Below are 144,179 nucleotides of genomic sequence, written 5' to 3'. Positions count from 1 at the left end.
TCTTATCTTCTGATCGACTTTTTCGAAACGGAGCATTAGTTGCTCTTCATGCTAGCACGCATAATAGAGTAATATAATCCTCTAATTTTTTTTAGGGTTATACTATATGCAGCCCTTTACTTAAAATAGTAATAAGTTGTGATTTTATGGAAAATTTTTGCATCAACTGATGTAATAAATGATCAATTAATGCAACTTATTTTCCTTTTTAGCTTCTTATATAAAACCCTTAGAGCTGCATATAGCTTTTCCCTTTGTTTTAATAGATATAGCATACTATCCACAGTGTTTGATTAATTAGAATTTTTTAAAATATTTCTTTTACTGAAATATGATTGAATAGAGTAATATAATTCTCTAATCAAATTATAAGATGAAGCTGATTTTAATTTTTGGAGCCGTACAAGTATTGATATTTTTGTTTATCATTCTAGGTAGGGGGGGGGGGAAGGGGTAATAACCCCTCATTATTTTGAGTTGATTGCTTTGAATACCATCCCTAATTAATATATGGCATCAATTTTTCTTGACTAGAGATGATTTTATGGTTGTCATAACTACCTCTTTTCTCATATAATCTGATATTCCCTCCAATAAAATAATTGTGGCTCCGCCACTACTGATACACATACGAATGCATGCTATAGCATCAATATTTAAGTAATAACTAATAAGTAAGTAATTTAATTAATAATTGTAGTTGTAGGTTTAAATATTTAATGCATAGTCGCATAAATTCATGTCTTAAATTTATCGTGTAGTGTGGACGGATAAAAATGAAAAGAAGCAGACATAGATCGATATAATAGTTATGGATATAAAAAGACAAGTTGTCCAAGAGAATATGTTCTTTTGTGGAGTAAAAATCACAACTTTGCCCTCTTGGCCTCTTCATGGTATATATGTATAAATAGATACAAACATCATCCAGGAGAGAACAAGAAACCATATCCTAGTAGCAAAGTTACTACTAAAACCTACGTGCTAATCTGCAAATTTTAGAAATGGCTCAAGCAGTTGCTAGCGTGAGTACTTGGCTTTCTTAGTCTTTCTTTTTTCTATATTTCTCTTTATGCAAAGTTGATGAATAAGTATTTCTATTCTCCAATCTATTTACCCACTATTAATTGTCTTATTTATATTTTTGTTAGCATGTATTAGAATTATGGTAAGTATATTATATTATATTAACATGTAATTATACTCATTTCCTTATTAGTCTAGGACTCTAATATAATATACTTACCATACTCTAATAGCATGCATGCATGCAAATTTTAGTTTTCTAAATGTTCTTGTAAACTTTCACAGGGGCAGGTGATTGAACAATACGGGCCGTATGGTTCTCAATTGCCGGAAAACTATCGCGTTCAACTTGCTGATGGTGAGCGTTTCACTACACTAACAGTGGACAGTGGATACATTGTGGATGGAATCAGATTTGAGATAGCTAAGCCTGATGGAAGTACCAGGACTGTGCAGATCGGTGGCACTAGCCCACCAACCAGCACACACTTTGTTAATCAGGTGAATACATGCATGTATCTTCATGTCTTTGGAAACTAATAGCATTTTTGCATTCATTTAGATCACTATCTAATGCAAACTTTTTATTTTTTTGCTTTCCATCCATACATGCATGTATCTATAAAACAATAGATTGTGCTCAAGGATGGTGAATACCTAACCGGTGTTAGTGGAACATATGGAAACGATAGAGATCGGAAGCAAGTTGATGTTGCGACATTGAAGATTCAGACCAATTTCAATCCTCAAGGATATGGACCATATGGACAAGGAAAGGATGTTGATAATTTAACTGCTTTTTCATCGCCAAACATAACTGATGGTCCTGTTGTTGGAGTTTTTGGAAGGAGCGACGGCTATATCGAGTCAATTGGACTTCTCGTGAGGAAGGTAATAAGATATAATTTCCTACTTTAGATATTCTAAATTTCATGTTACATCTGAGTATTATTGCATGTCTATAGTATAGTATATCAAGGTTATATTCTTGCTCATTTGGAGGCTATACATGAGCAAATATATTAAATAAGCAAAATGAAGATTATACTCCATGCATATATATATATCACTTTTGTTTTTCTTATGTATCAGCTATAAAATGAGCCTGTTACTAAATATATAAAGGAGATTTTCCTTACCTTTTCATCCTTATTTTTCCCTACCTAGCTGCAGGGGTGGCTTTTAGCATGTTCAACATGTTCTATGGAACAGGGCCCCTTAATTGCGAGGGCTCCAAAATAGAGAAAGTTTAAGTAGTAAAAAGAAAAAGTTTATCTACTTATTTGGACTTTTTTTTTTCATAATATGATTATGTGAAGTATGGATGAGCTATTACATTATTGAATTCTTCAAATACGAGATCGCACAGAGCCTCTATATAGTTCGAGACGGGCCTGCCTAGCTGCATTATTAATTTTATTTTTATTACTTTTTATAATTATAGCTAATCCTTTCATTGGTCTCCATGTCAAATTCAGGAATTTTCGAGCGCTAATTAATGACGTTCTCCAAGTCTTAGGCTACTGTATTCAGCCAATGGGGATATCTACTATTATTTTTGTTTCCAATAAGCCACAATAAGAGAATTTTTTCCTTGGATAATGCAAAAGTGGGTTTTAATTCCCAAAATATGCCCAAAAAAATTAAAATTCCCTGCGTACCGTCCACGTAGGACGGCACGCGAGAATTTCTTTTTTTAGTAAAACCGCTACTCGGAGTAGCGGTTTATAAGTGTCGAGATTTTTTTTTTTTCAACTTAGGTAAAACCGCTACTCGGAGTAGCGGTTTATAAAAAAAAAAATATATATATATATATATATATATATTTTTTTTTTTTTATAAACCGCTACTCCGAGTAGCGGTTTATTATGAAAACTGATATCTGCTTACCATATTTTTGCCCAGGTAAACCGCTACTCAGAGTAGCGGTTTATATTTATAAACCGCTACTCAGAGTAGCGGTTTATATTTGTAAACCGCTACTCAGAGTAGCGGTTTTTATTTGTTACGTTGTTGGTAATTTATTATTTCAACTTAATTAACATATATATATATATATATATATATATATATATATATATATATTATATATATATATATATATATATATATATATATATATATATATATATATATATATATATATATAATCAATATTATGGTGTCCAATCTGCTCTTGAACGCTTCAAACTCCAATGTTAAAGTCATACTACCTCTGTTTTTATTTAGTTGCAACATTCACCTTTTTGCACAAACTTTAAGAAATGAGAAAAGAGAATAAATTGACCCACTTACCCTGCTACTAGTACTGTAATTAAATGGGGAGAGAGTAGGTGAAGTAAAGGTAATATAGTCAAATTATCCCAAAAGCTTTCGTAAAAAGGGAAATGTTGCAACTAATAAAAAACACCTAAAAGTAGAAATTGTTGCAACTAAATAAAAAAAGAGGTAGTATTATAATAATTAATACTTCCTGCGTTCCATAATAAGTGAAACACTTCTCTAAAAAAGCTCTCACATAAAAAAGAGAAGTGTTTCATTTATTATGGAACGGAGGAAGTATTATCTTATTGTGCCTTTGAATAATTAGTAAATTAATCCTAATTTTTCTTTTACATTTTGTACTATAAGTCTCTTCTATAAAACAGTGGTAGTTAATATAATGCTTTCATTTGTAAAATAAAAATAAAAATATAATGCTTTCATTTTACCATTACATGGTTTGTAAAATAACTAGTTTTTTTTCTCGGGCGATGCCTCGGGTCAGTTACAATAATCAGATATGTTATTATTTTTTATTTCATATTTTATTCTACTAATACTTTTCGTAATTTTTGTCCATTAAGAAATTGAAAAATTCACGTCACGACGTGATAAGTAAAAAAAAAAAAAGCTTTGAGTTTGTAAACAATACCTTAAAAAGAATTGTGGTAAGAGAATCTGACATCGAATTCTCTTGGAAGTTACGTAATAAGATTGTTAAAGATGTACTCTCTCCATTTTATTTAATTGTACTTTTCCTTAAATGGTTGTTTTTTTAAAATTTCTGCATTTTCTTATTTGGCCCACCATAAATTGATACTTTTATATTTGTTTTTCTCTTTTTCGACCCAAAAATACTATTTTTCACGTTTTCTCATTATTTTACATTAATACACTCTAATTTGAAAGTGACATGGCATAAATGGTTGTGCATACAACAATAGCAATAAAAAAAATGGAGGGAGTATATACTTGTTAAGTCTTTTTAGTTAATTACAATTATTACAAGACTTTATCATATTTTATTTCAAACATTAAACAACAAAGTCATAGTGTATTGATGGTTAAGCGCTTACTTTTCATTTCAAAGGTCACGTGTTCGATATCTTTCACTTACACATTTTTTTTAAAAGTGAGAAGTATACATGAACATAAACCATTTGCATTAGAAATTTGAGGAGAGTGCCATGTGGCACATAAACGTTCTTTCGCACGCCTTTTAATATATTTCTATAGATATAATAATATAAGGCGGTATTGTTGAAAGAAAAAAAATATTTCTCCTTATACTTCATGCATGTAGAGTCTTGTTAGATACGTCGTCTCAAAATGTATTTTTATAAAATCAATCTTTTACAATTTTTTCTTATGCATAATTATAAATATTAATTAATGCTAAAAATTATGTATTTTGGCAAACATGCCAAGTCCATTTGGTATATCTATTAGAAAACATAAGAAAATCAACCTAAGGCTACACAATTTGGTTGACCAAGAAATGAAATGATAGTTAAAAGAAAAAAAAAAAGAGCAAACAAATTCAGTTTTGTTAACCCACAAGCTAATTGTGTGCCAATTCTTTCATTTGTTGTTATTTATAATGTCCCCCTCAATTTCTAAAATTATTTTTAAATCACATATGTTAGAAGTTATAGATCAATTCACCAAGCTACTGAACTGAAGATGATGAAGCTGAATTAGATATCCATTGATGAATGATGATACCATCTTGAGAGAAATGTAAAAGGTAAAGAGAGAGAGTGTATGTTTGTGACAATTGAATGTACAATTGAAGAGTGCATCTAATATTTTAATAATTTATTTCATGGCATTTGAGTTTCTTTTACAAAAGAACCGGTAGTTCATAAGATGTTACGTCATAATTACACCCAAGAATTTATGATAATTTTATTAAATTGATGGAGTAATTCCTACTAACAACCTCAAATAATTGAAATGGAAATTTCAGGAAATTCAATCTCAATATGAAAAATCAAAGGGTATCTTTCAATAATTACATTAGTAGTCCATTACTATAGTTATGAGACTATGTGAGGTCGTGGAATGTATATAAACTAGAATTTTAGCCCTGGTGACGTCTCGGTTAGTTCCAATTATTAAATATATTAGTATCTATAAATTTCATAATTAATTTTATTAGTTTTTCATAATATTTTTGTCTAGTGTGACATTGAAAAAAGATGTTATGGCATGATAAATTGTTTGAGAAACTTTTAAATAATTGGGGACAAAAATAACAATTTTATGAAACTAGAGTAAGAGAATGTTATTAGCTAATAAAGTGTTAAAAATCAAAAAACTTGTCCATGTCTCTATAATTACACATAATTATAAGACTTTTTACTCTGAAACATTAAGCATTGAAATTGTAGTGGATTAATGGTTAAACTCTCACATTTCATTTCAAAGGTCATGTGTTCAAATCATAGTAAAAAAATATTTTAATATTTTAAAATGAGATTATAAACATGTGTATTATAAGTTTGAGAAAAGTGACACGTGACACCGTTCCTTTGAGAGGAACGCTTTTAATATATTTTATTGACAAGTCACTTATACTTTCTACGCTTTTGAGCATTAACGTATTTAATTTTTTTTTTAAGGTAAGATGAACTCTCTTGCAAGGAAGGGGGGGAATTTAAGAATCCCTCCTTGCAAGGGGTAAGACTCGATCCCTTGACCTATGGGATCGGAGATGATGTTAATACCACTAGGCTATCACCTGCTGCTCTATTAAAGTCTTTAATTGTGTATTTGTAAATATTATAAGAAGTTAATATTCGAAAAATACACATTGAGATTAATGAAGCAAGATCTTACATGTATTCAAACGTATAAACTATAGATGATGGTCAAATGGATGATGATAAATAATGCCAAGACACGCAATGTATTATTCTATGTAGTTGAATGGGAATAAGAGGTCCATATGTCATAGGCCCACTAAAAAATAAAGATTCGCTTTTCATAAATGCAACTTACTGATATAAAAAGCTTATATGCATCTAGGGTGGCAATCAGATAAGATAACACGTGAGCTATTCGAGGTCCATTCGGTCAAAACTCGACTCGAGATATTGACAAGTTGAGTTAATTTATTTGAAAATCGACTAAAAAACTCGTGAAAAGCTCAAGAACGCAATTATCATATACTATATCCATTTCCTATTAATCCACTCACTTTATACTTTTGGCGGTATTAATATACTTACTTTAACTATCGTTTATGATTTATACTTAAGGAAATATATAGTCAACGTGTTAGATCCCTCTCCACATATAATTTTCAAATATCAACTTTTCATAATTTTAACGTGTTCGTAATTAAAAATACTAATGGTCAATGCTCTGCGTAGGCAAGTGTGAAAGTCAAACTGTGTAGATTGAAAAGAAATAGAGATAATACCACCTAAAGCAAAATGCTTAAATCCTACTTTAGGGGTGTCGAGATGAGATAACTTATGAGGTACTCGAGATTGACTAGATTAAAACTCGAAAAGAGTGAACTTGACTCGGTGAAATCTTTGACAATATAATACTCGATCAATACTTAATACAAGTGAGCTCTACTTAGGGCCTGTTCTCCCCAACTTATTTTCAGTTCAGTTCAGTTTAGTTTAGTTTAGTTCAGTTAGCTTCCATTCTTTTATAACCATTTTGTTAAATATTATTATTATGCTGGTCTAATTTACTTTACTAATTACTCTTATTATTATTATTTATTTTTATATCATTATTATTAAGTATTATTATTATTATTATTATTTCTATATATTATTTTTTTTATTATAGATTTACTCATTATTACTATTATTATCAGGATGAACATGGTTTAGGTCAAAAGCATAAATAAACCCACGTTTTTTAGCCCATAAACCAATCAAATCGCGTTAAAACGGTTAACTCCCTCCGTTTCCTAAAGATCTTCCTTGTTACTGTTTCTACATATACCAAGGAGGATCCATTTTTATGGGGTGTGGGGTGGGTAAAGTAGGAGAGAGAAAGGGGTTAAGATAAATAAACAAATAAAAAGAGGTTAAAGTGGGAGAGAGAAAGGGAGTAAAATTGAATTAATAATATAATGGTGGACCATATGATAGCTAGGGGCATGAGAGGGTAAAAAGGGGAAAGAAAATTCCAAATAAGGAATAAAGTAAAAGAGGGAAGATCTTTGGAAACGCACATAAACGGAAAGAGGAAAGATATTAGGAAACGGAGGGAGTATGATGCAATTTTGTGCGGTCCGACCCAATCATTATTTTTTTTACTAAATATTATTATATTATTAAATCTAATTATTAAAATAGTAATATTAATTTACTTCACAGATATTATTGTTATTATATAATCATCATCAGATATTAATATATTAATATAAATAATATAAAATAATTATTATTAATTATCAGTATTATCAATAATAATAATAATAATAATAATAATTATTATTTATTTATAACTATCATTTAAAATAATACAAGATACTATTATTATTCATTATAATTATTATTTAATATTCATATTATTATTGTTTAAATATTATTATTATGTTTATTACATTCAATTTATTTCAATTAAGTTTAATTCAATTTCGATATAATTCAATTCAGTTCAGTTCAATTCAATTCAACTGTTTTATGCCAAAGAGAACAGGCCCTTAGCTCGAGATTAACGCGAAAAGTTGCGAGTCGAATCAGCCTAACTTAAACTCGAACTTCACTCACATTATTGACCCTCCTACCTACACTTTCAAGTGTTGAACATATTTTCTTGTTTTATCTCATCTTATATTCTTTCGATTCTTTTTTTCTTTCTTTTTAAAATGCTTTTGTTCCTTATTCTCTCATTTATTTCGGTATTGCTTTTTCTTTTTGTGCTAGCAACTAGATAGAGCTTGAGTAGTCCTCTATTCTTCTTTTTCTAATTGATAAGTCACATGGAAGATTATTTTGCAATATTTTCTTTGGTAAGACCCACCTTATCTATACAAATATATTAAAAGGCGTGGATAAACAAGAAACTGTGCCACGTGGCACTCTTCTTAGGAAGTTTTAATTCATGTAATCCATGGACAATACTTTTTTTTTTAGAAATTACGTAGTATAGAGTTTGATCCCGAAACCTCAAGTACATATACTAAAGTTTTAACCACCAGGCTAAGTTGTATTTGCTGTTATTATCATAAAGTATTATATTAATAAATAAAATATTTTTTAACCCGAGGCATAGCTCGGACCTAATAACTAGTTTGTAACTTAAGAGGCGACTCTGTAAGTTAAAGAGGTCACTCTATAATTTAAAGGGATTACTTTTAGATAATGAATTACTTTGTATCTCAAACTCTAATTGTTTCTTTTTTAGCAAAATGTTACCTTCAGCGGTCGTAAATGAGATTTTTTTGATTATCTTTTTAATTCATGATAACTATTTCCTCTTGCTCCAGGTCTTATCTATAAAGAGCAACCCCGTCTTCACGATAATAATTAAAAAAATATAGCACTAACTGAAATCAAATTTAAATATATATACTTCCTCCGGTTTTTTTAGATGCTACACTTTCTATTTTAGGAAATTTTAAATTAGATGTTACACTTTTGTTTTGTGTAATAACTTCTCTCTATCTCTCTCCTATCACATGTTCACATGGGACCCTTTTGTTTTCTTTCTATCTATCTCTCTCCTCTCCAAAAATTACCTAGGAGTCCGTGATTTGAAAAGTGTAACATCTAAAAAAAAACGGAGGAAGTATATTATTGTATTAATAGTCTTTTACGATATGTTAAACTCAAATCTAATGATTTTATTAGTTGTTATTGTGGTCATGCTAGTTTTTGGGTTACTTTTTTTTATTTAACTATGATAAGAAACAGGAATATACTTTTAAGTACAAAAAAGTACTTTTCATTTCTCCCCTTACAAAAAAAAGTACCCTTCATTACCAATGGATAAAAAAAAATCTTAATGTTATTTTAATTACTTATAAGAGAGTAATAAGATGGTAGTGTAGTTGGTGTTTGGATCCTAAAGAGTTCTAAAACAACTATTTAAGGTAGAGTTTGACTAACATTAAACATTGAATAAAAAAACAATGGTTCAAATATTATCTTTTAAAATCCCTTTTATTTTTTCTCATCAAAATCCACACCCTAATTTCCCCTTCCACCAATATGAGTCCTTGATTTTAAAATCAATGACTTACCTTGTAGAGTTTTTAAAATCAAACTATACAGAATCTGAACTCGTGTAGTGGTTTACATGCATAGTTGTACCTTTAATACTTGAGGTTGTGGATCGGAGAATTGATTCACTGTTCAGTTTTTATCTACATGAGTTTATTAGTTGTTTAAGATAAAGAATCTGATTCAGTCTAAAGGAGTCTTTCCGCGTACCTTTTGGAATGGATTTTGTAAAACTTTGATCTACCAAGTACCAATATGGCAATATGTGTAAGTGGATTCTTGTGGCACCTTCCCGGCGTCATGATCATGGATCTTATCTTCTGATCGACTTTTTCAAAACGAAACATTAGTTGCTCTTCATGCTAGCATAAGAGAGTAATATAATCCTCTAATTTATTTTAGAGTTATGCTATATGCAGCCCTTAGGGTTGCATATAAGACATAGATACACTATATAAAATGGAAATCAGTTGTGATTTATGTAATTTTTTTGCATCAACCAATGTAATAAATGATCAACTAGAATTTTTTGCACGCGATGCGTGCTTGAATTTTTTTCAAAAAAAAAACTCGATTTTCTTCGGCATAGGAGTCAAACTTTGAACATTAGACATACGAAGTATAATTGTTTTTGGTTGCAAAATTTGATTGGTTTAGTTTATTAACTTAAGTCTCTCACCATTCTTTTTTTTTTTTTTTTTTTACTTTTCAAAGTTAAATTCTATCAACAAAGAAGATATTTTATTGAATTTATTTATGATTTCTAATATTATAATTGTTTAGTTGATTTTTAAATTAAGTACAATACTTCATAAATTGTAAAGAAAGTGGACACTTTGATTTCAAGTCAATTTTTTCATAGGTTGTAGTTTGTAAGTGAATTTTTAAGTTTTTATAAAGTTTCCTCATTTTAGTGATTTGCATAAAATAAATTATGCAATTTTAGTGATTTTAGTGATTTGCATAAAATAAATTATGCAAATTTTGGAGCATAATCCAACACACCCCTTTGTTCCAAAATTTGTAGGAGCCAACATTAAACATTATGCATGTCACAATCTTGATTCTTGGTAATTCTTCCCACATGATGGACCTTAATTTTTTTTATCTTCATGGAGCACTTCTCTCCATTAACATGGAAGCACTTCTCTTCCTAATGTGATGCACTTCTCATCACCGAACATTTGTTGATGCACTTCTCACTAACACCATCTTTTGTTGATACACATTATCACCAACACCTACCATATTTTAATTTGTTGATGCACATTATCACGAACCTTCACTCAATGAAGCACTTCTCTCCATAAACTCATTTTGACGTTGCCTTGCAAATTGACTAAGTCCACGGCTTTAATTTCGGAAACCGTCTCTGCGTTGAGTACGACTTCCACACACTCGTAAAGATTACTCGATCTTCAACTCAACAATTTTTTATGCCCTCTTTTTTACTGGATTAAAATTCATTTTCATGGGCTAAAAGGGAACCCAACAACACATCACACCCAACCATTACTTTCATGGTTAAACACAAAAAATTTCACCCAAACAAAAAAATTGCTCACAAACAATGAAATCAAGCTGCATTGCTCGTTTCTTTTTACCCAATCTTGTTTTTAATACTCTCTTCCTCTCTCTATCTCTCTCTTTTTTTTTCTTTTTTTTTTTGCTTCATCTCTTTCCCTTTCCCAGATCTAACCTGGAGCTCTTGATACCATGTAGAATTTTTAGAGGAGAACAAAGAGAAACTTGGAGAGGATTATACATCAGGCTAGATCCAAAAAAAAAAAAAAAAAAAAAAAGTAGAGAGAAATAAAGAAGAAAACGACGAAGAAAAAAAGAGAATTAGAAAGACTACATTTTTATATATTTTTCATGTACTCACTTAATGAATAAACAAAACAACCTTTAAATAGGCATATAAAGCACTACTAACAACATGTCCACTATGTAGCCCACTACTTGCTTGCTATCCCACTAGCTAGACCATTATCTAGACCACTACTTGTTAACCCACTAACTATTATTAGCAACTAATCCTAACTATTAGGAAAACTTGACTAATTTTGGAGCATAATCCAACAAAATCCACACCCCAATTTTTCCCACCCACCAATATGAGTCCTTAATTTTTAAATCAATGGCTCACGCACCTTGTAGAGTTTTTAAAATCAAAACTATAGAAGATCCAAACTCGTATAGTGGTTTACATGCATATCTCTACCTTTAATACTTGAGGTTGTAGATCGGAGAATTGATTCCCTGCTCAATTTTTATCTACAAGAGTTTGGTAATTGTTTGACATAAAGAGTCTGATTCAGTCTAAAGGAGTCTTTCCGCGTACCTTTTGGAATGGATTTTGTAAAACTTTGATCTACCAATATGGCAATATGTGTAAGCGGATTCTTGTGGCACCTTCCGGGAGTCATGATCATGGATCTTATCTTCTGATCGACTTTTTCGAAACGGAGCATTAGTTGCTCTTCATGCTAGCACGCATAATAGAATAATATAATCCTCTAATTTTTTTTAGGGTTATACTTTATGCAGCCCTTAGGGTTGTATATAAGACATAAATACACTACTTAAAATAGTAATAAGTTGTGAATTTATGGAAAAATTTTGCATCAACTGATGTAATAAATGATCAATTAATGCAACTTTTTTCATTTTTAGCTTCTTATATACAACTCTTAGAGCTGCATATAGCTTTTTCTTTTGTTTTAATAGATATAGCATACTATCCACAGTGTTTGATTGATTAGAATTTACTAAAATATTTTTTTTTACTTAAATATGATTGAGTAGAGTAATATAATCCTCTAATCAGATTATATCAAGATGAAGCTGCTTTAATTTTTGGAGCTCATACAAGTATTGATATTTTTGTTTATCATTCTAGGTAGGAGGGGGGGGGGAGGGGTAAGAACCCCTCATTATCTTGAGTTGATTGCTTTGAATACCATCCCTAATTAATGGCATCAATTTTTCTTGACTAGAGATGATTTTATGGTCGTCATAACTATCTTTTTTCTCATATAATCTGATATTTCCTCCAATAAAATAATTTTGGCTCCGCCACTACTGATACACATACGAATGCATGCTATAGCATCAATATTTAAGTAATAACTAATAAGTAAGTAATTTAATTAATAATTGTAGTTGTTGGTTTAAATATTTAATGCATAGTCGCATACATTCATGTCATAAATTTATCGTGTAGTGTGGACGGATAAAAATGAAAAGAAGCAGACATAGATCGATATAATAGTTATGGATATAAAAAGACAAGTTGTCCTAGAGAATATGTTCTTTTGTGGAGTAAAAATCACAACTTTGCCCTCTTGGCCTCTTCATGGTATGTATAAATAGATACAAACATCATCCAGGAGAGAACAAGAAACCATATCCCAGTAGCAAAGTTACTACTAAAACCTACGTGCTAATCTGCAAATTTAAGAAATGGCTCAAGCAGTTGCTAGCGTGAGTACTTGGCTTTCTTAGTCTTTCTTTTTTCTATAATTCTCTTTATGCAAAGTTGATGAATAAGTATTTCTATTCTCCAATCTATTTACCCACTTATTCTAATTGTCTTATTTATATTTTTGTTAGCATGTATTATAATTATGGTAAGTATATTATATTATATTAACATGTAATTATACTCGTTTCCTTATTAGTCTAGGACTCTAATATAATATACTTACCATACTCTAATAGCATGCATGCATGCAAATTTTAGTTTTCTAAATGTTCTTGTAAACTTTCACAGGGGGAGGTGATTGAACAATACGGGCCTTATGGTTCTCAATTGCCGGAAAACTATCGCGTTCAACTTGCTGATGGTGAGCGTTTCACTACACTAACAGTTGACAGTGGATACATTGTGGATGGAATCAGATTTGTGATAGCTAAGCCTGATGGAAGTACCAGGACTGTGCAGATCGGTGGCACTAGCCCGCCAACCAGCACACACTTTGTTAATCAGGTGAATACATGCATGTATCTTCATGTCTTTGGAAACTAATAGCATTTTTGCATTCATTTAGATCACTATCTAATGCAAACTTTTTATTTTTTTGCTTTCCATCCATACATGCATGTATCTATAAAACAATAGATTGTGCTCAAGGATGGTGAATACCTAACCGGTGTTAGTGGAACATATGGAAACGATAGAGATCGGAAGCAAGTTGATGTTGCGACATTGAAGATTCAGACCAATTTCAATCCTCAAGGATATGGACCATATGGACAAGGAAAGGATGTTGATAATTTAACTGCTTTTTCATCGCCAAACATAACTGATGGTCCTGTTGTTGGAGTTTTTGGAAGGAGCGACGGCTATATCGAGTCAATTGGACTTCTCGTGAGGAAGGTAATAAGATATAATTTCCTACTTTAGATATCTAAATTTCATGTTACATCTGAGTATTATTGCATGTCTATAGTATAGTATATCAAGGTTATATTCTTGCTCATTTGGAGGCTATACATGAGCAAATATATATAATAAGCAAAATGAAGATTATACTCCATGCATATATATATATATATCACTTTTGTTTTTCTTATGTATCAGCTATAAAATTAATGAGCCTGTTACTAAATATATAAAGGAGATTTTCCTTACCTTTTCATCCTTATTTTTCCCTACCTAGCTGCATTATTAATTTTATTTTTATTACTTTTTATAATTAGAGCTAATCCTTTCATTGGTCTCCATGTCAAATTCAGGAATTTTCGAGCGCTAATTAATGACGTTCTCCAAGTCTTAGGCTACTGTATTCAGCCAATGGGGATATCTACTATTATTTTTGTTTCCAATAAGCCACAATAAGAAGTACTTATATTATATGAGTGGCCTCTCAAGCTAAGAGTGATTGTAATCATAAACTTGAGTGAATGTATTATTGTTACGTTGTAATTTATTTTCAACTTAATTAACATATATATATATATAATATTATATATATAATATATATATATATATATATATATATTAATATGGTGTCCAATCTGCGAGCTCTTGAACGTTTCAAACTCCAATGTTAAATTCATACTACATCTATTTTTATTTAGTTGCAACATTCATCTTTTTGCACAAACTTTAAGAAATGAGAAAAGAGAATATAATTGACCCACTTGGCCCTGCTACTAGTACTGTAATTAAATGGGGAGAGAGTAGGTGAAGTAAGGGTAATATAGTCAAATTATCCCAAAAGCTTTCCTAAAAAGAAAAATGTTGCAACTAATAAAAAACACCTAAAAGTAGAAATTGTTGCAACTAAATAAAAACAGAGGTAGTATTATAATAATTAATACTTCTTGCATTCCATAATGAGTGAAACACTTCTCTAAAAAAGCTCTCACATAAAAAAGAGAAGTGTTTCATTTATTATGGAACGGAGGAAGTATTATCTTACCGTGCCTTTGAATAATTAGTAAATTCATCCTAATAAGTTTTCTTTTACTATTTTGTACTATAAGTCTCTTCTATAAAACAGTGGTAGTTAATATAATGCTTTCACTTGTAAAATAAAAATAAAAATATAATGCTTTCAATTTACTATTACATGTTTTGTAAAATAATATAATAATATAAGGTGGTATTGTTGAAAGAAAAAAAATATTTCTCCTTATACTTCATGCATGTAGAGTCTTATTAGATACGTCGTCTCAAAATGTATTTTTATAAAATCAATCTTTTACAATTTTTTCTAATCCATAATTATAAATATTAATTAATGCTAAATATTATGTATTTTGGCAAACATGCCAAGTCCATTTGGTATATCTATTAGAAAACATAAGAAAATCAACCTAAGGCTACACAGTTTGGTTGACCAAGAAATGAAATGATAGTTAAAAGGAAAAAAAGAACAAACAAATTCAGTTTTGTTAACCCACAAGCTAATTGTGTGCCAATTCTTTCATTTGTTGTTATTATTATAATGTCCCCCTCAATTTCTAAAATTATTTTTAAATTACATATGTTAGAAGTTATAGATCAATCCACCAAGCTACTGAACTGAAGATGATGAAGCTGAATTAGATATCCATTGACGACATCTTAAGAGAAATATAAAAGGTAAAGAGAGAGTGAGTGTGTTAGTGACAATTGAATGTTTTCTAACCATTCAAAAGTACTACAAAGATAGGATCAATCTAACCCTTCAAAATACAAATTAAAGAACAACAATTGTAATTATTTTAACAAGTCAAAGAAAAAATAAATAACCAGTAATAAAGAACACACAAAAGACTTAATTTGAAACCAAAATCCTCGTAAAAATCCACCAAAACTGCACTAGAACGTTGAATTGATGGATGCGAGGATAGTACAAGTGAATTGTACGCATTAGGGTGACAAGGAGAAAATGTTCCACTTAAAGGAAATAAAGAGGACTGTTTGAAGATCTTGACAAATTCAAGACGACCTTGAGCCAACGCTCCTCGATGCACTTCTCTAAACAATTCAACTAATGTTATACATCCATCTCTAAAACCCGACAACACGTCACATCATTACTAACAAGCATAAATAGAGGTTGTTTTATAATGTCGCGCCATCATTTAAGCATGGGACGTTTAACATAAAAGATAGGATGGTAGGTAACAACTTCCTCCATAACATAAGAGATAGGATGGTAACTAATAAGTAATAGCTCTCCATTCTCTTGAGTTAGGGACTCAATATAACATCTTATATGTCACTTATGTTGTGGTCAGGTTTAAAGAGAACTGGTATTCAACGCAGAGTTGTTATTGGTATAGTTGTACGTAGCTCGCTATATAATTCTTCCTCTATCGGGAATTATTATTGTTAAAGGAGCAATTCAAGTTGGTTTTGTACCACCCAACAGTAAATTATTTGTGTTTCTTCTTCTACTTCAACATGCTATGCCACCAGTAATGAACTTAGGTACGTAGGAAAGCATTTTTTTCACCTTATTTCTTGCTTCAAGATTTTATTATTTTTTGTGTTACCTCAAACTTTCTACTTATATTGACCATCACATTGACAAAGGTCATGTATGTCTTACAATGTTTGTGTTATGCTTAAATGTGTCAGGCACAATAATGCAGCTATTTGGAGCTGGCAAAAGTGAGTGTTCGGTGATCATGTTATGGACTTACGCTTCAGCTTCTGTATTTCTCACTCTTTGGTCCACAATTTTTCTCTGGATTGTCACTTGAAAATCCACCATATATATATTTTTGATGAAGAAGTTTTTGAGAATGTTACTCTAGACCAACTTTGAATATTTTTTCTATTTTTACCTTATTATGTGATATGGGGTATACCAGTGCATCTTGTGTACATGGGATATTATCGTATGCTAGAGAGCTAAAGGTTAGGGATATTACCGTTTTTTCGCGGTTTGGTTTGGTTTGCGGTTTTAAAATTGCGATTTGGGTTATGATTTCAAGCAAACCGCGGTTTGCGGTTTGGGTTGGGTTTTAATTTTTGTAAACCAAAACCGCACCGCAAAGGCGCAAACCACAATTTTATAATTTTTTTTAAAAAAAAAAGATTAAATACACTTGACAAGGTGGCATACAAGTATAAAACTGAAAAAAGAAGTTTGAGGTAACGAACTTTAACACTTTTGATAAATCGTTATTTAAGTTTAATTATGAAGTCAACTTCATATCTATTTGGACTCTTATTAACATTTTTTTTTCTCTTAGATAACAAAATTAATGTTACGGGAAGGAAAAAAAAAATGGTTGAATCGCAAACCAAACCGCACCAAACCGTTTTGCGCAGTTCGGTTTGGGTTGGTTTGGGGAAAAGTGCGGTGCGGTTTGGGATGGAAAATTATCAAACCGTATATTTACAGTTTGGGTTTGGTCACATCCCAAACCGCACCAACCCAAACCGCGAACACCCCTACTAAAGGTTCGGGGACTTGATTCTATTATGTACAATATCATGTTCAACACCATTTTTGTGTGATACATGTACAAGTAATTTACCAATTGTTGACTTGTGTAGTTGAATTGGCTGACTTGCGAGAGGTGTACGTCTTGTAAGGACGGGTCATTCTTCTTAAAAGGGGAAAATGTACATGTAATTTAATTAAATGTACTAAAAATTGAAGAGTGCATCTAATATAATTTAATCATTTATTTCATCGCATTTGAGTTTCTTTTACAAAAGAACCGGTAGTTCGTAGGATGTTACACCTACCATAATTACACCCAAGAATTTGTGATAATTGTATTAAATTGATGGAGTAATTCCTACTAACTACCTCAAGAATTGAAATGGAAATTTCAGGAAATTCAATCTCAATATGAAAAATCAAAGGGTATCTTTCAATAATTACATTAGTAGTTCATTATTATAGTTATGAGACTATGCGAGGTCGTGGAATGTATATAAACTAGAATTTTAGCCCTGGTGATGTCTCGGGTTAGTTTTAATTCTCAAATTAAATATATTATTATTTATAAATTTCATAATTAATTTTATTAGCTTTTCGTAATATTTTTGTCTACTACGACATTGAAAAAAGATGTTATGGCATGATAAATTGTTTAAGAAACTTCTAAATAATTGGGGACAAAAATAACAATTTCATGAAACTAGAGTAAGAGAATGTTATTAGCTAATAAAAGTGTTAAAAATCAAAAAGCTTGTCCATGTTTCTATAATTACACATAATTATAAGACTTTTTACTCTGAAACATTAAGCATTGAAATTGTAGTGGATTAATGGTTAAACTCTCATTTTTCATTTCAAAGGTCATGTGTTCAAATCATAGTAACTACACATTGTTAATATTTTTAAATGAGATTATAAACATGTTTATTATATAAGTTTGAGAAAAGTGACACGTGATACCGTTCCTTTGATAGGATCGCCTTTTGAGCATTGACGTCTTTAATTTTTTATTTTTTTTAAAGATAAGATGAAGTCCCTTGCAAGGAAGGGTGGAAATTGGGATCCCTCCTTGCAAGGGGTGAGACTCGATCCCTTGACCTTTGGGATCGAAGGTGATGCCAATACCACTAGGCTATCACATGTGCTCTATTAACGTCTTTAATTGTGCATTTGTAAATATAATAAGAAGTTAATATTCGAAAAATACACATTGAGATTAATCAAGCAAGATCTTACATGAATTCAATCGTATGAACCACAGATGATGGTCAAATGGACGAAGAAAAAATAATGTCAAGACACACAATGTATTATTCTATGTAGATGAATGGGAATAAGAGGTCCATATGTCATAGGCCCACTAAAAAATAAAGATTCGCTTTCCATAAATGCAACTTACTGATATAAAACGCTTATATGCATCTAGGGTGACAATCAGATAAGACAATACCTGAGCTATTCGAGGTCCATCGGTCAAAACTCGACTCGAGATATTGACAAGCTGAGTTAATATATTTGAAAATCGACTAAAAAACTCGTGAAAAGCTCAAGAACGCAATTATCATATACTACATCCATTTCCTATTAATCCATTCACTTTATACTTTTGGCAGTATTAACATATTTTCTTGTTTTATCTCATCTTATATTCTTTCGATTCTTTTTTTCTTTCTTTTTAAAATGCTTTTGTTCCTTATTCTCTCATTTCTTTCGGTATTGCTTTTTCTTTTTGTGCTAGCAACTAGAAAGAGCTTGAGTAGTCCCCTATTCTTCTTTTTCTAATTGATAAGTCACGTGGAAGATTATTTTGCAATATTTTTTTTGGTAAGACCCACCTTATCTATATAAATATATTAAAAAGCGTGCATAAACAAGAAACTGTGCCACGTGGCACTATTCTTAGGAAGTTTTAATTCATGTAATCCATGGACAATACTTTTTTTTAGAAATTACGTAGTATAGAGTTTGATCCCGAAACCTCAAGTACATATACTAAAGTTTTAACCACCAGGCTAAGTTGTATTTTGTGTTATTATCATAAAGTATTATATTAATAAATAAAATATTTTTTAACCCGGGGTAACTCGGGTGTAATAACTAGTTTGTAACTTAAGAGGCGACTTTGTAAGTTAAAGAGGTCACTCTACAATTTAAAGGGATTACTTTTAGATAATGAATTACTTTGTATCTCAAACTCTAATTGTTTCTTTTTTAGCAGAATGTTACCTTCAGCGGTCATAAATGAGATTTTTTTAATTATCTTTTTAATTCATGATAACTATTTCCTCTTGCTCCAGGTATTATCTATAAAGAGCAACCCCGTCTTCACGATAATAATTAAAAAAATATAACACTAACTGAAATCAAATTTAAATATATATATTATCGTACGTAATAATAGTCTTTTACGATCTGTTAAAGTCAAATCTAATGATTTTATTATTTGTTATTGTGGTCATGCTAGTTTTTGGGTTACTTTTTTTTTTTTTTTGACTATGATAAGAAACAGGAATATACTTTTAAGTACAAAAAGTACTTTTGATTTCTCCCCTTACAAAAAAAAGTACCCTTCATTACCAATGGATAAAAAAAATCTTAATGTCATTTTAATTACTTATAAGAGAGTAATAAGATGGTAGTGTAGTTGGTGTTTGGATCCTATAGAGTTCTAAAACAACTATTTAAGGTAGAGTTTGACTAACATTAAACATTGAATAAAAAAACAATGGTTCAAATATTATCTTTTAAAATCCCTTCTATTTTTTCTCATCAAAATCCACACCCTAATTTCCCCTTCCACCAATATGAGTCCTTGATTTTAAAATCAATGGCTTACCTTGTAGAGTTTTTAAAATCAAACTATAGAGAATCTGAACTCGTGTAGTGGTTTACATGCATAGTTGTACCTTTAATACTTGAGGTTGTGGATCGGAGAATTGATTCACTGTTCAATTTTTATCTACATGAGTTTATTAGTTGTTTAAGATAAAGAATCTGATTCAGTCTAAAGGAGTCTTTCCGCGTACCTTTTGGAATGGATTTTGTAAAACTTTGATCTACCAAGTACCAATATGGCAATATGTGTAAGTGGATTCTTGTGGCACCTTCCCGGCAGCATGATCATGGATCTTATCTTCTGATCGACTTTTTCAAAACGAAACATTAGTTGCTCTTCATGCTAGCATAAGAGAGTAATATAATCCTCTAATTTATTTTAGAGTTATGCTATATGCAGCCCTTAGGGTTGCATATAAGACATAGATACACTATATAAAATGGAAATCAGTTGTGAATTTATGAAATTTTTTTGCATCAAGCAATGTAATAAATGATCAACTAGAATTTTTTGCACGCGATGTGTGCTTGAATTTTTATCAAAACAAAAACTCGATTTTCTTCGGCATAGGAGTCAAAATTTGAACATTAGACATACGAAGTATAATTGTTTTTGGTTGGAAAATTTGATTGGTTTAGTTTATGTAACTTAAGTCTATCACTATTCTTTTTGTTTTTTTTTTGTACTTTTCAAAGTTAAATTCTATGAACAAAATAGAAATTTTGTTGAATTTATTTATGATTTCTAATATTATAATTGTTTAGTTGATTTTTAAATTAAGAAAAGTACTTCATAAATTGTAAAGAAAGTGGATACTTTGATTTCAAGTCAATTTTTTCATAGGTTGTAGTTTGTAAGTGAATTTTTAAGTTTTTAACTTTACCTAGTTTAATGATTTAGTTAGGTTTGTTTGATTTTAGGAGACTAGTGACGACCTAGTTTTTCCTATACCAATTTTCGATAGTTTTATTTGAGTGTCGATTTTGATTTGGACATTCCTTTTGTAATTTATGAGCTACTCGAGGTTGACTAGATTAAAACTCGGAAAGAGTGAATTAACTTGACTCGGTGAAAGCTTTGACAATACTCGGTCAATACTTAATTCAAGTGAGCTCGAATTAGCTCGAGATTGACGCGAGAAGTTGCGAGTCAAATCAAGTCACCCTAACTTAAGCTGGAACTTTACTCACATATATCATTGAAACTCCTACTACCTACACTTTCAAGTTTTGAACAAATTTTCTTGTTTTTATCTCATCTTATATTCTTTTGATTCTTTTTTTCTTTCTTTTTAAAATGATTTATTTTGTTCCTTATTCTCTCATTTCTTTCGGTTGCAGGAGACATTGCTTTTTCCTTTTTGTGCTAGCAACTAGAAAGCGCTTGAGTAGTCTCCTATTATTGTATTGATATTCTTTTACGATCTGTAAAGTTCAATCGAATCATTTTATTGTTTGTTATTGTGGACATACTAATTTTTGGATTACTTTTTTAACTATGATAAGAAACAAAAATATACTTTGAGTACAAAAAAAGTACTCTTGATTTCTCCCCCTACAAAAAAGTATCCTTCATTACCATGGAAAAAAAAAATCTTAATGTCATTTTAATTACTTATATGAGACTAATAAGATGGTAGGTAGTGGGTGTTTGGATCCTTTAGAGTTCTAAAACAACTATTTAACGTAGAGTCTGACTAATATAAAACATTAATAAAAAAACAATGACTTAAATATAATCTTTCTGAAATCCCCTTTATTTTTTTCTCATCAAAATCCACACCCCAATTTTTCCCTCCCACAAATATGAGTCCTTAATTTTTAAATCAATGGCTCACACACCTTGTAGAGTTTTTAAAATCAAAACTATAGAAGATCCAAACTCGTGTAGTGGTTTATATGCATATCTCTACCTTTAATACTTGAGGTTGTAGATCAGAGAATTGATTCCCTGCTCAATTTTTATCTACAAGAGTTTGGTAGTTGTTTGAGATAAAGAATCTGATTTAGTCTAAAGAAGTCTTTCCGCGTACCTTTTGGAATGGATTTTGTAAAACTTTGATCTACCAGCAATATGGCAATATGTGCAAGCGGATTCTTGTGGCACCTTCCCGGCGTCATGATCATGGATCTTATCTTCTGATCGACTTTTTCGAAACGGAGCATTAGTTGCTCTTCATGCTAGCACGCATAATAGAGTAATATAATCCTCTAATTTTTTTTAGGGTTATACTATATGCAGCCCTTTACTTAAAATAGTAATAAGTTGTGATTTTATGGAAAAATTTTGCATCAACTGATGTAATAAATGATCAATTAATGCAACTTATTTTCCTTTTTAGCTTCTTATATACAACCCTTAGAGCTGCATATAGCTTTTCCCTTTGTTTTAATAGATATAGCATACTATCCACAGTGTTTGATTAATTAAAATTTTTTAAAATATTTCTTTTACTGAAATATGATTGAATAGAGTAATATAATTCTCTAATCAAATTATATCAAGATGAAGCTGATTTTAATTTTTGGAGCTCGTACAAGTATTGATATTTTTGTTTATCATTCTAGGTAGGGGGGGGGGAAGGGGTAATAACACCCCTCATTATTTTGAGTTGATTGCTTTGAATACCATCCCTAATTAATGGCATCAATTTTTCTTGACTAGAGATGATTTTATGGTTGTCATAACTACCTCTTTTCTCATATAATCTGATATTCCCTCCAATAAAATAATTGTGGCTCCGCCACTACTGATACACATACGAATGCATGCTATAGCATCAATATTTAAGTAATAACTAATAAGTAAGTAATTTAATTAATAATTGTAGTTGTTGGTTTAAATATTTAATGCATAGTCGCATAAATTCATGTCTTAAATTTATCGTGTAGTGTGGACGGATAAAAATGAAAAGAAGCAGACATAGATCGATATAATAGTTATGGATATAAAAAGACAAGTTGTCCAAGAGAATATGTTCTTTTGTGGAGTAAAAATCACAACTTTGCCCTCTTGGCCTCTTCATGGTATATATGTATAAATAGATACAAACATCATCCAGGAGAGAACAAGAAACCATATCCTAGTAGCAAAGTTACTACTAAAACCTACGTGCTAATCTGCAAATTTAAGAAATGGCTCAAGCAGTTGCTAGCGTGAGTACTTGGCTTTCTTAGTCTTTCTTTTTCTATATTTCTCTTTATGCAAAGTTGATGAATAAGTATTTCTATTCTCCAATCTATTTACCCACTTTTAATTGTCTTATTTATATTTTTGTTAGCATGTATTAGAATTATGGTAAGTATATTATATTATATTAACATGTAATTATACTCATTTCCTTATTAGTCTAGGACTCTAATATAATATACTTACCATACTCTAATAGCATGCATGCATGCAAATTTTAGTTTTCTAAATGTTCTTGTAAACTTTCACAGGGGCAGGTGATTGAACAATACGGGCCGTATGGTTCTCAATTGCCGGAAAACTATCGCGTTCAACTTGCTGATGGTGAGCGTTTCACTACACTAACAGTGGACAGTGGATACATTGTGGATGGAATCAGATTTGTGATAGCTAAGCCTGATGGAAGTACCAGGACTGTGCAGATCGGTGGCACTAGCCCACCAACCAGCACACACTTTGTTAATCAGGTGAATACATGCATGTATCTTCATGTCTTTGGAAACTAATAGCTTTTTTGCATTCATTTAGATCACTATCTAATGCAAACTTTTTGTCTTTTTGCTTTCCATCCATACATGCATGTATCTATAAAACATAGATTGTGCTCAAGGATGGTGAATACCTAACCGGTGTTAGTGGAACATATGGAAACGATAGAGATCGGAAGCAAGTTGATGTTGCGACATTGAAGATTCAGACCAATTTCAATCCTCAAGGATATGGACCATATGGACAAGGAAAGGATGTTGATAATTTAACTGCTTTTTCATCGCCAAACATAACTGATGGTCCTGTTGTTGGAGTTTTTGGAAGGAGCGACGGCTATATCGAGTCAATTGGACTTCTCGTGAGGAAGGTAATAAGATATAATTTCCTACTTTAGATATCTAAATTTCATGTTACATCTGAGTATTATTGCATGTCTATAGTATAGTATATCAAGGTTATATTCTTGCTCATTTGGAGGCTATACATGAGCAAATATATATAATAAGCAAAATGAAGATTATACTCCATGCATATATATATATATATATATCACTTTTGTTTTTCTTATGTATCAGCTATAAAATGAGCATGTTACTAAATATATAAAGGAGATTTTCCTTACCTTTTCATCCTTATTTTTCCCTACCTAGCTGCATTATTAATTTTATTTTTATTACTTTTTATAATTATAGCTAATCCTTTCATTGGTCTCCATGTCAAATTCAGGAATTTTCGAGCGCTAATTAATGACGTTCTCCAAGTCTTAGGCTACTGTATTCAGCCAATGGGGATATCTACTTTTATTTTTGTTTCCAATAAGCCACAATAAGAAGTACTTATATTATATGAGTGGCCTCTCAAGCTAAGAGTGATTGTAATCATAAACTTGAGTGAATGTATTATTGTTACGTTGTTGGTAATTATTATTTCAACTTAATTAACATATATATTATATATATATATATATAATATATATATATATATATATTATTATATATATATATAATAATATATATATATAATCAATATTATGGTGTCCAATCTGCTCTTGAACGCTTCAAACTCCAATGTTAAAGTCATACTACCTCTGTTTTTATTTTTGTTGCAACATTCACTTTTTGCACAAACTTTAAGAAATGAGAAAAGAGAATATAATTGACCCACTTGCCCCTGCTACTAGTACTGTAATTAAATGGGGAGAGAGTAGGTGAAGTAAAGGTAATATAGTCAAATTATCCCAAAAGCTTTCGTAAAAAGGGAAATGTTGCAACTAATAAAAAACACCTAAAAGTAGAAATTGTTGCAACTAAATAAAAACAGAGGTAGTATTATAATAATTAATACTTCATGCGTTCCATAATGAGTGAAACACTTCTCTAAAAAAGCTCTCACATAAAAAAGAGAAGTGTTTCATTTATTATGGAACGGAGGAAGTATTATCTTATTGTGCCTTTGAATAATTAGTAAATTAATCCTAATAAGTTTTTCTTTTACTATTTTGTACTATAAGTCTCTTCTATAAAACAGTGGTAGTTAATATAATGCTTTCATTTGTAAAATAAAAATAAAAATATAATGCTTTCATTTTACCATTACATGGTTTGTAAAATAACTAGTTTTTTTTTCTCGGGCGATGCCTCGGGTCAGTTACAATAAACAGATATGTTATTATTTTTTATTTCATATTTTATTCTACTAATACTTTTCGTAATTTTTGTCCATTAAGAAATTGAAAAATTCACGTCACGACGTGATAAGTAAAAAAAAAAAAAGCTTTGAGTTTGTAAACAATACCTTAAAAAGAATTGTGGTAAGAGAATCTGACATCAAATTCTCTTGGAAGTTACGTAATAAGATTGTTAAAGATGTACTCTCTCCATTTTTTTTAATTGGTACATTTTCCTTAAATGGTTGTTTTTTTAAAATTTCTGCATTTTTCTTATTTAATTTGGCCCATCATAAATTGATACTTTTATATTTGTTTTTCTCTTTTTCGACCCAAAAATACTACTTTTCACGTTTTCTCATTATTTTACATTAATACACTCTAATTTGAAAGTGACATGGCATAAATGGTTGTGCATACAACAATAGCAATAAAAAAAATGGAGGGAGTATATACTTGTTAAGTCTTTTTAGTTAATTACAATTATTACAAGCTTTATCATATTTTATTTCAAACATTAACAACAAGTCATAGTGTATTGATGGTTAAGCGCTTACTTTTCATTTCAAAGGTCACGTGTTCGATATCTTTCACTTACACATTTTTTTAAAAGTGAGGAGTATACATGAACATAAACCATTTGCATTAGAAATTTGAGGAGAGTGCCATGTGGCACATAAACGTTCTTTCGCACGCCTTTTAATATATTTCTATAGATATAATAATATAAGGCGGTATTGTTGAAAGAAAAAAAATATTTCTCCTTATACTTCATGCATATAGAGTCTTGTTAGATACGTCGTCTCAAAATGTATTTTTATAAAATAATCTTTTACAATTTTTTCTTATGCATAATTAAAATATTAATTAATGCTAAAAATTATGTATTTTGGCAAACATGCCAAGTCCATTTGGTATATCTATTAGAAAACATAAGAAAATCAATTAAGGCTACACAATTTGGTTGACCAAGAAATGAAATGATAGTTAAAAGAAAAAAAAAAAGAACAAACAAATTCAGTTTTGTTAACCCACAAGCTAATTGTGTGCCAATTCTTTCATTTGTTGTTATTATTATAATGTCCCCCTCAATTTCTAAAATTATTTTTAAATCACATATGTTAGAAGTTATAGATCAATTCACCAAGCTACTGAACTGAAGATGATGAAGCTGAATTAGATATCCATTGATGAATGATGATACCATCTTGAGAGAAATGTAAAAGGTAAAGAGAGGAGTGTATGTCTTGTGACAATTGAATGTACAATTGAAGAGTGCATCTAATATTTTAATAATTTATTTCATGGCATTTGAGTTTCTTTTACAAAAGAACCGGTAGTTCATAAGATGTTACGTCATAATTACACCCAAGAATTTTATGATAATTTTATTAAATTGATGGAGTAATTCCTACTAACAACCTCAAATAATTGAAATGGAAATTTCAGGAAATTCAATCTCAATATGAAAAATCAAAGGGTTCTTTCAATAATTACATTAGTAGTCCATTACTATAGTTATGAGACTATGTGAGGTCGTGGAATGTATATAAACTAGAATTTTAGCCCTGGTGACGTCTCGGGTTAGTTCCAATTATTAAATATATTAGTATCTATAAATTTCATAATTAATTTTATTAGTTTTTCATAATATTTTTGTCTAGTGTGACATTGAAAAAAGATGTTATGGCACGATAAATTGTTTGAGAAACTTTTAAATAATTGGGGACAAAATACAATTTTATGAAACTAGAGTAAGAGAATGTTATTGCTAATAAAGTGTTAAAAATCAAAAAACTTGTCCATGTCTCTATAATTACACATAATTATAAGACTTTTTACTCTGAAACATTAAGCATTGAAATTGTAGTGGATTAATGGTTAAACTCTCACATTTCATTTCAAAGGTCATGTGTTCAAATCATAGTAAAAAAAAATATTTTTAATATTTTAAAATGAGATTATAAACATGTGTATTATAAGTTTGAGAAAAGTGACACGTGACACCGTTCCTTTGAGAGGAACGCCTTTTAATATATTTTTATTGACAAGTCACTTATACTTTCTACGCTTTTGAGCATTAACGTATTTAATTTTTTTTTTAAGGTAAGATGAACTCTCTTGCAAGGAAGAGGGGAAATTAAGAATCCCTCCTCTCAAGGGGTAAGACTCGATCCCTTGACCTATGAGATCGGAGATGATGTTAATACTACTAGGCTATCACCTGCTGCTCTATTAATGTCTTTAATTGTGTATTTGTAAATATTATAAGAAGTTAATATTCGAAAAATACACATTGAGATTAATGAAGCAAGATCTTACATGAATTCAAACGTATAAACTATAGATGATGGTCAAATGGATGATGATAAATAATGCCAAGACACGCAATGTATTATTCTATGTAGTTGAATGGGAATAAGAGGTCCATATGTCATAGGCCCACTAAAAAATAAAGATTCGCTTTTCATAAATGCAACTTACTGATATAAAAAGCTTATATGCATCTAGGGTGGCAATCAGATAAGATAACACGTGAGCTATTCGAGGTCCATTCGGTCAAAACTCGACTCGAGATATTGACAAGTTGAGTTAATTTATTTGAAAATCGACTAAAAAACTCGTGAAAAGCTCAAGAACGCAATTATCATATACTATATCCATTTCCTATTAATCCACTCACTTTATACTTTTGGCGGTATTAATATACTTACTTTAACTATCGTTTATGATTTATACTTAAGGAAATATATAGTCAACGTGTTAGATCCCTCTCCACATATAATTTTCAAATATCAACTTTTCATAATTTTACGTGTTCGTAATTAAAAATACTAATGGTCAATGCTCTGCGTAGGCAAGTGTGAAAGTCAAACTGTGTAGATTGAAAAGAAATAGAGATAATACCACCTAAAGCAAAATGCTTAAATCCTACTTTAGGGGTGTCGAGATGAGATAACTTATGAGGTACTCGAGATTGACTAGATTAAAACTCGAAAAGAGTGAACTTGACTCGGTGAAATTTTTGACAATATAATACTCGATCAATACTTAATTCAAGTGAGCTCTACTTAGTGCCTGTTCTCCCCAACTTATTTTCAGTTCAGTTCAGTTTAGTTTAGTTTAGTTCAGTTAGCTTCCATTCTTTTATAACCATTTTGTTAAATATTATTATTATGTTGGTCTAATTTATTTTACTAATTACTCTTATTATTATTATTATTTATTTTTATATCATTATTATTAAGTATTATTATTATTATTTCTATATATTATTTTTTTTATTATAGATTTACTCATTATTACTATTATTATCAGGATGAACATGGTTTAGGTCAAAAGCATAAATAAACCCACGTTTTTTAGCCCATAAACCAATCAAATCGCGTTAAAACGGTTAACTCCCTCCGTTTCCTAAAGATCTTCCTTGTTACTGTTTCTACATATACCAAGGAGGATCCATTTTTGTGGGGTGTGGGGTGGGTAAAGTAGGAGAGAGAAAGGGGTTAAGATAAATAAACAAATAAAAAGAGGTTAAAGTAGGAGAGAGAAAGGGAGTAAAATTGAATTAATAATATAATGGTGGACCATATGATAGCTAGGGGCATGAGAGGGTAAAAAGGGGAAAGAAAATTCCAAATAAGGAATAAAGTAAAAGAGGGAAGATCTTTGAAAACGCACATAAACGGAAAGAGGGAAGATCTTTAGGAAACGGATGGAGTATGATGCAATTTTGTGCGGTCCGACCCAATCATTATTTTTTTTACTAAATATTATTATATTATTAAATCTAATTATTAAAATAGTAATATTAATTTACTTCACAGATATTATTGTTATTATATAATCATCATCAGATATTAATATATTAATATAAATAATATAAAATAATTATTATTAATTATCAGTATTATCAATAATAATAATAATTATTATTATTATTATTATTATTTATTTATAACTATCATTTAAAATAATACAAGATACTATTATTATTCATTATAATTATTATTTAATATTCATATTATTATTGTTTAAATATTATTATTATGTTTATTACATTCAATTTAATTCAATTAAGTTTAATTCAATTTCGATATAATTCAATTCAGTTCAGTTCAATTCAATTCAACTGTTTTATGCCAAAGAGAACAGGCCCTTAATTAGCTCGAGATTGACGCGAAAAGTTGCGAGTCGAATCAGCCTAACTTAAACTCGAACTTCACTCACATTATTGACCCTCCTACCTACACTTTCAAGTGTTGAACATATTTTCTTGTTTTATCTCATCTTATATTCTTTCGATTCTTTTTTTCTTTCTTTTTAAAATGCTTTTGTTCCTTATTCTCTCATTTATTTCGGTATTGCTTTTTCTTTTTGTGCTAGCAACTAGATAGAGCTTGAGTAGTCCTCTATTCTTCTTTTTCTAATTGATAAGTCACGTGGAAGATTATTTTGCAATATTTTCTTTGGTAAGACCCACCTTATCTATACAAATATATTAAAAGGCGTGGATAAACAAGAAACTGTGCCACGTGGCACTCTTCTTAGGAAGTTTTAATTCATGTAATCCATGGACAATACTTTTTTTTTAGAAATTACGTAGTATAGAGTTTGATCCCGAAACCTCAAGTACATATACTAAAGTTTTAACCACCAGGCTAAGTTGTATTTGCTGTTATTATCATAAAGTATTATATTAATAAATAAAATATTTTTTAACCCGAGGCATAGCTCGGACCTAATAACTAGTTTGTAACTTAAGAGGCGACTTTGTAAGTTAAAGAGGTCACTCTACAATTTAAAGGGATTACTTTTAGATAATGAATTACTTTGTATCTCAAACTCTAATTGTTTCTTTTTTAGCAAAATGTTACCTTCAGCGGTCGTAAATGAGATTTTTTTAATTATCTTTTTAATTCATGATAACTATTTCCTCTTGCTCCAGGTCTTATCTATAAAGAGTAACCCCGTCTTCACGATAATAATTAAAAAAATATAGCACTAACTGAAATCAAATTTAAATATATATACTTCCTCCGTTTTTTTTTAGATGCTACACTTTCTATTTTAGGAAATTTTAAATTAGATGTTACACTTTTGTTTTGTGTAATAACTTCTCTCTATCTCTCTCCTATCACATGTTCACATGGGACCCTTTTGTTTTCTTTCTATCTATCTCTCTCCTCTCCAAAAATTACCTAAGAGTCCGTGATTTGAAAAGTGTAACATCTAAAAAAAACGGAGGAAGTATATTATTGTATTAATAGTCTTTTACGATATGTTAAACTCAAATCTAATGATTTTATTAGTTGTTATTGTGGTCATGCTAGTTTTTGGGTTACTTTTTTTTATTTAACTATGATAAGAAACAGGAATATACTTTTATGTACAAAAAAGTACTTTTCATTTCTCCCCTTACAAAAAAAAGTACCCTTCATTACCAATGGATAAAAAAAAATCTTAATGTTATTTTAATTACTTATAAGAGAGTAATAAGATGGTAGTGTAGTTGGTGTTTGGATCCTAAAGAGTTCTAAAACAACTATTTAAGGTAGAGTTTGACTAACATTAAACATTGAATAAAAAAACAATGGTTCAAATATTATCTTTTAAAATCCCTTTTATTTTTCTCATCAAAATCCACACCCTAATTTCCCCTTCCACCAATATGAGTCCTTGATTTTAAAATCAATGACTTACCTTGTAGAGTTTTTAAAATCAAACTATACAGAATCTGAACTCGTGTAGTGGTTTACATGCATAGTTGTACCTTTAATACTTGAGGTTGTGGATCGGAGAATTGATTCACTGTTCAGTTTTTATCTACATGAGTTTATTAGTTGTTTAAGATAAAGAATTGATTCAGTCTAAAGGAGTCTTTCCGCGTACCTTTTGGAATGGATTTTGTAAAACTTTGATCTACCAAGTACCAATATGGCAATATGTGTAAGTGGATTCTTGTGGCACCTTCCCGGCGTCATGATCATGGATCTTATCTTCTGATCGACTTTTTCAAAACGAAACATTAGTTGCTCTTCATGCTAGCATAAGAGAGTAATATAATCCTCTAATTTATTTTAGAGTTATGCTATATGCAGCCCTTAGGGTTGCATATAAGACATAGATACACTATATAAAATGGAAATCAGTTGTGATTTATGTAATTTTTTTGCATCAACCAATGTAATAAATGATCAACTAGAATTTTTTGCACGCGATGCGTGCTTGAATTTTTTTCAAAAAAAAACTCGATTTTCTTCGGCATAGGAGTCAAACTTTGAACATTAGACATACGAAGTATAATTGTTTTTGGTTGCAAAATTTGATTGGTTTAGTTTATTAACTTAAGTCTCTCACCATTCTTTTTTTTTTTTTTTTTTTTACTTTTCAAAGTTAAATTCTATCAACAAAATAGATATTTTATTGAATTTATTTATGATTTCTAATATTATAATTGTTTAGTTGATTTTTAAATTAAGTACAATACTTCATAAATTGTAAAGAAAGTGGACACTTTGATTTCAAGTCAATTTTTTCATAGGTTGTAGTTTGTAAGTGAATTTTTAAGTTTTTATAAAGTTTCCTCATTTTAGTGATTTGCATAAAATAAATTATGCAATTTTATGATTTTAGTTGACTTGTGAGTGATTATTATAATTATATTTTTGGTATTTTTGTTTGAAGTCTCCTTTGATTTGTAAGTGAATTTGTAATTTAGAATGGGAAGGGGGTAATATAGTCTCTATATTCGGGGACATCATAACTCCCTCCTTCCCTTATATAATAAAGATATGTTGTATTTTATTAATTCTTGAATGATATTTTACATAAACCTTTTTACCTTGATAATTAATCGCTATTATATAATAGAAAAAGATAGGTCCAAATGTATGTAAAATTTTCATTATATATAGGAAACACTATAAAAAAGTAAATAATTTTTTTCCTTGTCTAACTTCTAAATTCCGATTTCACTACAAATACACCTCTATTTTTTATCATGACTCACCATTAATTGTGAATGGTTCTTGAGAATAGTGATTTCTAAGTAAATTTTTGTAAATATTTTTGTATGTATTGACGTTCTAGGTTATTAGTTTTAGTTTGTATGTTAATTTTAAGTTTTAATAAAGTTTCCTGATTATTTGAGTGGTTTACGTGATTTTATAACGTGATTTTCTCAATTGTATGAGTGATTTGTAAAGTTTCTTCTTTTAATTAATTAAGTGATTTGTGAGTGAATGTTGTAAATTAATTTTCGATAGTTTTCTTTTAGTGTCGATTTTGATTTGGACATTCCTTTTGTAATTTATGAGCTACTCGAGGTTGACTAGGTTAAAACTCGGAAAGAGTGAATTAACTTGACTCGGTGAAAGCTTTGACAATACTCGGTCAATACTTAATTCAAATGAGCTCTACTTAGCTTGAGATTGACGCGAGAAGTTACGAGTCAAATCAAGTCAGCCTAACTTAAGCTCGAACTTTACTCACATATATCATTGAAACTCCTACCTACACTTTCAAGTTTTGAACAAATTTTCTTGTTTTTATCTTATCTTATATTCTTTTGATTCTTTTTTTCTTTCTTTTTAAAATGATTTATTTTGTTCCTTATTCTCTCATTTCTTTCGGTTGCAGGAGACATTGCTTTTTCCTTTTTGTGTGCTAGCAACTAGTATTCGGTAAGACCCATTTTATTTGTAACTTAAGAGGGCGACTTTGTAAGTTAAAGAGGCTACTCTATATTTTAAAGGGGTCACTTTTAGATAATGAACTAGTTATTAGGTCCGGGCTATGCCCTGGGTAAGAAAAATTTTTATTTATTAATATAATACTTTATGATAATAACACTAAATACAAACTTAGCCTAGTGGTTATTAAGACTTTAGTATATGTACTTGAGGTCTCAGGATCAAACCCTATACTATGCAATTTCTAATTTTTTTTATTGACATAGATCACATGAACTAAGTAAAACTCTCTAGGAAGAGCGCCACGTGGCGCAGTTTCTTATTTATGCACGCCTTTTAATATATTTGTATAGATTACCTTGTATCTTAAATTCTCATTGTTTCTTTTTTACACAAAATATTACCTTCAAAGTCTTAAATGAGATAATTTTAAATATCTTTTTAATTCATGATAACTATTTCCTCTTGCTCTAGATCTTATCTATGAAGAATAACCCCCTCTTCACGATAATAATTAAAAAAATATAACACCGTTTGAAATCAAATTTAAATATATATTGTATTTGATATTCTTTTACAATCTGTTAAAGTCCAATCGAATCATTTTATTGTTTGTTATTGTGGTGATACTAATTTTTGGATTACTTTTCTAACTATGATAATAAGAAACAGAAATATACTTTAAGTACAAAAAAAGTACTCTTGATTTCTCCCCCTACAAAAAAGTACCCTTCATTACCATGGATAAAAAAAAAATCTTAATGTCATTTTAATTACTTATATGAGAGTAATAAGATGGTAGTGTAGTGGGTGTTTGGATCCTTTAGAGTTCTAAAATAACTATTTAAGGTAGAGTTTGACTAATATAAAACATTGAATAAAAAAAAACAATGACTCAAATATAATCTTTTTGAAATCCCCTTTATTTTTTCTCATCAAAATCCACACCCAATTTTTCCCACCCACCAATATGAGTCCTTAATTTTTAAATCAATGGCTCACGCACCTTGTAGAGTTTTTAAAATCAAAACTATAGAAGATCCAAACTCGTATAGTGGTTTACATGCATATCTCTACCTTTAATACTTGAGGTTGTAGATCGGAGAATTGATTCCCTGCTCAATTTTTATCTACAAGAGTTTGGTATGTTTGACATAAAGAATCTGATTCAGTCTAAAGGAGTCTTTCCGCGTACCTTTTGGAATGGATTTTGTAAAACTTTGATCTACCAATATGGCAATATGTGTAAGCGGATTCTTGTGGCACCTTCCGGGCGTCATGATCATGGATCTTATCTTCTGATCGACTTTTTCGAAACGGAGCATTAGTTGCTCTTCATGCTAGCATGCATAATAGAGTAATATAATCCTCTAATTTTTTTTAGGATTATACTTTATGCAACCCTTAGTGTTGTATATAAGACATAAATACACTACTTAAAATAGTAATAAGTTGTGAATTTATGGAAAAATTTTGCATCAACTGATGTAATAAATGATCAATTAATGCAACTTATTTTCATTTTTAGCTTCTTATATACAACTCTTAGAGCTGCATATAGCTTTTTCTTTTGTTTTAATAGATATAGCATACTATCCACAGTGTTTGATTGATTAGAATTTACTAAAATATTTTTTTTACTTAAATATGATTGAGTAGAGTAATATAATCCTCTAATCAGATTATATCAAGATGAAGCTGCTTTTAATTTTTGGAGCTCATACAAGTATTGATATTTTTGTTTATCATTCTAGGTAGGAGGGGGGGGGGGGAGGGGTAAGAACCCCTCATTATCTTGAGTTGATTGCTTGAATACCATCCCTAATTAATGGCATCAATTTTTCTTGACTAGAGATGATTTTATGGTCGTCATAACTATCTTTTTCTCATATAATCTATATTTCCTCAATAAAATAATTTTGGCTCCGCCACTACTCATATACATACGAATGCATGCTATAGCATTAATATTTAAGTAATAACTAATAAGTAAGTAATTTAATTAATAATTGTAGTTGTTGGTTTAAATATTTAATGCATAATCGCATAATTCATGTCTTAAATTTATCGTGTAGTGTGGACGGATAAAAATGAAAAGAAGCAGACATAGATCGATATAATAGTTATGGATATAAAAAGACAAGTTGTCCAAGAGAATATGTTCTTTTGTGGAGTAAAAATCACAACTTTGCCCTCTTGGCCTCTTCATGGTATATATGTATAAATAGATACAAACATCATCCAGGAGAGAACAAGAAACCATATCCTAGTAGCAAAGTTACTACTAAAACCTACGTGCTAATCTGCAAATTTAAGAAATGGCTCAAGCAGTTGCTAGCGTGAGTACTTGGCTTTCTTAGTCTTTCTTTTTTCTATAATTCTCTTTATGCAAAGTTGATGAATAAGTATTTCTATTCTCCAATCTATTTACCCACTTATTCTAATTGTCTTATTTATATTTTTGTTAGCATGTATTATAATTATGGTAAGTATATTATATTATATTAACATGTAATTATACTCGTTTCCTTATTAGTCTAGGACTCTAATATAATATACTTACCATACTCTAATAGCATGCATGCATGCAAATTTTAGTTTTCTAAATGTTCTTCTAAACTTTCACAGGGGGAGGTGATTGAACAATACGGGCCTTATGGTTCTCAATTGCCGGAAAACTATCGCGTTCAACTTGCTGATGGTGAGCGTTTCACTACACTAACAGTTGACAGTGGATACATTGTGGATGGAATCAGATTTGTGATAGCTAAGCCTGATGGAAGTACCAGGACTGTGCAGATCGGTGGCACTAGCCCACCAACCAGCACACACTTTGTTAATCAGGTGAATACATGCATGTATCTTCATGTCTTTGGAAACTAATAGCTTTTTTGCATTCATTTAGATCACTATCTAATGCAAACTTTTTATTTTTTTGCTTTCCATCCATACATGCATGTATCTATAAAACAATAGATTGTGCTCAAGGATGGTGAATACCTAACCGGTGTTAGTGGAACGTATGGAAACGATAGAGATCGGAAGCAAGTTGATGTTGCGACATTGAAGATTCAGACCAATTTCAATCCTCAAGGATATGGACCATATGGACAAGGAAAGGATGTTGATAATTTAACTGCTTTTTCATCGCCAAACATAACTGATGGTCCTGTTGTTGGAGTTTTTGGAAGGAGCGACGGCTATATCGAGTCAATTGGACTTCTCGTGAGGAAGGTAATAAGATATAATTTCCTACTTTAGATATCTAAATTTCATGTTACATCTGAGTATTATTGCATGTCTATAGTATAGTATATCAAGGTTATATTCTTGCTCATTTGGAGGCTATACATGAGCAAATATATTAATAAGCAAAATGAAGATTATATTCCATGCATATATATATATCACTTTTGTTTTTCTTATGTATCAGCTATAAAATTAATGAGCCTGTTACTAAATATATAACGGAGATTTTCCTTACCTTTTCATCCTTATTTTTCCCTACCTAGCTGCATTATTAATTTTAATTTTATTACTTTTTATAATTATAGCTAATCCTTTCATTGGTCTCCATGTCAAATTCAGGAATTTTCGAGCGCTAATTAATGACGTTCTCCAAGTCTTAGGCTACTGTATTCAGCCAATGGGGATATCTACTATTATTTTTGTTTCCAATAAGCCACAATAAGAAGTACTTATATTATATGAGTGGCCTCTCAAGCTAAGAGTGATTGTAATCATAAACTTGAGTGAATGTATTATTGTTACGTTGTTGGTAATTTATTTCAACTTAATTAACATATATATATATATATATATATATATATATATATATATATATATAGAATTGAGTTCAGGTGAGAATGAGGTTTTACATGAGAAATGAGAAAGAATAACAGCCCTTAGATCATGTTACATGTAACGGTCAAGATTAAAAATAAAAAGGGATTACCCTAATCAATCTTACGCATAACTCGCTGACCCTATCTCTCTTCTCTCTCCTCTCTCCTCTTTCATCCTCTCTCTCTCCTCTCTCCTCTCTCCCAACTCTTAAGTTTGGTTCTTATGCAAATACTTCGATTTTCTGCAATTTGTTCATCAAGTTTCTTCTGCAATTCACCAAATTCAACTAGTTCGACGGTTTCATGTTTTTTTCTGCAATTATTTGTTCAGCGATTTGCTTTCTGTTCAGCGATTTGCTTTCTGTTCAGCGATTTTCACCAAGTTTTTTTCTGCAAATACTCCTCTCTGTTCGACGGTCGAACTTGGGTTATCTAGTTCAGCGAGTAAATTTTCTTCTGCAATTCAACCAAAATCAACTAGTTCAGCGATTTAGTATGGGAGAGAAAGGTAAGTTTTTTTTTTTCGTTCTAGTTTACTTCTTGAATTTTTTCAGAATTGTGATTATGATTTCTTGACATTAATTATGCGAAAATTTTGAGAACTTGATTTCTTTCTGATTAATTTTCGAGAACGTGACATTTAGTTTAATTACGATTTCTTTTTCTGATTTTTTTTTCAAGAACTTGATTTTGGTGGGTTTAGTTATATAGTTTGAAAATTTGTCTGAACTCTGAAAAGCAAATGCAAGTAAAAGCAAACAGCAGTGATTATGATTATGTTGTGATCTATTGGGTACTCGAATCAAGTTTTTCCAGCAATCCCCCACTTCCAAACAAAAACTTGTGCTTAAAAAACTTTCTGCTTGAATATTTTGTAAGTACTGTGAACTTATATTCAATTCATATACTCGGATAAACTTGTAATCACCTCTTTTGCTCATTAAAAAAGTTGCGGTATGATGTGATTGAACAGCTTTGGTGCTTGTCTGCTTGATACCTGATGATCTTCTAAGTATTACTGAATGGGCAACATATTTTCAGCTTGTCCTGAAATCCAGTTTGAGAGTGGTAACAGAACAGTAATCTGCTTTGTGCACCTGCAAGATTACCAACATCTACTGGTTGATGTAGTAATTGTGAATTTGTCTCTGAGGATGTTTACAATCTACCTCCAAAGTCCAAACCCCCCCCCCCCACCCCCCAAACTAATGTTGACCTTATAATTAAGTTGTAGCATTATTTAATAAGAGTTATACAAATTATTAATTAGAGTTACAGGGGTATTTTGAGTAGTCATAAGAGTTATAATTATAGTTATAGCATTATTTGGTATGTACATCTTATTTAGAGTTATAGATTATAGTTAATGTTCACCTTGTTATGTGTGCATTTTCAGGGGTTGTGTTTTGTGTTCGATGTAGAGAGAGGATGAAAGAGGAGCTCTTGTTGATGGGTGGTAGCGATAACTTTGACATAGATTTGAATTTGTTTAGTGTTGTATTCAATATTGACATTCTTAGCATTAATTACTCCACCATTGTTTGTATAATTTTTTCCAGTTTGGAGCTTGAGACTTTTTTTTACCTCCTGTATATACTCTCTGGAGCTTGTAATTATCAATCATCTTAATGATAATTGATTATAACTTTTAAACATGTATTAGCATCACTCTAATAGGTAGTTCTGTAAAGTTAACTATTCATTCGTATAACTCTAAAGAGGATTGCCATAATTCTAATCTGTACATCCTATAACTCTTAACAAGCAATGTTATAACTCTTAACTCTTAAATACTACTACCTACTCTCTAATTAAATGTTGTCAGTACTCTAAATAGTATTTCTTATAATTTTAAATAAGTATTGGTATACTTCTTCACTATTATATCCTACAACTCTAATCAAGTGTTGCCATAATCGCAAATGATAATTGATGTATACACGTGGGGGTTACTTAATGTCATGATGTTTTAGTGATGGTTTAATTTGTGTTTTATCTATGTGTTACTCTTAACTTGGACACCTGTGGCAAACATGATTATATGAATACCACTATAATCGATATTTTATGTTTTGAATATTCAATTCTGGTTGTATGAATGTGTGATTAGTTTATGTATGTGTATGTAGATATGAACATTGTCGAGGTTGGTAATGTGAACGGTAAGCGTAGTGCATGTCAAAGTATGGATTTGGTTGATAAGAAAGGGGCCAAATTACTTAAAAAGGATAGTACATCACATGTACCGAAACAGAAAAAAAGCCATCAGAGTTGTCTACTCAATGTAGACCGAATGAGTTGGTAAAGCTTATAAAGGACTTATCTTCGCAACGAGTCCAAGATGTGAATGACATTGGTTTTGGAGGTCTTTGCAGTTTGCATTTGACTCAAAGTTCTACTACCATGATCCCTTTTTTAATAAAGTCTTTTAATCCTGGCAGTTGGGTGTTTAGAATCGATGCGGTGAATAAATTTGTGGTAAGTAAGTTTGATGTGCATGAGGTCTTTTTGCTTCCCATGGGTGATTATGAGGTTGAGGAGATTTCCACTGGTAGAGGATCTAAGGAGTCTGATAATATCTTGAAAAGAAGTTTCGATTTAAGTTTGATGTTGTTGATGACAGACAAGGAATTTCTTTGAAGGATGTAGCTGCTAAGATTCGATCGAATGAGATGCAGGCGGGTGGAGATGAATTTAAAAGTTTGTTTGTCCTTTATGCTATGGGTAGGTTTCTTGCTCCTACGTCGAACAATAAAGTGGATTTGAAACTTTTAAAAGCCGTTTCTCAAGTATGTAAAATTAAAGAATTTGATTGGTGCTCATATGTGCTGGAGAAACTTTCTAATGGATTTGGGAAATATCATGTAGATAGTTTGGCTATTCTTGGAGGTTGTGTTATCATGTTAGAAATTATATACTTCCATAGGTTAGTTTTCAAATCTCATGCGTTACCTAGAGATCCCCCACTTGTTCAATTTTGGACAGATGAAAATTTCCAAAAAGTATTCATGATGAGTTAGGTTCTGGAAGTTTTGGGAATGGGATTTTGGATTTGGAGAGTCATCTCTCTTCGCGTCTTCAATGTAATTCAGTACCTTCAGTCCAGGATATCCAAAGGAAGTGTTTGGCTGATATTTCTCACTGCAAGAAGGTAATTAGCTTTGAGATTCCAGATAGCTTGCCTTCTGACGAGGAGATACATAAAACTGCAACAGATGTATGTCCTCCTATAACTCTTATCATATATTTTTATTGCTTTTTCATGATATCCTATTATGTTTTTAATTATTATTCATGATATCCTGCAGCAGATGAAATGTAATCAAATACTTCTATAACTCTAATCAAATACTTTTATAACTCTAATCAATAATTGCTATAACTCTAGTCAAATACTTCTATAACTCTAATCAAATACTTCTATAACTCTAATTAGTAATTGCTATAACTCTAATCAAATACTTCTATAACTCTAATCAAATACTTTTATAACTCTAATTAGTAATTGCTATAACTCTAATCAAATACTTCTATAACTCTAATCAAGTACTTCTATAACTCTAATTAGTAATTGCTATAACTCTAATCAAATACTTATATAACTCTAATCAAATACTTCTATAACTCTAATTAGTAATTGCTATAATCTAATCAAATACTTCTATAACTCTAATTAGTAATTGCTATAACTCTAATCAAATACTTCTATAACTCTAATTAGTAATTGCTATAACTCTAATCAAATACTTCTATAACTCTAATCAAATAATTTATATAACTCTAATCAAATACTTCTATAACTCTAATTAGTAATTGCTATAACTCTAATCAAATACTTTTATAACTCTAATCAAATAATTTATATAACTCTAATCAAATACTCTTATAACTCTAATTAGTAATGTATATAACTCTAATCAGATACTCCTGTAATTATAATTTATCAGTCTAGTCTATCATATATGTATCTTCATATATTTTAAGATTTTTTCCTTTCCTTTTCACAGGGCCTGCATGAGATTTTGTTGTTAATGAAAAGAGACTTGGACGTTGTGTCTTCCCATTATATTGATCGATTGTCAAAAGCAAAGAGTATGATCAATAACGCAGAAAATAAAGGGAAAGATAATATACATGTTTCTGATTCTCCTACTTTGTCTCCAACTCCGGCTTTTGTTCATGAAGATGCATGGCAAGTATATATCGATAATGTCACAGATTCTATTTCTGCTATGAAAAAAGCTGTTGATGATATGCCAACTTTCCAATTACTCTCTCAGTCTGAAAACGAGTTATTAATTGGTGCCAAGGGTCCAGATGTTTCTTCCCCATCCTTTGTTGACATTTCAATTATTGGAGATGAGTGTGCTAAGTCGTGTTCTCATGTGGACGAAATCAACAAAGAGAGAGATGGTTGCGTTAGATCTCCAATGTCTTGGTTGCGTACATCTTCTAATAGCCATAATGTCAACAATGATGGTCTTGGTTCTACATATAATTGTGGGATTCAAAATGTCCCTGTCACTTTGGTTTCAAAATTTATGCGTCAAAATGTAACACTATTATCATACATGCCATCCTTCCGGAAACATGTAGTTGATTATTGTATGGTAGATCACAATGAAACTTTGGCACAGAGGTAAACATTATTACCTACATCATACTTCATTATTTTCTTTATTTTATATTATTTTTGTTAACTTTCTATATATACTTTTTACAGTCAAATTATTGCGTCTTTTGGAGAAAACCACTTTGTTACACGAGAGGATTTTTTAAGTTTGGCAACCAATGAAATGATCACCACAACTGTTATTGAGGGTTGGAGTTTGTTGATGAACTATGTGGAGTCAACCGAAGATTCTTCACCTCGACGCATATTTTTTCGGCCTTAATCATGTGGTAATCTCTTCAATATTCTCCTTTTAAAATGCTTTTGAAATCTTATGGCTAGTCAAAAAGGTCTTCTAAATTGAATTTCAATAGATCATGGATGCTCCTATAACTGGTCCATTTTCATTCATCATATTCATATAACTGGTCCATTTTCAATTATAGTTATAGCATTATTTGGTAGGTACGTCTTAATTAGAGTTATAGGTTTATTTGATAAGAGTTATAGGAATTACTAATTAGAGTTATAAGTTTAATTGACAAGTTTTATGTGATATTTTTAGGGTCCTTTGATAAATATTACGGAGAAACATGACGAAATTGAAGATGTTGCATTATTGAGTGAGCTATTTTCTTCATGGGATATTTGGATCTCATGTAACAAAGTCAAATGTGATCTTCATAATGTTGATTTGGTATGTCTTTCGTACTTCTTTTTATAATGTCCTTTTCTATATTTATTTATCTAATAACTCAACTTGTTCAATTTGTGGGTCGCAGATATTCGTTCCACTCTTGTACATGGAACACAACTTTATTGTTGTGATCAACTTCATACAAAAAAGAGTGGATTATCTGGATAATAGAGTCTACGGAAATTGGGATGATTCTCACTTCAAGAAGCTTGCCATTAGTATAGTAAGATTTACAATATTTATAGGTCTTTTGTTCTTATTTGTTTTTAGTACTTTTAAGCTTTATTGTTCGTTATTTTTCTCTATAGTTATTTATCTATTTTTTTTTTGCAGCGCTATAACATGAGTGATTATTTGGATAGATTTGAGCATCCATTGGCTGCTGATTTAGTTTCATATGATATCATTAATGTCAAGTTTCCATGGCAAACAAGTAAGCCAACCTTGGATTGTGGTGTTTTTGCAATGGTTCACATGTTGAACTATGATGGAGAAATATTTGAGTCTCAGCTTGACAACGCCAAGATAAGGCGTACAAGCTGAAATCTGTGCAGCCCTTGTTTTGTGTGATATCAATAATATTAGGAAGGAGATCATCCAAAAGATTCATGAGTTCAATGAGATAAAGGCTTCTATTCGAGACAAGTTGTGGATGATTTACAAGGAACAAGACAATATACGGAAAGAAACAGCTCGTTTAAAGGTGTAGAGTAAACATATAATTCATGAAGTTGCAGCTAAATAATTCTCACACATTTACAAGTATTTTTTTCCACTTTTGTAGAGGGATAGTGTTAGGGAGGATTTATTAGAATCAAAACTACTATGTGCTGATATTAGTATTTACTTATTTCAACTTTTACTAGCATTATTTTTTATATATGTGCTGATCACATGTGCTATTTCGCTCGCAATGTTTCCCTAATTAGTAATTTATATAACCCTAATAAAATACTAACGTACGTAACAAGTAATGTCATAACTATAATTAAAATTCTTATGACTAGTTAAATACTTCTGTAACTCTAAGTAGTAATGCATATCAACTCTAATAAAATACTCTTATAACTCTGGTTAGTAATTGCTATAACTCTAATCAAATACTTTTATAACTCTAATCAAATATTTCTATAACTCTAATTAGTAATTGCTATAACTCTAATCAAATACTTCTATAACTCTAATTAGTAATTGCTATAACTCTAATCAAATACTTCTATAACTCTAATCAAATACTTTTATAACTCTAATTAATAATTGCTATAACTCTAATCAAATACTTCTATAACTCTAATCAAATACTTTTATAACTCTAATTAATAATTGCTATAACTCTAATCAAATACTTCTATAACTCTAATCAAATACTTTTATAACTCTAATTAATAATTGCTATAACCTAATCAAATACTTCTATAACTCTAATTAGTAATTGCTATAACTCTAATCAAATACTTCTATAACTCTAATCAAATACTTTTATAACTCTAATTAATAATTGATATAACTCTAATCAAATACTTCTATAACTCTAATCAAATACTTTTATAACTCTAATTAATAATTGCTATAACTCTAATCAAATACTTCTATAACTCTAATTAGTAATTACTATAACTCTAATCAATACTTCTATAACTCTAATCAAATACTTTATAACTCTAATTAATAATTGATATAACTCTAATCAAATACTTCTATAACTCTAATCAAATACTTCTATAACTCTAATTAGTAATTGCTATAACTCTAATCAAATACTTCTATAACTCTAATCAAATACTTTTATAACTCTAATTAGTAATTGCTATAACTCTAATCAAATACTTCTATAACTCTAATCAAATACTTTTATAACTCTAATTAATAATTGCTATAACTCTAATCAAATACTTCTATAACTCTAATCAAATACTTTTATAACTCTAATTAATAATTGCTATAACTCTAATCAAATACTTCTATAACTCTAATCAAATACTTTTATAACTCTAATTAATAATTGCTATAACCCTAATCAAATACTTCTATAACTCTAATTAGTAATTGCTATAACTCTAATCAAATACTTCTATAACTCTAATCAAATACTTTTATAACTCTAATTAATAATTGATATAACTCTAATCAAATACTTCTATAACTCTAATCAAATACTTTTATAACTCTAATTAATAATTGCTATAACTCTAATCAAATACTTCTATAACTCTAATTAGTAATTACTATAACTCTAATCAAATACTTCTATAACTCTAATCAAATACTTTTATAACTCTAATTAATAATTGATATAACTCTAATCAAATACTTCTATAACTCTAATCAAATACTTCTATAACTCTAATTAGTAATTGCTATAACTCTAATCAAATACTTCTATAACTCTAATCAAATACTTTTATAACTCTAATTAGTAATTGCTATAACTCTAATCAAATACTTCTATAACTCTAATCAAATACTTCTATAACAACAGCAATAAAAGAGAAGGGTAAGAATGATTTTACTTTCATATTTATAAAGTTTGCAACATCCTATTTCATTTTTATTCTAAATATAATAAAAATAATACATTAATATGTAAAAAAACACCAACTATCTATATTAGCTATTAGTTCTTCACCACTTTCATCTGTGTTAGCTATCATTCCTTAAGTTTGTTGACTTCGATAAGGACAATTCCTTGCATCATGATTGACCATTTTATTGCATAGACGACACCTTCTTAGTGGTTTTTGTTGCTTCTCAATAGTCTTTTCTTTCACAGATTTGAGCCTCTTCCTACCCTTGTTGTTGGCTTTCTCAGGAACTTTTATAGTTACCTCGTTTGGAGCACTACATCCTATCAATTCTTGAATGACTTGGTCTTTTGTCATTGACGTATTTATCCTCACCCGATTTAATGGATTTCTTGAAGCCTCTTAGATTTTCAATTAGAGCATCAATATCCTCATCCCTTTCTTCAACGAGACCAATGGTTGTATATATTTCATTCCACAATTCACCTAATTTTATCTGCTTCATTTCTACCTTTCCACAATCTTTAGGAAAATTTTCATCAAACTCATGAATATGACTTTTGTGTGCTTCCTTCGTCCATCGAGTGAGGATATATTTATCGGGCAACTTATTCAAATGTTTGGCCTTGTAAACCCAAAGAACATGCCTACATATCAATCCAACCCTCTCGAATAGTGAACATGAACATATGGCATCAAAAGTCATTGGATCTAAAGTGACCTCATAATTCTTCTTCTTTCTATCTTCAGTGACAGTAATGTATTCCATTCCATCCCTAATTTCAGACCTTGCATGACCACATGTGAAACATGCTGCACTAACTTCTTCTTGAAATAGGTAAAAGATTACATGGGTGTATACTTTAGAGACGCTTGCTTCGATCGGCCAAGGGGTGATAAGTTGAGGGTAGGAAGTGTCGTTATCTTTGTTCAAACTGCTTTGAGCATGTCTTTGTTGTTGTACAGCCGTTTGGAAACGCAACCAGAACTCAACCAATGTAGCACATGGACTATTGAAATTACCAAAAAAACTATTCTGGCTCTCTGATCTTTGTGTTGTGCTGATTAAGCCAGCCATTGGTTTCTCTTTGAAATATGCTGGGATCCAAGACTCCTTTATGTTGAATATGTCATTAAGCCACTTATTTTGCTGTAGATTGAATTCTTGTATGACTTCATTCCACTTATCAACAAACTCTTGTGGCTCTAATTCTTTATCCCAAACACAAGCATTTATCTTCTTGAGGAAATCTTTTTCTTTATTGCGTTCAGCTATCCCCACCATGTCATTAGGTTCCGACTCTTCTAACCCTTCTGTATCAGTTGAGTTTGTAATCTGTTATGTCTTTCCCTTTCCCCACCTTGTCAGTAAGTTTACCCATAATATGCCACATGCAGAATTTTTGTTGTGCATCATTGAATACTTTTGGGAAAGCTTTCTTCATTGCAGGATCCTGGTCAGTGATAATAAAGTTTGGTTCCTTATTGCCCATAGCTTGTTTGAATTTTTCAAAAACCCACACAAAAGAATTGTCATTCTCTCTTGATGTCAAAGCAGCACCAAAAATCACAGACCTATGAAAAGGAAAGGAAAAAATCTTAAAATATACGACGGAGATACATAAAAGATAGACTAGACTAGAAATTATAGTTTCATAAGTATATGATTAGAGTTATATGCATTACTAATTAGAGTTACAAGAGTATTTGATTAGAGTTATATGAAAACTAATTATAGTTACATGAGTATATGATTAGAGTTATATGCATTACTAATTAGAGTTACAGGTGTATTTGATTAGAGTTATATGAATTACTAATTAGAGTTACAAGAGTATTTGATTAGAGTTACATGAATAACTAATTAGAGTTGCAGGATTATTTACTAGTCATAAGAGTTATATGAATAACTAATTAGAGTTGCAAAAGTATTTTACTAGTCATAAGAGTTATATGAACTAGTTTTTATATGCACGCGATGCGTGCGAACATACATACAAAATTATTTTTTTAGGAGATGAAAAAAATTAAATTAATTATTAATTATTTTTAATAAATTAGGAATATTTGAATTCTTGAGTTTTCTTTTTGTAATATTTTTCTATTTTTAAAATTAATTAGGTAGTTTTCTTTTTTATTTTTTCATTAAAGGAAGTAGTTATAATAGAGATGTTATGAGGATAAAATGGGGTTTCTAATATTTTGGTGTCCTACCCCTCTTCCCATATAGAATAGAGATTACCTTTTATGATGGTCAATCCCTGTAAATGGGCAGAATACCAAGTTGTACATGTTTGTTCCATACGTAGCATCAAACGAGACAACATCTCCAAAAGCAAAGTAATTTCTCCTACACAAAGCATCGGCCCAAAACACTCTATGCAAACCTTCTTTGCATTAGCTACATAGTCAAAGAAAAATCCACTATTCATCTCCTTTTGTCTACTTAAGGTGCTTATAAACATATCAGCATCATGTTCTCCAATGTATGCTCTAACATCCCGTGCAAATTTTTGAAGTCGCCAACAGTTGCTCCAACATTTCCATAACCACCAACCTTCTCCTTATACATTCGGTACGTCTTTGTTGCTCCAATATTGAGTTTAGAGTTATCAATTATCATTTTCTTTTGATACATCGTCAAATTTCTTTTCAACTTTTGGAATTGTCCTTCTTCAGGACTTAGTAGCTTGTGGTTATGTCCTTCATGAAAAGACCAAACTCGATATTTGGATATCTCATGAAGTCGGAAAACAATCTTGGCTTTGCAACCAACCCGTGTAAGTTTTCTCCTCCTCTTTTGAGTTGGGGAAATTGGCTCAACCGACTCAATATTAGTTGTGTGATTTGCTGCAGCCACTGCCTTCACTCCTTGCTTGTTACACAAAATGTATTTGAATACAATAGTGCCATCCTTTGCTCGAGTCTCGGTAGACATTCTAGTATCAAATCCACATGCTACAGCATTATATTATAAAAGTCTATTGCATCTTTAAGACTGTCGAAAATCTGCCCAACTTTAGGAATTAATTCTGCTGGAACAACTCGAGTGAACTCATGTTCTCCGCATGGGGTGATGTTCGTACTTTGCTTAGGTGGTGTAGACAGATTTAATGAGGCAATGTTTATGCTTTGCATAGAGTTACTAGTTCCTGCCTCTGCATATTAAATAGGTATAAACTGTAAGTCAACTATTTAGAATTCAAAGTATTGCACACATAAATTCCTATAACTCTAATCAAGAGTGTCTATAACTGTAATAATTATTAGTAATTGTTACAAAAAGTAACCCCTTGCATAATTAGTAATTCATATAACTCTAATAAAATACTCCTTATAACTCTAATTAGTAATTGCTATAACTCTAATCAAATACTTTTATAACTCTAATCAAATACTTCTATAACTCTAATTAGTAATTGCTATAACTCTAATCAAATACTTCTATAACTCTAATCAAATACTTTTATAACTCTAATTAATAATTGCTATAACTCTAATCAAATACTTCTATAACTCTAATCAAATATTTCTATAACTCTAATTAGTAATTGCTATAACTCTAATCAAATACTTTTATAACTCTAATTAGTAATTGCTATAACTCTAATCAAATACTTCTATAACTCTAATCAAATACTTCAATAACTCTAATTAGTAATTGCTATAACTCTAATCAAATACTGCTATAACTCTAATCAAATACTTCTATAACTCTAATTAAATAGTTCTATAACTCTAATTAGTAATTGTTATAACTCTAATCAAATACTTCTATACTCTAATCAAATACTTCTATAACTCTACTTAGTAATTAGTAACTCTAATTAGTAATTCGTATATGACTACTCAAAAGTACCCCTATAACTCTAATTAGTAATTCGTATAACTCTAATCAAATACTACTACAACTCTAATTAGAAGGTGAACATTAGTTTGCAAAATATGAATTTCCTATAACTCTAATTAGTAATTGCTATAACTCTAATCAAATACTTTTATAACTCTAATCAAATACTCCTATAACTCTAATTAGTAATTGCTATAACTCTAATCAAATACTTCTATAACTCTAATCAAATACTTTTATAACTCTAATTAATAATTGTTATAACTCTAATCAAATACTTCTATAACTCTAATCAAATACTTCTATAACTCTAATTAGTAATTGCTATAACTCTAATCAAATACTTCTATAACTCTAATCAAATACTTTTATAACTCTAATTAGTAATTGCTATAACTCTAATAAAATACTGCTATAACTCTAATCAAATACTTCAATAACTCTAATTAGTAATTGCTATAACTCTAATCAAATACTGCTATAACTCTAATCAAATACTTCTATAACTCTAATTAAATAGTTCTATAACTCTAATTAGTAATTGTTATAACTCAATCAAATACTTCTATAACTCTAATAAATACTTCTATAACTCTACTTAGTAATTAGTAACTCTAATTAGTAATTCGTATATGACTACTCAAAAGTACCCCTATAACTCTAATTAGTAATTCGTATAACTCTAATCAAATACTACTACAACTCTAATTAGAAGGTGAACATTAGTTTGCAAAATATGAATTTCCTATAACTCTAATTAGTAATTCCTATAACTCTTATCAAATAAACCTATAACTCTAATTAAGACGTACATACCAAATTATGCTACAACTATAATTTTAACTTTTATGACTACTCAAAATACCCCTATAACTCTAATTAGTAATTCGTATAACTCTCATTAAATACTACTACATCTCTAATTAGAAGGTGATCATTAGTCTGCAAAATATGAATTTCCTATAACTCTAATTAGTAATTCCTATAACTCTTATCAAATAAACCTATAACTCTAATGATGCTATAACTATAATTTTAACTCTTATCAAATAAACCTATAACTCTAATGTTCACCTTCATTGACACAATGGATCATAATTGACACAATGCATCATATCATATACAGCAAAATACAACTAATATTTTAGAGCACAATGCATCATAATTGACACAATGAAGTAGCAGTTGCGTTTAGAAACACAATGCATCATATCATATACAGCACATGATCATAGCGAATTTCTTAAGCATACAATATGAATTATGCAGCGATAATCGTTCCCATGAAGTATTACTTTAGCATACAATATCAAGTATGCAGCGAATTATGCAGCGAATTTCGTGAATTATGCAGATAATTATTAACTAATTTTCGTGAATTTCGTGAATTTCGTGAATTAAGCATACAATATGAATTATGCAGCGAATTATGCAGATAATTATTAACTAATTTTCGAAAAAAAAACATACATGTTCATGAATATAGACTAACCTTCATGCGATGCGGTAATGGATTCCATGAAATTTCTTGACAAAAGACGTTTTTGGAAGAGAGAGAAAAGAGGAGAGAGAAAAAAATTAGGTTTTGCATGGAAAGGATGAAAATAGGTAGTTTAAAGTTAACATTAGTTACTTAATCTTGGCCCTTGACAGGATCTAATCTAAGGGTAGTTATTCTTTCTCATTTCTCACCTAATTTCCTTTCTCACAGGATCCTGTATATATATATATATATATATATATATATATATATATATATATTATATATATAATATATATATATATATATATATATATATATATATATATATATATATATATAATATAAGGTGTCCAATCTGCGAGCTCTTGAACGTTTCAAACTCCAATGTTAAATTCATACTACATCTATTTTTATTTAGTTGCAACATTCATCTTTTTGCACAAACTTTAAGAAATGAGAAAAAAGAATATAATTGATCCACTTGGCCCTGCTACTAGTACTGTAATTAAATGGGGAGAGAGTAGGTGAAGTAAGGGTAATATAGTCAAATTATCCCAAAAGCTTTCCTAAAAAGGAAAATGTTGCAACTAATAAAAAACACCTAAAAGTAGAAATTGTTGCAACTAAATAAAAACAGAGGTAGTATTATAATAATTAATACTTCTTGCATTCCATAATGAGTGAAACACTTCTCTAAAAAAGCTCTCACATAAAAAGAGAAGTGTTTCATTTATTATGGAACGGAGGAAGTATTATCTTACCGTGCCTTTGAATAATTAGTAAATTCATCCTAATAAGTTTTTTTTACTATTTTGTACTATAAGTCTCTTCTATAAAACAGTGGTAGTTAATATAATGCTTTCACTTGTAAAATAAAAATAAAAATATAATGCTTTCAATTTACTATTACATGTTTTGTAAAATAATATAATAATAAGGTGGTATTGTTGAAAGAAAAAAAATATTTCTCCTTATACTTCATGCATGTAGAGTCTTATTAGATACGTCGTCTCAAAATGTATTTTTATAAAATCAATCTTTTACAATTTTTTCTAATCCATAATTATAAATATTAATTAATGCTAAATATTATGTATTTTGGCAAACATGCCAAGTCCATTTGGTATATCTATTAGAAAACATAAGAAAATCAACCTAAGGCTACACAGTTTGGTTGACCAAGAAATGAAATGATAGTTAAAAGGAAAAAAAGAACAAACAAATTCAGTTTTGTTAACCCACAAGCTAATTGTGTGCCAATTCTTTCATTTGTTGTTATTATTATAATGTCCCCCTCAATTTCTAAAATTATTTTTAAATTACATATGTTAGAAGTTATAGATCAATCCACCAAGCTACTGAACTGAAGATGATGAAGCTGAATTAGATATCCATTGACGACATCTTAAGAGAAATATAAAAGGTAAAGAGAGAGTGAGTGTGTTAGTGACAATTGAATGTTTTCTAACCATTCAAAAGTACTACAAAGATAGGATCAATCTAACCCTTCAAAATACAAATTAAAGAACAACAATTGTAATTATTTTAACAAGTCAAAGAAAAAATAAATAACCAGTAATAAAGAACACACAAAAACTTAATTTGAAACCAAAATCCTCGTAAAAATCCACCAAAACTGCACTAGAACGTTGAATTGATGGATGCGAGGATAGTACAAGTGAATTGTACGCATTAGGGTGACAAGGAGAAAATGTTCCACTTAAAGGAAATAAAGAGGACTGTTTGAAGATCTTGACAAATTCAAGACGACCTTGAGCCAACGCTCCTCGATGCACTTCTCTAAACAATTCAACTAATGTTATACATCCATCTCTAAAACCCGACAACACGTCACATCATTACTAACAAGCATAAATAGAGGTTGTTTTATAATGTCGCGCCATCATTTAAGCATGGGACGTTTAACATAAAAGATAGGATGGTAGGTAACAACTTCCTCCATAACAAATAGAGATGGTAACTAATAAGTAATAGCTCTCCATTCTCTTGAGTTAGGGACTCAATATAACATCTTATATGTCACTTATGTTGTGGTCAGGTTTAAAGAGAACTGGTATTCAACGCAGAGTTGTTATTGGTATAGTTGTACGTAGCTCGCTATATAATTCTTCCTCTATCGGGAATTATTATTGTTAAAGGAGCAATTCAAGTTGGTTTTGTACCACCCAACAGTAAATTATTTGTGTTTCTTCTTCTACTTCAACATGCTATGCCACCAGTAATGAACTTAGGTACGTAGGAAAGCATTTTTTTCACCTTATTTCTTGCTTCAAGATTTTTATATTTTTGTGTTACCTCAAACTTTCTACTTATATTGACCATCAACATTGACAAAGGTCATGTATGTCTTACAATGTTTGTGTTATGCTTAAATGTGTCAGGCACAATAATGCAGCTATTTGGAGCTGGCAAAAGTGAGTGTTCGGTGATCATGTTATGGACTTACGCTTCAGCTTCTGTATTTCTCACTCTTTGGTCCACAATTTTTCTCTGGATTGTCACTTGAAAATCCACCATATATATATTTTTGATGAAGAAGTTTTTGAGAATCTTACTCTAGACCAACTTTGAATATTTTTTCTATTTTTACCTTATTATGTGATATGGGGTATACCAGTGCATCTTGTGTACATGGGATATTATCGTATGCTAGAGAGCTAAAGGTTAGGGATATTACCGTTTTTTCGCGGTTTGGTTTGGTTTGCGGTTTTAAAATTGCGATTTGGGTTATGATTTCAAGCAAACCGCGGTTTGCGGTTTGGGTTGGGTTTTAATTTTTGTAAACCAAAACCGCACCGCAAAGGCGCAAACCACAATTTTATAATTTTTTTTTTAAAAAAAAGATTAAATACACTTGACAAGGTGGCATACAAGTATAAAACTGAAAAAAGAAGTTTGAGGTAACGAACTTTAACACTTTTGATAAATCGTTATTTAAGTTTAATTATGAAGTCAACTTCATATCTATTTGGACTCTTATTAACAATTTTTTTTACTCTTAGATAACAAAATTAATGTTACGGAGGAAAAAAAAATGGTTGAATCGCAAACCAAACCGCACCAAACCGTTTTGCGCAGTTCGGTTTGGGTTGGTTTGGGGAAAAGTGCGGTGCGGTTTGGCTGGAAAATTATCAAACCGTATATTTGCAGTTTGGGTTTGGTCACATCCCAAACCGCACCAACCCAAACCGCGAACACCCCTACTAAAGGTTCGGGGACTTGATTCTATTATGTACAATATCATGTTCAACACCATTTTTGTGTGATACATGTACAAGTAATTTACCAATTGTTGACTTGTGTAGTTGAATTGGCTGACTTGCGAGAGGTGTAGGTCTTGTAAGGACGGGTCATTCTTCTTAAAAGGGGAAAATGTACATGTAATTTAATTAAATGTACTAAAAATTGAAGAGTGCATCTAATATAATTTAATCATTTATTTCATCGCATTTGAGTTTCTTTTACAAAAGAACCGGTAGTTCGTAGGATGTTACACCTACCATAATTACACCCAAGAATTTGTGATAATTGTATTAAATTGATGGAGTAATTCCTACTAACAACCTCAAGAATTGAAATGGAAATTTCAGGAAATTCAATCTCAATATGAAAATTCAAAGGGTATCTTTCAATAATTACATTAGTAGTTCATTATTATAGTTATGAGACTATGCGAGGTCGTGGAATGTATATAAACTAGAATTTTAGCCCTGGTGATGTCTCGGGTTAGTTTTAATTCTCAAATTAAATATATTATTATTTATAAATTTCATAATTAATTTTATTAGCTTTTCGTAATATTTTTGTCTACTACGACATTGAAAAAAGATGTTATGGCATGATAAATTGTTTAAGAAACTTCTAAATAATTGGGGACAAAAATAACAATTTCATGAAACTAGAGTAAGAGAATGTTATTAGCTAATAAAAGTGTTAAAAATCAAAAAGCTTGTCCATGTTTCTATAATTACACATAATTATAAGACTTTTTACTCTGAAACATTAAGCATTGAAATTGTAGTGGATTAATGGTTAAACTCTCATTTTTCATTTCAAAGGTCATGTGTTCAAATCATAGTAACTACACATTGTTAATATTTTTAAATGAGATTATAAACATGTTTATTATATAAGTTTGAGAAAAGTGACACGTGATACCGTTCCTTTGATAGGATCGCCTTTTGAGCATTGACGTCTTTAATTTTTTATTTTTTTTAAAGATAAGATGAAGTCCCTTGCAAGGAAGGGGGGAAATTGGGGATCCCTCCTTGCAAGGGGTGAGACTCGATCCCTTGACCTTTGGGATCGAAGGTGATGCCAATACCACTAGGCTATCACATGTGCTCTATTAACGTCTTTAATTGTGTATTTGTAAATATAATAAGAAGTTAATATTCGAAAAATACACATTGAGATTAATCAAGCAAGATCTTACATGAATTCAATCGTATGAACCACAGATGATGGTCAAATGGACGAAGAAAAATAATGTCAAGACACACAATGTATTATTCTATGTAGATGAATGGGAATAAGAGGTCCATATGTCATAGGCCCACTAAAAAATAAAGATTCGCTTTCCATAAATGCAACTTACTGATATAAAACGCTTATATGCATCTAGGGTGACAATCAGATAAGACAACACCTGAGCTATTCGAGGTCCATCGGTCAAAACTCGACTCGAGATATTGACAAGCTGAGTTAATATATTTGAAAATCGACTAAAAAACTCGTGAAAAGCTCAAGAACGCAATTATCATATACTACATCCATTTCCTATTAATCCATTCACTTTATACTTTGGCAGTACTAGTTGTTGCTCCGCGCGCCTTCGCGCACGCGCAGGGGTATAAGGTATAATTGTGATATTTGTAATCTGTTAGCCTTAAATGGTGAAATATCTATTTAGCATGTATTCCAAAAAGACGCTGAGTACACACATTGTATTAGTTGCATCAGGAAAACCAATGTATATCAGGACACACGTTGTACACACGTTGTATTAGTTACTTTCCTCCTAATGTATCCCTCATTTTCTTCGAAAAAAATATTCATACAATCCCAAATACAATATTATCACAATAATGGTAACTTACATAATTTTTCAAAAAAAAAAATATTACTATTATAAAGAAACAAAGTCAAACATTTGTAGTTCTACTCTTTATTTCTCTCTTGTTATCCTTATCGTCCCATTTCCCGCCAACCTTTCCTGATTTCTATCTCTAACTTCATTCTCACTTATTTCTCTCTTGTTATCATTATCGTCCCATTTCCCGCCAACCTTCCCTGATTTCTATCTCTTGTTATCCTTATCGTCCCATTTCCCGCCAAACATTTGTCGTTCTACTCTTTATTTCTCTCATCCTTTATCTCTCCTTCTCACTTACTTTTCCTCTCCCACTCATATTCATATATCTTAGAATTGTAAGTAACTCTTACTACTTGATACGGGAACCATAATTTTTTTAAAAAGACCTTTTTTTATATTGTTTTCATAGTAGATTAGGATTTAATTTATTTGTTTCCATTAAAGACCGAATTTGAAAAAAAAAATCATGTTATGTTAGACATCAAAAAAAGATAAAGTCAAGTCATATTCCTCCCGTCTACTACTTTATTAATTAATATGTTATTGATTTGAATCTATTTCCTATTAATCCATTCACTTTATACTTTTGGCAGTATTAACATATTTTCTTGTTTTATCTCATCTTATATTCTTTCGATTCTTTTTTTCTTTCTTTTTAAAATGCTTTTGTTCCTTATTCTCTCATTTCTTTCGGTATTGCTTTTTCTTTTTGTGCTAGCAACTAGAAAGAGCTTGAGTAGTCCCCTATTCTTCTTTTTCTAATTGATAAGTCACGTGGAAGATTATTTTGCAATATTTTTTTTGGTAAGACCCACCTTATCTATATAAATATATTAAAAAGCGTGCATAAACAAGAAACTGTGCCACGTGGCACTATTCTTAGGAAGTTTTAATTCATGTAATCCAAGGACAATACTTTTTTTTAGAAATTACGTAGTATAGAGTTTGATCCCGAAACCTCAAGTACATATACGAAAGTTTTAACCACCAGGCTAAGTTGTATTTTGTGTTATTATCATAAAGTATTATATTAATAAATTAAATATTTTTTAACCCGGGGTATACTCGGGTGTAATAACTAGTTTGTAACTTAAGAGGCGACTTTGTAAGTTAAAGAGGTCACTCTACAATTTAAAGGGATTACTTTTAGATAATGAATTACTTTGTATCTCAAACTCTAATTGTTTCTTTTTTAGCAGAATGTTACCTTCAGCGGTCATAAATGAGATTTTTTTAATTATCTTTTTAATTCATGATAACTATTTCCTCTTGCTCCAGGTCTTATCTATAAAGAGCAACCCCGTCTTCACGATAATAATTAAAAAAATATAACACTAACTGAAATCAAATTTAAATATATATATTATCGTACGTAATAATAGTCTTTTACGATCTGTTAAAGTCAAATCTAATGATTTTATTATTTGTTATTGTGGTCATGCTAGTTTTTGGGTTACTTTTTTTTTTTTTTTGACTATGATAAGAAACAGGAATATACTTTTAAGTACAAAAAGTACTTTTGATTTCTCCCCTTACAAAAAAAAGTACCCTTCATTACCAATGGATAAAAAAAATCTTAATGTCATTTTAATTACTTATAAGAGAGTAATAAGATGGTAGTGTAGTTGGTGTTTGGATCCTATAGAGTTCTAAAACAACTATTTAAGGTAGAGTTTGACTAACATTAAACATTGAATAAAAAAACAATGGTTCAAATATTATCTTTTAAAATCCGTTCTATTTTTTCTCATCAAAATCCACACCCTAATTTCCCCTTCCACCAATATGAGTCCTTGATTTTAAAATCAATGGCTTACCTTGTAGAGTTTTTAAAATCAAACTATAGAGAATCTGAACTCGTGTAGTGGTTTACATGCATAGTTGTACCTTTAATACTTGAGGTTGTGGATCGGAGAATTGATTCACTGTTCAATTTTTATCTACATGAGTTTATTAGTTGTTTAAGATAAAGAATTTGATTCAGTCTAAAGGAGTCTTTCCGCGTACCTTTTGGAATGGATTTTGTAAAACTTTGATCTACCAAGTACCAATATGGCAATATGTGTAAGTGGATTCTTGTGGCACCTTCCCGGCAGCATGATCATGGATCTTATCTTCTGATCGACTTTTTCAAAACGGAACATTAGTTGCTCTTCATGCTAGCATAAGAGAGAAATATAATCCTCTAATTTATTTTAGAGTTATGCTATATGCAGCCCTTAGGGTTGCATATAAGACATAAATACACTATATAAAATGGAAATCAGTTGTGAATTTATGAAATTTTTTTGCATCAAGCAATGTAATAAATGATCAACTAGAATTTTTTGCACGCGATGTGTGCTTGAATTTTTATCAAAACAAAAACTCGATTTTCTTCGGCATAGGAGTCAAAATTTGAACATTAGACATACGAAGTATAATTGTTTTTGGTTGGAAAATTTGATTGGTTTAGTTTATGTAACTTAAGTCTATCACTATTCTTTTTGTTTTTTTTTTGTACTTTTCAAAGTTAAATTCTATGAACAAAATAGAAATTTTGTTGAATTTATTTATGATTTCTAATATTATAATTGTTTAGTTGATTTTTAAATTAAGAAAAGTACTTCATAAATTGTAAAGAAAGTGGACACTTTGATTTCAAGTCAATTTTTTCATAGGTTGTAGTTTGTAAGTGAATTTTTAAGTTTTTAACTTTACCTAGTTTAATGATTTAGTTAGGTTTGTTTGATTTTAGGAGACTAGTGACGACCTAGTTTTTCTTATACCAATTTTCGATAGTTTTATTTGAGTGTCGATTTTGATTTGGACATTCCTTTTGTAATTTATGAGCTACTCGAGGTTGACTAGATTAAAACTCGGAAAGAGTGAATTAACTTGACTCGGTGAAAGCTTTGACAATACTCGGTCAATACTTAATTCAAGTGAGCTCGAATTAGCTCGAGATTGACGCGAGAAGTTGCGAGTCAAATCAAGTCACCCTAACTTAAGCTGGAACTTTACTCACATATATCATTGAAACTCCTACTACCTACACTTTCAAGTTTTGAACAAATTTTCTTGTTTTTATCTCATCTTATATTCTTTTGATTCTTTTTTTCTTTCTTTTTAAAATGATTTATTTTGTTCCTTATTCTCTCATTTCTTTCGGTTGCAGGAGACATTGCTTTTTCCTTTTTGTGCTAGCAACTAGAAAGCGCTTGAGTAGTCTCCTATTATTGTATTGATATTCTTTTACGATCTATAAGTCCAATCGAATCATTTTATTGTTTGTTATTGTGGACATACTAATTTTTGGATTACTTTTTTAACTATGATAAGAAACAAAAATATACTTTGAGTACAAAAAAAGTACTCTTGATTTCTCCCCCTACAAAAAAGTATCCTTCATTACCATGGATAAAAAAAAAATCTTAATGTCATTTTAATTACTTATATGAGAGTAATAAGATGGTAGTGTAGTGGGTGTTTGGATCCTTTAGAGTTCTAAAACAACTATTTAACGTAGAGTCTGACTAATATAAAACATTGAATAAAAAAACAATGACTTAAATATAATCTTTCTGAAATCCCCTTTATTTTTTCTCATCAAAATCCACACCCCAATTTTTCCCTCCCACAAATATGAGTCCTTAATTTTTAAATCAATGGCTCACACACCTTGTAGAGTTTTTAAAATAAAAACTATAGAAGATCCAAACTCGTGTAGTGGTTTATATGCATATCTCTACCTTTAATACTTGAGGTTGTAGATCAGAGAATTGATTCCCTGCTCAATTTTTATCTACAAGAGTTTGGTAGTTGTTTGAGATAAAGAATCTGATTCAGTCTAAAGAAGTCTTTCCGCGTACCTTTTGGAATGGATTTTGTAAAACTTTGATCTACCAGCAATATGGCAATATGTGCAAGCGGATTCTTGTGGCACCTTCCCGGCGTCATGATCATGGATCTTATCTTCTGATCGACTTTTTCGAAACGGAGCATTAGTTGCTCTTCATGCTAGCACGCATAATAGAGTAATATAATCCTCTAATTTTTTTTAGGGTTATACTATATGCAGCCCTTTACTTAAAATAGTAATAAGTTGTGATTTTATGGAAAAATTTTGCATCAACTGATGTAATAAATGATCAATTAATGCAACTTATTTTCCTTTTTAGCTTCTTATATACAACCCTTAGTTGCATATAGCTTTTCCCTTTGTTTTAATAGATATAGCATACTATCCACAGTGTTTGATTAATTAAAATTTTTTAAAATATTTCTTTTACTGAAATATGATTGAATAGAGTAATATAATTCTCTAATCAAATTATATCAAGATGAAGCTGATTTTAATTTTTGGAGCTCGTACAAGTATTGATATTTTTGTTTATCATTCTAGGTAGGGGGGGGGAAGGGGTAATAACACCCCCCCTCATTATTTTGAGTTGATTGCTTTGAATACCATCCCTAATTAATGGCATCAATTTTTCTTGACTAGAGATGATTTTATGGTTGTCATAACTACCTCTTTTCTCATATAATCTGATATTCCCTCCAATAAAATAATTGTGGCTCCGCCACTACTGATACACATACGAATGCATGCTATAGCATCAATATTTAAGTAATAACTAATAAGTAAGTAATTTAATTAATAATTAATCAATATTATGGTGTCCAATCTGCTCTTGAACGCTTCAAACTCCAATGTTAAAGTCATACTACCTCTGTTTTTATTTAGTTGCAACATTCACCTTTTTGCACAAACTTTAAGAAATGAGAAAAGAGAATATAATTGACCCACTTGCCCCTGCTACTAGTACTGTAATTAAATGGGGAGAGTAGGTGTAGTAAAGGTAATATAGTCAAATTATCCCAAAAGCTTTCGTAAAAAGGGAAATGTTGCAACTAATAAAAAAACACCTAAAAGTAGAAATTGTTGCAACTAAATAAAAACAGAGGTAGTATTATAATAATTAATACTTCATGCGTTCCATAATGAGTGAAACACTTCTCTAAAAAAGCTCTCACATAAAAAAGAGAAGTGTTTCGTTTATTATGGAACGGAGGAAGTATTATCTTATTGTGCCTTTGAATAATTAGTAAATTAATTTGTTTTTCTTTTACTATTTTGTACTATAAGTCTCTTCTATAAAACAGTGGTAGTTAATATAATGCTTTCATTTGTAAATAAAAAAATAAAATATAATGCTTTCATTTTACCATTACATGGTTTGTAAAATAACTAGTTTTTTTTTCTCGGGCGATGCCTCGGGTCAGTTACAATAAACAGATATGTTATTATTTTTGTTTCATATTTTTTCTACTATACTTTTCGTAATTTTGTCCATTAAGAAATTGAAAAATTCACGTCACGACGTGATAAGTAAAAAAAAAAAAAAGCTTTGAGTTTGTAAACAATACCTTAAAAAGAATTGTGGTAAGAGAATCTGACATCAAATTCTCTTGGAAGTTACGTAATAAGATTGTTAAAGATGTACTCTCTCCATTTTTTTTAATTGGTACATTTTCCTTAAATGGTTGTTTTTTTAAAATTTCTGCATTTTTCTTATTTGGCCCACCATAAATTGATACTTTTATATTTGTTTTTCTCTTTTTCGACCCAAAAATACTACTTTTCACGTTTTCTCATTATTTTACATTAATACACTCTAATTTGAAAGTGACATGGCATAAATGGTTGTGCATACAACAATAGCAATAAAAAAAATGGAGGGAGTATATACTTGTTAAGTCTTTTTAGTTAATTACAATTATTACAAGACTTTATCATATTTTATTTCAAACATTAAACAACAAAGTCATAGTGTATTGATGGTTAAGCGCTTACTTTTCATTTCAAAGGTCACGTGTTCGATATCTTTCACTTACACATTTTTTTTAAAAGCGAGGAGTATACATGAACATAAACCATTTGCATTAGAAATTTGAGGAGAGTGCCATGTGGCACATAAACGTTCTTTCGCACGCCTTTTAATATATTTCTATAGATATAATAATATAAGGCGGTATTGTTGAAAGAAAAAAAATATTTCTCCTTATACTTCATGCATATAGAGTCTTGTTAGATACGTCGTCTCAAAATGTATTTTTATAAAATTAATCTTTTACAATTTTTTCTTATGCATAATTACAAATATTAATTAATGCTAAAAATTATGTATTTTGGCAAACATGCCAAGTCCATTTGGTATATCTATTAGAAAACATAAGAAAATCAATCTAAGGCTACACAATTTGGTTGACCAAGAAATGAAATGATAGTTAAAAGAAAAAAAAAAAGAACAAACAAATTCAGTTTTGTTAACCCACAAGCTAATTGTGTGCCAATTCTTTCATTTGTTGTTATTATTATAATGTCCCCCTCAATTTCTAAAATTATTTTTAAATCACATATGTTAGAAGTTATAGATCAATTCACCAAGCTACTGAACTGAAGATGATGAAGCTGAATTAGATATCCATTGATGAATGATGATACCATCTTGAGAGAAATGTAAAAGGTAAAGAGAGAGAGTGTATGTCTGTGACAATTGAATGTACAATTGAAGAGTGCATCTAATATTTTAATAATTTATTTCATGGCATTTGAGTTTCTTTTACAAAAGAACCGGTAGTTCATAAGATGTTACGTCATAATTACACCCAAGAATTTTATGATAATTTTATTAAATTGATGGAGTAATTCCTACTAACAACCTCAAATAATTGAAATGGAAATTTCAGGAAATTCAATCTCAATATGAAAAATCAAAGGGTTCCTTTCAATAATTACATTAGTAGTCCATTACTATAGTTATGAGACTATGTGAGGTCGTGGAATGTATATAAACTAGAATTTTAGCCCTGGTGACGTCTCGGGTTAGTTCCAATTATTAAATATATTAGTATCTATAAATTTCATAATTAATTTTATTAGTTTTTCATAATATTTTTGTCTAGTGTGACATTGAAAAAAGATGTTATGGCACGATAAATTGTTTGAGAAACTTTTAAACAATTGGGGACAAAAATAACAATTTTATGAAACTAGAGTAAGAGAATGTTATTAGCTAATAAAGTGTTAAAAATCAAAAAACTTGTCCATGTCTCTATAATTACACATAATTATAAGACTTTTTACTCTGAAACATTAAGCATTGAAATTGTAGTGGATTAATGGTTAAACTCTCACATTTCATTTCAAAGGTCATGTGTTCAAATGTATTATAAGCGGATTCTTGTGGCACCTTCCGGGCGTCATGATCATGCATGGATCTTATCTTCTGATCGACTTTTTCGAAACGGAGCATTAGTTGCTCTTCATGCTAGCACGCATAATAGAGTAATATAATCCTCTAATTTTTTTTAGGGTTATACTTTATGCAGCCCTTAGGGTTGTATATAAGACATAAATACACTACTTAAAATAGTAATAAGTTGTGAATTTATGGAAAAATTTTGCATCTACTGATGTAATAAATGATCAATTAATGCAACTTATTTTCATTTTTAGCTTCTTATATACAACTCTTGGAGATGCATATAGCTTTTTCTTTTGTTTTAATAGATATAGCATACTATCCACAGTGTTTGATTGATTAGAATTTACTAAAATATTTTTTTTTACTTAAATATGATTGAGTAGAGTAATATAATCCTCTAATCAGATTATATCAAGATGAAGCTGCTTTTAATTTTTGGAGCTCATACAAGTATTGATATTTTTGTTTATCATTCTAGGTAGGAGGGGGGGGGGGGAGGGGTAATAACCCCTCATTATCTTGAGTTGATTGCTTTGAATACCATCCCTAATTAATGGCATCAATTTTTCTTGACTAGAGATGATTTTATGGTCGTCATAACTATCTTTTTCTCATATAATCTGATATTTCCTCCAATAAAATAATTGTGGCTCCGCCACTACTGATACACATACGAATGCATGCTATAGCATCAATATTTAAGTAATAACTAATAAGTAAGTAATTTAATTAATAATTGTAGTGGCTGGTTTAAATATTTAATGCATAGTCGCATACATTCATGTCTTAAATTTATCGTGTAGTGTGGACGGATAAAATGAAAAGAAGCAGACATAGATCGATATAATAGTTATGGATATAAAAAGACAAGTTGTCCAAGAGAATATGTTCTTTTGTGGAGTAAAAATCACAACTTTGCCCTCTTGGCCTCTTCATGGTATGTATATAAATAGATCAAACATCATCCAGGAGAGAACAAGAAACCATATCCTAGTAGCAAAGTTACTACTAAAACCTACGTGCTAATCTGCAAATTTAAGAAATGGCTCAAGCAGTTGCTAGCGTGAGTACTTGGCTTTCTTAGTCTTTCTTTTTTCTATAATTCTCTTTATGCAAAGTTGATGAATAAGTATTTCTATTCTCCAATCTATTTACCCACTTATTCTAATTGTCTTATTTATATTTTTGTTAGCATGTATTATAATTATGGTAAGTATATTATATTATGTTAACATGTAATTATACTCGTTTCCTTATTAGTCTAGGACTCTAATATAATATACTTACCATACTCTAATAGCATGCATGCATGCAAATTTTAGTTTTCTAAATGTTCTTGTAAACTTTCACAGGGGAGGTGATTGAACAATACGGGCCTTATGGTTCTCAATTGCCGGAAAACTATCGCGTTCAACTTGCTGATGGTGAGCGTTTCACTACACTAACAGTTGACAGTGGATACATTGTGGATGGAATCAGATTTGTGATAGCTAAGCCTGATGGAAGTACCAGGACTGTGCAGATCGGTGGCACTAGCCCACCAACCAGCACACACTTTGTTAATCAGGTGAATACATGCATGTATCTTCATGTCTTTGGAAACTAATAGCTTTTTGCATTCATTTAGATCACTATCTAATGCAAACTTTTTATTTTTTTGCTTTCCATCCATACATGCATGTATCTATAAAACAATAGATTGTGCTCAAGGATGGTGAATACCTAACCGGTGTTAGTGGAACATATGGAAACGATAGAGATCGGAAGCAAGTTGATGTTGCGACATTGAAGATTCAGACCAATTTCAATCCTCAAGGATATGGACCATATGGACAAGGAAAGGATGTTGATAATTTAACTGCTTTTTCATCGCCAAACATAACTGATGGTCCTGTTGTTGGAGTTTTTGGAAGGAGCGACGGCTATATCGAGTCAATTGGACTTCTCGTGAGGAAGGTAATAAGATATAATTTCCTACTTTAGATATCTAAATTTCATGTTACATCTGAGTATTATTGCATGTCTATAGTATAGTATATCAAGGTTATATTCTTGCTCATTTGGAGGCTATACATGAGCAAATATATATAATAAGCAAAATGAAGATTATACTCCATGCATATATATATATATCACTTTTGTTTTTCTTATGTATCAGCTATAAAATTAATGAGCCTGTTACTAAATATACAAAGGAGATTTTCCTTACCTTTTCATCCTTATTTTTCCCTACCTAGCTGCATTATTAATTTTATTTTTATTACTTTTTATAATTATAGCTAATCCTTTCATTGGTCTCCATGTCAAATTCAGGAATTTTCGAGCGCTAATTAATGACGTTCTCCAAGTCTTAGGCTACTGTATTCAGCCAATGGGGATATCTACTATTATTTTTGTTTCCAATAAGCCACAATAAGAAGTACTTATATTATATGAGTGGCCTCTCAAGCTAAGAGTGATTGTAATCATAAACTTGAGTGAATGTATTATTGTTACGTTGTTGGTAATTTATTTCAACTTAATTAACATTATATAATATATAATATATATATATATATATATATATATATATATATATATATATATATATAATGGTGTCCAATCTGCGAGCTCTTGAACGTTTCAAACTCCAATGTTAAATTCATACTACATCTATTTTTATTTAGTTGCAACATTCATCTTTTTGCACAAACTTTAAGAAATGAGAAAAGAGAATATAATTGACCCACTTGCCCTGCTACTAATACTGTAATTAAATGGGAAAAGTAGGTGAAGTAAGGGTAATATAGTCAAATTATCCCAAAAGCTTTCCTAAAAAGGAAAATGTTGCAACTAATAAAAAACACCTAAAAGTAGAAATTGTTGCAACTAAATAAAAACAGAGGTAGTATTATAATAATTAATACTTCTTGCATTCCATAATGAGTGAAACACTTCTCTAAAAAAGCTCTCACATAAAAAAGAGAAGTGTTTCATTTATTATGGAACGGAGGAAGTATTATCTTACCGTGCCTTTGAATAATTAGTAAATTCATCTAATAAGTTTTCTTTTACTATTTTGTACTATAAGTCTCTTCTATAAAACAGTGGAGTAGATATAATGCTTTCATTTGTAAAATAAAAATAAAAATATAATGCTTTCAATTTCTATTACATGTTTTGTAAAATATATAATAATATAAGGTGGTATTGTTGAAAGAAAAAAAATATTTCTCCTTATACTTCATGCATGTAGAGTCTTATTAGATACGTCGTCTCAAAATGTATTTTTATAAAATCAATCTTTTACAATTTTTTCTAATGCATAATTATAAATATTAATTAATGCTAAATATTATGTATTTTGGCAAACATGCCAAGTCCATTTGGTATATCTATTAGAAAACATAAGAAAATCAACCTAAGGCTACACAGTTTGGTTGACCAAGAAATGAAATGATAGTTAAAAGGAAAAAAAGAACAAACAAATTCAGTTTTGTTAACCCACAAGCTAATTGTGTGCCAATTCTTTCATTTGTTGTTATTATTATAATGTCCCCCTCAATTTCTAAAATTATTTTTAAATTACATATGTTAGAAGTTATAGATCAATCCACCAAGCTACTGAACTGAAGATGATGAAGCTGAATTAGATATCCATTGACGACATCTTAAGAGAAATATAAAAGGTAAAGAGAGAGAGTGAGTTGTTAGTGACAATTGAATGTTTTCTAACCATTCAAAAGTACTACAAAGATAGGATCAATCTAACCCTTCAAAATACAAATTAAAGACAACAAATTGTAATTATTTTAACAAGTCAAAGAAAAAAAATAAATAACCAGTAATAAAGAACACACAAAAGACTTAATTTGAAACCAAAATCCTCGTAAAAATCCACCAAAACTGCACTAGAACGTTGAATTGATGGATGCGAGGATAGTACAAGTGAATTGTACGCATTAGGGTGACAAGGAGAAAATGTTCCACTTAAAGGAAATAAAGAGGACTGTTTGAAGATCTTGACAAATTCAAGACGACCTTGAGCCAACGCTCCTCGATGCACTTCTTAAACAATTCAACTACATTCCATCTTCTAAAACCCGACAACACGTCACATCATTACTAACAAGCATAAATAGAGGTTGTTTTATAATGTCGCGCCATCATTTAAGCATGGGACGTTTAACATAAAAGATAGGATGGTAGGTAACAACTTCCTCCATAACATAAGAGATAGGATGGTAACTAATAAGTAATAGCTCTCCATTCTCTTGAGTTAGGGACTCAATATAACATCTTATATGTCACTTATGTTGTGGTCAGGTTTAAAGAGAACTGGTATTCAACGCAGATTGTTATTGGTATAGTTGTACGTAGCTCGCTATATAATTCTTCCTCTATCGGGAATTATTATTGTTAAAGGAGCAATTCAAGTTGGTTTTGTACCACCCAACAGTAAATTATTTGTGTTTCTTCTTCTACTTCAACATGCTATGCCACCAGTAATGAACTTAGGTACGTAGGAAAGCATTTTTTTCACCTTATTTCTTGCTTCAAGATTTTTATATTTTTGTGTTACCTCAAACTTTCTACTTATATTGACCATCAACATTGACAAAGGTCATGTATGTCTTACAATGTTTGTGTTATGCTTAAATGTGTCAGGCACAATGATGCAGCTATTTGGAGCTGGCAAAAGTGAGTGTTCGGTGATCATGTTATGGACTTACGCTTCAGCTTCTGTATTTCTCACTCTTTGGTCCACAATTTTTCTCTGGATTGTCACTTGAAAATCCACCATATATATATTTTTGATGAAGAAGTTTTTGAGAATCTTACTCTAGACCAACTTTGAATATTTTTTCTATTTTTACCTTATTATGTGATATGGGGTATACCAGTGCATCTTGTGTACATGGGATATTATCGTATGCTAGAGAGCTAAAGGTTAGGGATATTACCGTTTTTTCGCGGTTTGGTTTGGTTTGCGGTTTTAAAATTGCGATTTGGGTTATGATTTCAAGCAAACCGCGGTTTGCGGTTTGGGTTGGGTTTTAATTTTTGTAAACCAAAACCGCACCGCAAAGGCGCAAACCACAATTTTATAATTTTTTTTTAAAAAAAAGATTAAATACACTTGACAAGGTGGCATACAAGTATAAAACTGAAAAAAGAAGTTTGAGGTAACGAACTTTAACACTTTTGATAAATCGTTATTTAAGTTTAATTATGAAGTCAACTTCATATCTATTTGGACTCTTATTAACAATTTTTTTTACTCTTAGATAACAAAATTAATGTTACGGAGGAAAAAAAAATGGTTGAATCGCAAACCAAACCGCACCAAACCGTTTTGCGCAGTTCGGTTTGGGTTGGTTTGGGGAAAAGTGCGGTGCGGTTTGGGCTGGAAAATTATCAAACCGTATATTTGCAGTTTGGGTTTGGTCACATCCCAAACCGCACCAACCCAAACCGCGAACACCCCTACTAAAGGTTCGGGGACTTGATTCTATTATGTACAATATCATGTTCAACACCATTTTTGTGTGATACATGTACAAGTAATTTACCAATTGTTGACTTGTGTAGTTGAATTGGCTGACTTGCGAGAGGTGTAGGTCTTGTAAGGACGGGTCATTCTTCTTAAAAGGGGAAAATGTACATGTAATTTAATTAAATGTACTAAAAATTGAAGAGTGCATCTAATATAATTTAATCATTTATTTCATCGCATTTGAGTTTCTTTTACAAAAGAACCGGTAGTTCGTAGGATGTTACACCTACCATAATTACACCCAAGAATTTGTGATAATTGTATTAAATTGATGGAGTAATTCCTACTAACAACCTCAAGAATTGAAATGGAAATTTCAGGAAATTCAATCTCAATATGAAAATTCAAAGGGTATCTTTCAATAATTACATTAGTAGTTCATTATTATAGTTATGAGACTATGCGAGGTCTGGAATGTATATAAACTAGAATTTTAGCCCTGGTGATGTCTCGGGTTAGTTTTAATTCTCAAATTAAATATATTATTATTTATAAATTTCATAATTAATTTTATTAGCTTTTCGTAATATTTTTGTCTACTACGACATTGAAAAAAGATGTTATGGCATGATAAATTGTTTAAGAAACTTCTAAATAATTGGGGACAAAAATAACAATTTCATGAAACTAGAGTAAGAGAATGTTATTAGCTAATAAAAGTGTTAAAAATCAAAAAGCTTGTCCATGTTTCTATAATTACACATAATTATAAGACTTTTTACTCTGAAACATTAAGCATTGAAATTGTAGTGGATTAATGGTTAAACTCTCATTTTTCATTTCAAAGGTCATGTGTTCAAATCATAGTAACTACACATTGTTAATATTTTTAAATGAGATTATAAACATGTTTATTATATAAGTTTGAGAAAAGTGACACGTGATACCGTTCCTTTGATAGGATCGCCTTTTGAGCATTGACGTCTTTAATTTTTTATTTTTTTTAAAGATAAGATGAAGTCCCTTGCAAGGAAGGGGGGAAATTGGGGATCCCTCCTTGCAAGGGGTGAGACTCGATCCCTTGACCTTTGGGATCGAAGGTGATGCCAATACCACTAGGCTATCACATGTGCTCTATTAACGTCTTTAATTGTGTATTTGTAAATATAATAAGAAGTTAATATTCGAAAAATACACATTGAGATTAATCAAGCAAGATCTTACATGAATTCAATCGTATGAACCACAGATGATGGTCAAATGGACGAAGAAAAATAATGTCAAGACACACAATGTATTATTCTATGTAGATGAATGGGAATAAGAGGTCCATATGTCATAGGCCCACTAAAAAATAAAGATTCGCTTTCCATAAATGCAACTTACTGATATAAAACGCTTATATGCATCTAGGGTGACAATCAGATAAGACAACACCTGAGCTATTCGAGGTCCATCGGTCAAAACTCGACTCGAGATATTGACAAGCTGAGTTAATATATTTGAAAATCGACTAAAAAACTCGTGAAAAGCTCAAGAACGCAATTATCATATACTACATCCATTTCCTATTAATCCATTCACTTTATACTTTTGGCAGTACTAGTTGTTGCTCCGCGCGCCTTCGCGCACGGCGCCCCAAAATAGTATAATTGTGATATTTGTAATCTGTTAGCCTTAAATGGTGAAATATCTATTTAGCATGTATTCCAAAAAGACGCTGAGTACACACATTGTATTAGTTGCATCAGGAAAACCAATGTATATCAGGACACACGTTGTACACACGTTGTATTAGTTACTTTCCTCCTAATGTATCCCTCATTTTCTTCGAAAAAAATATTCATACAATCCCAAATACAATATTATCACAATAATGGTAACTTACATAATTTTTCAAAAAAAAAAATATTACTATTATAAAGAAACAAAGTCAAACATTTGTAGTTCTACTCTTTATTTCTCTCTTGTTATCCTTATCGTCCCATTTCCCGCCAACCTTTCCTGATTTCTATCTCTAACTTCATTCTCACTTATTTCTCTCTTGTTATCATTATCGTCCCATTTCCCGCCAACCTTCCCTGATTTCTATCTCTTGTTATCCTTATCGTCCCATTTCCCGCCAAACATTTGTCGTTCTACTCTTTATTTCTCTCATCCTTTATCTCTCCTTCTCACTTACTTTTCCTCTCCCACTCATATTCATATATCTTAGAATTGTAAGTAACTCTTACTACTTGATACGGGAACCATAATTTTTTTAAAAAGACCTTTTTTTATATTGTTTTCATAGTAGATTAGGATTTAATTTATTTGTTTCCATTAAAGACCGAATTTGAAAAAAAAAATCATGTTATGTTAGACATCAAAAAAAGATAAAGTCAAGTCATATTCCTCCCGTCTACTACTTTATTAATTAATATGTTATTGATTTGAATCTATTTTACTCATCAATATCTCATATAAGTATATAATTCGGATATTCATGCAAACAAGGTTGTCAAAATCGCGATTTGAATCGTAAAATCGTATGATTTTACGATTCAATTTTCGTCAAAAGATTTAAATCGCACACAGAATCGTTTTTTGAAAAAATCGCATGTAGAATCGTTAAAATCGGTTAGAATCGCTAAAATCGCGATTTAAAACCGATTTTAACGATTCTCTTTTTAGCCCAATTCTTGTAGCTGGGGATTTAAACATTGGGCCAGGCCCATGTTCTCTCAGCCTCATCAAACACGCACGAGGCCTCTGCTCAGTAAACACACCCAATTCCTCTCACTGAAAATAAACACGATGCGTCGCTGCCAATTCTCTCTTTCTCCTTCGGTTCTTCAGGTCTTGTGTTCATCAGATCTTCACTCTTCAGATTCAGCTACCACTCGTCCACTCCAGGTAATTATTTTCGAATTTTTGCTGCGTATTATCTCTTTCTTTCGATCTCATCAATAGTTGTTTTATATTTTTAATTGATAATTTAGTTTTCCATTTTTTTTTCGGTAATTTTTGAATAATTTAGTACTGAATTAATCAATTAACTTCCTTCTATTGAATCATTTGTAGAAACATGTCAAGCTCTAATTTAAAGGCTAATGTGGAGAAGTCTAATAGAAAAAAAAAAAACAAACTTAATGACATTGGAGAGGAAGAAGAACATTTTCAGTTTCAAAGAGGAAGGGGTACTATGGATTCTTTTGTGGGTACTATGGAACATTTTCATTTACGTCTCATATTGATACCATTACGCATAAAATTGAATTTTTAGTATTGTTCATTGAAAAAATAGGTAAACAGTTTACATTTTATCATAGAATCTTATTCCCGCAAAATTCGTAGAATCTTGCGATTTTACGATCCGATTCTGACAGGCCCTTCTGATTTAAAATAGAATCGCGATTTTGACAACCTTGCATGCAAATACTGTTTTCTTTGAGTTGTTTTTCCAATTTTATTAATTGTTGTATTTTAGTAATAAATTATATTTTAGCTATTAAGATACAGGGTCAAACAACTCCTCTCCAAACTTGACTATTTCTTTCTCTCTTTCTATTCTTATTTTTTCACCCTCTCATTATGCAACCTCTCGCGCCTTTTATCTCAACCACTCCCTTTTCCTTCCATCTTCCTCTTTGTCATCCACTCCCCTTCTAGCTCCCTCCTCCGCCTTTTATTTCATTGAGTCCATATAATTATACTAAGGCTATGTTCTTTTGGAATGAATTGAGCTGGATTGAACTTAATTTATCTGAAGTGAATTGAATTGTATTGAACTGAATTGAATTGTACTGAACTGAATTGTAATTGGAATGAATTGATTGTATTGAACTGAATTTAAATTCTAAGAGGAAACTAACTCAATTTTTCTGAACAACTAAAATTTCCTGAACTAAATTTTTATTAATCAGTCCAAAAGAATAGAGCTTAAGATGAAAGAGGATATATGTAGTAAGACTAATTCTCTCCTATATGGCTACCATCTTCACATTAAAAAGTCTGCTCCAACTTGGTCCCTTCCATCCTCTCGCTTTCTCCTCCCCTACCCTTCAAGCTCCCTCCTCCCCTTTGCCTTTTTTCATTCATAAGTAAATTGTAAGATTTCAGCGTGACCATATAATTAGAAAACGATGCAAGAGAGTATGTAGCAAGCCTAATTCCCCTCCTACATAACCTCTTCACATTTAAAAGTACCCTCTTATTTGAACGCTCATCATTTTGTTTTCTCTTTACCTCACCTTCTATATTTCCCTCCTCCCCATTTTCCTTTTTTGTACTCATAAGCTAAGTTGCCGGAACTATGTGGTATGATTCAGCAACTACTCCGATCGAATTATTTGGCCCGACTCGTTATCAATTGGATCAGGGATTTTGTAAGATCTTCCATCCTACTCAATTACAGAAGCTAACATGTTAATGATCTTAATTAGTTCAATCTTATGGTCCGATCCTATTATATAATATACATTATTATTATTTTCTCCTATTAGATTCCGAATACATATTTACTTTAAAAAATTTAGAATATTTGCAATGGAAAAAAAGTCTCTTAATGTGTTTAAACTTTTGGTATGAGTTTTTTTTTTACTATATTGTAACATAAGCAACACTTTTTTTACTTCAAGTATATTATCTTGAGACCATTTATAAATATAGAGGTTTCAATATCACAAATTTTGTATGTGATGCCACTACGCTAAAACAGATACATTGTACATACTTTTAAAAAACCATTTTATAATAAATTAGTGAAAAATAATCTCACGTTCAGAATTATACAAGAATCTAAGTAGTTTATTTCTTCACATAACAATAAGCACAGACAAATGAACCTATTACAAGATTGAAAGAACTTGTAAAACTCAATCTAATTTTGCAAGTTATAAGTGGAAAGGGGGAAACAACATTTGAATCAATGAATAACGTGTAATTTGTAGTTTGTTATCATTAAGTAGTTTGTTTAGCGTGTAATTTTAATAGGCGGTACATATAGAAGGTGTATTAGGCAAATCAATGAATAACGATGTGTAAACACGGTTTATTTTCTAATAACTTTCATTTGCAAAAGAAAATACATAAATAAGTTTATTTCAAGTGCAATTCTAATAGTTAAATTAACAACTTTGATTAAAAACTTATTGATAACTTGGAGCTTTTGCGCGTATCTTTGGAGTGTTTTAAAAGCGAAGCTACAATTTATTCCTGCAAGATATAGAGTATGCTCCATTTTCAGCACCCTGTTTCTCGAATTTGATGCTAAGAGTGGGTAGTTGTACATAGAAACAAGGATGTGAGCATGATGTTTTAACCGCTCGCTAGCACGCGACACCCCAAAATAGCGTACTTGTGATGTTCGAATTACGTTGGTTTCAATTAGCAAGATGATTGTAAAGTAATTATTCCAAATCAATTGGTACTTGCACTTGCTGTTTTGAGTGCATGGGGTAAAACACAAAAGCAAGGTGTAAATCCACAATTTATTGGTGGTTGTTTGAAGTGCAATTCAAAGATTAAATGTAACAATTATAGAGAGTTCTCTAAACTGTAACTTATTGCTTAGTTGTAATTATTTCACATGTCTTTGAAGTATTTTTGAAATGGAGCTTCAACCTACTCACAAAATGGATATATAAGCTTTCATTGCATGACCCTATTTCTAACATCGAGGGGAAAAAAATAAAAATATCACTCATAAGTTGAGTATATAATAAGATTTTAAATTATAGAGTTATCTAAACTGGAACTTATTGCTTAGTTATAATTATTTCAACATGTCTCTGAAGAGCTTTTGAAATGGAGCTTCAACCTAATCACAAAATAGATATATAAGCTTCCATTGCATGACCCTATTTCTGACATCAAGGGAAAAAAAATATATCACTCATAAGTTGAGTATGTAGTAAGATTTTAACGAACCTATTTAATTAGACTATAATGAAAGAGAAAGTATTTATATAGTACGACTTACACCACACCTAAGATGCAGCATGTCCATCAAAACTCATATCAAATAGCGTTATGTCGTCAAGAGAACTAAGGAACGGAAATATCACTCTCATCACAAGACGTTCATGTTTAGCAAGAATCTAGATAATTGAAAAATATAATAACGTTCCATGCTTAATTTTAAATTGACTACCTTTCAAATTTTGTTGAAATAAGTTCTATAAAAAGGGTCAGATCTAAATTCTATCTAACAACACATCATTTCCATGTGAATTTTTATCATGCAAAATATATGAACTTGCCATACAAGTGCGAGTAACAAAAGACATTTACAAGATGAATATAATGGGTAATTTATTGGTAAATAGATCTATAAAATACCTTTGTGTAATCTATTTCTTCTTGCAATGTGTAGGTGTTGATTTATTGTTAAAAGTAACATGTTATAATAAAATAATATGAACCGATAATCATATAACATTAGGCTAGACGAATTTATGTAGCTTTACAAGAAGTATTTGCTATGAACATGCAAGTAGTGCGTGTTCATTTGATAGGCCCCTAATTCGTAAAACCTTGAGCTATTTAGGGAAAACATTAACAAATAGTTATCTCAATTGAGAAATTACATGGGTCATATAATGATTCAGACTTTTATCTCTTACATTTTAAGAGGATCATATATATTATTTTAATTATACAACTACAACAAATCACTCTTAAAGTTTGATAACGTAATGATATGGACATTTAGCTCATTTTTTGAAAGAGCAAGGAAATAAACGAATTTTTCATATACATGGAATTAGATTTCAATCTTATTAGACTACGTCGTGTTAATCAAAATTTAGGAGTAATAACAAGACACCTATTATCTCATCAAGAAAAAAAGACGATGATAAACTACATGGATTTCAGCTCCAATATTAACTTATACACTAAGATGATAAAATTTGATATTTATGTGTCATACATGATTCAATTCTTTCGGTCTTCAGCAAAGCATCTTAACTACCTTTAATTGAACCTGAGAATAAGATTGACGATAAAGAATTAATTACTTTTTTTAAAATGACAGGAAATGAGACCATATTGTGAAATCCCTTTTACATTAAGATTAACCCAAAACAAAGGACATAATAAATGAAAAGATGCGCCACTACAATACAATGAAAATTTTAAGAACCACAAGTTGTAGTTTTTAAGCATACTAAAAAGATGTCTAATACTTCACTAAGATATATCTATTGATTGTTATGCCAAACTGAGCACCCAATTACCAAGTAATGCTCGTCTTCAATTTTCATCTCCTTGAAATTTTCGTATTTCCATACAGATTTTTATAGTCTTTCCCTCCTACCTATTTGTGGAATGATAATCTTGCTAAAAGCCAGTATAAGGCTATATAAAAAGTGAGATTCGTATATCTCATGAGGGCAAACAGTTGAAAAGTAGAATATCTGACAACAATGACCATTCCTACCCTTAAGCACAATGGCACCCTTCACATTGGCATCAAATTCATATACTGTAAACGTTTGTGGCAGTCAACTATTCTGATCACCGGTTCTAGCATACAATTGAACTACAAGATCATTTAGCAGATGTAAGATAGCGTAAAGCTGTCAGAATAAGCTAGCTAAATAAGAGAAGAAAAATGACATGGTCTCTCACTGCGATGCATTGCCTTGAAGAAAAACGGTATGGTTGTATTTGTTAAGCTTCTTATTCCGATCCATCTCCTCCCAGACACAATGACTTTCTCCATAAGAAGTGCTCCAATAACAACAGAGGATCACGTTGGAGTCCAACTTGCTATCCAACCAAATTGAATACCTGCCATGTGACAAATGCTCAGTTATTGGCACTCAAAAACTACCAAGTATATCTATGGCTTATCAAGTGTCATCCTACATCTAGTAGGATTTCCATGGGATATCTCATAATAGCTGAGAGCATCATAATGTTCATAAGAAGCTTAAAATATAATTACACCGATCAGGTCAGTAAAAGGAAAAAAAGGCCTGAAATTCTTAAAGTTTGTTGTTATCTCCACAAGACCCCAAAATCATTGTTGTGGCAACCCCCAAAGACAAGTGTATCACAAGCACATGTTGACCTGTGCTTTGAAGGAATCAGGAATGTCATTAATTATATTATTATGGAAATACAAGAATATGACAATCACTTTTTCAACATGGCTTAGACTCCAATATTTTGCTCCTACATTTCAGATTCCTTACCCAGAAACACCCTATACAATGCTCACCTAGTCACTAAGATTTCAAAAACAATTAAAACATCTGGCTTAGTTAACTATGTACTTAGCAAGTGGCAGATTCAAATACGGGTGATTGTTGTGCAAGCTAAAGCCCTTCAATTTGTCGAACAATAATACTTAGAAAAGGATGGAGAAAAGGATAAAAAGATCAATAATAGTCAAGTTTAACATGTCAAAATATCAGAGTACTATATGAAAGATAAACAATATGTTAGCTAGCCAGCCAATAGCTAGATAGCATCATATAACATCCTTCTGTTTTTAAAGAGATCAACGGGAAGATACAAGCAGATAAACAAGAAAGATACTTAAAATCACAAAATTTTGGGGGATTTTTTGAATAAAATAGTTACTACAGCTTAATGCAACATTATTTTCTAGATTAAGAAAAAAAATCCCAAGACAGATCTAGTAATAAACAGATATGACCTTCGTCACTACTTTTCATAATTTTCATCATATGTGGTAAAATATACTTTTAGGGACTTATCTTTCATAATTTTCATCATATGCAGATTCACCTTTGACCCTTCATCATTTGGGGACCGATGATGGCCAGAGAAATAAGATTTCGGGGAGTTTAGATTTTTTTTAAAAAAAATACCTACTTAATTCAAAAATATAAAAGAAAATACAAAATTCAAGAGGATTATTAGCTGCAAATTGAACTCCAAAATTAGCTCATTGTATTGACCACTAAAATATCAATGTAAACTCAAAATATACCCATGAAAAATGAAGCTAGTTTCATGGAAAATGCTTCCCTCTTCATAAATTGTTCTTAGCGCAATCAGTACTCTACTATTTAACTAATTAACTTAAGTCTGTATCATAGGTAAGATTATAAAATTTGACTAAAAAATCTTTGCATTATTGATTAGAATCTGCTAGTTTTTTGGGAAGATTTTGCAGCTAGTTAAGTGACTAAAAAATCTTTGCATTATTGATTACAATGCATCTGGACCTCGATGTTCTAAGATAAAAATGACTTTGCTTAAACCATATTATACATTCCTAAACCGAGTGAAATATAAATCATATGCGATTAATAGTTAATACAGACCAACATAACATGGTCAAAAGTTACCTCAACCCAGTCCCCACCCCATCCCCCGAAGAAATAAAAAAAAAAGCAGTAAGCCAAATAGCAAACAATTAACATTATATCAAAACAATGCTCCTTTTAGTCTATCCCTAAAATAGAGGACATATTTGTATTTCAAGTCATTCTAAAATAATTAGCCATTTATTAGGAGAGTTGTTTCACTTGGTTTATAAGTAGAGAAATGAATATAAAGTAATGAGTTTACCTAGACTTTAAAATCTTATGCAACCCTTCTGCTCAATCTCATTTGTCGAGGCCTCTAATTTTGTTAGCCAAGATTAGAGTTTGTTCTTGAAGAGAATAGAGATATTCATGAATTCCTCTAAGAAAATAGCCATAATACGCCTCAACAGTCAAGAGCCTTACTCTAATTTGTACTTTCTATCTCCTGTTTTTTTAATTTATACAATTAGCTTTGTTTAGTCGGCTTAATTTTACTTTTTTAAAGGTAAACGTTTATAGTAGGAAAGTGAATAATTTTTTTTAAAAAAAGTATCAACCTAGCTCAACGGAATCTAACTTCCCCCAGTGTTAATCTCCAAACAATGAAAAATTAAAAATGAGTCCCCAAATGAAGAAAAGTATATTCAAATATGTACTTCACTCTACTTCACATAAACTCCAGCAAACAAAATGTGGCAAATAAGTTCCATGTAGTTGACACATTTATCTCTACTCAACCATACTCAACTTTAAGATACATTCACAATCACAGCTAACATCTACATACATCTACATGACGGTGGATACTCAAAGTAAAACACCATGATAAACAGAAAGCAAAACCTCCATAATGCACATTCTTACCTTGCTGAAGGGAAAAGTCTATGACACAACAGCTTTGGAATTTTCCCTCTCCTCATGTCCATATAAGGAAGATTTTTCACCAGGACGACCTTCCACTGACAAATGAATCCCATTCTGTCCGGTATATGGCCTTCTGGAGAAATAGTTTAAAGTCTTTTCATCCATAAACATCGCGAAGCAAACATTTTTTCCTAGACAAACGACTGATCTGAAATGAAAATTAATATTCAAACTGCGCATATATTTCTAACACCAATATATCTAAAAAAAATTCTTCTTTGTCCCTCTATTTTGTAAGTAGACAATAAACCATTATTTCTAACACCAAGCAAAATCTCTTTGCATATATATATACATAACAATAAACCTATTTAGATTCATACTCAAACGAAAGACTTATCTCCTAATATCCAAGGACCACAAGCAATACAACATGTCCAACAGTGATATCCATTGCATTTTCCAAACACATAGAAGGCACTACATTTTTATTTTGTGAAAAGCCAGAGCAGGTGACTCTAAGAGAGCACAATCATGCATACTGGAACAGAGCAAAAATAAGCAGTAAAAAAAAGTTGGAACAGGTGACTCTAAGAGAGCGCAATCATGCATACTGGAACACGGACTAAAATAAGCAATAAAAAAGGAGGATTAAACCACAAGACAACATCAAAGAGCAACCACATTTCCAAACCAAACACGGTTGAGCAAGCATGGCTAAAACAAACATCTAAGTAAGCTACAGAAGGAGAGCCAAGGAAAAGCTTACCAGGTGTTGCCTTGTAAACTGATTAAATCTGGTTGATGAGAGTCAAGGATATTCCTACAGGAAAGGCAAGAGATAGTCAGTTTTGCAAACCATAGAATTTACAAGTATCAAATAGATGTACATAGTTAACAACCAAGGGGGAAAAAGTGCAACCTAATATTCCATTCAATTCAGCAAAAAGCGAACAAACACAATTATCGAGGCTCCTAAGCATGAACTACAAAGGTTACAAGGCATGCCAAACAAATTTAAGTTAAGTCTAGATCTACCACAACATAAATAACATGTTAGAGAATGTCATTTTCATTTAGACTTTAATCCATCATTAGTATTAGCCTCCTTAAACAAAGTCTCACAGGCTATAAGCATGGATTTACAGGCAGAAGGCTTGTTTTTAAGAACCAGGTTTCACGCGACAGTGTGCACCATACCAAACATAACCAATGGTACTGTTTGTAAGATGCTACTCTGCATGGAATGCAAGGCCATGGTTACTGTATCACTGAACACTGAATTAGAGGGCATATCTACCATTTTCAAGGCAAAGCATGATTCAAGCTTGGAATTGAAAGACAAAACAGCAAGCATTTCCAAGAATTTGCTGAACAAAGTGAAGCTGAAAATCTAGAGCAAGCTACATTCTATAGCATTTTTTGTTGTAATCTTCCCTTTTGAATGGCAGTCCATATGTGTCAAGTTAGTTTTTTTTATAAATGTTTGTTTGTAGTAGTCTTTGTAAGTTTCTTTAGAGATTAATTCATGTCAAGCTCAAATTGTCTCTATGATTGAAGGTATTAACAAACTAACTGAACCATCAACTATTTTGAAATCAACAACAAAAGGGGGTGAAGCAAAAAAACCTACCAGCTTCAGCAACCCACACTCAGAGGCACACCTTATTTGGGAGGGGCAGTATTTATACAAATGGTTTATATGGAAGGCAAACTAAAACCCTAAGATCAGAAGGGTATACTGAGGTAGAGACTTAATTATTCCGAATTTAAAATACATTTTTTCTGTACCGCTAACTTTTTTTTTGATGATGAGTGGGCTTCAAAACCGGGATGGACATGTCCCTCATTAGGTGGAGCAGTGAATGTCCTTTATTGATTTATTTACAATTAGGATACTCATCATAACACCTTCCTACTCTCTGAAACCAACGTGTCTTAGGCATCAATGGCCGCATCTGAAACTGCTAACCTTATTGATTTCTTCATAACCAGCATAATCATGTATAATTACGGATATTCCTGAAATAATCAAGGCTGGGGAAAAAGTATATGACTGAAGGATAAGAAGTATATGACTAATATGCTATAATAATCAAAGCTCCAATGTATTTTGAACCTTAGCGATTTCAGTGCATAGACATGAGTATGCAAAAACAGAGCCACAAGACAAAGACATGACACATGAGTAAAATAGAGTACAATGGATTGAAGAAAAAGAAAAGAATAAGAAGCAATTCTTACCTTGCCAACAAAAAGCTAAGGTGACTTAGATCTGTAAATATCCATAAGACCAGTCGACAAGTGCTTCCTCGACAGTCTACAATCATCATCCTTGGCCCGACGAAACCCTAAATACTCCTTCTTCCTTCCTTCAATATTAGGTAAATAATTATGAACATAGGAAAAAAATCAGATATATATACCCAAAAATCAGTAGAGAAAGAAAGAAGAGATTTTAGTCTTATAGGCTATACGAAATTAAAGTTGAAAGTAGGTAGACAGAGAAGAAAGTTTGAAATTGTTAAGGAGAAGGGGAAAACAATGTAAATTAAGTGTGAAGATCTTTATAAGACACTCTAGAATGGCTTATTATGGAATGAAGAGAAAGGTAATCAAATCATTAGTTACATAAACTTTTAATCAAATACATAGCATTAGGTGCATCGACAATGCTCACTTGTTCTCAAAATTCCAAAGTGGTGCAGTCATACTTGGGCTTACAATCCAGAGTATCTATGAGAAATCAGCATATCTATGAGAAATCATCATTGAATTTAACTGCCTTCCAGAGTCAGTCCTCCAAAATGTGTAGACTGGTCACTACATCACTTAGCAAAAGAGGAAGACAGAAATCTATTGAGATTTGAGAAAGAAACTTTAATTATGATAACTATAGATGAACTTTACACACCTGGTGTAATCATCTACCAAATTGATTGTCACATTGGGCTTCCAATAAGAAATCCATACAATTGTATTTTCCTTAGGTATATATCGTTTCAAAGAAATCCATATTCCATTAAAATATGTTTTTGACCCAAACAAACGGAGCATAAGTATCCGCAAAAAGGAAATATATCAATATTTTATAGGGAGTATCAGAAAAGCACTCTTCCAAAGGAAAGGGAGGAATATAACTAAGTAGCCAAAGTATTTGTTGTCCCCATAATGTAATTATGAGTGTTAAATACTTAAAAACATAAGTGCAACACATCACAAATTCACAACTATAAGTCAACACCCAATCATGCACATCAAATAAGCCAGCACCTTGTAAAAAAAAAAAAACTGTTAACCACACACCAAGACATAGGGAGGAAGAAGGATATTCCAAATGATATTCCATTCTTCCTCATAAGAGACATCATATAAAATTACCCACAAGAGCATTATCTGCACATAGCTGGGAAAGATAACTTCCCACCATCCATCTTTCTTCAACATGACACACATCACAATATTTTTGTTAATATATTTGGTCAAAAATCTGCAACCTACCAAAAGTATTGATTCAACTTAGGTACTCTAGGAATACAGTATATCATAAAAATAAAAATAAAGCAAACAAACAGCAAACTTCCAGATAATACCAGAAACGGAAATGATTTCTATTCTGGCACTTTTAGAATTACAAAGAACTAAATCTTAGGAGACCTGGAACAACATTGAAATATGAATATAATGAAGTTAGCCTGCTTACTTTGAGCACATGTTGAACCACAATCTGACTCGTGCATTTTGAATTCATCCCGAATTCTTTTCAGCTCAAGGTTTGAATTTCCCTCAGCAAACATGTTGTCTGGATGGATATACTGCATAGAGAACAATGGTTTCAGATCATTATGGCACAAAAACGTTTATTTACAGAATAAAATGCTTACCAGCCACTTCAACTGCAAACTTGAAACACCCCTCTCCCCCCATAAAACCCATAAAAATTAAACCAAAAGTAAGCCTTAAAACAGTAAAAAAAACATTCAATAAAATTAAATCTGATTAAACAAGTAATCAAATGACCTTTCTAGGAAGCTTGAGTTTCACAGAACTTGTAGTAATTGAGTGAAGCTGATCTTCACCTTCAAACCCCATTTCAGCAAAACTCGATCGGTTAAATTTGTCTCTCCTCTAATTCGCATTTCCTTCCTAAAACCCAGAAAAAAAACAACGAAAATTGAGAACAAAGAAAAACATAAATACTGATGTAGATAAAAGGAGGTTGTAGTTTTAAAAAAATAACGAAAATCATAATCAATAAATTAAAACAGATGCAAATACTACTACAAAACTTTAGATCTAACTTGCTCCACAAGCACTCAAATTTCACGAGATCTAACACACACAAAATGAAGAAAAAGGAAATGGAAAGAAATTAAGACTTGCTTACTCTGTGTTGCATGTTGTTATAGAAGACGACCTAACAATTCACACAATAGAACTAAATTGTGCGAATCGAACTGAATTGTGCAACAAAAGCCACATAAATTCCAAAATTCACAAAAGTATGAACCAGAATTTGCAGAAAACACACCAAAATCGAAAACCCATAAAGTTCATTGAATGAATTAGCCATTGACGGCATCTTTGTGTGAATATATAAGAAAGACATGTGTTCAATTTTAATGCGTGTATGAAGAATTACTCGTAAACATACCTTTCAATTTTTGCGAAATTCGAGTTCCAAATCTCGTCGAAAGAGCTCGATTATCCCGTAAAGGCAATTTGATGCGAAGTGCCGATGAAATTGAATTGTGTTCTTGAGAGAAAAGCTGAAATTCCTAAGAACAAACCCTAAAATCTGAATGATGAATGAAGAGAGAAGCTGAAATTCCTAAGAACAAACCCTAAAATTTGATTAAAGACTTTTAAAAGAAAAAAAATACAAAAATCGAAAAGGAAAATCAAGAATCCAAACTGAAAATATGACTACCACAAAGAAAAAATCCAAAGAAAAACACGATATACACGTTAGATTGAAAAAGAGAGCGAGAATCACCTATAATTTTTTAATTAGTAGAGAATCACCTTTAATGGCGCTCCATAACTCCATCGCAATGGCAAAAAAAAACAGAGAAAGAGGATAGAGAGACAACAAAAGAGAGGAGAGAGGAGAGAGGAGAGTCAGGAGAGGCGTGAAGAAGAAACGTGAAGAAGAGGAGAGAAAGGAAGGAATGTGCGGTTGAGATGGAAGGAAAGATGGAGGGCTAAGATTTGCCAAGGCTTAGGAATAGTGTTTTTCATGCTTTTGTGACTCAGAACACTATTCAAATGAATAGTGCTCAACTTCCAACTTTTTAAGGGTGTAAGATTAACATATTTTCTTGTTTTATCTCATCTTATATTCTTTCGATTCTTTTTTTCTTTCTTTTTAAAATGCTTTTGTTCCTTATTCTCTCATTTCTTTCGGTATTGCTTTTTCTTTTTGTGCTAGCAACTAGAAAGAGCTTGAGTAGTCCCCTATTCTTCTTTTTCTAATTGATAAGTCACGTGGAAGATTATTTTGCAATATTTTTTTGGTAAGACCCACCTTATCTATATAAATATATTAAAAAGCGTGCATAAACAAGAAACTGTGTCACGTGGCACTATTCTTAGGAAGTTTTAATTCATGTAATCCATGGACAATACTTTTTTTTAGAAATTACGTAGTATAGAGTTTGATCCCGAAACCTCAAGTACATATACTAAAGTTTTAACCACCAGGCTAAGTTGTATTTTGTGTTATTATCATAAAGTATTATATTAATAAATAAAATATTTTTTAACCCGGGTATACTCGGGTGTAATAACTAGTTTGTAACTTAAGAGGCGACTTTGTAAGTTAAAGAGGTCACTCTACAATTTAAAGGGATTACTTTTAGATAATGAATTACTTTGTATCTCAAACTCTAATTGTTTCTTTTTTAGCAGAATGTTACCTTCAGCGGTCATAAATGAGATTTTTTTAATTATCTTTTTAATTCATGATAACTATTTCCTCTTGCTCCAGGTCTTATCTATAAAGAGCAACCCCGTCTTCACGATAATAATTAAAAAAATATAACACTAACTGAAATCAAATTTAAATATATATATTATCGTACGTAATAATAGTCTTTTACGATCTGTTAAAGTCAAATCTAATGATTTTATTATTTGTTATTGTGGTCATGCTAGTTTTTGGGTTACTTTTTTTTTTTTTTTGACTATGATAAGAAACAGGAATATACTTTTAAGTACAAAAAGTACTTTTGATTTCTCCCCTTACAAAAAAAAGTACCCTTCATTACCAATGGATAAAAAAAATCTTAATGTCATTTTAATTACTTATAAGAGAGTAATAAGATGGTAGTGTAGTTGGTGTTTGGATCCTATAGAGTTCTAAAACAACTATTTAAGGTAGAGTTTGACTAACATTAAACATTGAATAAAAAAAACAATGGTTCAAATATTATCTTTTAAAATCCCTTCTATTTTTTCTCATCAAAATCCACACCCTAATTTCCCCTTCCACCAATATGAGTCCTTGATTTTAAAATCAATGGCTTACCTTGTAGAGTTTTTAAAATCAAACTATAGAGAATCTGAACTCGTGTAGTGGTTTACATGCATAGTTGTACCTTTAATACTTGAGGTTGTGGATCGGAGAATTGATTCACTGTTCAATTTTTATCTACATGAGTTTATTAGTTGTTTAAGATAAAGAATCTGATTCAGTCTAAAGGAGTCTTTCCGCGTACCTTTTGGAATGGATTTTGTAAAACTTTGATCTACCAAGTACCAATATGGCAATATGTGTAAGTGGATTCTTGTGGCACCTTCCCGGCAGCATGATCATGGATCTTATCTTCTGATCGACTTTTCAAAACGGAACATTAGTTGCTCTTCATGCTAGCATAAGAGAGAAATATAATCCTCTAATTTATTTTAGAGTTATGCTATATGCAGCCCTTAGGGTTGCATATAAGACATAAATACACTATATAAAATGGAAATCAGCTGTGAATTTATGAAATTTTTTTGCATCAAGCAATTAATAAATGATCAACTAGAATTTTTTGCACGCGATGTGTGCTTGAATTTTTATCAAAACAAAAACTCGATTTCTTCGGCATAGGAGTCAAAATTTGAACATTAGACATACGAAGTATAATTGTTTTTGGTTGGAAAATTTGATTGGTTTAGTTTATGTAACTTAAGTCTACACTATTCTTTTTGTTTTTTTTTTGTACTTTTCAAAGTTAAATTCTATGAACAAAATAGAAATTTTGTTGAATTTATTTATGATTTCTAATATTATAATTGTTTAGTTGATTTTTAAATTAAGAAAAGTACTTCATAAATTGTAAAGAAAGTGGACACTTTGATTTCAAGTCAATTTTTTATAGGTTGTAGTTTGTAAGTGAATTTTTAAGTTTTTAACTTTACCTAGTTTAATGATTTAGTTAGGTTTGTTTGATTTTAGGAGACTAGTGACGACCTAGTTTTTCCTATACCAATTTTCGATAGTTTTATTTGAGTGTCGATTTTGATTTGGACATTCCTTTTGTAATTTATGAGCTACTCGAGGTTGACTAGATTAAAACTCGGAAAGAGTGAATTAACTTGACTCGGTGAAAGCTTTGACAATACTCGGTCAATACTTAATTCAAGTGAGCTCGAATTAGCTCGAGATTGACGCGAGAAGTTGCGAGTCAAATCAAGTCACCCTAACTTAAGCTGGAACTTTACTCACATATATCATTGAAACTCCTACTACCTACACTTTCAAGTTTTGAACAAATTTTCTTGTTTTTATCTCATCTTATATTCTTTTGATTCTTTTTTTCTTTCTTTTTAAAATGATTTATTTTGTTCCTTATTCTCTCATTTCTTTCGGTTGCAGGAGACATTGCTTTTTCCTTTTTGTGCTAGCAACTAGAAAGCGCTTGAGTAGTCTCCTATTATTGTATTGATATTCTTTTACGATCTGTAAAGTCCAATCGAATCATTTTATTGTTTGTTATTGTGGACATACTAATTTTTGGATTACTTTTTTAACTATGATAAGAAACAAAAATATACTTTGAGTACAAAAAAAGTACTCTTGATTTCTCCCCCTACAAAAAAGTATCCTTCATTACCATGGATAAAAAAAAAATCTTAATGTCATTTTAATTAGTTATATGAGAGTAATAAGATGGTGGTGTAGTGGGTGTTTGGATCCTTTAGAGTTCTAAAACAACTATTTAACGTAGAGTCTGACTAATATAAAACATTGAATAAAAAAACAATGACTTAAATATAATCTTTCTGAAATCCCCTTATTTTTTCTCATCAAAATCCACACCAATTTTTCCCTCCCACAAATATGAGTCCTTAATTTTTAAATCAATGGCTCACACACCTTGTAGAGTTTTTAAAATCAAAACTATAGAAGATCCAAACTCGTGTAGTGGTTTATATGCATATCTCTACCTTTAATACTTGAGGTTGTAGATCAGAGAATTGATTCCCTGCTCAATTTTATCTACAAGAGTTTGGTAGTTGTTTGAGATAAAGAATCTGATTCAGTCTAAAGAAGTCTTTCCGCGTACCTTTTGGAATGGATTTTGTAAAACTTTGATCTACCAGCAATATGGCAATATGTGCAAGCGGATTCTTGTGGCACCTTCCCGGCGTCATGATCATGGATCTTATCTTCTGATCGACTTTTTCGAAACGGAGCATTAGTTGCTCTTCATGCTAGCACGCATAATAGAGTAATATAATCCTCTAATTTTTTTTAGGGTTATGCTATATGCAGCCCTTTACTTAAAATAGAATAAGTTGTGATTTTATGGAAAAATTTTGCATCAACTGATGTAATAAATGATCAATTAATGCAACTTATTTTCCTTTTTAGCTTCTTATATACAACCCTTAGAGCTGCATATAGCTTTTCCCTTTGTTTTAATAGATATAGCATACTATCCACAGTGTTTGATTAATTAAAATTTTTTAAAATATTTCTTTTACTGAAATATGATTGAATAGAGTAATATAATTCTCTAATCAGATTATATCAAAATGAAGCTGATTTTAATTTTTGGAGCTCGTACAAGTATTGATATTTTTGTTTATCATTCTAGGTAGGGGGGGGGGGAAGGGGTAATAACCCCTCATTATTTTGAGTTGATTGCTTTGAATACCATCCCTAATTAATGGCATCAATTTTTCTTGACTAGAGATGATTTTATGGTTGTTATAACTACCTCTTTTCTCATATAATCTGATATTCCCTCCAATAAAATAATTGTGGCTCCGCCACTACTGATACACATACGAATGCATGCTATAGCATCAATATTTAAGTAATAACTAATAAGTAAGTAATTTAATTAATAATTGTAGTTGTTGGTTTAAATATTTAATGCATAGTCGCATAAATTCATGTCTTAAATTTATCGTGTAGTGTGGACGGATAAAAATGAAAAGAAGCAGACATAGATCGATATAATAGTTATGGATATAAAAAGACAAGTTGTCCAAGAGAATATGTTCTTTTGTGGAGTAAAAATCACAACTTTGCCCTCTTGGCCTCTTCATGGTATATATGTATAAATAGATACAAACATCATCCAGGAGAGAACAAGAAACCATATCCTAGTAGCAAAGTTACTACTAAAACCTACGTGCTAATCTGCAAATTTAAGAAATGGCTCAAGCAGTTGCTAGCGTGAGTACTTGGCTTTCTTAGTCTTTCTTTTTTCTATATTTCTCTTTATGCAAAGTTGATGAATAAGTATTTCTATTCTCCAATCTATTTACCCACTTTTAATTGTCTTATTTATATTTTTGTTAGCATGTATTAGAATTATGGTAAGTATATTATATTATATTGACATGTAATTATATTCATTTCCTTATTAGTCTAGGACTCTAATATAATATACTTACCATACTCTAATAGCATGCATGCATGCAAATTTTAGTTTTCTAAATGTTCTTGTAAACTTTCACAGGGGCAGGTGATTGAACAATACGGGCCGTATGGTTCTCAATTGCCGGAAAACTATCGCGTTCAACTTGCTGATGGTGAGCGTTTCACTACACTAACAGTGGACAGTGGATACATTGTGGATGGAATCAGATTTGTGATAGCTAAGCCTGATGGAAGTACCAGGACTGTGCAGATCGGTGGCACTAGCCCAAACCAGCACACACTTTGTTAATCAGGTGAATACATGCATGTATCTTCATGTCTTTGGAAACTAATAGCTTTTTTGCATTGATTTAGATCACTATCTAATGCAAACTTTTTGTCTTTTTGCTTTCCATCCATACATGCATGTATCTATAAACATAGATTGTGCTCAAGGATGGTGAATACCTAACCGGTGTTAGTGGAACGTATGGAAACGATAGAGATCGGAAGCAAGTTGATGTTGCGACATTGAAGATTCAGACCAATTTCAATCCTCAAGGATATGGACCATATGGACAAGGAAAGGATGTTGATAATTTAACTGCTTTTTCATCGCCAAACATAACTGATGGTCCTGTTGTTGGAGTTTTTGGAAGGAGCGACGGCTATATCGAGTCAATTGGACTTCTCGTGAGGAAGGTAATAAGATATATTTCCTACTTTAGATATCTAAATTTCATGTTACATCTGAGTATTATTGCATGTCTATAGTATAGTATATCAAGGTTACATTCTTGCTCATTTGGAGGCTATACATGAGCAAATATATATAATAAGCAAAATGAAGATTATACTCCATGCATATATATATATATCACTTTTGTTTTTCTTATGTATCAGCTATAAAATGAGCCTGTTACTAAATATATAAAGGAGATTTTCCTTACCTTTTCATCCTTATTTTTCCCTACCTAGCTGCATTATTAATTTTATTTTTATTACTTTTTATAATTATAGCTAATCCTTTCATTGGTCTCCATGTCAAATTCAGGAATTTTCGAGCGCTAATGAATGACGTTCTCCAAGTCTTAGGCTACTGTATTCAGCCAATGGGGATATCTACTTTTATTTTTGTTTCCAATAAGCCACAATAAGAAGTACTTATATTATATGAGTGGCCTCTCAAGCTAAGAGTGATTGTAATCATAAACTTGAGTGAATGTATTATTGTTACGTTGTTGGTAATTTATTATTTCAACTTAATTAACATATATATATATAGGGGCGGGATCCGCTGAAAACCGTTCTTAATCTGAAAACTGAAAATAAGGGTAACTTTTAACTCCTTTAGGGTAACTTTTAACTCCTTTAGGGTAACTTTTAACACTTTTAGGGTAACTTTTGCCAGTTTTGGGGTAACTTTATTATGTTAAGGATAGTTCTATATATTTCAAGGATAGCTTTACTTATCATAAGAGTAACTATTACCACTTTTAGAATAATTTTTACCATTTTTAGGGTAACTTTTGGCAAGTTTAGAATAATTTTATATATATTTCAAGGGTAACTTTTAGCACTTTTAGGGGAACTTTATATGCTATAAGAGTAACTTCTTTCACATCTAAGTTAACTATATATATTTCAAGGGTTAACTAACCTTATATGTTAACTTTTGTTTTTGGGCATGTTTAATTTTGTTTTGTCTCATTTTATTATTGAGTTGTTCATTTTCGGTTCTAAAATTATCAAAAAATTAGAAATTACTCATCAAACCACATAGCTCTCAAACCAGAAAATAGAGAAATTTAAAATTATTCAACCTCAATCAATAATCAAAACAGAGATAATTTGAAACAATGAAATATGAAAAGTCAAAAAAGAAAAATCGAGAAAGAACACTCAAAAATCAGAATATAGGAAATTACAACTAAATAACTACAACATATGTAATACAACATAAAAATGAGAATATAACATAATACATAAAAATCGAGAAAGATGCTCTGAGTATTCGAATTTTAGAGGAAATTGATGTATTAGATCAATTCTGATTTAATTGTACTCATAATACATTTTTCTGAATTCTGAGTGTTATTTAGTTGTAACATAATACAAAAAAATCGAGAAAGAACACTCAGAAATCAGAATATAGGAAATTAGAGGAAATGATGAATTTGATGATGAATTGATGACAAATCTCTGAAAAAGGTCCACAAAAGATAGAGAAGATGATAAAAATCGAACGAGATATCACCAATTTCACCTACTATTTTCGTCATTTTAGGAATTGATCTAAGCTCGTGTCTCTCTTTTCTCTCGATCCACCTGTTTTCCTTGAAGTGTTTCGTGGTACACCTACTGCTCCGATCCCCGCGTGTTGGAGTTATTAATGCCGCCTTGTGGTGGTCCGGCAAAGTAATAAAGGAATTTCCCTTCCATGTGTTGTGTGTTGTGTATTGCAATGTTGCTGTTGTTGGTGGTGGTATTAATTGTTGTTGGAGTTGTTTTGGGATGCATGCATTAGAGCAGAGAAGTAAAGAGAGAAGTAGAGATTTAAATCTTTTCTGCCATTGATGGAGGAGAGAGAAGAATAAATGGAAGGAACTGTGAGAGTGGGTTGGATCTTTAGAGGAGAGAGAGTGGGTGGATCGGAGTTTTATGAGAAGAAAGGGACCGTGAGAGTGGGATAGAGTAATTGAGAATATAAGCCGCACGATCAAAATCAATGGTCCAGATATCTTGTTTTCAGTTTTCATATTAAGAGTTGTTTTCACAAGATCTTGTTCCATATATATAATATATATATATATATATATATTATATATTATATATATATATATATATATATATATTATGGTGTCCAATCTGCTCTTGAACGCTTCAAACTCCAATGTTAAAGTCATACTACCTCTGTTTTTATTTAGTTGCAACATTCACCTTTTTGCACAAACTTTAAGAAATGAGAAAAGAGAATATAATTGACCCACTTGCCCCTGCTACTAGTACTGTAATTAAATGGGGAGAGAGTAGGTGAAGTAAAGGTAATATAGTCAAATTATCCAAAAGCTTTCGTAAAAAGGGAAATGTTGCAACTAATAAAAAACACCTAAAAGTAGAAATTGTTGCAACTAAATAAAAACAGAGGTAATATTATAATAATTAATACTTCCTGCGTTCCATAATGAGTGAAACACTTCTCTAAAAAAGCTCTCACATAAGAAAGAGAAGTGTTTCATTTATTATGGAACGGAGGAAGTATTATCTTATTGTGCCTTTGAATAATTAGTAAATTAATCCTAATAAGTTTTTCTTTTACTATTTTGTACTATAAGTCTCTTCTATAAAACAGTGGTAGTTAATATAATGCTTTCATTTGTAAAATAAAAATAAAAATATAATGCTTTCATTTTACCATTACATGGTTTGTAAAATAACTAGTTTTTTTTCTCGGGCGATGCCTCGGGTCAGTTACAATAAACAGATATGTTATTATTTTTTATTTCATATTTTATTCTACTAATACTTTTCGTAATTTTTGTCCATTAAGAAATTGAAAAATTCACGTCACGACGTGATAAGTAAAAAAAAAAAAAGCTTTGAGTTTGTAAACAATACCTTAAAAAGAATTGTGGTAAGAGAATCTGACATCAAATTCTCTTGGAAGTTACGTAATAAGATTGTTAAAGATGTACTCTCTCCATTTTTTTTAATTGGTACATTTTCCTTAAATGGTTGTTTTTTTTTTTTAAATTTCTGCATTTTTCTTATTTGGCCCACCATAAATTGATACTTTTTATTTGTTTTTCTCTTTTTCGACCCAAAAATACTACTTTTCACGTTTTCTCATTATTTTACATTAATGCACTCTAATTTGAAAGTGACATGGCATAAATGGTTGTGCATACAACAATAGCAATAAAAAAAATGGAGGGAGTATATACTTGTTAAGTCTTTTTAGTTAATTACAATTATTACAAGACTTTATCATATTTTATTTCAAACATTAAACAACAAAGTCATAGTGTATTGATGGTTAAGCGCTTACTTTTCATTTCAAAGGTCACATGTTCGATATCTTTCACTTACACATTTTTTTTAAAAGTGAGGAGTATACATGAACATAAACCATTTGCATTAGAAATTTGAGGAGAGTGCCGTGTGGCACATAAACGTTCTTTCGCACGCCGTTTAATATATTTCTATAGATATAATAATATAAGGCGGTATTGTTGAAAGAAAAAAAATATTTCTCCTTATACTTCATGCATGTAGAGTCTTGTTAGATACGTCGTCTCAAAATGTATTTTTATAAAATCAATCTTTACAATTTTTTCTTATGCATAATTATAAATATTAATTAATGCTAAAAATTATGTATTTTGGCAAACATGCCAAGTCCATTTGGTAAATCTATTAGAAAACATAAGAAAATCAACCTAAGGCTACACAATTTGGTTGACCAAGAAATGAAATGATAGTTAAAAGAAAAAAAAAAAGAACAAACAAATTCAGTTTTGTTAACCCACAAGCTAATTGTGTGCCAATTCTTTCATTTGTTGTTATTATTATAATGTCCCCCTCAATTTCTAAAATTATTTTTAAATCACATATGTTAGAAGTTATAGATCAATCCACCAAGCTACTGAACTGAAGATGATGAAGCTTAATTAGATATCCATTGATGAATGATGATACCATCTTGAGAGAAATGTAAAAGGTAAAGAGAGAGAGTATGTTTGTGACAATTGAATGTACAATTGAAGAGTGCATCTAATATTTTAATAATTTATTTCATGGCATTTGAGTTTCTTTTACAAAAGAACCGGTAGTTCATAAGATGTTACGTCATAATTACACCCAAGAATTTGTGATAATTTTATTAAATTGATGGAGTAATTCCTACTTACAACCTCAAATAATTGAAATGGAAATTTCAGGAAATTCAATCTCAATATGAAAAATCAAAGGGTATCTTTCAATAATTACATTAGTAGTCCATTACTATAGTTATGAGACTATGTGAGGTCGTGGAATGTATATAAACTAGAATTTTAGCCCTGGTGACGTCTCGGGTTAGTTCCAATTATTAAATATATTAGTATCTATAAATTTCATAATTAATTTTATTAGTTTTTCGTAATATTTTTGTCTAGTGCGACATTTAAATAATTGGGGACAAAAATAACAATTTTATGAAACTAGAGTAAGAGAATGTTATTAGCTAATAAAGTGTTAAAAATCAAAAAGCTTGTCCATGTCTCTATAATTACACATAATTATAAGACTTTTTACTCTGAAACATTAAGCATTGAAATTGTAGTGGATTAATGGTTAAACTCTCACTTTTCATTTTAAAGGTCATGTGTTCAAATCATAGTAAAAAAAAATATTGTTAATATTTTTAAATGAGATTATAAACATGTGTATTATAAGTTTGAGAAAAGTGACACGTGACACCGTTCCTTTGAGAGGAACACCTTTTAATATATTTTTATTGACAAGTCACTTATACTTTCTACGCTTTTAAGAATTAACGTTTTTAATTTTTTTTTAAGGTAAGATGAACTCTCTTGCAAGGAAGGGGGGAAATTGGGGATCCCTCCTTGCAAGGGGTAAGACTCGATCCCTTGACCTATGGGATCGGAGGTGATGCGAATACCACTAAGCTACCACCTGCTGCTCTATTAAAGTCTTTAATTGTGTATATGTAAATATCATAAGAAGTTAATATTCGAAAAATACACATTGAGATTAATCAAGCAAGATCTTACATGAATTCAAACGTATAAACTATAGATGATGGTCAAATGGATGATGATAAATAATGCCAAGACACGCAATGTATTATTCTATGTAGTTGAATGGGAATAAGAGGTCCATATGTCATAGGCCCACTAAAAAATAAAGATTCGCTTTTCATAAATGCAACTTACTGATATAAAAAGCTTATATGCATCTAGGGTGACAATCAGATAAGATAACACGTGAGCTACTCGAGGTCCATTCGGTCAAAACTCGACTCGAGATATTGACAAGTTGAGTTAATTTATTTGAAAATCGACTAAAAAACTCGTGAAAAGCTCAAGAACGCAATTATCATATACTATATCCATTTCCTATTAATCCACTCACTTTATACTTTTGGCAGTATTAACATACTTACTTTAACTATCGTTTATGATTTATACTTAAGGAAATATATAGTCAACGTGTTAGATCCCTCTCCACATATAATTTTCAAATATCAACTTTTCATAATTTTACGTGTTCGTACTTAAAAATACTAATGATCAATGCTCTGCGTAGGCAAGTGTGAAAGTCAAACTGTGTAGATTGAAAAGAAATAGAGATAATACCACCTAAAGTAAAATGCTTAAATCCTACTTTAGGGGTGTCGAGATGAGATAACTTATGAGGTACTCGAGATTGACTAGATTAAAACTTGAAAAGAGTGAACTTGACTCGGTGAAATCTTTGACAATATAATACTCGATCAATACTTAATTCAAGTAAGCTCTACTTAGGGCATGTTCTCCCCAACTTATTTTCAATTCAGTTCAGTTCAGCTCAGTTCAGTTTAGTTTAGTTCAGTTCAGTTCAGCTCAGTTCAGTTTAGTTTAGTTCAGTTCAGTTAGCCTCCATTCTTTTATAACCATTTTGTTAAATATTATTATTATGTTGGTCTAATTTATTTTACTAATTACTCTTCTTATTATTATTATTATTATTATTTATTTTATATCATTATTATTAAGTATTATTATTATTTCTATATATTATTTTGTTTATTATAGCTTTAGTCATTGTTATTACTATTATTATTAGGATGAACATGGTTTAGGTCACAAGCATAAATAACCCCACGTTTTTTAGCCCATAAACCAATCAAATCGCGTTAAAACGGTTAACTCCCTCCGTTTCCTAAAGATCTTCCTTGTTACCGTTTCTACAGATACCAAGGAGGATCCATTTTTGTGGGGTGTGGGGTGGGTAAAGTAGGATAGAGAAAGGGAGTAAAATTGAATTAATAATATAATGGTGGACCATATGATAACTAGGGACATGAGAGGGTAAAAAGGGGAAAGAAAATTCCAAATAAGGAATAAAGTAAAAGAGGGAAGATTATTGGAGACACACTTAAACGGAAAGAGGGAAGATCTTTAGGAAACGGAGGGAGTATGATGCAATTTTGTGCGGTCCGACCCAATCATTATTTTTTTTCCTAAATATTATTATATTATTAAATCTTATTATTAAAATAGTAATAATAATTTACTTCATAGATATTATTGTTATTATATAATCAACATCAGGTATTAATATATTAATATAAATAATTTAAATAATTATTATTAATTATAATTATTATCAATAATAATAATAATAATTATTATTATTATTTATTTATAATTATCAATTAAAATAATACAAGATACTATTATTATTCATTATAATTATTATTTAATATTCATATTATTACAGTTTAAATATTATTATTATGTTTATTATATTCAATTTAATTCAATTAAGTTTAATTCAATTTTGATATAATTCAATTCAGTTCAGTTCAATTCAGTTCAATTGTTTTATGCCAAAGAGAACATGTCCTTAGCTCGAGATTGACGCGAAAAGTTGCGAGCCAAGTCCGCCTAACTTAAACTCGAACTTCACTCACATTATTGACCCTCCTACCTACACTTTCAAGTGTTGAACATATTTTCTTGTTTTATCTCATCTTATATTCTTTCGATTCTTTTTTTCTTTCTTTTTAAAATGCTTTTGTTCCTTATTCTCTCATTTCTTTCGGTATTGCTTTTTCTTTTTGTGCTAGCAACTAGAAAGAGCTTGAGTAGTCCCTTATTCTTCTTTTTCTAATTGATAAGTCACGTGGAAGATTATTTTGCAATATTTTTTTTGGTAAGACCCACCATATCTATACAAATATATTAAAAGGCGTGCATAAACAAGAAACTGTGCCACGTGGCACTCTTCTTAGGAAGTTTTAATTCATGTAATCCATGGACAATACTTTTTTTTAGAAATTACGTAGTATAGAGTTTGATCCGAGACCTCAAGTACATCTACTAAAGTTTTAACCACTAGGCTAAGTTGTATTTAGTGTTATTATCATAAAGTATTATATTAATATATAAAATATTTTTTAACCCGGGGCATAGCTCGGGCCTAATAACTAGTTTGCAACTGAAGAGGCGACTTTGTAAGTTAAAGAGGTCACTCTACAATTTAAAGGGATTAATTTTAGATAATGAATTACTTTGTATCTTAAACTCTAATTGTTTCTTTTTTAGCAAAATGTTACCTTCAGCGGTCGTAAATGAGATTTTTTTAATTATCTTTTTAATTCATGATAACTATTTCATCTTGCTCCAGGTCTTATCTATAAAGAGCAACCCCGTCTTCACGATAAAATTAAAAAAATATAACACTAACTGAAATCAAATTTAAATATATATATTATTGTATTAATAGTCTTTTACGATCTATTAAAGTCAAATCTAATGATTTTATTATTTGTTATTGTAGTCATGCTAGTTTTTGGGTTACTTTTTTTTTATAACTATGATAAGAAACAGCAATATACTTTTAAGTACAAAAAAGTACTTTTGATTTCTCTCCTTACAAAAAAAAGCACCCTTCATTACCAATGGATAAAAAAAATCTTAATGTAATTTTATTTACTTATAAGAGAGTAATAAGATGGTAGTGTAGTTGGTGTTTGGATCCTATAGAGTTATAAAACAACTATTTAAGGTAGAGTTTGACTAACATTAAACATTGAATAAAAAAACAATGGTTCAAATATTATCTTTTAAAATCCCTTCTATTTTTTCTCATCAAAATCCACACCCTAATTTCGACTTCCACCAATATGAGTCCTTGATTTTAAAATCAATGGCTTACCTTATAGAGTTTTTAAAATCAAACTATAGAGAATCTGAACTCGTGTAGTTGTTTACATGCATAGCTGTACCTTCAATACTTGAGGTTGTGGATCGGAGAATTGATGATTCACTGTTCAGTTTTTATCTACATGAGTTTATTAGTGTTTAAGATAAAGAATCTGATTCAGTCTAAAGGAGTCTTTCCGCGTACCTTTTGGAATGGATTTTGTGAAACTTTGATCTACCAAGTACCAATATGGCAATATGTGTAAGTGGATTCTTGTGGCACCTTCCCGGCGTCATGATCATGGATCTTATCTTCTGATCGACTTTTTCAAAACGGAACATTAGTTGCTCTTCATACTAGCATAAGAGAGCAATATAATCCTCTAATTTATTTTAGAGTTACATAAATACACTCTATAAAATTGAATTCAGTTGTGAATTTATGAAATTTTTTTGTATCAACCAATGTAATAAATGATCAAGTAGAATTTTTTGCACGCGATGCGTGCTTGAATTTTTTTCAAAACAAAAACTCGATTTTATTCGGCATAGGAGTCAAAATTTGAACATTAGACATACGAAGTATAATTGTTTTTGGTTGCAAAATTTGATTGGTTTAGTTTATGTAACTTAAGTCTCTCACCATTCTTTTCGTTTTTTTTTTTTTTTTTTTTTTTTTACTTTTCAAAGTTTAATTCTATGAACAAAATAGAAATTTTATTGAATTTATTTATGATTTCTAATATTATAATTGTTTAGTTGATTTTTAAATTAAGTACAGTACTTCATAATGTAAAGAAAGTGGACACTTTGATTTCAAGTCAATTTTTTAATAGGTTGTAGTTTGTAAGTGAATTTTTAAGTTTTTATAAAGTTTCCTCATTTTAGTGATTTGCCTAACATAAATTATGCAATTTTATGATTTTAGTTGACTTGTGAGTGATTATTATAATTATATTTTTGGTATTTTTTTTGAAGTCTCCTTTGATTTGTAAGTGAATTTGTAATTTAGAATGGGAAGGGGGTAATATAGTCTCTATATTCGGGGACATCATAACTTCCCCCCCCTTCCCTTATATAATAGAGATATGTTGTATTTTAATTCTTGAATGATATTTTACATAAACCTTTTTACCTTGATAATTATTCGCTATTATATAATAGAAAACAATAGGTCCAAATGTATGTAAAATTTTCATTATATATAAGAAACACTATAAAAAAGTAAATAATTTTTTCCCCTGTCTAACTTCTAAATTCTGATTTCACTACAAATACACCTCTATTTTTTATCATGACTCACCATTAATTGTGAATGGTTCTTGAGAATAGTGATTTCTAAGTAAATTTTTGTAAATATTTTTGTATGTATTGATGTTCTAGGTTATTAGTTTTAGTTTGTATGTTAATTTTAAGTTCTAATAAAAGTTTCCTGATTATTTGAGTGATTTACGTGATTTTTATAACGTGATTTTCTCAATTGTATGAGTGATTTATAAAGTTTCTTCTTTTAATTAATTAAGTGATTTGTGAGTGAATGTTAAAAATTAATTTTCGATAGTTTTCTTTGAGTGTCGATTTTGATTTTGACATTCCTTTTGTAATTTATGAGCTACTCGAGGTTGCCTAGATTAAAACTCGAAAAGAGTGAATTAACTTGACTCGTTAAAAGCTTTGACAATACTCGGTCAATACTTAATTCAAGTGAGCTCTACTTAGCTCGAGTTTGACGCTAGAAGTTGCGAGTCAAGTCAAGTCAGCCTAACTTAAGCTCGAACTTCACTCACATATATCATTGAAACTCCTACCTACACTTTCAAGTTTTGAACAAATTTTCTTGTTTTTATCTCATCTTATATTCTTTCGATTCTTTTTTTCTTTCTTTTTAAAATGATTTATTTTGTTCCTTCTTCTCTCATTTCTTTCGGTTGCAGGAGACATTGCTTTTTCCTTTTTGTGCTAGCAACTAGAAAGCGCTTGAGTAGTCTCCTATTCTTTTTTTTCTAATTGATAAGTCACGTGGAAGATTATTTTGCAATAGAGTATTCGGTAAGATCCATTTTATTTGTAACTTAAGAGGGCGACTTTGTAAGTTAAAGAGGCTACTCTACAATTTAAAGGGGTCACTTTTAGATAATGAACTAGTTATTAGGTCCTGGATAAGAAAAATTTTTATTTATTAATATAATACTTTATGATAATAACACTAAATACAAACTTAGCCTAGTGGTTAAGACTTTAGTATATGTACTTGAGGTCTCAGGATCAAACCCTATACTATGCAATTTCTAAATTTTTTTTATTAACATGGATCACATGAACTAAGTAAAACTCCCTAGGAAGAGCGCCACGTGGCGCAGTTTCTTATTTATGCACGCCTTTTGATAAGTCATTTTTATATATAGTTTTTAGATGCATTTAGGTTGCATTTTAGAGCATTTAGTTTTGATATTTAGGTTCATTATTGCATTATATTCTTAAGTTATGCTTTTTTACTCCTATTCGGTATGTTTTCTTGTTTTTGATGAATTTCAGGCATTGAGGACGTAATTGGAGTATGATTAGCCAAACTTAAGGATTAGGAGCACGTGGAAAGAAGTTACAATGTATAAGGATCGTATGGATATGTCATAGTACGAGTTTGAGCAAAAACGAAGCGGAAAATCATTAGAAGAAATGTGAAAAAAGAGTCACGTCTACTCTTCTGATCATAACTTTTTATGTGATTCTTAAAATTGAGTAATTCCAGCATATTTAGAAACTAGACTTGAAGATCTTTCCAGCGATAGGTGGCACGCCCCGAGGAGACTTCTAGTCAAGGAGTTATGCCTTTCGGAAGATTGCACTGTTTCTGGTGGAATCTGCCACGCGTACGCGCGGATCACTAATTCGCCTATTAATGATTTATTTAAGACTTTCCTTATCTTGTAGATTAATTTCCTAGTCATATTAGGTTAAAAGATATTATTTAGATTCGTTTTGATTCTTTTTCCCCCCCCCCTTTGACGTTATTTTCTATATTCTAGGTTTTAGTTTTCTCTTTCTCCTCTCTTTTCTCTCTAGTTTTTAGTGTAAACCCTAGTTTTTATTCTTTTTCATTAATGCATGATTTCTTTTAGTTTCTTTCCTTGATTTCTTTGATTATGTTTTTCTTTGTAGATTTAGATTTCATTATTTATTTCATGATAAAGTAGTTTTTATTTCTAGGGTTTGGGAATCCATGTTTATATGATATGATTATTGATTGATATTCATTCGTGATTTGATTAGTTATTGATTTCTCTAATTGATTAGTGTTTTATTGTTAATCTTGCAACCTGATCAATTGTTTGATTAAATATTGTTAATATTGAGTCATAGATCGAGAGATAGTACTCTTTAGAGGCTTACCTACAATTAGCAAACCTGATTATGTTGAGCGACCGTACTAGCATATGTTGATTTGAGAGCGTTAATGCCTGACCAAGGATTAACCTGTGCTCTAGATATCTGATTGATTGAACTATTGATGATATTTTGATAGATTATAAGTATAAACATGGTGAACCATTACCCTAGATCATTTTTAGTTTGATTTTCCTAGTTTAATTAGTTTAGACTTTAATTCAGATATTTGTGATCTTGTTTAGTTTCTCTATACCTTATAAGCTAGATAAAACGACCATCTCTCTGTGGATTCGACCCTACTTACCCTACTACATTGTTAGAAGGTTTTGCAGGAATTATTTTTGACGGGTGTACGACAACCTATCACCTTTTAATATATTTGTATAGATTACCTTGTATCTTAAATTCTCATTGTTTCTTTTTTACACAAAATATTACCTTCAGAGTCTTAAATGAGATAATTTTAAATATCTTTTTAATTCATGATAACTATTTCCTCTTGCTCTAGATCTTATCTATAAAGAATAACCCCCTTTCACGATAATAATTTAAAAAATATAAACCGATTGAAATCAAATTTAAATATATAATTATTATATTGATATTATTTTATGATCTGTTAAAGTCCAATTGAATCATTTTATTATTTGTTATTGTGGTGATACTAATTTTTGGATTACTTTTTTAACTATGATAAGAAACAGAAATATACTTTAAGTAAAAAAAAAAGTACTCTTGATTTCTCCCCTACAAAAAAAGTACCCTTCATTACCATGGATAAAAAAAAATCTTAATATCATTTTAATTACTTATATGAGAGTAATAAGATGGTAGTGTAGTGGGTGTTTGGATCCTTTAGAGTTCTAAAACAACTATTTAAGGTAGAGTCTGACTAATATAAAAAATTGAACCACTCTTCATTAGCCAGAACTCTATCAATTCTTGAACCTCTCTCCCTCCTGCTTATTGGACCAGGTGAAAAAAGGCCCATTGGAAGGATGATCCTGCAACATACATATTCTCACACAATTCCTGAATCTCTCCACCTCCTCAAGAGTGACTTGGGAGCCAATTCGTTCTCCAAGATTCAAGACATTATTGAAGTCCCCTAGTACCAGCCAAGCTCCTTTGATGTTCCTGCTAACCTGCATCAGATCAACCCATAACCTGCCTCTATCCTCCACATCATTCAGCCCATACACCACTGAAATATCAAATTACTTGCCAGTATATTTATGAATAACCTCACAGTGAATGACTTGGTCCCCATTAACAGTATTGGAGACAACAAAAATACTAGGATTCTAAATAAGCCAAATTCTACCACCTGCATGATACTGATAATTTGTTAGGATAGACCACCCACTACAAGATTAGGAAACACCTTATGAAAATCTCCTACCCTCACCCTAGTTTCCAACAGCCCAAATAACCCCAGGTTATAGTGATTTAAAAACCATTTAACATCAATTTGTTTTTGGGGACTATTGAGGCCTCAAACATTGAATAAAAAAAAACAATGACTGAAATATAATCTTTCTGAAATCCCCTTTATTTTTTCTCATCAAAATCCACATCCCAATTTTTCCCTCCCACCAATATGAGTCCTTAAATTTTTAAATCAATGGTTCACGCACCTTGTAGAGTTTTTAAAATCAAAACTATAGAAGATCCAAACTCGTGTAGTGGTTTACATGCATATCTCTACCTTTAATACTTGAGGTTGTAGATCGGAGAATTGATTCCCTGCTCAATTTTTCTCTACAACAGTTTGGTAATTGTTTGACATAAAGAATCTGATTCAGTCTAAAGGAGTCTTTCCGCATACATTTTGGAATGGATTTTGTAAAACTTTGATCTACCAATATGGCAATATGTGTAAGCGGATTCTTGTGGCACCTTCCCGACGTCATGATCATGGATCTTATCTTCTGATCGACTTTTTCGAAACGGAGCATTAGTTGCTCTTCATGCTAGCACGCATAATAGAGTAATATAATCCTCTAATTTTTTTTAAGGTTATACTATATGCAGCCCTTAGGGTTGTATATAAGACATAAATACACTACTTAAAATAGTAATAAGTTGTGAATTTATGGAAAAATTTTGCATCTACTGATGTAATAAATGATCAATTAATGCAACTTATTTTTATTTTTAGCTTCTTATATACAACTCTTAGAGCTGCATATAGCTTTTCCCTTTGTTTTAATAGATATAGTATACTATCCAGAGTGTTTGATTAATTAGAATTTAATAAAATATTTCTTTTACTTAAATATGATTGAGTAGAGTAATATAATCCTCTAATCAGATTATATCAAGATGAAGCTGGTTTTAATTTTTGGAGCTCATACAAGTATTGATATTTTTGTTTATCATTCTAGGTAGGAGGGGGGGAGGGGTAATAACCCCTCATTATCTTGAGTTGATTGCTTTGAATACCATCCCTAATTAATGGCATCAATTTTTCTTGACTAGAGATAGATTTTATGGTTGTCATAACTACCTCTTTTCTCATATAATCTTATATTCCTCCAATAAAATAATTATGGCTCCGCCACTACTGATACACATACGAATGCATGTTATAGCATCAATATTTAAGTAATAACTAATAAGTAAGTAATTTAATTAACAATTGTAGTTGTTGGTTTAAATATTTAATGCATAGTCGCATACATTCATGTCTTAAATTTATCGTGTAGTGTGGACGGATAAAAATGAAAAGAGAGACAGACATAGATCGATATAATAGTTATGGATATAAAAAGACAAGTTGTCCAAGAGAATATGTTCTTTTGTGGAGTAAAAATCACAACTTTGCCCTCTTGGCCTCTTCATGGTATATATGTATAAATAGATACAAACATCATCCAGGAGAGAACAAGAAACCATATCCTAGTAGCAAAGTTACTACTAAAACCTACGTGCTAATCTGCAAATTTAAGAAATGGCTCAAGCAGTTGCTAGCGTGAGTACTTGGCTTTCTTAGTCTTTCTTTTTTTATAATTCTCTTTATGCAAAGTTGATGAATAAGTATTTCTATTCTCCAATCTATTTACCCACTTTTAATTGTCTTATTTATATTTTTGTTACCATGTATTAGAATTACGGTAAGTATATTATATTATATTAACATGTAATTATACTCGTTTCCTTATTAGTCTAGGACTCTAATATAATATACTTACCATACTCTAATAGCATACATGCATGCAAATTTTAGTTTTCTAAATGTTCTTGTAAATCTCACAGGGGCAGGTGATTGAACAATACGGGCCTTATGGTTCTCAATTGCCGGAAAACTATCGCGTTCAACTTGCTGATGGTGAGCGTTTCACTACACTAACAGTGGACAGTGGATACATTGTGGATGGAATCAGATTTGTGATAGCTAAGCCTGATGGAAGTACCAGGACTGTGCAGATCGGTGGCACTAGCCCACCAACCAGCACACACTTTGTTAATCAGGTGAATACATGCATGTATCTTCATGTCTTTGGAAACTAATAGCTTATTTGCATTCATTTAGATCACTATCTAATGCAAACTTTTTGTCTTTTTGCTTTCCATCCAAACATGCATGTATCTATAAAATAATAGATTGTGCTCAAGGATGGTGAATACCTAACCGGTGTTAGTGGAACGTATGGAAACGATAGAGATCGGAAGCAAGTTGATGTTGCGACATTGAAGATTCAGACCAATTTCAATCCTCAAGGATATGGACCATATGGACAAGGAAAGGATGTTGATAATTTAACTGCTTTTTCATCGCCAAACATAACTGATGGTCCTGTTGTTGGAGTTTTTGGAAGGAGCGACGGCTATATCGAGTCAATTGGACTTCTCGTGAGGAAGGTAATAAGTTATAATTTCCTACTTTAGATATCTAAATTTCATGTTACTCTGAGTATTATTGCATGTCTATAGTATAGTATATCAAGGTTATATTCTTGCTCATTTGGAGGCTATACATGAGCAAATATATATAATAAGCAAAATGAAGATTATACTCCATGCATATATATATCACTTTTGTTTTTCTTATGTATCAGCTATAAAATGAGCCTCTTACTAAATATATAAAGGAGATTTTCCTTACCTTTTCATCCTTATTTTTCCCTACCTAGCTGCATTATTAATTTTATTTTTATTACTTTTTATAATTATAGCTAATCCTTTCATTGATCTCCATGTCAAATTCAGGAATTTTCGAGCGCTAATTAATGACGTTCTCCAAGTCTTAGGCTACTGTATTCAGCCAATGGGGATATCTACTTTTATTTTTGTTTCCAATAAGCCACAATAAGAAGTACTTATATTATATGAGTGGCCTCTCAAGCTAAGAGTGATTGTAATCATAAACTTGAGTGAATGTATTATTGTTACGTTGTTGGTAATTTATTTCAACTTAATTAACATATATATATATATATATATATATATATATATATATATATATATATATATATATATATATATATATGGTGTCCAATCTGCTCTTGAACGCTTCAAACTCCAATGTTAAAGTCATACTACTCTATTTTTATTTAGTTGCAATATTCATCTTTTTGTACAAACTTTAAGAAATGAGAAAAAAGAATATAATTGACCCACTTGCCCCTGCTACTAGTACTGTAATTAAATGGGAGAGAGTAGGTGAAGTAAGGGTAATATAGTCAAATTATCCCAACAGCTTTTCTAAAAAGGAAAATGTTGCAACTAATAAAAAACACCTAAAAGTAGAGATTGTTGCAACTAAATAAAAACAGAGGTAGTATTATAATAATTAATACTTCTTGCGTTCCATAATGAGTGAAACACTTCTCTAAAAAAGCACTCACATAAAATAGAGAAGTGTTCCATTTATTATAGAACGGAGGAAGTATTATCTTATCGTGCCTTTGAATAATTAGTAAATTCATCTTAATATGTTTTCTTTTACTATTTTGTACTATAAGTCTCTTCTATAAAACAGTGGTAGTTAATATAATGCTTTCATTTGTAAAATAAAAATAAAAATATAATGCTTTATTTTTACCATTACATGTTTTGTAAAATAACTAGTTTTTTTTTCCCGGACGATGCCTCGGGTCAGTTACAATAAACAAATATGTTATTATTTTTTATTTCATATTTTATTCTGCTACTTTTCGTAATTTTTGTCCATTAAGAAATTGGAAAATTCACGTCGCGACGTGATAAGTAAAAAAAAAAAAAACTTTAAGTTTGTAAGCAATACTCCCTCTGTTTTTTTTTATCTTTCTCACTTGGAATCTTGACACTATTCATGCATAGAAAGAATCTTCTCAAATGTTCTCAATTTATAAGAAAAAACATAGTCATGTGGGGTCTTGTTTGATTCGTCTCAATTAGTACTTTATTAATATTCAATCGTTATAATTTTTTAATATATATTGAAAGATATTTAAGTTTTAAAACGTGCATTGGAAGACGCGCACAGAAAAGTGAGAATGATAAAAAAAACAGAGGGAGTACCTTAAAAAGAAATTCTGGTAAGAGAATCTGACATCAAATTCTCTTGGAAGTTACGTAATAAGATTGTTAAAGATGTACTCTCTCCATTTTTTTAATGGTAAATTTCCTTAAATGGTTGTTTTTTAAAAAATTTCTGCAGTTTTTTATTTGGCACACCATAAATTGATACTTTTATATTTGTTTTTCTCTTTTTCGATCCAAAAATACTACTTTTCACATTTTCTCATTATTTTACATTAATACACTCTAATTTGAAAGTGAAATGGCATAAAAGGTTGTGCATACAACAATAGCAATAAAAAAAATGGAGGGAGTATATACTTGTTAAGTCTTTTTAGTTAATTACAATTATTACAAGACTTTTAAACAACAAAGTCATAGTGTATTGATGGTTAAGCGCTTACTTTTCATTTCAAAGGTCACGTGTTCGATATCTTTCACTTACACATTTTTTTAAAAGTGAGGAGTATACATGAACATAAACCATTTGCGTTAGAAATTTGAGGAGAGTGTCACGTGGCACATAAACGTTCTTTCGCACGCCTTTTAATATATTTCTATAGATATAATAATATAAGGCGGTATTGTTGAAAGAAAAAAATATTTCTCCTTATACTTCATGCATGTAGAGTCTTGTTAGATACGTCGTCTCAAAATGTATTTTTATAAAATCAATCTTTTACAATTTTTTCTTATGCCAATTATAAATATTAATTAATGCTAAAAATTATGTATTTTGGCAAACATGCCAAGTCCATTTGGTATATCTTTTAGAAAACATAAGAAAATCAACCTAAGGCTACACAGTTTGGTTGACCAAGAAATGAAATGATAGTTAAAAGAAGAAAAAAAAAGAACAAACAAATTCAGTTTTGTTAACCCACAAGCTAATTGTGTGCCAATTCTTTCATTTATTGTTATTATTATAATGTCCCCCTCAATTTCTAAAATTATTTTTAAATCACATATGTTAGAATTTATAGATCAATCCACAAGCTACTGAACTGAAGGTGATGAAGCTGAATTAGATATCCATTGATGAATGATGATACCATCTTGAGAATAAAGTAAAGAGAGAGTGTGTGTTTGTGACAATTGAATGTACAATTGAAGAGTGCATCTAATAATTTAATAATTTATTTCATGGCATTTGAGTTTCTTTTACAAAAGAACCGGTAGTTCATAAGATGTTACGCCATAATTACACCCAAGAATTTGTGATAATTTTATTAAATTGATGGAGTAATTCCTACCAACAACCTCAAATAATTGAAATGGAAATTTCAGGAAATTCAATCTCAATATGAAAAATCAAAGGGTATCTTTCAATAATTACATTGTAATTCATTACTATAGTTATGAGACTATGGAGGTCGTGGAATGTATATAAACTAGAATTTTAGCCCGCTGACGTCTCGGGTTAGTTTCAATTATTAAATATATTATTATCTATAAATTTTTAATTAATTTTATTAGTTTTTGTAATATTTTTGTCTAGTGCGACATTGAAAAAAGATGTTATGGCACGATAAATTGTCTGAGAATCTTTTAAATAATTGGGGACAAAAATAACAATTTTATGAAACTAGAGTAAGAGAATGTTATTAGCTAATAAAGTGTTAAAAATCAAAAAGCTTGTCCATGTCTCTATAATTATACATAATTATAAGACTTTTTACTCTAAAACATTAAGCATTGAAATTGTAGTGGATTAATGGTTAAACTCTCACTTTTCATTTCAAAGGTCATGTGTTCAAATCATAGTAAAAAAAAAAAATTGTTAATATTTTTAAATGAGATTGTAAACATGTGTATTATAAGTTTGAGAAAAGTGACACGTGACACCGTTCCTTTGAGATGAACACCTTTTAATATATTTTATTGACAAGTCACTTATACTTTCTATGCTTTTGAGCATTAACGTATTTAAATTTTTTTTTTAAGGTAAGACGAACTCTCTTGCAAGGAAGGGGGAAAATCGGAGATCACTCCTTGCAAGTGGTAAGACTCGATCCTTTGACCTATTAGATCGAAGGTGATGCGGATACCACTAGGCTATCACCTGCTGCTCTATTAAAGTCTTTAATTGTGTATTTGTAAATATCATAAGAAGTTAATATTCGAAAAATACACATTGAGATTAATCAAGCAAGATCTTACATGAATTCAAACGTATAAACTATAGATGATGGTCAAATGGATGATGATAAATAATGCCAAGACACGCAATGTATTATTCTATGTAGTTGAATGGGAATAAGAGGTCCATATGTCATAGGCCCACTAAAAAATAAAGATTCGCTTTTCATAAATGCAACTTACTGATATAAAAAGCTTATATGCATCTAGGGTGAAATATATAGTCAACGTGTTAGATCCCTCTCCACATATAATTTTCAAATATCAACTTTTCATAATTTTACGTGTTCGTAATTAAAAATACTAATGGTCAATGCTCTGCGTAGGCAAGTGTGAAAGTCAAACTGTGTAGATTGAAAAGAAATAGAGATAATACCACCTAAAGCAAAATGCTTAAATCCTACTTTAGGGGTGTCGAGATGAGATAACTTATGAGGTACTCGAGATTGACTAGATTAAAACTCGAAAAGAGTGAACTTGACTCGGTGAAATCTTTGACAATATATACTCGATCAATACTTAATTCAAGTGAGCTCTACTTATGGCCTGATCTCCCCAACTTATTTTCACTTCAGTTCAGTTTAGTTTAGTTCAGTTCAGTTAGCCTCCATTCTTTTATAACCATTTTGTTAAATATTATTATTATGGTGGTCTAATTTATTTTACTAATTACTCTTATTATTATTATTATTATTATTATTATTTATTTTTATATCATTATTATTAAGTATTATTATTATTATTATTATTATTATTATTATTTTGTTTATTATAGCTTTACTCATTATTATTACTATTATTATCAGGATGAACATGGTTTAGGTCAAAAGCATAAATAAACCCACGTTTTTTAGCCCATAAACCAATCAAATCGGCAATCGCGTTAAAACGGTTAACTCCCTCCGTTTCCTAAAGATCTTCCTTGTTATTGTTTCTACAGATACCAAGGAGGATCCATTTTTGTGGGGTGTGGGGTGGGTAAAGTAGGAGAGAGAAAGGGGTTAAGATAAATAAACAAAAAAAAAGAGGTTAAAGTAGGAGAAAGAAAGGGAGTAAAATTGAATTGATAATATAATGGTGGACCATATGATAGCTAGGGGCATGAGAGGGTAAAAAGGGGAAAGAAAATTCCAAATAAGGAATAAAGTAAAAGAGGGAAGATCTTTTAAAACGCACTTAAACGGAAAGAGGAAAGATCTTTAGGAAACGGAGAGAGTATGATGCAATTTTGTGCGGTCCGACCTAATCATTATTTTTTTTACTAAATATTATTATATTATTAAATCTAATAATTAAAATAGTAATATTAGTTTACTTCATAGATATTATTGTTATTATATAATCATCATCAGGTATTAATATAATAATATAAATAATATAAAGTAATTATTATTTATCATTATTATCAATAATAATAATTATTATTATTATTATTATTATTATTATTATTTATTTATTTATAACTATCATTTTAAATAATACAAGATACTATTATTATTCATTATAATTGTTATTTAATATTCATATTATTATTGTTTAAATATTATTATTATGTTTATTACTTTCAGTTTAATTCAATTACGATATAATTTAATTCAGTTCAGTTTAATTCAGTTCAACTGTTTTATGCCGAAGAGAACAGGCCCTTAGCTCGAGATTGACGCGAAAAGTTGCGAGTCGAGTCAGCCTAACTTAAACTCGAACTTCACTCACATTATCGACCCTCCTACCTACACTTTCAAGTGTTGAATATTTTCTTGTTTTTATCTCATCTTATATTCTTTCGATTCTTTTTTTCTTTCTTTTTAAAATGCTTTTGTTCCTTATTCTCTCATTTCTTTCGGTATTGCCTTTTCTTTTTGTGCTAGCAACTAGAAAGAGCTTGAGTAGTCCCCTATTCTTCTTTTTCTAATTGATAAGTCACGTGGAAGATTATTTTGCAATATTTTTTTTGGTAAGACCCACCTTATCTATATAAATATATTAAAAGACGTGCATAAACAAGAAACTGTGCCACGTGGCACTATTTTTGAGAAAGTTTTAATTCATGTAATCCATGGACAATATTTTTTTTTTAGAAATTACGTAGTATAGAGTTTGATCCCGAGACCTCAAGTACATATACTAAAGTTTTAACCACTAGGCTAAGTTGTATTTAGTGTTATTATCATAAAGTATTATATTAATAAATAAAATATTTTTTAACCCGGGGCATAGCTCGGGCCTAATAACTAGTTTGCAACTTAAGAGGCGACTTTGAAAGTTAAAGAGGTCACTCTACAATTTAAAGGGATTACTTTTAGATAATGAATTACTTTGTATCTCAAACTCTAATTGTTTCTTTTTTAGCAAATTGTTACCTTCAGCGGTCGTAAATGAGATTTTTTTAATTATTTTTTAATTCATGATAACTATTTCATCTTACTCCAGGTCTTATCTATAAAGAGCAACCCCGTCTTCACGATAATAATTAAAAAAATATAACACTAAATGAAATCAAATTTAAATATATATATTATTGTATTAATAGCCTTTACGATCTATTAAAGTCAAATCTAATGATTTTATTATTTGTTATTGTGGTCATGCTAGTTTTTGGGTTACTTTTTTTTTTTTTAACTATGATAAGAAACAGGAATATACTTTTAAGTACAAAAAAGTACTTTTGATTTCTCCCCTTACAAAAAAAAGTACCCTTCATTACCAATGGATAAAAAAAATCTTAATGTCATTTTAATTACTTATAAGAGATTGATAAGATGGTAGTGTAGTTGGTGTTTGGATCCTATAGAGTTCTAAAACAACTATTTAAGGTAGAGTTTGACTAACATTAAACATTGAATAAAAAAACAATGGTTCAAATATTATCTTTTAAAATCCCTTCTATTTTTTCTCATCAAAATCCACACCCTAATTTCCCTTCTACCAATATGAGTCATTGATTTTAAAATCAATGGCTTACCTTTTAGAGTTTTTAAAATCAAACTATAGAGAATCTAAACTCGTGTAGTGGTTTACATGCATAGTTGTACCTTTAATACTTGAGGTTGTGGATCGGAGAATTGATTCACTATTCAGTTTTTATCTACATGAGTTTATTAGTTGTTTAAGATAAAGAATCTGATTCAGTCTAAAGGAGTCTTTCCGCGTACCTTTTGGAATGGATTTTGTAAAACTTTGATCTACCAAGTACCAATATGGCAATATGTGTAAGTGGATTCTTGTGGCACCTTCCCGGCGTCATGATCATGGATCTTATCTTCTGATTGACTTTTTCAAAACGGAACATTAGTTGCTCTTTATGCTAGCGTAAGAGAGTAATATAATCCTCTAATTTATTTTAGAGTTATGCTATATGCAGCCCTTAGGGTTCCATATAAGACATAAATACACTATATAAAATGGAAATCAGCAGTTGTGAATTTATGAAATTTTTTTGTATCAACCAATGTAATAAATGATCAAGTAGAATTTTTTGCACGCGATGCGTGCTTGAATTTTTTTCAAAACAAAAACTCGATTTCTTCGGCATAGGAGTCAAAATTTGAACATTAGACATACGAAGTATAATTGTTTTTGGTTGCAAAATTTGATTGGTTTAGTTTATGTAACTTAAGTCTCTCACCATTCTTTTTGTTTTTTTTTTACTTTTCAAAGTTTAATTCTATGAACAAAATAGAAATTTTATTGAATTTATTTATGATTTCTAATATTATAATTGTTTAGTTGATTTTTAAATTAAGTACATTACTTCATAAATTGTAAAGAAAGTGGACACTTTGATTTCAAGTCAATTTTTCATAGGTTGTAGTTTGTAAGTGAATTTTTAAGTTTTTATAAAGTTTCCTCATTTTAGTGATTTGCATAACATAAATTATGCAGTTTTATGATTGTAGTTGACTTGTGAGTGATTATTTTAATTATATTTTTGGTATTTTTGTTTGAAGTCTCCTTTGATTTGTAAGTGAATTTGTAATTTAGAATGGGAAGGGTGTAATATAGTCTCTATATTCGGGGACATCATAACTCCCCCCCTTCCCTTATATAATAAAGATATGTTGTATTTTAATTCTTGAATGATATTTTACATAAACCTTTTTACCTTGATAATTAATCGCTATTATATAATAGAAAAAGATAGGTCCAAATGTATGTAAAATTTTCATTATATATAGGAAACACTATAAAAAAGTAAATAATTTTTTTTTCTTGTCTAACTTCTAAATTCTGATTTCACTACAAATACACCTCTATTTTTTATCATGACTCACCATTAATTGTGAATGGTTCTTGAGAATAGTGATTTCTAAGTAAATTTTTGTAAATATTTTTGTATGTATTGACGTTCTAGGCTATTAGTTTTAGTTTGTATGTTAATTTTAAGTTTTAATAAAGTTTCCTGATTATTTGAGTGATTTACGTGATTTTTATAACGTGATTTTCTCAATTGTATGAGTGATTTGTAAAGTTTCTTCTTTTAATTAATTAAGTGATTTGTAAGTGAATGTTGTAAATTAATTTTCGATAGTTTTCTTTCAGTGTCGATTTTGATTTTGACATTCCTTTTGTAATTTATGAGCTACTCGAGGTTGACTAGATTAAAACTCGGAAAGAGTGAATTAACTTGACTCGGTGAAAACTTTGACAATACTCGGTCAATACTTAATTCAAGTGAGCTCTACTTAGCTCGAGATTGACGCGAGAAGTTGCGAGTCAAGTCAAGTCAGCCTAACTTAAGCTCGAACTTCACTCACATATATCATTGAAACTCCTACCTACACTTTCAAGTTTTGAACAAATTTTCTTGTTTTTATCTCATCTTATATTCTTTTGATTCTTTTTTCTTTCTTTTTAAAATGATTTATTTGTTCCTTATTCTCTCATTTCTTTCGGTTGCAGGAGACATTGCTTTTTCCTTTTTGTGCTAGCAACTAGAAAGCACTTGAGTAGTCTCATATTCTTTTTTTTCTAATTGATAAGTCACGTGGAAGATTATTTTGCAATAGAGTATTCGGTAAGACCCATTTTATTTGTAACTTAAGAGGGCGACTTTGTAAGTTAAAGAGGCTACTCTACAATTTAAAGGGGTCACTTTTAGATAATAAACTAGTTATTAAGTCTGGGTTATGCCCTGGGTAAGAAAAATTTTATTTATTAATATAATACTTTATGATAATGACACTAAATACAAACTTACCCTAGTGGTTAAGACTTTATTATATATACTTGAGGTCTCAGGATCAAACCATATACTATGCAATTTCTAAATTTTTTTATTGACATGGATCACATGAACTAAGTAAAACTCCATTGGAAGAGCGCCACGTGGCGCAGTTTCTTATTTATGCACGCCTTTTAATATATTTGTATAGATTACCTTATATCTTAAATTCTCATTGTTTCTTTTTTACACAAAATATTACCTTCAGAGTCTCAAATGAGATAATTTTAAATATCTTTTTAATTCATGATAACTATTTCCTCTTGCTCTAGATCTTATCTATAAAGAATAACCCCCTCTTCACGATAATAATTAAAAAAAATATAATACCGATTGAAATCAAATTTAAATATATATTATTGTATTTGCTATTCTTTTACGATCTGTTAAAGTCCAATCGAATCATTTTATTGTTTGTTACTGTGGTGATACTAATTTTTGGATTACTTTTTTAACTATGATAAGAAACAGAAATATACTTTAAGTACAAAAAAAGTACTCTTGATTTCTCCCCCTACAAAAAAGTACCCTTCATTACCATGGATAAAAAAAATCTTAATGTCATTTTAATTACTTATATGAGAGTAATAAGATGGTAGTGTAGTGGGTGTTTCGATCCTTTAGAGTTCTAAAACAACTATTTAAGGTAGAGTCTGACTAATATAAAACATTGAATAAAAAAAAACAATGACTCAAATATAATCTTTCTAAAATCCCATTTATTTTTTCTCATCAAAATCCACACCCCAATTTTTCCCTCCCACCAATATGAGTCCTTAATTTTTAAATCAATGGCTCACGCACCTTGTAGAGTTTTTAAAATCAAAACTATAGAAGATCCAAACTCGGTGAAAGCTTTGACAATACTCGATCAATACTTAATTCAAGTGCGCTCTACTTAGCTCGAGATTGACGCGAGAAGTTGCGAGTCAAGTCAAATTAGCCTTACTTAAGCTCGAACTTCACTCACATATATCATTGACACTTCTACCTACAATTTCAAGTTTTGAACAAATTTTCTTGTTTTTATCTCATCCTATATTCTTTCGATTCTTTTTTTCTTTCTTTTTAAAATGCTTTATTTGGTTCCTTGTTCTCTCATTTCTTTCGGTTGCACCGTTGCAGGAGACATTGCTTTTTTCTTTTTGTGCTAGCAACTTGAAAGCGCTTGAGTAGTCTCCTATATATTCTTTTTTTTTTCTTTTTGAGGGGAATCCTATTCTTTTTTTTCTAATTGATAAGTCACGTGGAAGATTATTTTGCAATAGAATATTTGGTAAGACCCACTTTATTTGTAACTTAAGAGGGGGACTTTGTAACTTAAAGAGGCCACTCTACAATTTAAAGGGTTCACTTTTAGATAATGAACTAGTTATTAGGCCCGGGCTATGCTCCGGGTATGAAAAATTTCATTTATTAATATAATACTTTATGATAATAACACTAAATACAATTCAGCCTAGTGGTTAAGACTTTACTATATGTACTTGAGGTCTCACGATCAAACCCTATACTATGCAATCTCTAAATTCTTTTATTGACATGGATCACATGAACTAATCAAAATTCCCTAGGGAGAGCGCCACGTGGCGCGATTTCTTGTTTATGCATGTCTTTTAATATATTTATATAGATTACCTTGTATCTTAAATTCTCATTGTTTCTTTTTATATAAAATAATCCCCTCTTCACAATAATAATTAAAAAAATATAACACCGATTGAAATCAAATTTAAATATGTATATTATTGTATTGATATTCTTTTACGATCTGTTAAAGTCCAATCGAATCATTTTATTGTTTGTTACTGTGGTGATACTAATTTTTGGATTACTTTTTTAACTATGATAAGAAACGGGAATATACTTTATGATAACCCCTCATTATCTTGAGTTGATTGCTTTGAATACCATCCCTAATTAATGGCATCAATTTTTCTTGACTAGAGATAGATTTTATGGTTGTCATAACTACCTCTTTTCTCATATAATCTTATATTCCCTCCAATAAAATAATTATGGCTCCGCCACTACTGATACACATACGAATGCATGTTATAGCATCAATATTTAAGTAATAACTAATAAGTAAGTAATTTAATTAACAATTGTAGTTGTTGGTTTAAATATTTAATGCATAGTCGCATACATTCATGTCTTAAATTTATTGTAGTGTGGACGGATAAAAATGAAAAGAAGCAGACATAGATCGATATAATAGTTATGGATATAAAAAGACAAGTTGTCCAAGAGAATATGTTCTTTTGTGGAGTAAAAATCACAACATTGCCCTCTTGGCCTCTTCATGGTATATATGTATAAATAGATACAAACATCATCCAGAGAGAACAAGAAACCATATCCTAGTAGCAAAGTTACTACTAAAACCTACGTGCTAATCTGCAAATTTAAGAAATGGCTCAAGCAGTTGCTAGCGTGAGTACTTGGCTTTCTTAGTCTTTCTTTTTTCTATAATTCTCTTTATGCAAAGTTGATGAATAAGTATTTCTATTCTCCAATCTATTTACCCACTTTTAATTGTCTTATTTATATTTTTGTTACCATGTATTAGAATTACGGTAAGTATATTATATTATATTAACATGTAATTATACTCGTTTCCTTATTAGTCTAGGACTCTAATATAATATACTTACCATACTCTAATAGCATACATGCATGCAAATTTTAGTTTTCTAAATGTTCTTGTAAACTCTCACAGGGGCAGGTGATTGAACAATACGGGCCTTATGGTTCTCAATTGCCGGAAAACTATCGCGTTCAACTTGCTGATGGTGAGCGTTTCACTACACTAACAGTGGACAGTGGATACATTGTGGATGGAATCAGATTTGTGATAGCTAAGCCTGATGGAATCCAGGACTGTGCAGATCGGTGGCACTAGCCCACCAACCAGCACACACTTTGTTAATCAGGTGAATACATGCATGTATCTTCATGTCTTTGGAAACTAATAGCTTATTTGCATTCATTTAGATCACTATCTAATGCAAACTTTTTGTCTTTTTGCTTTCCATCCAAACATGCATGTATCTATAAAATAATAGATTGTGCTCAAGGATGGTGAATACCTAACCGGTGTTAGTGGAACGTATGGAAACGATAGAGATCGGAAGCAAGTTGATGTTGCGACATTGAAGATTCAGACCAATTTCAATCCTCAAGGATATGGACCATATGGACAAGGAAAGGATGTTGATAATTTAACTGCTTTTTCATCGCCAAACATAACTGATGGTCCTGTTGTTGGAGTTTTTGGAAGGAGCGACGGCTATATCGAGTCAATTGGACTTCTCGTGAGGAAGGTAATAAGTTATAATTTCCTACTTTAGATATCTAAATTTCATGTTACTCTGAGTATTATTGCATGTCTATAGTATAGTATATCAAGGTTATATTCTTGCTCATTTGGAGGCTATACATGAGCAAATATATATAATAAGCAAAATGAAGATTATACTCCATGCATATATATATCACTTTTGTTTTTCTTATGTATCAGCTATAAAATGAGCCTCTTACTAAATATATAAAGGAGATTTTCCTTACCTTTTCATCCTTATTTTTCCCTACCTAGCTGCATTATTAATTTTATTTTTATTACTTTTTATAATTATAGCTAATCCTTTCATTGATCTCCATGTCAAATTCAGGAATTTTCGAGCGCTAATTAATGACGTTCTCCAAGTCTTAGGCTACTGTATTCAGCCAATGGGGATATCTACTTTTATTTTTGTTTCCAATAAGCCACAATAAGAAGTACTTATATTATATGAGTGGCCTCTCAAGCTAAGAGTGATTGTAATCATAAACTTGAGTGAATGTATTATTGTTACGTTGTTGGTAATTTATTTCAACTTAATTAACATATATATATATATATATATATATATATATATATATATATATATATATATTATGGTGTCCAATCTGCTCTTGAACGCTTCAAACTCCAATGTTAAAGTCATACTACCTCTATTTTTATTTAGTTGCAATATTCATCTTTTTGTACAAACTTTAAGAAATGAGAAAAAAGAATATAATTGACCCACTTGCCCCTGCTACTAGTACTGTAATTAAATTGGGAGAGAGTAGGTGAAGTAAGGGTAATATAGTCAAATTATCCCAACAGCTTTTCTAAAAAGGAAAATGTTGCAACTAATAAAAAACACCTAAAAGTAGAGATTGTTGCAACTAAATAAAAACAGAGTAGTATTATAATAATTAATACTTCTTGCGTTCCATAATGAGTGAAACACTTCTCTAAAAAAGCACTCACATAAAATAGAGAAGTGTTCCATTTATTATAGAACGGAGGAAGTATTATCTTATCGTGCCTTTGAATAATTAGTAAATTCATCTTAATATGTTTTCTTTTACTATTTTGTACTATAAGTCTCTTCTAAAACAGTGGTAGTTAATATAATGCTTTCATTTGTAAAATAAAAATAAAAATATAATGCTTTATTTTTACCATTACATGTTTTGTAAAATAACTAGTTTTTTTTTCCCGGACGATGCCTCGGGTCAGTTACAATAAACAAATATGTTATTATTTTTTATTTCATATTTTATTCTGCTACTTTTCGTAATTTTTGTCCATTAAGAAATTGGAAAATTCACGTCGCGACGTGATAAGTAAAAAAAAAAAAACTTTGAGTTTGTAAGCAATACTCCCTCTGTTTTTTTTTATCTTTCTCACTTGGAATCTTGACACTATTCATGCATAGAAAGAATCTTCTCAAATGTTCTCAATTTATAAAAAAAACATAGTCATGTGGGGTCTTGTTTGATTCGTCTCAATTAGTACTTTATTAATATTCAATCGTTATAATTTTTACTAATATATATTGAAAGATATTTAAGTTTTAAAACGTGCATTGGAAGACGCGCACAGAAAAGTGAGAATGATAAAAAAAAACAGAGGGAGTACCTTAAAAAGAATTCTGGTAAGAGAATCTGACATCAAATTCTCTTGGAAGTTACGTAATAAGATTGTTAAAGATGTACTCTCTCCATTTTTTTTTAATTGGTAAATTTTCCTTAAATGGTTGTTTTTTAAAAAATTTCTGCAGTTTTTTATTTGGCACACCATAAATTGATACTTTTATATTTGTTTTTCTCTTTTTCGATCCAAAAATACTACTTTTCACATTTTCTCATTATTTTACATTAATACACTCTAATTTGAAAGTGAAATGGCATAAAAGGTTGTGCATACAACAATAGCAATAAAAAAATGGAGGGAGTATATACTTGTTAAGTCTTTTTAGTTAATTACAATTATTACAAGACTTTTAAACAACAAAGTCATAGTGATATTGATGGTTAAGCGCTTACTTTTCATTTCAAAGGTCACGTGTTCGATATCTTTCACTTACACATTTTTTTAAAAGTGAGGAGTATACATGAACATAAACCATTTGCGTTAGAAATTTGAGGAGAGTGTCACGTGGCACATAAACGTTCTTTCGCACGCCTTTTAATATATTTCTATAGATATAATAATATAAGGCGGTATTGTTGAAAGAAAAAAATATTTCTCCTTATACTTCATGCATGTAGAGTCTTGTTAGATACGTCGTCTCAAAATGTATTTTTATAAAATCAATCTTTTACAATTTTTTCTTATGCATAATTATAAATATTAATTAATGCTAAAAATTATGTATTTTGGCAAACATGCCAAGTCCATTTGGTATATCTTTTAGAAAACATAAGAAAATCAACCTAAGGCTACACAGTTTGGTTGACCAAGAATAAATGATAGTTAAAAGAAGAAAAAAAAAGAACAAACAAATTCAGTTTTGTTAACCCACAAGCTAATTGTGTGCCAATTCTTTCATTTATTGTTATTATTATAATGTCCCCCTCAATTTCTAAAATTATTTTTAAATCACATATTTAAGAATTTATAGATCAATCCACAAGCTACTGAACTGAAGGTGATGAAGCTGAATTAGATATCCATTGATGAATGATGATACCATCTTGAGAATAAAGTAAAGAGAGAGTGTGTGTTTGTGACAATTGAATGTACAATTGAAGAGTGCATCTAATAATTTAATAATTTATTTCATGGCATTTGAGTTTCTTTTACAAAAGAACCGGTAGTTCATAAGATGTTACGCCATAATTACACCCAAGAATTTGTGATAATTTTATTAAATTGATGGAGTGATTCCTACCAACAACCTCAAATAATTGAAATGGAAATTTCAGGAAATTCAATCTCAATATGAAAAATCAAAGGGTATCTTTCAATAATTACATTAGTAATTCATTACTATAGTTATGAGACTATGTGAGGTCGTGGAATGTATATAAACTAGAATTTTAGCCCCGCTGACGTCTCGGGTTAGTTTCAATTATTAAATATATTATTATCTATAAATTTTATAATTAATTTTATTAGTTTTTCGTAATATTTTTGTCTAGTGCGACATTGAAAAAAGATGTAATGGCACGATAAATTGTCTGAGAATCTTTTAAATAATTGGGGACAAAAATAACAATTTTATGAAACTAGAGTAGAGAATGTTATTAGCTAATAAAGTTTAAAAATCAAAAAGCTTGTCCATGTCTCTATAATTATACATAATTATAAGACTTTTTACTCTAAAACATTAAGCATTGAAATTGTAGTGGATTAATGGTTAAACTCTCACTTTTCATTTCAAAGGTCATGTGTTCAAATCATAGTAAAAAAAAAAAATTGTTAATATTTTTAAATGAGATTGTAAACATGTGTATTATAAGTTTGAGAAAAGTGACACGTGACACCGTTCCTTTGAGATGAACACCTTTTAATATATTTTATTGACAAGTCACTTATACTTTCTATGCTTTTGAGCATTAACGTATTTAAATTTTTTTTTTAAGGTAAGACGAACTCTTTGCAAGGAAGGGGGAAAATCGGAGATCACTCCTTGCAAGTGGTAAGACTCGATCCTTTGACCTATTAGATCGAAGGTGATGCGGATACCACTAGGCTATCACCTGCTGCTCTATTAAAGTCTTTAATTGTGTATTTGTAAATATCATAAGAAGTTAATATTCGAAAAATACACATTGAGATTAATCAAGCAAGATCTTACATGAATTCAAACGTATAAACTATAGATGATGGTCAAATGGATGATGATAAATAATGCCAAGACACGCAATGTATTATTCTATGTAGTTGAATGGGAATAAGAGGTCCATATGTCATAGGCCCACTAAAAAATAAAGATTCGCTTTTCATAAATGCAACTTACTGATAAAAAGCTTATATGCATCTAGGGTGAAATATATAGTCAACGTGTTAGATCCCTCTCCACATATAATTTTCAAATATCAACTTTTCATAATTTTACGTGTTCGTAATTAAAAATACTAATGGTCAATGCTCTGCGTAGGCAAGTGTGAAAGTCAAACTGTGTAGATTGAAAAGAAATAGAGATAATACCACCTAAAGCAAAATGCTTAAATCCTACTTTAGGGGTGTCGAGATGAGATAACTTATGGGTACTCGAGATTGACTAGATTAAAACTCGAAAAGAGTGAACTTGACTCGGTGAAATCTTTGACAATATAGTACTCGATCAATACTTAATTCAAGTGAGCTCTACTTATGGCCTGATCTCCCCAACTTATTTTCACTTCAGTTCAGTTTAGTTTAGTTCAGTTCAGTTAGCCTCCATTCTTTTATAACCATTTTGTTATAATATTATTATTATGGTGGTCTAATTTATTTTACTAATACTCTTTTATTTATTATATATTATTTTATTATTATTTATTTTATATCATTATTATTAAGTATTATTATTATTATTATTATTATTATTATTATTTTGTTTATTATAGCTTTACTCATTATTATTACTATTATTATCAGGATGAACATGGTTTAGGTCAAAAGCATAAATAAACCCACGTTTTTTAGCCCATAAACCAATCAAATCGGCAATCGCGTTAAAACGGTTAACTCCCTCCGTTTCCTAAAGATCTTCCTTGTTATTGTTTCTACAGATACCAAGGAGGATCCATTTTTGTGGGGTGTGGGGTGGGTAAAGTAGGAGAGAGAAAGGGGTTAAGATAAATAAACAAAAAAAAAGAGGTTAAAGTAGGAGAAAGAAAGGGAGTAAAATTGAATTGATAATATAATGGTGGACCATATGATAGCTAGGGGCATGAGAGGGTAAAAAGGGGAAAGAAAATTCCAAATAAGGAATAAAGTAAAAGAGGGAAGATCTTTTAAAACGCACTTAAACGGAAAGAGGAAAGATCCTTTAGGAAACGGAGAGAGTATGATGCAATTTTGTGCGGTCCGACCTAATCATTATTTTTTTTACTAAATATTATTATATTATTAAATCTAATAATTAAAATAGTAATATTAGTTTACTTCATAGATATTATTGTTATTATATAATCATCATCAGGTATTAATATAATAATATAAATAATATAAAGTAATTATTATTAATTATCATTATTATCAATAATAATAATAATAATAATTATTATTATTATTATTATTATTTATTTATTTATAACTATCATTTTAAATAATACAAGATACTATTATTATTCATTATAATTGTTATTTAATATTCATATTATTATTGTTTAAATATTATTATTATGTTTATTACTTTCAGTTTAATTCAATTACGATATAATTTAATTCAGTTCAGTTTAATTCAGTTCAACTGTTTTATGCCGAAGAGAACAGGCCCTTAGCTCGAGATTGACGCGAAAAGTTGCGAGTCGAGTCAGCCTAACTTAAACTCGAACTTCACTCACATTATCGACCCTCCTACCTACACTTTCAAGTGTTGAACATATTTTCTTGTTTTATCTCATCTTATATTCTTTCGATTCTTTTTTTCTTTCTTTTTAAAATGCTTTTGTTCCTTATTCTCTCATTTCTTTCGGTATTGCCTTTTCTTTTTTGTGCTAGCAACTAGAAAGAGCTTGAGTAGTCCCCTATTCTTCTTTTTCTAATTGATAAGTCACGTGGAAGATTATTTTGCAATATTTTTTTTGGTAAGACCCACCTTATCTATATAAATATATTAAAAGACGTGCATAAACAAGAAACTGTGCCACGTGGCACTATTTTTGAGAAAGTTTTAATTCATGTAATCCATGGACAATACTTTTTTTTTTAGAAATTACGTAGTATAGAGTTTGATCCCGAGACCTCAAGTACATATACTAAAGTTTTAACCACTAGGCTAAGTTGTATTTAGTGTTATTATCATAAAGTATTATATTAATAAATAAAATTTTTTTAACCCGGGGCATAGCTCGGGCCTAATAACTAGTTTGCAACTTAAGAGGCGACTTTGAAAGTTAAAGAGGTCACTCTACAATTTAAAGGGATTACTTTTAGATAATGAATTACTTTGTATCTCAAACTCTAATTGTTTCTTTTTTAGCAAATTGTTACCTTCAGCGGTCGTAAATGAGATTTTTTTAATTATCTTTTTAATTCATGATAACTATTTCATCTTACTCCAGGTCTTATCTATAAAGAGCAACCCCGTCTTCACGATAATAATTAAAAAAATATAACACTAAATGAAATCAAATTTAAATATATATATTATTGTATTAATAGCCTTTACGATCTATTAAAGTCAAATCTAATGATTTTATTATTTGTTATTGTGGTCATGCTAGTTTTTGGGTTACTTTTTTTTTTTTTAACTATGATAAGAAACAGGAATATACTTTTAAGTACAAAAAAGTACTTTTGATTTCTCCCCTTACAAAAAAAAGTACCCTTCATTACCAATGGATAAAAAAAATCTTAATGTCATTTTAATTACTTATAAGAGATTGATAAGATGGTAGTGTAGTTGGTGTTTGGATCCTATAGAGTTCTAAAACAACTATTTAAGGTAGAGTTTGACTAACATTAAACATTGAATAAAAAAACAATGGTTCAAATATTATCTTTTAAAATCCCTTCTATTTTTTCTCATCAAAATCCACACCCTAATTTCCCCTTCTACCAATATGAGTCATTGATTTTAAAATCAATGGCTTACCTTTTAGAGTTTTTAAAATCAAACTATAGAGAATCTAAACTCGTGTAGTGGTTTACATGCATAGTTGTACCTTTAATACTTGAGGTTGTGGATCGGAGAATTGATTCACTATTCAGTTTTTATCTACATGAGTTTATTAGTTGTTTAAGATAAAGAATCTGATTCAGTCTAAAGGAGTCTTTCCGCGTACCTTTTGGAATGGATTTTGTAAAACTTTGATCTACCAAGTACCAATATGGCAATATGTGTAAGTGGATTCTTGTGGCACCTTCCCGGCGTCATGATCATGGATCTTATCTTCTGATTGACTTTTTCAAAACGGAACATTAGTTGCTCTTTATGCTAGCGTAAGAGAGTAATATAATCCTCTAATTTATTTTAGAGTTATGCTATATGCAGCCCTTAGGGTTCCATATAAGACATAAATACACTATATAAAATGGAAATCAGCAGTTGTGAATTTATGAAATTTTTTTGTATCAACCAATGTAATAAATGATCAAGTAGAATTTTTTGCACGCGATGCGTGCTTGAATTTTTTTCAAAACAAAAACTCGATTTCTTCGGCATAGGAGTCAAAATTTGAACATTAGACATACGAAGTATAATTGTTTTTGGTTGCAAAATTTGATTGGTTTAGTTTATGTAACTTAAGTCTCTCACCATTCTTTTTGTTTTTTTTTTACTTTTCAAAGTTTAATTCTATGAACAAAATAGAAATTTTATTGAATTTATTTATGATTTCTAATATTATAATTGTTTAGTTGATTTTTAAATTAAGTACATTACTTCATAAATTGTAAAGAAAGTGGACACTTTGATTTCAAGTCAATTTTTCATAGGTTGTAGTTTGTAAGTGAATTTTTAAGTTTTTATAAAGTTTCCTCATTTTAGTGATTTGCATAACATAAATTATGCAGTTTTATGATTGTAGTTGACTTGTGAGTGATTATTTTAATTATATTTTTGGTATTTTTGTTTGAAGTCTCCTTTGATTTGTAAGTGAATTTGTAATTTAGAATGGGAAGGGTGTAATATAGTCTCTATATTCGGGGACATCATAACTCCCCCCCTTCCCTTATATAATAAAGATATGTTGTATTTTAATTCTTGAATGATATTTTACATAAACCTTTTTACCTTGATAATTAATCGCTATTATATAATAGAAAAAGATAGGTCCAAATGTATGTAAAATTTTCATTATATATAGGAAACACTATAAAAAAGTAAATAATTTTTTTTTCTTGTCTAACTTCTAAATTCTGATTTCACTACAAATACACCTCTATTTTTTATCATGACTCACCATTAATTGTGAATGGTTCTTGAGAATAGTGATTTCTAAGTAAATTTTTGTAAATATTTTTGTATGTATTGACGTTCTAGGCTATTAGTTTTAGTTTGTATGTTAATTTTAAGTTTTAATAAAGTTTCCTGATTATTTGAGTGATTTACGTGATTTTTATAACGTGATTTTCTCAATTGTATGAGTGATTTGTAAAGTTTCTTCTTTTAATTAATTAAGTGATTTGTAAGTGAATGTTGTAAATTAATTTTCGATAGTTTTCTTTCAGTGTCGATTTTGATTTTGACATTCCTTTTGTAATTTATGAGCTACTCGAGGTTGACTAGATTAAAACTCGGAAAGAGTGAATTAACTTGACTCGGTGAAAACTTTGACAATACTCGGTCAATACTTAATTCAAGTGAGCTCTACTTAGCTCGAGATTGACGCGAGAAGTTGCGAGTCAAGTCAAGTCAGCCTAACTTAAGCTCGAACTTCACTCACATATATCATTGAAACTCCTACCTACACTTTCAAGTTTTGAACAAATTTTCTTGTTTTTATCTCATCTTATATTCTTTTGATTCTTTTTTTCTTTCTTTTTAAAATGATTTATTTGTTCCTTATTCTCTCATTTCTTTCGGTTGCAGGAGACATTGCTTTTTCCTTTTTGTGCTAGCAACTAGAAAGCACTTGAGTAGTCTCATATTCTTTTTTTTCTAATTGATAAGTCACGTGGAAGATTATTTTGCAATAGAGTATTCGGTAAGACCCATTTTATTTGTAACTTAAGAGGGCGACTTTGTAAGTTAAAGAGGCTACTCTACAATTTAAAGGGGTCACTTTTAGATAATAAACTAGTTATTAAGTCTGGGTTATGCCCTGGGTAAGAAAAATTTTTATTTATTAATATAATACTTTATGATAATGACACTAAATACAAACTTACCCTAGTGGTTAAGACTTTATTATATATACTTGAGGTCTCAGGATCAAACCATATACTATGCAATTTCTAAATTTTTTTATTGACATGGATCACATGAACTAAGTAAAACTCCATTGGAAGAGCGCCACGTGGCGCAGTTTCTTATTTATGCACGCCTTTTAATATATTTGTATAGATTACCTTATATCTTAAATTCTCATTGTTTCTTTTTTACACAAAATATTACCTTCAGAGTCTCAAATGAGATAATTTTAAATATCTTTTTAATTCATGATAACTATTTCCTCTTGCTCTAGATCTTATCTATAAAGAATAACCCCCTCTTCACGATAATAATTAAAAAAAATATAACACCGATTGAAATCAAATTTAAATATATATTATTGTATTTGCTATTCTTTTACGATCTGTTAAAGTCCAATCGAATCATTTTATTGTTTGTTACTGTGGTGATACTAATTTTTGGATTACTTTTTTAACTATGATAAGAAACAGAAATATACTTTAAGTACAAAAAAAGTACTCTTGATTTCTCCCCCTACAAAAAAGTACCCTTCATTACCATGGATAAAAAAAAATCTTAATGTCATTTTAATTACTTATATGAGAGTAATAAGATGGTAGTGTAGTGGGTGTTTCGATCCTTTAGAGTTCTAAAACAACTATTTAAGGTAGAGTCTGACTAATATAAAACATTGAATAAAAAAAAAACAATGACTCAAATATAATCTTTCTAAAATCCCATTTATTTTTTCTCATCAAAATCCACACCCCAATTTTTCCCTCCCACCAATATGAGTCCTTAATTTTTAAATCAATGGCTCACGCACCTTGTAGAGTTTTTAAAATCAAAACTATAGAAGATCCAAACTCGGTGAAAGCTTTGACAATACTCGATCAATACTTAATTCAAGTGCGCTCTACTTAGCTCGAGATTGACGCGAGAAGTTGCGAGTCAAGTCAAATTAGCCTTACTTAAGCTCGAACTTCAAGTTTTGAACAAATTTTCTTGTTTTTATCTCATCCTATATTCTTTCGATTCTTTTTTTCTTTCTTTTTAAAATGCTTTATTTGGTTCCTTGTTCTCTCATTTCTTTCGGTTGCACCGTTGCAGGAGACATTGCTTTTTTCTTTTTGTGCTAGCAACTTGAAAGCGCTTGAGTAGTCTCCTATATATTCTTTTTTTTTTCTTTTTGAGGGGAATCCTATTCTTTTTTTTCTAATTGATAAGTCACGTGGAAGATTATTTTGCAATAGAATATTTGGTAAGACCCACTTTATTTGTAACTTAAGAGGGGGACTTTGTAACTTAAAGAGGCCACTCTACAATTTAAAGGGTTCACTTTTAGATAATGAACTAGTTATTAGGCCCGGGCTATGCTCCGGGTATGAAAAATTTCATTTATTAATATAATACTTTATGATAATAACACTAAATACAATTCAGCCTAGTGGTTAAGACTTTACTATATGTACTTGAGGTCTCACGACAAACCCTATACTATGCAATCTCTAAATTCTTTTATTGACATGGATCACATGAACTAATCAAAATTCCCTAGGGAGAGCGCCACGTGGCGCGATTTCTTGTTTATGCACGTCTTTTAATATATTTATATAGATTACCTTGTATCTTAAATTCTCATTGTTTCTTTTTTATATAAAATAATCCCCTCTTCACAATAATAATTAAAAAAATATAACACCGATTGAAATCAAATTTAAATATGTATATTATTGTATTGATATTCTTTTACGATCTGTTAAAGTCCAATCGAATCATTTTATTGTTTGTTACTGTGGTGATACTAATTTTTGGATTACTTTTTTAACTATGATAAGAAACGGGAATATACTTTATGATAACCCCTCATTATCTTGAGTTGATTGCTTTGAATACCATCCCTAATTAATGGCATCAATTTTTCTTGACTAGAGATAGATTTTATGGTTGTCATAACTACCTCTTTTCTCATATAATCTTATATTCCCTCCAATAAAATAATTATGGCTCCGCCACTACTGATACACATACGAATGCATGTTATAGCATCAATATTTAAGTAATAACTAATAAGTAAGTAATTTAATTAACAATTGTAGTTGTTGGTTTAAATATTTAATGCATAGTCGCATACATTCATGTCTTAAATTTATCGTGTAGTGTGGACGGATAAAAATGAAAAGAAGCAGACATAGATCGATATAATAGTTATGGATATAAAAAGACAAGTTGTCCAAGAGAATATGTTCTTTTGTGGAGTAAAAATCACAACATTGCCCTCTTGGCCTCTTCATGGTATATATGTATAAATAGATACAAACATCATCCAGGAGAGAACAAGAAACCATATCCTAGTAGCAAAGTTACTACTAAAACCTACGTGCTAATCTGCAAATTTAAGAAATGGCTCAAGCAGTTGCTAGCGTGAGTACTTGGCTTTCTTAGTCTTTCTTTTTTCTATAATTCTCTTTATGCAAAGTTGATGAATAAGTATTTCTATTCTCCAATCTATTTACCCACTTTTAATTGTCTTATTTATATTTTTGTTACCATGTATTAGAATTACGGTAAGTATATTATATTATATTAACATGTAATTATACTCGTTTCCTTATTAGTCTAGGACTCTAATATAATATACTTACCATACTCTAATAGCATACATGCATGCAAATTTTAGTTTTCTAAATGTTCTTGTAAACTCTCACAGGGGCAGGTGATTGAACAATACGGGCCTTATGGTTCTCAATTGCCGGAAAACTATCGCGTTCAACTTGCTGATGGTGAGCGTTTCACTACACTAACAGTGGACAGTGGATACATTGTGGATGGAATCAGATTTGTGATAGCTAAGCCTGATGGAAGTACCAGGACTGTGCAGATCGGTGGCACTAGCCCACACCAGCACACACTTTGTTAATCAGGTGAATACATGCATGTATCTTCATGTCTTTGGAAACTAATAGCTTATTTGCATTCATTTAGATCACTATCTAATGCAAACTTTTTGTCTTTTTGCTTTCCATCCAAACATGCATGTATCTATAAAATAATAGATTGTGCTCAAGGATGGTGAATACCTAACCGGTGTTAGTGGAACGTATGGAAACGATAGAGATCGGAAGCAAGTTGATGTTGCGACATTGAAGATTCAGACCAATTTCAATCCTCAGGTATGGACCATATGGACAAGGAAAGGATGTTGATAATTTAACTGCTTTTTCATCGCCAAACATAACTGATGGTCCTGTTGTTGGAGTTTTTGGAAGGAGCGACGGCTATATCGAGTCAATTGGACTTCTCGTGAGGAAGGTAATAAGTTATAATTTCCTACTTTAGATATCTAAATTTCATGTTACTCTGAGTATTATTGCATGTCTATAGTATAGTATATCAAGGTTATATTCTTGCTCATTTGGAGGCTATACATGAGCAAATATATATAATAAGCAAAATGAAGATTATACTCCATGCATATATATATCACTTTTGTTTTTCTTATGTATCAGCTATAAAATGAGCCTCTTACTAAATATATAAAGGAGATTTTCCTTACCTTTTCATCCTTATTTTTCCCTACCTAGCTGCATTATTAATTTTATTTTTATTACTTTTTATAATTATAGCTAATCCTTTCATTGATCTCCATGTCAAATTCAGGAATTTTCGAGCGCTAATTAATGACGTTCTCCAAGTCTTAGGCTACTGTATTCAGCCAATGGGGATATCTACTTTTATTTTTGTTTCCAATAAGCCACAATAAGAAGTACTTATATTATATGAGTGGCCTCTCAAGCTAAGAGTGATTGTAATCATAAACTTGAGTGAATGTATTATTGTTACGTTGTTGGTAATTTATTTCAACTTAATTAACATATATATATATTATATATTATATATATATATATATATATATATATATATTATGGTGTCCAATCTGCTCTTGAACGCTTCAAACTCCAATGTTAAAGTCATACTACCTCTATTTTATTTAGTTGCAATATTCATCTTTTTGTACAAACTTTAAGAAATGAGAAAAAAGAATATAATTGACCCACTTGCCCCTGCTACTAGTACTGTAATTAAATTGGGAGAGAGTAGGTGAAGTAAGGGTAATATAGTCAAATTATCCCAACAGCTTTTCTAAAAAGGAAAATGTTGCAACTAATAAAAAACACCTAAAAGTAGAGATTGTTGCAACTAAATAAAAACAGAGGTAGTATTATATAATATATATAATACTTCTTGCGTTCCATAATGAGTGAAACACTTCTCTAAAAAAGCACTCACATAAATAGAGAAGTGTTCCATTTATTATAGAACGGAGGAAGTATTATCTTATCGTGCCTTTGAATAATTAGTAAATTCATCTTAATATGTTTTCTTTTAATATTTTGTACTATAAGTCTCTTCTATAAAACAGTGGTAGTTAATATAATGCTTTCATTTGTAAAATAAAAATAAAAATATAATGCTTTATTTTTACCATTACATGTTTTGTAAAATAACTAGTTTTTTTTTTCCCGGACGATGCCTCGGGTCAGTTACAATAAACAAATATGTTATTATTTTTTATTTCATATTTTATTCTGCTACTTTTCGTAATTTTTGTCCATTAAGAAATTGGAAAATTCACGTCGCGACGTGATAAGTAAAAAAAAAAAAACTTTGAGTTTGTAAGCAATACCTTAAAAAGAATTCTGGTAAGAGAATCTGACATCAAATTCTCTTGGAAGTTACGTAATAAGATTGTTAAAGATGTACTCTCTCCATTTTTTTTTAATTGGTACATTTTCCTTAAATGGTTGTTTTTTAAAAAATTTCTGCAGTTTTTTATTTGGCACACCATAAATTGATACTTTTATATTTGTTTTTCTCTTTTTCGATCCAAAAATACTACTTTTCACATTTTCTCATTATTTTACATTAATACACTCTAATTTGAAAGTGAAATGGCATAAATGGTTGTGCATACAACAATAGCAATAAAAAAAATGGAGGGAGTATATACTTGTTAAGTCTTTTTAGTTAATTACAATTATTACAAGACTTTTAAACAACAAAGTCATAGTGTATTGATGGTTAAGCGCTTACTTTTCATTTCAAAGGTCACGTGTTCGATATCTTTCACTTACACATTTTTTTAAAAGTGAGGAGTATACATGAACATAAACCATTTGCGTTAGAAATTTGAGGAGAGTGTCACGTGGCACATAAACGTTCTTTCGCACGCCTTTTAATATATTTCTATAGATATAATAATATAAGGCGGTATTGTTGAAAGAAAAAAATATTTCTCCTTATACTTCATGCATGTAGAGTCTTGTTAGATACGTCGTCTCAAAATGTATTTTTATAAAATCAATCTTTTACAATTTTTTCTTATGCATAATTATAAATATTAATTAATGCTAAAAATTATGTATTTTGGCAAACATGCCAAGTCCATTTGGTATATCTTTTAGAAAACATAAGAAAATCAACCTAAGGCTACATAGTTTGGTTGACCAAGAAATGAAATGATAGTTAAAAGAAAAAAAAAAGAACAAACAAATTCAGTTTTGTTAACCCACAAGCTAATTGTGTGCCAATTCTTTCATTTATTGTTATTATTATAATGTCCCCCTCAATTTCTAAAATTATTTTTAAATCACATATGTTAGAATTTATAGATCAATCCACAAGCTACTGAACTGAAGGTGATGAAGCTGAATTAGATATCCATTGATGAATGATGATACCATCTTGAGAATAAGGTAAAGAGAGAGTGTGTGTTTGTGACAATTGAATGTACAATTGAAGAGTGCATCTAATAATTTAATAATTTATTTCATGGCATTTGAGTTTCTTTTACAAAAAGAACCGGTAGTTCATAAGATGTTACGCCATAATTACACCCAAGAATTTGTGATAATTTTATTAAATTGATGGAGTAATTCCTACCAACAACCTCAAATAATTGAAATGGAAATTTCAGGAAATTCAATCTCAATATGAAAAATCAAAGGGTATCTTTCAATAATTACATTAGTAATTCATTACTATAGTTATGAGACTATGTGAGGTCGTGGAATGTATATAAACTAGAATTTTAGCCCCCTGACGTCTCGGGTTAGTTTCAATTATTAAATATATTATTATATCTATAAATTTTATAATTAATTTTATTAGTTTTTTCGTAATATTTTTGTCTAGTGCGACATTGAAAAAAGATGTTATGGCACGATAAATTGTCTGAGAATCTTTTAAATAATTGGGGACAAAAATAACAATTTTATGAAACTAGAGTAAGAGAATGTTATTAGCTAATAAAGTGTTAAAAATCAAAAAGCTTGTCCATGTCTCTATAATTATACATAATTATAAGACTTTTTACTCTAAAACATTAAGCATTGAAATTGTAGTGGATTAATGGTTAAACTCTCACTTTTCATTTCAAAGGTCATGTGTTCAAATCATAGTAAAAAAAAAAAAAATTGTTAATATTTTTAAATGAGATTGTAAACATGTGTATTATAAGTTTGAGAAAAGTGACACGTGACACCGTTCCTTTGAGATGAACACCTTTTAATATATTTTATTGACAAGTCACTTATACTTTCTACGCTTTTGAGCATTAACGTATTTAAATTTTTTTTTTTAAGGTAAGACGAACTCTCTTGCAAGGAAGGGGGAAAATCGGAGATCACTCCTTGCAAGTGGTAAGACTCGATCCTTTGACCTATTAGATCGAAGGTGATGCGAATACCACTAGGCTATCACCTACTGCTCTATTAAAGTCTTTAATTGTGTATTTGTAAATATCATAAGAAGTTAATATTCGAAAAATACACATTGAGATTAATCAAGCAAGATCTTACATGAATTCAAACGTATAAACAATAGATGATGGTCAAATGGATGATGATAAATAATGCCAAGACACGCAATGTATTATTCTATGTAGTTGAATGGGAATAAGAGGTCCATATGTCATAGGCCCACTAAAAAATAAAGATTCGCTTTTCATAAATGCAACTTACTGATATAAAAAGCTTATATGCATCTAGGGTGAAATATATAGTCAACGTGTTAGATCCCTCTCCACATATAATTTTCAAATATCAACTTTTCATAATTTTACGTGTTCGTAATTAAAAATACTAATGGTCAATGCTCTGCGTAGGCAAGTGTGAAAGTCAAACTGTGTAGATTGAAAAGAAATAGAGATAATATCACCTAAAGCAAAATGCTTAAATCCTACTTTAGGGGTGTCGAGATGAGATAACTTATGAGGTACTCGAGATTGACTAGATTAAAACTCGAAAAGAGTGAACTTGACTCGGTGAAATCTTTGACAATATAATACTCGATCAATACTTAATTCAAGTAAGCTCTACTTAGGGCATGTTCTCCCCAACTTATTTTCAATTCAGTTCAGTTCAGCTCAGTTCAGTTTAGTTTAGTTCAGTTCAGTTCAGCTCAGTTCAGTTTAGTTTAGTTCAGTTCAGTTAGCCTCCATTCTTTTATAACCATTTTGTTAAATATTATTATTATGTTGGTCTAATTTATTTTACTAATTACTCTTCTTCTTATTATTATTATTATTATTATTTATTTTTATATCATTATTATTAAGTATTATTATTATTTCTATATATTATTTTGTTTATTATAGCTTTAGTCATTGTTATTACTATTATTATTAGGATGAACATGGTTTAGGTCACAAGCATAAATAACCCCACGTTTTTTAGCCCATAAACCAATCAAATCGCGTTAAAACGGTTAACTCCCTCCGTTTCCTAAAGATCTTCCTTGTTACCGTTTCTACAGATACCAAGGAGGATCCATTTTTGTGGGGTGTGGGGTGGGTAAAGTAGGAGAGAGAAAGGGAGTAAAATTGAATTAATAATATAATGGTGGACCATATGATAACTAGGGACATGAGAGGGTAAAAAGGGGAAAGAAAATTCCAAATAAGGAATAAAGTAAAAGAGGGAAGATCATTGGAGACACACTTAAACGGAAAGAGGGAAGATCTTTAGGAAACGGAGGGAGTATGATGCAATTTTGTGCGGTCCGACCCAATCATTATTTTTTTTCCTAAATATTATTATATTATTAAATCTTATTATTAAAATAGTAATAATAATTTACTTCATAGATATTATTGTTATTATATAATCATCATCAGGTATTAATATATTAATATAAATAATTTAAATAATTATTATTAATTATAATTATTATCAATAATAATAATAATAATAATAATAATTATTATTTATTTATAACTATCAATTAAAATAATACAAGATACTATTATTATTCATTATAATTATTATTTAATATTCATATTATTACAGTTTAAATATTATTATTATGTTTATTATATTCAATTTAATTCAATTAAGTTTAATTCAATTTTGATATAATTCAATTCAGTTCAGTTCAATTCAGTTCAATTGTTTTATGCCAAAGAGAACATGTCCTTAGCTCGAGATTGACGCGAAAAGTTGCGAGCCAAGTCCGCCTAACTTAAACTCGAACTTCACTCACATTATTGACCCTCCTACCTACACTTTCAAGTGTTGAACATATTTTCTTGTTTTATCTCATCTTATATTCTTTCGATTCTTTTTTCTTTCTTTTTAAAATGCTTTTGTTCCTTATTCTCTCATTTCTTTCGGTATTGCTTTTTCTTTTTGTGCTAGCAACTAGAAAGAGCTTGAGTAGTCCCTTATTCTTCTTTTTCTAATTGATAAGTCACGTGGAAGATTATTTTGCAATATTTTTTTTGGTAAGACCCACCATATCTATACAAATATATTAAAAGGCGTGCATAAACAAGAAACTGTGCCACGTGGCACTCTTCTTAGGAAGTTTTAATTCATGTAATCCATGGACAATACTTTTTTTTAGAAATTACGTAGTATAGAGTTTGATCCCGAGACCTCAAGTACATCTACTAAAGTTTTAACCACTAGGCTAAGTTGTATTTAGTGTTATTATCATAAAGTATTATATTAATAAATAAAATATTTTTTAACCCGGGGCATAGCTCGGGCCTAATAACTAGTTTGCAACTTAAGAGGCGACTTTGAAAGTTAAAGAGGTCACTCTACAATTTAAAGGGATTACTTTTAGATAATGAATTACTTTGTATCTCAAACTCTAATTGTTTCTTTTTTAGCAAATTGTTACCTTCAGCGGTCGTAAATGAGATTTTTTTAATTATCTTTTTAATTCATGATAACTATTTCATCTTGCTCCAGGTCTTATCTATAAAGAGCAACCCCGTCTTCACGATAAAATTAAAAAAATATAACACTAACTGAAATCAAATTTAAATATATATATTATTGTATTAATAGTCTTTTACGATCTATTAAAGTCAAATCTAATGATTTTATTATTTGTTATTGTAGTCATGCTAGTTTTTGGGTTACTTTTTTTTTTATAACTATGATAAGAAACAGCAATATACTTTTAAGTACAAAAAAGTACTTTTGATTTCTCTCCTTACAAAAAAAAGCACCCTTCATTACCAATGGATAAAAAAAATCTTAATGTAATTTTATTTACTTATAAGAGAGTAATAAGATGGTAGTGTAGTTGGTGTTTGGATCCTATAGAGTTATAAAACAACTATTTAAGGTAGAGTTTGACTAACATTAAACATTGAATAAAAAAACAATGGTTCAAATATTATCTTTTAAAATCCCTTCTATTTTTTCTCATCAAAATCCACACCCTAATTTCGACTTCCACCAATATGAGTCCTTGATTTTAAAATCAATGGCTTACCTTATAGAGTTTTTAAAATCAAACTATAGAGAATCTGAACTCGTGTAGTTGTTTACATGCATAGCTGTACCTTCAATACTTGAGGTTGTGGATCGGAGAATTGATGATTCACTGTTCAGTTTTTATCTACATGAGTTTATTAGTGTTTAAGATAAAGAATCTGATTCAGTCTAAAGGAGTCTTTCCGCGTACCTTTTGGAATGGATTTTGTGAAACTTTGATCTACCAAGTACCAATATGGCAATATGTGTAAGTGGATTCTTGTGGCACCTTCCCGGCGTCATGATCATGGATCTTATCTTCTGATCGACTTTTTCAAAACGGAACATTAGTTGCTCTTCATACTAGCATAAGAGAGCAATATAATCCTCTAATTTATTTTAGAGTTTACATAAATACACTCTATAAAATGAATTCAGTTGTGAATTTATGAAATTTTTTTGTATCAACCAATGTAATAAATGATCAAGTAGAATTTTTTGCACGCGATGCGTGCTTGAATTTTTTTCAAAACAAAAACTCGATTTTATCGGCATAGGAGTCAAAATTTGAACATTAGACATACGAAGTATAATTGTTTTTGGTTGCAAAATTTGATTGGTTTAGTTTATGTAACTTAAGTCTCTCACCATTCTTTTTTTTTTTTTTTTTTTTTTTTACTTTTCAAAGTTTAATTCTATGAACAAAATAGAAATTTTATTGAATTTATTTATGATTTCTAATATTATAATTGTTTAGTTTATTTTTAAATTAAGTACAGTACTTCATAATGTAAAGAAAGTGGACACTTTGATTTCAAGTCAATTTTTTAATAGGTTGTAGTTTGTAAGTGAATTTTTAAGTTTTTATAAAGTTTCCTCATTTTAGTGATTTGCCTAACATAAATTATGCAATTTTATGATTTTAGTTGACTTGTGAGTGATTATTATAATTATATTTTTGGTATTTTTTTTGAAGTCTCCTTTGATTTGTAAGTGAATTTGTAATTTAGAATGGGAAGGGGGTAATATAGTCTCTATATTCGAGGACATCATAACCCCCCCCCTTCCCTTATATAATAGAGATATGTTGTATTTTAATTCTTGAATGATATTTTACATAAACCTTTTTACCTTGATAATTATTCGCTATTATATAATAGAAAACAATAGGTCCAAATGTATGTAAAATTTTCATTATATATAGGAAACACTATAAAAAAGTAAATAATTTTTTCCCTGTCTAACTTCTAAATTCTGATTTCACTACAAATACACCTCTATTTTTTTTATCATGACTCACCATTAATTGTGAATGGTTCTTGAGAATAGTGATTTCTAAGTAAATTTTTGTAAATATTTTTGTATGTATTGACGTTCTAGGTTATTAGTTTTAGTTTGTATGTTAATTTTAAGTTCTAATAAAAGTTTCCTGATTATTTGAGTGATTTACGTGATTTTTATAACGTGATTTTCTCAATTGTATGAGTGATTTATAAAGTTTCTTCTTTTAATTAATTAAGTGATTTGTGAGTGAATGTTAAAAATTAATTTTCGATAGTTTTCTTTGAGTGTCGATTTTGATTTTGACATTCCTTTTGTAATTTATGAGCTACTCGAGGTTGCCTAGATTAAAACTCGGAAAGAGTGAATTAACTTGACTCGTTAAAAGCTTTGACAATACTCGGTCAATACTTAATTCAAGTGAGCTCTACTTAGCTCGAGTTTGACGCTAGAAGTTGCGAGTCAAGTCAAGTCAGCCTAACTTAAGCTCGAACTTCACTCACATATATCATTGAAACTCCTACCTACACTTTCAAGTTTTGAACAAATTTTCTTGTTTTTATCTCATCTTATATTCTTTCGATTCTTTTTTCTTTCTTTTTAAAATGATTTATTTGTTCCTTCTTCTCTCATTTCTTTCGGTTGCAGGAGACATTGCTTTTTCCTTTTTGTGCTAGCAACTAGAAAGCGCTTGAGTAGTCTCCTATTCTTTTTTTTCTAATTGATAAGTCACGTGGAAGATTATTTTGCAATAGAGTATTCGGTAAGATCCATTTTATTTGTAACTTAAGAGGGCGACTTTGTAAGTTAAAGAGGCTACTCTACAATTTAAAGGGGTCTCTTTTAGATAATGAACTAGTTATTAGGTCCTGGATAAGAAAAATTTTTATTTATTAATATAATACTTTATGATAATAACACTAAATACAAATTTAGCCTAGTGGTTAAGACTTTAGTATATGTACTTGAGGTCTCAGGATCAAACCCTATACTATGCAATTTCTAAAAATTTTTTATTAACATGGATCACATGAACTAAGTAAAACTCCCTAGGAAGAGCGCCACGTGGCGCAGTTTCTTATTTATGCACGCCTTTTGATAAGTCATTTTTATATATAGTTTTTAGATGCATTTAGGTTGCATTTTAGAGCATTTAGTTTTGATATTTAGGTTCATTATTGCATTATATTCTTAAGTTATGCTTTTTTACTCCTATTCGGTATGTTTTCTTGTTTTTGATGAATTTCAGGCATTGAGGACGTAATTGGAGTATGATTAGCCAAACTTAAGGATTAGGAGCACGTGGAAAGAAGTTACAATGTATAAGGATCGTATGGATATGTCATAGTACGAGTTTGAGCAAAAACGAAGCGGAAAATCATTAGAAGAAATGTGAAAAAAGAGTCACGTCTACTCTTCTGATCATAACTTTTTATGTGATTCTTAAAATTGAGTAATTCCAGCAGATTTAGAAACTAGACTTGAAGATCTTTCCAGCGATAGGTGGCACTCCCAGGAGACTTCTAGTCAAGGAGTTATGCCTTTCGGAAGATTGCACTGTTTCTGGTGGAATCTGCCACGCGTACGCGCGGATCACTAATTCGCCTATTAATGATTTATTTAAGACTTTCCTTATCTTGTAGATTAATTTCCTAGTCATATTAGGTTAAAAGATATTATTTAGATTCGTTTTGATTCTTTTTCTCCCCCCCACCCTTTGACGTTATTTTCTATATTCTAGGTTTTAGTTTTCTCTTTCTCCTCTCTTTTCTCTCTAGTTTTTAGTGTAAACCCTAGTTTTTATTCTTTTCATTAATGCATGATTTCTTTTAGTTTCTTTCATCGATTTCTTTAATGATGTTTTTTTTGTAGATTTAGATTTCATTATTTATTTCATGATAAAGTAGTTTTTATTTCTAGGGTTTGGGAATCCATGTTTATATGATATGATTATTGATTGATATTCATTCGTGGTTTGATTAGTTATTGATTTCTCTAATTGATTAGTGTTTTATTGTTAATCTTGCAACCTGATCAATTGTTTGATTAAATATTGTTAATATTGAGTCATAGATCGAGAGATAGTACTCTTTAGAGGCTTACCTACAATTAGCAAACCTGATTATGTTGAGCGACCGTACTAGCATATGTTGATTTGAGAGCGTTAATGCCTGACCAAGGATTAACCTGTGCTCTAGATATCTGATTGATTGAACTATTGATGATATTTTGATAGATTATAAGTATAAACATGGTGAACCATTACCCTAGATCATTTTTAGTTTGATTTTCCTAGTTTAATTAGTTTAGACTTTAATTCAGATATTTGTGATCTTGTTTAGTTTCTCTATACCTTATAAGCTAGATAAAACGACCATCTCTCTGTGGATTCGACCCTACTTACCCTACTACATTGTTAGAAGGTTTTGCAGGAATTATTTTTGACGGGTGTACGACAACCTATCACCTTTTAATATATTTGTATAGATTACCTTGTATCTTAAATTCTCATTGTTTTTTTTACACAAAATATTACCTTCAGAGTCTTAAATGAGATAATTTTAAATATCTTTTTAATTCATGATAACTATTTCCTCTTGCTCTAGATCTTATCTATAAAGAATAACCCCCTCTTCACGATAATAATTTAAAAAATATAACACCGATTGAAATCAAATTTAAATATATATATTATTATATTGATATTATTTTATGATCTGTTAAAGTCCAATTGAATCATTTTATTATTTGTTATTGTGGTGATACTAATTTTTGGATTACTTTTTTAACTATGATAAGAAACAGAAATATACTTTAAGTAAAAAAAAAAGTACTCTTGATTTCTCCCCCTACAAAAAAGTACCCTTCATTACCATGGATAAAAAAAAATCTTAATATCATTTTAATTACTTATATGAGAGTAATAAGATGGTAGTGTAGTGGGTGTTTGGATCCTTTAGAGTTCTAAAACAACTATTTAAGGTAGAGTCTGACTAATATAAAACATTGAATAAAAAAAAAACAATGACTGAAATATAATCTTTCTGAAATCCCCTTTATTTTTTCTCATCAAAATCCACACCCCAATTTTTCCCTCCCACCAATATGAGTCCTTAAATTTTTAAATCAATGGTTCACGCACCTTGTAGAGTTTTTAAAATCAAAACTATAGAAGATCCAAACTCGTGTAGTGGTTTACATGCATATCTCTACCTTTAATACTTGAGGTTGTAGATCGGAGAATTGATTCCCTGCTCAATTTTTCTCTACAACAGTTTGGTAATTGTTTGACATAAAGAATCTGATTCAGTCTAAAGGAGTCTTTCCGCATACATTTTGGAATGGATTTTGTAAAACTTTGATCTACCAATATGGCAATATGTGTAAGCGGATTCTTGTGGCACCTTCCCGACGTCATGATCATGGATCTTATCTTCTGATCGACTTTTTCGAAACGGAGCATTAGTTGCTCTTCATGCTAGCACGCATAATAGAGTAATATAATCCTCTAATTTTTTTTAAGGTTATACTATATGCAGCCTTAGGTTGTATAAAGACATAAATACACTACTTAAAATAGTAATAAGTTGTGAATTTATGGAAAAATTTTGCATCTACTGATGTAATAAATGATCAATTAATGCAACTTATTTTTATTTTTAGCTTCTTATATACAACTCTTAGAGCTGCATATAGCTTTTCCCTTTGTTTTAATAGATATAGTATACTATCCAGAGTGATTAATTAGAATTTAATAAAATATTTCTTTTACTTAAATATGATTGAGTAGAGTAATATAATCCTCTAATCGATTATATCAAGATGAAGCTGGTTTTAATTTTTGGAGCTCATACAAGTATTGATATTTTTGTTTATCATTCTAGGTAGGAGGGGGGGAGGGTAATAACCCCTCATTATCTTGAGTTGATTGCTTTGAATACCATCCCTAATTAATGGCATCAATTTTTCTTGACTAGAGATAGATTTTATGGTTGTCATAACTACCTCTTTTCTCATATAATCTTATATTCCCTCCAATAAAATAATTATGGCTCCGCCACTACTGATACACATACGAATGCATGTTATAGCATCAATATTTAAGTAATAACTAATAAGTAAGTAATTTAATTAACAATTGTAGTTGTTTGGTTTAAATATTTAATGCATAGTCGCATACATTCATGTCTTAAATTTATCGTGTAGTGTGGACGGATAAAAATGAAAAGAAGCAGACATAGATCGATATAATAGTTATGGATATAAAAAGACAAGTTGTCCAAGAGAATATGTTCTTTTGTGGAGTAAAAATCACAACATTGCCCTCTTGGCCTCTTCATGGTATATATGTATAAATAGATACAAACATCATCCAGGAGAGAACAAGAAACCATATCCTAGTAGCAAAGTTACTACTAAAACCTACGTGCTAATCTGCAAATTTAAGAAATGGCTCAAGCAGTTGCTAGCGTGAGTACTTGGCTTTCTTAGTCTTTCTTTTTTCTATAATTCTCTTTATGCAAAGTTGATGAATAAGTATTTCTATTCTCCAATCTATTTACCCACTTTTAATTGTCTTATTTATATTTTTGTTACCATGTATTAGAATTACGGTAAGTATATTATATTATATTAACATGTAATTATACTCGTTTCCTTATTAGTCTAGGACTCTAATATAATATACTTACCATACTCTAATAGCATACATGCATGCAAATTTTAGTTTTCTAAATGTTCTTGTAAACTCTTCACAGGGGCAGGTGATTGAACAATACGGGCCTTATGGTTCTCAATTGCCGGAAAACTATCGCGTTCAACTTGCTGATGGTGAGCGTTTCACTACACTAACAGTGGACAGTGGATACATTGTGGATGGAATCAGATTTGTGATAGCTAAGCCTGATGGAAGTACCAGGACTGTGCAGATCGGTGGCACTAGCCCACCAACCAGCACACACTTTGTTAATCAGGTGAATACATGCATGTATCTTCATGTCTTTGGAAACTAATAGCTTATTTGCATTCATTTAGATCACTATCTAATGCAAACTTTTTGTCTTTTTGCTTTCCATCCAAACATGCATGTATCTATAAAATAATAGATTGTGCTCAAGGATGGTGAATACCTAACCGGTGTTAGTGGAACGTATGGAAACGATAGAGATCGGAAGCAAGTTGATGTTGCGACATTGAAGATTCAGACCAATTTCAATCCTCAAGGATATGGACCATATGGACAAGGAAAGGATGTTGATAATTTAACTGCTTTTTCATCGCCAAACATAACTGATGGTCCTGTTGTTGGAGTTTTTGGAAGGAGCGACGGCTATATCGAGTCAATTGGACTTCTCGTGAGGAAGGTAATAAGTTATAATTTCCTACTTTAGATATCTAAATTTCATGTTACTCTGAGTATTATTGCATGTCTATAGTATAGTATATCAAGGTTATATTCTTGCTCATTTGGAGGCTATACATGAGCAAATATATATAATAAGCAAAATGAAGATTATACTCCATGCATATATATATCACTTTTGTTTTTCTTATGTATCAGCTATAAAATGAGCCTCTTACTAAATATATAAAGGAGATTTTCCTTACCTTTTCATCCTTATTTTTCCCTACCTAGCTGCATTATTAATTTTATTTTTATTACTTTTTATAATTATAGCTAATCCTTTCATTGATCTCCATGTCAAATTCAGGAATTTTCGAGCGCTAATTAATGACGTTCTCCAAGTCTTAGGCTACTGTATTCAGCCAATGGGGATATCTACTTTTATTTTTGTTTCCAATAAGCCACAATAAGAAGTACTTATATTATATGAGTGGCCTCTCAAGCTAAGAGTGATTGTAATCATAAACTTGAGTGAATGTATTATTGTTACGTTGTTGGTAATTTATTTCAACTAATTAACATATATATATATATATATATAACATATATATATATATATATATATATATATATATATATATATATATATATATATATATATATATATATATATATATATATATATATAAAATAAATATTATGGTGTCCAATCTGCTCTTGAACGCTTCAAACTCCAATGTTATAGTCATACTACCTCTGTTTTTATTTAGTTGCAATTTCATCTTTTTGTACAAACTTTAAGAAATGAGAAAAAAGAATATAATTGACCCACTTGCCCCTGCTACTAGTACTGTAATTAAATTGGGAGAGAGTAGGTGAAGTAAGGGTAATATAGTCAAATTATCCCAACAGCTTTTCTAAAAAGGAAAATGTTGCAACTAATAAAAAACACCTAAAAGTAGAGATTGTTGCAACTAAATAAAAACAGAGGTAGTATTATAATAATTAATACTTCTTGCGTTCCATAATGAGTGAAACACTTCTCAAAAAAGCACTCACATAAAAAGAGAAGAGTTTCCATTTATTATAGAACGGAGGAAGTATTATCTTATCGTGCCTTTGAATAATTAGTAAATTCATCTTAATATGTTTTCTTTTACTATTTTGTACTATAAGTCTCTTCTATAAAACAGTGGTAGTTAATATAATGCTTTCATTTGTAAAATAAAAATAAAAATATAATGCTTTATTTTTACCATTACATGTTTTGTAAAATAACTAGTTTTTTTTTCCCGGACGATGCCTCGGGTCAGTTACAATAAACAAATATGTTATTATTTTTTATTTCATATTTTATTCTGCTACTTTTCGTAATTTTTGTCCATTAAGAAATTGGAAAATTCACGTCGCGACGTGATAAGTAAAAAAAAAAAAACTTTGAGTTTGTAAGCAATACCCCTCTGTTTTTTTTATCTTTCTCGCTTGGAATCTTGACACTATCATGCATAGAAAGAATCTTCTCAAATGTCTCAAATATAAGAAAAACATAGTCATGTGGGGCTTGTTTGATTCGTCTCAATTAGTACTTTATTAATATTCAATCGTTATAATTTACTAATATATATTGAAAGATATTTAAGTTTAAACTGCATTGGAAGACGCGCACAGAAAAGTGAGAATGATAAAAAAAAACGAGGGAATACCTTAAAAAGAATTCTGGTAAGAGAATCTGACATCAAATTTCTCTTGGAATTACGTAATAAGATTGTTAAAGATGTATCTCTCCATTTTTTTTTTAATTGGTAAATTTTCCTTAAAGGTTGTTTTTAAAAATTTCTGCAGTTTTTTATTTGGCACACCATAAATTGATACTTTTATATTTGTTTTCTCTTTTCGATCCAAAAATACACTTTTCACATTTTCTCATTATTTTACATTAATACACTCTAATTTGAAAGTGAAATGGCATAAAAGGTTGTCATACAACAATAGCAATAAAAAAAATGGAGGGAGTATATACTTGTTAAGTCTTTTTAGTTAATTACAATTATTACAAGACTTTTAAACAACAAATCATAGTGTATTGATGGTTAAGCGCTTACTTTTCATTTCAAAGGTCACGTGTTCGATATCTTTCACTTACAACATTTTTTTAAAAGTGAGGAGTATACATGAACATAAACCATTTGCGTTAGAAATTTGAGGA

The 144,179-nt window shown here is 30.2% G+C and overlaps 9 protein-coding genes and 3 long non-coding RNA genes across 28 annotated transcripts; 10 read left to right on the top strand and 2 right to left on the bottom strand.

Annotated features, from left to right (window-relative positions):
• The first annotated feature begins 989 nt into the window (after positions 1-989).
• Positions 990-2,614, top strand: LOC125499049 (jacalin-related lectin Calsepa-like). The gene is made up of 4 exons (XM_048647453.2): positions 990-1,025; positions 1,312-1,527; positions 1,660-1,917; positions 2,505-2,614. The coding sequence occupies exons 1-4, from the start codon at positions 1,005-1,007 to the stop codon at positions 2,523-2,525; spliced, it is 516 nt and encodes a 171-aa protein (XP_048503410.1). The 5' UTR covers positions 990-1,004; the 3' UTR covers positions 2,526-2,614.
• Positions 2,615-12,890: 10,276 nt separating this feature from the next.
• On the top strand, positions 12,891-14,410 carry LOC125499048 (jacalin-related lectin Calsepa-like). Its single transcript, XM_048647452.2, has 4 exons — positions 12,891-12,974; positions 13,264-13,479; positions 13,612-13,869; positions 14,229-14,410. Exons 1-4 carry the CDS (start codon positions 12,954-12,956, stop codon positions 14,247-14,249), a joined length of 516 nt encoding a protein of 171 aa, XP_048503409.1. The 5' UTR covers positions 12,891-12,953; the 3' UTR covers positions 14,250-14,410.
• An 8,863-nt stretch (positions 14,411-23,273) lies between these two features.
• Positions 23,274-24,820, top strand: LOC125499047 (jacalin-related lectin Calsepa-like). The gene is made up of 4 exons (XM_048647451.2): positions 23,274-23,377; positions 23,663-23,878; positions 24,010-24,267; positions 24,627-24,820. The coding sequence occupies exons 1-4, from the start codon at positions 23,357-23,359 to the stop codon at positions 24,645-24,647; spliced, it is 516 nt and encodes a 171-aa protein (XP_048503408.1). The 5' UTR covers positions 23,274-23,356; the 3' UTR covers positions 24,648-24,820.
• Positions 24,821-35,506: 10,686 nt separating this feature from the next.
• Positions 35,507-37,042, top strand: LOC104895144 (jacalin-related lectin Calsepa). 2 transcript variants are annotated; one of them, XM_057395644.1, is made up of 4 exons: positions 35,507-35,599; positions 35,889-36,104; positions 36,237-36,494; positions 36,849-37,042. In XM_057395644.1, exons 1-4 carry the CDS (start codon positions 35,579-35,581, stop codon positions 36,867-36,869), a joined length of 516 nt encoding a protein of 171 aa, XP_057251627.1. In that variant the 5' UTR covers positions 35,507-35,578; the 3' UTR covers positions 36,870-37,042. The 2 variants fall into 2 exon arrangements, with proteins under 2 accessions (XP_057251627.1, XP_057251628.1); XM_057395645.1 differs by having other exon boundaries at positions 35,564-35,599; positions 35,895-36,104.
• Positions 37,043-45,252: 8,210 nt separating this feature from the next.
• On the bottom strand, positions 45,253-46,221 carry LOC125498254 (protein FAR-RED ELONGATED HYPOCOTYL 3-like). The gene has a single exon (XM_048646147.2). It carries the CDS (start codon positions 46,219-46,221, stop codon positions 45,253-45,255), a length of 969 nt encoding a protein of 322 aa, XP_048502104.2.
• Positions 46,222-63,662: 17,441 nt separating this feature from the next.
• Positions 63,663-65,142, top strand: LOC125499045 (jacalin-related lectin Calsepa-like). Its single transcript, XM_057395880.1, has 4 exons — positions 63,663-63,698; positions 63,993-64,202; positions 64,334-64,591; positions 64,949-65,142. Exons 1-4 carry the CDS (start codon positions 63,678-63,680, stop codon positions 64,967-64,969), a joined length of 510 nt encoding a protein of 169 aa, XP_057251863.1. The 5' UTR covers positions 63,663-63,677; the 3' UTR covers positions 64,970-65,142.
• Positions 65,143-75,429: 10,287 nt separating this feature from the next.
• On the bottom strand, positions 75,430-83,475 carry LOC104890146 (uncharacterized). 16 transcript variants are annotated; one of them, XR_008969806.1, is made up of 9 exons: positions 83,241-83,475; positions 82,899-83,042; positions 82,265-82,390; positions 81,948-82,059; positions 80,925-81,075; positions 80,489-80,616; positions 79,014-79,067; positions 78,245-78,452; positions 75,430-75,887 (listed from the first exon to the last, which is right to left on the bottom strand). It is a non-coding gene; the product is annotated as an uncharacterized LOC104890146 (long non-coding RNA). The 16 variants fall into 16 exon arrangements; XR_008969805.1 differs by having other exon boundaries at positions 80,925-80,980; positions 83,241-83,470; XR_007275109.2 differs by lacking the exon at positions 80,925-81,075 and having other exon boundaries at positions 82,899-83,088; positions 83,241-83,465.
• A 4,341-nt stretch (positions 83,476-87,816) lies between these two features.
• On the top strand, positions 87,817-89,354 carry LOC125499043 (jacalin-related lectin Calsepa-like). Its single transcript, XM_048647446.2, has 4 exons — positions 87,817-87,920; positions 88,207-88,420; positions 88,551-88,808; positions 89,161-89,354. Exons 2-4 carry the CDS (start codon positions 88,355-88,357, stop codon positions 89,182-89,184), a joined length of 348 nt encoding a protein of 115 aa, XP_048503403.2. The 5' UTR covers positions 87,817-87,920; positions 88,207-88,354; the 3' UTR covers positions 89,185-89,354.
• A 13,917-nt stretch (positions 89,355-103,271) lies between these two features.
• On the top strand, positions 103,272-104,811 carry LOC125498252 (jacalin-related lectin Calsepa-like). Its single transcript, XM_048646146.2, has 4 exons — positions 103,272-103,379; positions 103,664-103,879; positions 104,012-104,269; positions 104,618-104,811. The coding sequence occupies exons 1-4, from the start codon at positions 103,359-103,361 to the stop codon at positions 104,636-104,638; spliced, it is 516 nt and encodes a 171-aa protein (XP_048502103.1). The 5' UTR covers positions 103,272-103,358; the 3' UTR covers positions 104,639-104,811.
• Positions 104,812-116,145: 11,334 nt separating this feature from the next.
• On the top strand, positions 116,146-117,138 carry LOC125498251 (uncharacterized). The gene is made up of 3 exons (XR_008969824.1): positions 116,146-116,206; positions 116,339-116,596; positions 116,945-117,138. It is a non-coding gene; the product is annotated as an uncharacterized LOC125498251 (long non-coding RNA).
• Positions 117,139-128,478: 11,340 nt separating this feature from the next.
• On the top strand, positions 128,479-129,432 carry LOC125498250 (uncharacterized). Its single transcript, XR_008969829.1, has 3 exons — positions 128,479-128,502; positions 128,635-128,890; positions 129,239-129,432. It is a non-coding gene; the product is annotated as an uncharacterized LOC125498250 (long non-coding RNA).
• An 11,559-nt stretch (positions 129,433-140,991) lies between these two features.
• On the top strand, positions 140,992-142,534 carry LOC125498249 (jacalin-related lectin Calsepa-like). The gene is made up of 4 exons (XM_048646143.2): positions 140,992-141,099; positions 141,387-141,602; positions 141,735-141,992; positions 142,341-142,534. The coding sequence occupies exons 1-4, from the start codon at positions 141,079-141,081 to the stop codon at positions 142,359-142,361; spliced, it is 516 nt and encodes a 171-aa protein (XP_048502100.1). The 5' UTR covers positions 140,992-141,078; the 3' UTR covers positions 142,362-142,534.
• Positions 142,535-144,179: the final 1,645 nt, after the last annotated feature.

This window comes from Beta vulgaris, chromosome 6, assembly GCF_026745355.1.
Source record: "Beta vulgaris subsp. vulgaris cultivar EL10 chromosome 6, EL10.2, whole genome shotgun sequence".
Classification (NCBI taxonomy): Eukaryota; Viridiplantae; Streptophyta; class Magnoliopsida; order Caryophyllales; family Amaranthaceae; genus Beta; species Beta vulgaris.
This window is presented reverse-complemented; position numbering and strand designations above follow the sequence as displayed.

Bases quoted from the DNA above. Each gene is read 5' to 3' on its own strand.
- LOC125499049 (XM_048647453.2), top strand. From the start codon at position 1,005: ATGGCTCAAGCAGTTGCTAGC. The intron at 1,026-1,311 runs GTGAGTACTTGG...AAACTTTCACAG, and splicing joins TGGCTCAAGCAGTTGCTAGC to GGGCAGGTGATTGAACAATA. The intron at 1,918-2,504 runs GTAATAAGATAT...TGTCAAATTCAG, and splicing joins TTGGACTTCTCGTGAGGAAG to GAATTTTCGAGCGCTAATTA.
- LOC125499048 (XM_048647452.2), top strand. From the start codon at position 12,954: ATGGCTCAAGCAGTTGCTAGC. The intron at 12,975-13,263 runs GTGAGTACTTGG...AAACTTTCACAG, and splicing joins TGGCTCAAGCAGTTGCTAGC to GGGGAGGTGATTGAACAATA. The intron at 13,870-14,228 runs GTAATAAGATAT...TGTCAAATTCAG, and splicing joins TTGGACTTCTCGTGAGGAAG to GAATTTTCGAGCGCTAATTA.
- LOC125499047 (XM_048647451.2), top strand. From the start codon at position 23,357: ATGGCTCAAGCAGTTGCTAGC. The intron at 23,378-23,662 runs GTGAGTACTTGG...AAACTTTCACAG, and splicing joins TGGCTCAAGCAGTTGCTAGC to GGGCAGGTGATTGAACAATA. The intron at 24,268-24,626 runs GTAATAAGATAT...TGTCAAATTCAG, and splicing joins TTGGACTTCTCGTGAGGAAG to GAATTTTCGAGCGCTAATTA.
- LOC104895144 (XM_057395644.1), top strand. From the start codon at position 35,579: ATGGCTCAAGCAGTTGCTAGC. The intron at 36,105-36,236 runs GTGAATACATGC...ATAAAACAATAG, and splicing joins GCACACACTTTGTTAATCAG to ATTGTGCTCAAGGATGGTGA. The intron at 36,495-36,848 runs GTAATAAGATAT...TGTCAAATTCAG, and splicing joins TTGGACTTCTCGTGAGGAAG to GAATTTTCGAGCGCTAATTA.
- LOC125498254 (XM_048646147.2), bottom strand. From the start codon at position 46,221: ATGGTGGGGATAGCTGAACGCAATAAAGAAAAAGATTTCCTCAAGAAG.
- LOC125499045 (XM_057395880.1), top strand. From the start codon at position 63,678: ATGGCTCAAGCAGTTGCTAGC. The intron at 63,699-63,992 runs GTGAGTACTTGG...TTCACAGGGGAG, and splicing joins TGGCTCAAGCAGTTGCTAGC to GTGATTGAACAATACGGGCC. The intron at 64,592-64,948 runs GTAATAAGATAT...TGTCAAATTCAG, and splicing joins TTGGACTTCTCGTGAGGAAG to GAATTTTCGAGCGCTAATTA.
- LOC125499043 (XM_048647446.2), top strand. From the start codon at position 88,355: ATGGAAGTACCAGGACTGTGCAGATCGGTGGCACTAGCCCAAACCAGC. The intron at 88,421-88,550 runs GTGAATACATGC...CTATAAACATAG, and splicing joins GCACACACTTTGTTAATCAG to ATTGTGCTCAAGGATGGTGA. The intron at 88,809-89,160 runs GTAATAAGATAT...TGTCAAATTCAG, and splicing joins TTGGACTTCTCGTGAGGAAG to GAATTTTCGAGCGCTAATGA.
- LOC125498252 (XM_048646146.2), top strand. From the start codon at position 103,359: ATGGCTCAAGCAGTTGCTAGC. The intron at 103,380-103,663 runs GTGAGTACTTGG...TAAATCTCACAG, and splicing joins TGGCTCAAGCAGTTGCTAGC to GGGCAGGTGATTGAACAATA. The intron at 104,270-104,617 runs GTAATAAGTTAT...TGTCAAATTCAG, and splicing joins TTGGACTTCTCGTGAGGAAG to GAATTTTCGAGCGCTAATTA.
- LOC125498249 (XM_048646143.2), top strand. From the start codon at position 141,079: ATGGCTCAAGCAGTTGCTAGC. The intron at 141,603-141,734 runs GTGAATACATGC...ATAAAATAATAG, and splicing joins GCACACACTTTGTTAATCAG to ATTGTGCTCAAGGATGGTGA. The intron at 141,993-142,340 runs GTAATAAGTTAT...TGTCAAATTCAG, and splicing joins TTGGACTTCTCGTGAGGAAG to GAATTTTCGAGCGCTAATTA.